A 143286-nucleotide genomic window follows, 5' to 3' on the forward strand; every position below is an offset into this window, starting at 1 on the left:
AAAAAAGTGGAGACTAGAGGTGTGTAAAATTATTTTTAAGGTTAAAATGTTTTGACCTTAAAATATTCCAACCTCAGAATGAGTATTCTGCACCAACCTGTCTGTACCAACCTTACCAACAATGTTCCAACTTCAAACCAGATTTAGGTCAATTTCAAAATTAACACTTCGAGGTTCTGACCTTGAAATGGTTTGCACACTTCTAACAGAGACACACATTCTCTGACACATGCTTCTCTCTCTTTCAAGCAGCAGGCTGCAAGAGAGAACACTGAGCCCTTACCAGGGATCTGATTTCTTGCATAAGGGGTTTGCAACTAATCTGAGAACTGCAGGCAGTCCTAGAAGTTGATGTTGCTGGCCACTGCCATAGAATTTCCAACAGAGTTTTTTTTAAACAAATACTCATCAAAAGTGGTGAGAAATATCCTGCTTTATTCTACTCGAAAAGTTGCACAGAACTGGTCCATTCAAAGAGTGGTGCAAAAGAGATGCAGGGCAAGCCAAAGTGTTTGTTTTTTTTTTGCTTGCAATCTACAGCCAATGTGGGGAGGGGGAGCCAGAGGGTGGAGGAGGAGGAGACAGGCCAAAGAAGGTAACATGATAACACAGCATTTGCCAGCAAAATGGGTAGGATCTCTGCTAGAGACCATCAGCTGAAGAGGGACCACTGCAAACAACCTGACCCCCCACTGCCGCTGGGAAACAGAAAATGGTATGCAAGTAGGAACGCACCTGGAGAAGGATGGGTAAGAAATCAGCATCCCCCTTCCAAGTTCCTCCTGTTATAGAAACAAAAGTAACTCATGACACACCAGTAATTGTACAGTAATTGCGAGTTGGATACTCTCGATAATATGAACAGAGAGGACACAACGGAGGGGGGGCTGTCAGCATGAACTGAGCTCCCTCTCGAGAGATCAGCTCATCTTGTAACAGAAAAGAAGGGATAGCCACAAAAGTGGGGTTTTTTTTTCATTTTTTAAAAAAAGCATTGATCACAGATTAAACATCATTACTTTCTGACTTGCTCTGACCATGAAAGCGCGCGCGCGCACGCATAAATAATACAAAAAAATGGAAGAAGAAACCTCCCCTCCCCACCCCTAAAATAAATACATTGGCTTCTGCAAAGTCAGAAATGGTAGAGGCTGCACAATGGAGGGCAGATGGAAGAGATGGGGAAGGCGGAGGGCTGATGGAAATGTGCGCGTGTGTATGTACATGTGCGTGTCTGTGTACACACTGAAAGACACACAGAAAAAAAAAAAAAACCACACAGGAAGCGCCTGTAAATTTTAACACAGAAGACTGGAGAGAATTTTAAGTGTCCTCATTCATATCTTGGCTGTCTGTCCGGGCAATTTTGCGAGGTGGGGCCGAGTTTTCACCTTCTATTTCCACTTGCTCAGGATCTCTTTTCTTTGCTGCATTCTAATAGGAGGGAAAAAGGCAAGAAAAATTAGATTTGCTTGACTCCCTCTCACTCCCAGCCCCCAAATCTTTTCTCAAGGTTTTTGAAGCCGGATTCCTTCCCAAAGCAAGGGTGGGATCATGCTGTCACTTTTGCTTCCACTAGACAAGCAAACTAGCAAAAAGTGGTATGCCGGAAGCTGCTTATTTCCTATCCCAGTGAGATTCCACTAGAGTTAGGGAACTAGAAATTGTTTTTAACCTCCTCACCTCCATACACTGTTTTTTAACAGACACACCCTAAGATTGGTAGTTGACAAGAGTTTTCACAAAACCCATACCTTTTTGTCCCACTGCTGATGTAGGTAACGCAAGAGAATATTTGTCTTTTCTGTGACAATTACTGTTGAAGAAAGACAAGGAAAACTGATCAGTATAGAATGAAACAAATCTACAAGAAGGCATTGCAGGGTTCTGGATTTTACTGACTGCAGGATTATGGGAGATGGAGGTCACCTGCTTAGAGAAGAATGTTTTATTCAGTGGAACCAAGTGCAGAGAGAGGTGGTCACTCAGCAGGATTGCTCACATTTCACATGCAGAAAGGCACAAGTTTGATCCCTGGAGACTATCTCTGGCCAAAGGAAGGGAAGAAAATTATTTCTACTACTCAAGATCTTATGGAAGCCCCATCATAGTGGAGGAGAACAAACTGACCTCACTCTTGTGGGCATATAACTTGATCTTGATCTATCTGCAGGGCTGATCACACAGAGAGCAATCAAAAGAAAATCCAGAATGGTAAAGATCTCTTGACTGCTATGTCATACAAGTTAGTTACTGCTTTATTCTGGCCATAGGAACAACCGGTCCCATCAGGAGTAGAAAGCCTTCTATAAAGCTCACCCCTTGCCACACAAAGACTAAATAACGAAAATAATAAAACCACTGTTCTATCAGGAAGAGCAGGCCCTCAGCTAGAATCTCCTAGGATAAGGCATGGAAACGCTGCTCTAATTCTTATATTTCTCCTCCCTCTGCTTTCCTCTTTTATATTATGCCTATTAAACACGAGCCTGCCTGTAGCCTTTTATCTTTTCATACCTTTACAGCATGTAAAAAAGTCAGCATTTTTCTATCCGTGTAATCAACAGCAGCATATGATCCTAGAGAGCCAGTTTGGTATAGTGGTTAAGGTGCTGGCCTAGAAACCAGGAGTTTAGTCCTCTCCTAGGCATGAAAGCCGTCTGGGTGACTTTGGGCCAGTCATTCTCTCTCAGTTCAGCCCACCTTGCAGGGAGGTTCTTGTGGGGAAAACTGGAGGCAGCAGCATTACATACACCACCTTGAGTTGTACAAAAAAAATGGCAGGATATAAATCCTAGTTTAAACCAAAGCTCCCTCTAGTCTCGCATTTTGTTTCTTATCAACCAGGGGTCTAGGCGAGAAACTCATATACAAAGGCATACAAGAAACGTCTTGCCTATTGTTTGTCCCCAACATCTGGCACATCAGAATACCATAACATGCAGACTTCTTGACATGCAGAGGGAAAAAAGCTTCAAAACAATTCAGACAAGGACATTTACACCACAACTCGGTATACAAGGCAGGGGAGAATCAGATGACTAAGAATCCTGAGCTGCTGCCTGCTACATACTCCCCTGGATCACTGCCTTCTTCTCTCACTCGAGCTACATTTTCCTAGGCAAGGTTTGCTTAAGCCTAGCTTAGTGGTACCATGCTTTCCTACTTTTTGCTCCAAGTGTTGTTCCCTCTTAGCTTTAGCAGATTAGGCCTACAGGGCATTAAGGCACAACATTTATAGATGACAATGCATGAGCACATTTCATTCATGAACTGGCTTCCAAGCTAGAGAGCTCTGATAATCCAATTTTGGAGAGCTGTTTCAGATGGATTTTATTTCTCTAGCTCCTACCTTCTCAACAGAGCCTGGAAAGGAATTCTTGCCCCCTCTGTCATTTTGGCTAATGGACTGACACTGGGCACTAGAAAGAAAAAGATTGTTCCTTCTTTTAGATACTGTGGGGTCATTTCCAGTGAACAATCTCATGCAACCTTCCTGGGCTGGCTAGGAATTCTAGGAGTTGTAACCCCAACACACCTTCAGGGCATCCAGTGCTAAGGAAAGCTGATCTAAAGCCTATTACCTGTTGGAGTTTGCCAAGAGTTGCTGGATCTGGCTGGCCTGTTTGGTCCAGAAAGACATATGTCACCAGTCCAAGTGTACCAGAAGTGGTCCAACCTCAAAACTGACCATTCTAACTTCATTCTGAAGTTGGAGCATGTGTATTAGAAATGGCTTCAAGGTTGGAATGCTTTGACTGCAAAGTATGTTGCCTACCTCTGTCACCCCCCTCCACCCTCCAGGAGAGTGACAGGTAATATGGCTTCTACTCCCACCGGAGCCCTGATCTTAGGATGATATGATGGGATGTTGCTCTCAAGAGTCCTCTTCTGTATTATAGATGCAATCTGCTCCCTGGTTTACCAGATAATAGGTTGCAAAAAAGGGCAGGAGAACAGTTAGAACAGAGATAGCATAATGCTCACTCTGAATACAACTCAAGACATGTAACAGCACATTTATGATTATGGCTTCAAAACAGCACTTTCTGCCTCCATTGCATAAAGCAGTTGCCCAGCGGATCTTGAAAAATAGACTCCTACAGTCAAATTGGAACTGGAAGGTGGCCAAAGTTTACAAGGCATTTTGTGGATAAAAAAGCACTATGATCCTCACACTGTATTTGCTACATGGCTTGTGGAAATGTCCAGACCACCCTCTGGTCCAATTATATAAGGCCTTTGTAGAGGCATACAGAGATAGTCTTGAAGAAAGTATGTGGCAGCTATTAGAAAAATATAAGCTTACCCCAGAAAGACAGGAGGGGTGAGAGAGAAATTCAAGATTGGCTCACCCTGACTCTCTTGGGTATAAGAGGGAAGGAAGGAGAAACAATTTCAAAATTCTGTTATGTGTCTATGTGTGTGATTCAGTCTTGATTCCTAGCGACTGCCTGGACAAGTCCCTGCAATTTTCTTGGCAAGATTTCAGAAGTGGTTTGCCATTGCCTCCTTCCTAGGGCTGAGAGAGGATGAATGGCCCAAGGTCACCCAGTGGAATTTGTGCCTAAGGTGAGACTAGAATTCATGGTGTCCTGATTTCTACCTTGGTGCCTTAACCACTAGACCAAACTGACTCTTCTGTTATTATAGCCTATATCAATAGAGTTCAGATACACACATACACACACACACACACACACACACGAGTTTCTTGTGGTATCTATTTCCTGGCCTGGTCTACTTTGAAGGGCTAACAGCCATTTTCAGTTGCTGTCTCACGTTGTGGACAAAAGCCTGAAGGAGTATAATCACTGTCTATGAGCGGAAAGATCCAAGAGGTGGTGGTGGTGTTCAGTCGTTAAGTCGTGTCCGACTCTTCGTGACCCCATGAACCATATTGCGCCAGGCCTTCCTGTCCTTCACTGCCTCCCGGAGTTTGCTCCATTTCATGCTCATTGCTTCAGTGATGAACCATCTCATCCTCTGCTGTCCCCTTCTCCTTTTGCCTTCAATCTTTCCCAGCATCAGGGTCTTTTCCAAGGAGCCCTCTCTTTGCATTAGGTGACCAAAGTATCTGAGCTTGAGCTTGAGTATCAATCCTTCCAATGCGCAATCAGGGTTGATTTCCTTTAAGATTGACTGGTTTGACCTCCTAGCAGTCCAGGGGACTCTTAAGAGTCTTCTCCAGCACCACAGTTCAAAGGCATCAATTCTTCGGCGCTCAGCCTTCTTTATGGTCCAGCTCTCACAGCCACACATTACTACTGGGAAAACCATAGCTTTGACTATGCCGATCTTTGTTGGCAAGGTGATGTCTCTGCTTTTTAATATGCTGTCTAGGTTTGCCATAGCTTTCCTCCCAAGGAGCAAGCGTCCTGCATGGCTGCAGTCTCTGTCTGCGGTGATCTTGGAGCCCAAATAAATGAAGTCTGTTACTGCTTCCATTTCTACCCCTTCTATTTGCCAGGAACTGAAGGGTCTAGATGCCATGATCTTAGTTTTTTTAATGTTGAGTTTCAAGCCAGCTTTTGCACTCTCCTCTTTCACCCTCATCAAGAGGCTCTTTAGTTCTTCTTCGCATTCTGCCATTAGGGTGGTATCGTCTGCATATCTGAAGTTGTTGATGTTTCTCCCTGCAGTCTTAATTCCAGCTTGTGATTCTTCCAGCCTGGCATTTCTCATGATGTACTCTGCATATAAGTTAAATAAGCAGGGTGACAGCATGCAGCCTTGTCATACTCCTTTCCCTATTTTGAACCAATCGGTTGTTCCATGACCGGTTCTAACTGTTGCTTCTTGGCCTGCATACAGATTTCTCAGGAGACAGGTAAGGTGGTCTGGTACCCCCATCTCTTTAAGAATTTGCCACAGTTTGTTGTGATCCACACAATCAAAGGCTTTTGCATAGTCAATGAAGCAGAAGTAGATGCAAGAGCTACCTTTCCCAATATGGCACTATCTCAACTCATTCAACAACAGCCGCTTGCTAGTATCCTTTTTTGGGTCAGGGCTCAGAAAAGATGGTGGTCACTTAACTTTAGGCATCTTTGGCAGTGTAATTTGTGACAGCAGAACGGCACCAGGTGCCTTACAGTCAACATCTATAGCTTCTAAAAAATAAATGGTAAGGATCATCAAAACACTTTGTGCATGGAGCAGCTGGCTATGGATGGCCCATGCCTGAACCAAACCATGCGTGTTTCGGATACTTCAGTCCTTATTTCTTCCAAACATAGACCAAAAATGCAGTTGTTCTGGGCAAAAGTGCTACAGGGAGTAGGGGAGTAAGAGCAAGAAAAAAGCCATGTTTGAGGGATTTCCTTGGTAACAACGTTGATTCAGATATCGATGGCAGATGAGAGGAGGAAAAGTGCAGAAAAGACTGAGGGCAAATAGATGAGTGATTTATTTTTATTGTTGCTTTTTATTGATATTTTAATAATTGTAACTTATTGCAACCTGTCCAAAGTCTTTAAGTTGGGTGGGCTATAAAAACTGTACTATAATTATATATCAAATCGGAGGTGGTAGCTGAGAGAAGATTGGGGGCAGGTGGGCAGCACATGGACCCTCAAGAGAAGAGATGGGGACGGGGTACACCAACCCTGCTGTATTCATCCTGTAAAATCACTCCAGAACACCTGCAGGTTTTGTTTTGGATAACTGAAGCTGATCCTAAATGCTTTGGCAGAACTTCTAGAATGGGATGGCATGTGCAGATTCAAAACAGAACATATTTTCACACACATCCCTAATTCAGACAAACTGGATCAAAAAGGGGCTACAAGGATGATCAGGAAATTAGAAATTAAGTCTCATGAAAGGAGATTGAATAAAATTATTATGCTTCACCTCGAGAAAGACAATAGGAGAGAGAAATGAGAAGGTGTCACCCAGAAGATCAAGACCTGTTTTCTACCACCCCAGAGGGGAAGACAATGAATAGTGGTTGTAGATTATGGGAACATTTTTAGAAAAGATTTCCTACAAGTAAAAAGAGTTTAACAGCTAAACCAATTACTAATAGAAGTGGTGAGTTTCTCTTAATTGTATGTGCTCAGCAGCCATCTGTTTTGATTGCTTTGATTTGGATTACAGTACTGGACTTAGCCACGTCCAACTTGGTGATTCTGTGCTGTGAGAGAGGCAGCCATGCTGGACATCCATCTTGATATTTTGGCAACTTTCAATACCATCAATGAAAGAATACTTTGCTGGATAAGCTCTATAGTGTAGGACTAGAAAACCAAGTAAGAGGATGTTGGTTTTTCAAAAAATTAATAATGAAGTTCAATAAAATAATCATGCAAGAAAGTGCTATTCAGAAACTTCTGCTTAATTCCATGGCAAATGGGCTGCAGGATCCCTACGGTCCATCTTATTCATCACATTCTTTAACACCTATACTAGCCCAGGAGCTGCACACAGCCCCCAAGTTGAGTCACGGTGTTCATTTAAAAATCAACTGATTTCTGCATTCTAAAGTATATTTTAATGTTTTAAAATTGATACTGCACCTATTTTTTGATATGGTCCTCTTGCCTCAATCCCTTGGCACACGCCAGCCTAAGTGACTTAGCTTGAAAACAATTGCTCTGGCCTAATTTATATGAAGATGTGGATGAAGTGACTTAGGGGATATACAGGTAGTCCTTGCATAATGACCACAATAGGGACTGGAAAATTCATCGTTAAGTGGGGCAGTCATTAAGCAAGGCATCACGTGACTGCACCTGATTTTACAACATTTTTTGCAGTGGCTGTTAAGTGAATCACTATAACTGTTAAGTAAATCATGTGGTCATTAAGCGAATCACGCAGTTCCCCATTGTTTCTACTTGCTAGAAGCCAGCTGGGAAGGTCGCAAATGGCAATCATGCGACCCCAGGACACTGCAACTGTCATTAGTGTGAGCTGGTTGCCAAATGCCCAGATCGTGATCACATGACTGCAGGGGCACTGCGATGGTCATAAGTGCAAGGATCAGTCGTAAGTAACTTTTTCAGCACCGTCATAACTTCAAACAGTTGCTAAACAAATGGTCGTTAAGCAAGGACTACCTGTATAGTGAATTGACAGCAGTAAACTGATGACACACGCTTGAATTTCTTGTGATCTTGATCAGGTAAGGTTGAACGAGGTTGAAGTAATCCTAATTTTAACCCAATTAAGATGTGAACTGCCTATTTTATACATTTCCTGTTTTTTACTGCTATGATTGAAGGTTTTTTCCACTGCACATATTTTGTATACCTATCCAACATCATAAAAATCATATAAAAGTATTTCTAGCAAAGAGATACTAAAATAAAGCTTCCATATGCAATCCAAATCTGTTTCACAGTGCTAAATAATAGACTAGCTGTAATGAGCTATCTCCTTCCCACCACAACTATGGGCTTGAAAGAAGCATCTAGCTCTTTCAGAAGAGAGTTCTAGATTAAAAACTGAAGTTTTGGGCTGACTCCTTATAAACAGGTAAATTTGCACAATACCAATTACACTTTAATTGCTAAGAAATATAAAGTACACACATTTTCTTTATACATATACAGTAACAAGTTTCCATGGATGGTGGGCAGTAATAACAAAAGCAGGGAGAAACTTACTCTGTTCTGATGGATATTCCCGTGTTGGAAGATAAACTGAAGGCCTTCTGTTCTGTAAATAATTTTTTTTAGAAAATAAAGAGTTATGCTGCATGTAAAAGGCAGTTCAGTCCCCATATTGTTAAACATTCAAGTTGCAATTGTAACTGAATATTTATTTATTTCTTACAAAATAAGAAAAAGGTAACATTCCAAACACATCTTCAGGGCACCAGGTCCTAAGGAAAGCTGACCTGTTACTTGTTAGAATTCTCCAAAGCAGTGTTTCTTAACCTTGGCATCTTTAAGATGTGTGGACTTCAACTCCCAGAATTCCCCAGCCAACATGGCTGGCTGGGGAATTCTGGGAGTTGAAGTCCACACATCTTAAAGTTACTGAGGTTGAGAAACACTGCTCTAAGACATCCTTGATCCTTGGCCACATTGCAACCTAAAATGGATTAAAAATGGGAGTGAGAAGCCTCTAGGAGGCAAACTGCTCCAAATTCTCCCCTTCAAACTCCCATCCAAGCCCCTCAAATTCATCCAAAATTTTGAAGCCAAACTTTGGCCACTTTGATGCTGAATTTCAACAGAGGAATGTCACACCATTTCTGGAAAGTTTGAAGCATTTACATTTGTAAATTTTTATGTCCAGTCCTGGTGGGAACAAGAACAGTTTACCTTTCAAAGGCTTCCAACTCCCATTTGAAGGTCCTAAAAAACAGCATGAAAAAAACAGTCCACCCACTCCAGTAATACCACCTGAAGAAATCTGTGAGTGAACTGCAGCCCCTAATCCTGGAAAAGTTGCCCACCCCACAAGAGTAATAGCAATAGCTAACATGGTCTTAAAGGTACCAATATGACTCCATAAAACATATCCCTTGGTGCCAACCAAGCTTTTTTTCCCACCTGTCTTTTTTTTAAAAATTTTTTTAATATGTCCAAAGAAATAGGATGCTAATATGCTATGTACCAAAGCATCAGCCTCTAGCATCATAATTATCTATAGCAATTAGTCTGGAATGGTGTGGAGTTCACCTTCTGGAAACAGGTGCTTTGGAACTTGACATACTCACCTTAGCAGATATTATTGTGACTAGGTGCATCATTATCCATGGCAGCCATTCCCATTATATGTTCTCAAATTTCTAAATGCACCCACAAAGATTGTTTAATAAGCTAGTACTAGAGGTAGACAATGTTCCCTTTATAAAATATATAGTGAGAAATACAGAAGCAGTGTATTAGCAGGATCTCTGTGAAAGCACCTGGAAAGGCTAGCAACCCTACAGTATTGCCATAAAAATTTTGCCCAGCCCTGAGTGCCATTCTCACCGATTTACAACCAGGAAGAAAAAGATACTTACTGATGCCTTGCATACAGAATCTGCATGGAATCGGCTGAAGTTGCTTTTGTTATAAACTGGCAACCCTTTCAGAAAGTCAGCCTAGAAGAAAAAAATTCCAGTCACAGGCAAGTAGACTAGATCTCAGGATCTAAAGGAACACCCCTCTGGTCACAGATGGGCCACATCATAACCTAAGTTTGAATAATTTTTAACAGCTAGCAGTGGGTATTTTCCTTTCAAAGAAGGAACTTTATCCTTTAGCAGTTACCTCTGACTGTCTAATTTCCTTTTATCTCCCATCTTCCCTAAATAAATCTGGCTTCATGGCACAAACAAGCCACCTGTTTCACAGGTAACTCTTAACTTAGATAAGCAGTTCCTTCACGGTGCCCCAACCTTTCTCCACCCGTAAGAGTAGACAAGAGCAACCATGCAAGGGGAAGGGGCAAGAATGGAACAGGAACCAAAGCCAGGATCAGTAACCAAAGCCAGGATCCTATTCTTAAAACCTGAAACTCGAGAGCAGCTCTCTAACAGTTCTCCCTAACTGAATAATATACCCTACACTGTCTGTTTAAATGGAGCCTAGACAGCCAATTGTCTGAGACGCTTTCATTTGGATTCCTGAACAGAGCAGGGGTTGGATGCCAGGGCCTCAGTGCTCCTCCCAATTTTGGGACTGAATTAAGCACAGCACCCTAGCAGAACGCTATCCAACTGAGCCTCCATTCCCAGCACAAGCTCCCTCTCCCCACAGACACCCCCAGAGGCAGGCGGAGGCTGGAAGAAGGGACATCTCCTCCTTAAGCTTATTCCAGCAGTATTCAGCCCAAGCAAGGTCTCTGAACCTTTCTTGATCCACAGCTGAAATCTGACCCCCCGCCCCGATCTTCCAATTTCAAGCGTTCCCCCGACTCTCCAGACAAACCCTCCAGACCCTCAGAAACGTCCCATGCTTCCCTGCCGCCTGATCCACACCCCTGAGGGCCTTCTAAGTTCAGCCCCGCCAACGTCCATTTACGGGTGGGGATCAGCATGCAGGGCAGAGCTCCCAGATATTCCTCGAGGCCTCCTCCCATTGCCGGGTCCCAGCCAAGTCCTCACGCACACACCCCAAATTCCCCACGAGCCCCCCAACAGGACCCTCCTCCCTCAAAAACCTTCTCAGCGCAAGCCCGCCGTCTCACTGCCCCTCCGCCCCATCCGAGAGCCCCAGGCCTCCCCACCCCCGGCATCATCCCGCCTCTGTACAGCGCCTGGCACACATTCCTCCCGGTTTAAGATCACCACCCGGCACGCCCCCTCCCATGGGGAGCCCTGCCTTCCCCCTGAAGGGGAGGGGACACAAAGCCGGGGGAGCTGCTTCCATATCTAAGGTTGGGAGTGCCCACCTACCATCTTCCCCCACCAGGCGCCTCCTCAACAACTTCTCATCCTCCTCCTCCTCCTCCTCCTCTTGGGTTCCCTGCTCGGCCACGCCCCATCAGAAAGGCCATTGGGTCCCCTCTGGCGGAAGCTGAGGCGCCATTGGCTCATATCGACGTCGCTCCGAAATGAACGCCCACCCCCTCTATCCCGCCTCCAGCTACGGAAGGGGAAAGGGGAAAAGAAAGACGGAAGTAAACCCCGGATGAGATGCTTTTCCTCTGTGGCATCATGGGAAATGTAGTGCCTCTGGGAAAAGGAATCGTGGTTCTTTTTCATAAACCTAATCTTCTCCAACTCTAAGTGCCTATCGGGGGCCTCGTTTGGGATGTTTGGGAGTTGCAGTCCAACCCATCTGGATGATACATCTGGATAAAACTCTAACAGAAGAGAATATATGTAGCTCAGGGTTGGACAAAATTGGAGGCGCCTGTCTCCTCCTTTTTATGCTGGTAAACTTCTACAGGCATTTTCTGATTACTGTTGGAAATAGGATATTGATACCCAACAGGACTTGGATTATTTAAGCATGAGTTTATTTATCCAGTTCTATTGATACACGTTGCAGTGAGCTTTGGTAATGGCCGCCAATTTAGATGATTTAAAAAAGAACTAGAAACATGTATAGAACTTTAGTTTACCAACAGCTATGAATTTTGATAGCTAGACTATAAAGGACTTCCAGAATCAGCAAAAATACATAAAATACCATCTTCTGTGGGGAACAGTGGGAAAGGGCTATTATTCTCCAGCGTATGTCTGCTAAAATTCCCGGATGCATCTTGTACCACAAAATTTATTTATTTATTTATCATATTGGTGTATATAGCTACCTATTTTCACCCAGGCCTTTGGGGAGGGAGAGTGAGACAACTCACTTCATCGTGCTTGCCATCTTTCATCTTTATGTTTTTTTGATTTTATTGTAATTTGTTTGATTCTTGTGAGCCTCCCAGAGTTGTTGAGAGGTGGGCGGCATCCAAGTTTAATAAATCATTATTATTGTTATCTTTCAGTTGTGACTCTGGGTGACACATAGAGGATTAAAGCCAACAACCACAATACATAAAGTAAATAATAATACTAACAAAAACATAACAATAGCACAGTAGCATCTGAGGACAATCCAACAAAGCCAGTATCACTGCAGTCATAATAAGTCATTTTGCAAGCTCACCTAATACCCAAGTCCAAGGGAACATCCAGATCTTAAGGACTTCCAAAATGCTAGCAGGGTTGAGGCCAAGCAATCCTGAAAATGATATAGATGTGCAGGCTTTCCTAGATAACAGCACGTAGCCAATTTTGACTGTTCTCAGAGAACTAGGCAAGAATGGACCTCGTTAGCACTTGGATAAACCACCACCAGAAATCCCAGGGCTGTGGATTAGATTGGGAACTAAAAAAGTAGATACATCCTGGAATTTGACATTAGCATTTCATTCATTCATTCATTCATTCATTCATTCATTCATTCATTCATTCATTCATATAACCACCCATCTCACACAGGATTCTAGATGGCTTACAATAAAATACATAAAATACAAAATATAAATAATAAAACACATAGCAGCCAGGGACCATCCAACCAATTATCAACCCACTCAGGATACAGGCTGTCACATGCCCAGGGCCCCAGGCTTGGACACAAAACCAAGTTTTCAAGGCCTTACAGAAGTCCAACAGGCACGGGGCCGATAATCTCAAGGGGGATAATGTTGGCGGGGGGGGGGGGGGGACATGGCAGAAACTTTTGCTAAGAAAACTACCTGGAGAATGTTAACAAAGTCATCAGCCATCAAGCTTGATCTGAAGGAGACTTTGCCTTTGGGGAGTGCAAAATGTAGCAGTTAACATGCTTCATAGCAGGTATGTTTCAGATCAAGTGACAGGTCTTACATTAATTGCACTGGCTTGGTTTCAGTTCTATTTCAAGTTGTTGGGTTTAGGCCCCAAGACCTTAGAGGCTTTTTTTTATTGAATATGTGCCCTCAAGTCGATGTTGACTCTTAGTGACCACATGCATAAATGTTCTCCATGACAATCTGTCCCTAACCTGGCCTTCCAGGACTTCCAACAATGCAGCCATCGCCACCATAACTGAGTCCATCCACCTTGCTGCTGGTCATCCTCTTCTCTTTCCTTCCACCTTTCCCAGCATTAGAGCCTTCTCCAGAGAGCCGGGTCTTCACATAATGTGTCCAACCTGCCTCACCCACATCAGGTTTCTTTAATCTGGTGCCTTTGACCTGGTTGGTCAAGACATCTGGAAGGTACTAGATGGGAATGAATGTCTCATAACAACCTGTGTGTATCTTGCAGGTTTTGGAGCTCCTAAAGGAAACTTTTCTATGATAGCAATACTGTTGTGGAATAATGTCGCAAGGGAATTTTAAACTAGCCCCATCCTTGAAAACTTATAGGCTTTAGTTTGCATTGTTTGTAATGATTTTGGAAATCAGAAGGGTTTTTTTTCTCAATTTGCTTGATTTTAATATTTTTTCAAATAATGTTTTTATTGGGCATTTTATTGTAAATCCTCTTGGGAGTAAATTAATTGTAAAGAAGGCACCACCTACATCACTTCACTGAGCTACACATATCCTCTTTCAAACAGTGATCAGAAGATCACTGTATTCCAGATACAGACACTCAGTTATTATGGTTTCACATCTTTTTACATCTTACATATAGATGTAAAAAATAAATCTTAAAAGAGATGCACAAGGTTGCCACTCTCCCATATTATCCTCACAATTCTATGAAACTCAAAGTGACCAGAGAGATAATTAGATTTGAACTTACACTCTGACACACTCTGTGCATACACTGTAAACCATACCAGTTTACTCACTCTTTTTATTGAATTGGATTTTTTTTTTTTAATCAGCAATTGTGTATCTTAAATTTTGTTGTAAGCTGCTTTGGATGTTTTTATAGAAAGGTAGGACATAGCACAATTATAAGAGCTCCTTTGGGAGGAAGAGCAATGTAAAAAAATAAAACCATCAAATGGGGAAAGAACCTGCTGTGATAAGGAAGACAATTACATCTGAACTGTATTTGCCTCTCAAAATTGCCTTTGTTTTATTTTAAATGCATCATTTCAAATATCTTTACAAAAAAGCAAATAAATCTAACAACTAAATGGAGGCTGCACCCTTTTCGGACCCAGCCTGACTCTCCCAGCCCCCTGCAATCCTATCAAAACCAAACAATAGCAGCCTTCTCACCAGCTACCAAGTACTCAAGTACCAAGTACTGCAACGGAGGAGCAAGGTGAGAAATGCCAACGTTCCATCCTCAGTCAGCCTGATTATCTCGACGTTCCATCTCTGTAACAAGAGTCTTCCCCAAGGGCCCTTGGCCTAACAATGGAAATAACCCCAGGTACATGGACAAAGACCCGCCCAGCTTCCCAAACTGGCCAGCAAATCAGATCCCTAGAATTTCCCACCTTGTAGCCTTGAACTCCTGTAAAAAATTCTATAAAAATCTTTGCTTCCCCATTGTTCAGGGTCTCCTTTTCTTGTAAAACAGGTACTCAACCATCATGGCAAGAAACAAAGTTCTCCAGTGTTGTGCTCTGAAATTCTGAATTTTCCACGACAACTGAGATCTAAGTCTAGACAAAAACAAACAAAAAACCTATATGATAGAAGGAGCAGAACCTTTTCCAGAAAACTAGTAACGTTTAATAATTACATCTTAAATACTCACTTAAAAAAAGTACACGCTTATTCATTTTGACATTTGAAATAGGTTTATTTATTCTTGATGAAACAATTTTAGATTCACAATGAAAACAGGAATCACTATAATTACCCCTGTGTGCAAAGGATGCCACATGGAACTGTATATATTATAGCAACATATACATCAAGCTTCCAACTTTGTTTGAAAGGGTCTCACCAGAGAAAATTTTAATGGGTCAGAGATTTTCTGCCTTTCAGCATCCGGCGGAGAATCACTTCAATCCCGCTGGCTGTGCGGATGCGTTTAATCCATCCATGTTTGTGCTTTCGCTTGATATTTGATGGCTGGTACTCATTGCCCCGGCTTTTTTGACGAATCTGCTGGTAGCTCCATGGCACAACTGGCCTAGGAACTCTTTGGAAGGCACAGGCATACTCTGCTGACCGACAGGAGTTAAGAATCTGTTGCCATGGGGTGGAAAATGCAGAAACGATTCCGCGTTGCCAAAAGGTGGAGGTCATAGTTCTTGCATCAGGAAGAGAGATCTGGGAACAGAAAGGGAGAAATCAAAACGGTGAAGAAATATTATAATCATTTTATTCTGCTCTTCTGTTAAAGCTCTGAATGGTATATATGGTTTCCCTCCTGCTCAACAGCCCTACATGGCTGATTAGAGTCTGCTTGTGTGTTTTATTGCAGAAAGATTTGAACTGAGAATTCTCTTAGTCTAATGCGGGGGGGGGGGAGAGATAATCAGTGAGAATTTTGTCTTTGAACATGGCACATTATTTTTGCTCAAAACAATTGGAGATTTAAGTCTGTGACTATTTTATCCTTGCTTTATGTAGGTGTTGAAGGGGCTGGAAGAGGGAAAAAACAGAAGAAACAGCCAATATTTTACATATTCTTTTATATTCATGTTATTTTCTTATTCTTGTTAGATATTAGTAAAGGAAGAATAAGAGAAGCTCGCTTTCTTTACAAGTATTTTCCTTATGGAGATGAAGGATGACAGCATTAGTAATATGTTTGGTGATACATATACCAGAGCAATATATTTATTTTAATCAATTTATATGGCCACCCATCTTGCAACGGTGACTCTGGGTGGGTAACGCAATTTATCATTTTTTAATAAGCACTCTGTCTTGGGGGATTACTAATCTGATGTGATGGGACAGCTAAGAAGCTCTAATGACTTGGAGCTTTCCAAGTTCAGAGAAGGGTAGGGTCACTCTTGCCAATAAGATCGAAAGGGAGGGATAGGGACCCAGCAGTAATCCACAATGAGAGCAGGTGGGGCTCTGCAGGCATGACAAAAATAAACTCATCTCAGAGAAGGAACTCTAAACCCACAAGAAGGCAATAGAAAACAATCTCTTGAGGTCAGTGTTTTTCAAACTTGGCAACTTTAAGATGTGTGGACTTTAACTCCCAGAATTCCCCATCCAGCAAGTGCCCAGAGTCACTTGCTGAGATGGGCAGATATAGAAATCAAATAGACAGACAGACATGATGCTGTTTGTTTGGGTCCTGGAATCTCCTTTAACGTCTTCCTGCTTCTGCACCCATCCTAAATTAGCCAACAACACAAGAACTTCAGAAAACAGCAAAAAGGAAGACAATGGATCAGGGTATGGATAGGATCGAAGGGTTTACTGAAATATCCTTGGAAGAGCTATGAGTAATAATAAAACAGTAATCAAGAATGGTGAGCCTTTGTCCACAGGATCGCAGAAGTACCCAATTTGACAGCATTTAACTAATAAAAAATAATGAAAAAGGAACCAGGCTAGGCCCTTCCTTGAGAATTGCCTGCCTACTTGTAAAGCCAGCCTGAGAATTTGGGTTTCTTTCCTGAGAGTCAATTTCAAGCCCACTCACCGTAAAAACAAACTGGTGACTGCCCACGGCAGGGCCCTCTCAGTTGCGGCACCCTTCCCAACGAAGGGGGAGTTCCTGTGGCCTGCATTTAGAAAGGCAGCACATTAGGTTTATTTTGGCAACACTTTATTCCCTTAAGCTGACGTTATGCTGTTCCTACTCTCTTAAGCCGTTTAAAACTGTTTCACCATGACTGCGGCTGGGGAATTCTGGGGATTGAAGTCCACCCGTCTTAAAGTTGCGAAGGTTGAGAAACACCGGGCTAGACTAAGCAGCAATCGGTTCCTGAGACCTGAAGGGAACGGGGAGGCAGAGCAGAAAGAACCGGTGGGACCCACCCGCTCAGAAACGGCTTCCCGCTCGGCCTCTTTAGTCCCCGCCGCTCCCGGGCTTCGGCGGGGCTGCCTTTCGAAGCGCAGGGCTCACCGCGTCCCGCAGAAGCCCGAGCGGAGAGGAGCTCCGGGCTTCGCGGAGAAACTGAGCCTGCAGCGGCCGGTTCCCGCTCGCAGGAGGCGCCGGGTCGCTGCCTTCCTCCGCTTAACGGCTCCCCTCCCGTCCCGCCTCAGCTCCAACCCGAACGCCCGTAGTTGCTCTATCATGAAACGGAAGCCCTCGTAGGTCGTGCTAAGGAGTCCAGCGAAAAGGTTAGGCGGAAGGGGCGGTGATTCGCCGCGATTTCTTCTGGGTCCTGTAGTTTTCTCGCCCGGGTAGAACGGCAACGCTCGTGTGGCCTGTAGATGCCGGAGATAAGAGATGAGGAGGAGCAGCAGCAACATCCCCCCCGCAACCTAGAGCAATTGCTGCCATCTAGTGCTAATTCCTATTTTAGCAGCCTAAATCCGGTAGCCCAAACGGAGCCCGCTCAGCTGTCTGATGTCAAATGGTTTATTTGAATAACCCCGCCTTCATGTAGGCCCGTTTAACCAATGGTGTGCCTTTGCCACCACCACGCCCCTCCCCCTGGAAACAAGGGAAACGGGGGAACGTTCCCCAGAATTCTTTGCGTGGGAGTGTGTTTGTTTATCACGCTCTCTGTAGAGGTATATTTCCCAGTTGTTAACAAAGGATAAAATAAATATTATATTTGTAATAATTTATGGCTTTCCTGTTAATCAGAGAGAGAGAGAAAGATTACGACTCGATCAACACAAACGGTAAATCGCACTCACTAGCTTGCTTTGGGATAAATGCGTCGTGCTGCACGTTCCACGCGAATTCAGAGCATTTTAGGATTTCTGCGTGGGTCGAAAGAAGAAAAGTTTGCTTTGTATTTATTATTTATTTAACTTACAGGCCATCCGACTCCCATATGACTCCGGTGGCTTACAACTAAATAATACATAAATATATAACAGACAGATGTGTGCACACACACACTCACACACTCACACACGATACAATAGATGGAAAGAGAAAAGTGACCAAAACCTCCAGAAGAACAAAAAGGGGGTTCCACAGATATATATCCTCAGATAAGTGAATATATGATAAGAGTAATATAATATATCTACATCTATATCTACATCTACATCTACATATCTACATCTACATATCTATATCTACATCTATCTATGTTACCGTTCCTAAAAATTCACAATGTCAGGGACTCACACCCTAAGTCAGAAAACAAGATTCTGCATTTACTGTACTTACCTCACAGTGCTAAGTGGATACCAATATAAACTCTGCAACTGGAGACCAGCACAATAGTGTCTTCTCCTTCTTATTATATATTTTTATTAGAACTTACATCTGCCCTGCTTCCAGAGAGGTAGGTGGCTAATTACAAAATAAAAATAACAAGATAACAAAAGTAATATAGCTGTTGAGAGTTAAAATACCCATGCTGCAATCTCAGTACTCATTATATTACTGTAGTAAACTGTCACCAGAAATGGCAACATTCAAAAATAAGGGACAAAATATTTCCTTCTTCGGTCTTATCATTTTGTTCCCATCTTAAAGTACTGTAACTATTTTATAGCGTAAGGAGGTAAAAGATGAAACAAACTGATAAATAGTAATTAATCGAGACATCAAGTTCTCTGCAGAGTGAAAGGAGTTCTTATACCACTATTGTTATTTTATTTTTTAAAAAACTAAAATCACTCTTCAAAGCAAGATTTCCCAGTGCAGTTCAAAGCATTCTAAAATCAATTTTTCATTTAAATTTATTTTAAACAGAGAAGTGATTTTATTCTTTATACAATGTATAAACAGCACAGATAACAGATATACAAGTCTAAAATATACACTATACAAAATTAAAATATTACCATATTAGTAATATATTAAAAGACCTAGAAGTAAGAATTATCTTATTCATTCTAGAATATCTGTGCTGTGATCAGCACTGCTTTGGGAATGGTCTCTATAGCAATTTTATCTTGATTTAATGTAATTCTTTTTTTTCCCCCTTGGCATTGCTTAGTCATTTGACTTTGCTGTGTACTATTTCTCCTCTCAGAACTAGGTTCTCTGCAAAGTGTGGTCAAAAAAGTCAAATTGGCAGTCACAACAGTGCAACAGAAATTTGGCCTGTTTTTTATGCATGATAGGCCATCATGGTCACCATCTTGACTTTTTTGACCACACTGGGGAGCCCCCTGTCTCAGAACCTTTCTGTGACAGAAACATGTGCTCATACACACTGGAGAAAAGCTACTGACTCCGTGTAGAACTCCCACTTTGTGCAATAAAAAGTCCCAGTGTCAATCCTCCATATCTCCAGATAGAACTAGAATGTACAATGCAGTTGCCAGAAATCCTTGAAGATTAGAGATATAATGCAAGTCACTGTATATACTGAATATTACGAATCAAGTATCTGATCTGATTGAAAAGAAATCTGCTTTCTACATTCCTCTTTAAAACCCATTTATTTTCAACTGTGAAAATGAGAATCTTACTTTCTCTTTAGAGAAATGTCACATTTCAGCAGCAGAGCCCAGAAATCCAGTCACTACCATCCCCAGGTATTTAATTTGTCTATTTTACTGTATTAGAGTTATATGCAGTTCCAATCAGGCCTGGTGCTGGGAATTTTCCCAGTGCTGAGGAACAGCCAGAGCCCAATCAGTTTCCAGGAGGGAAAAGAACAACAGATCCAAGGTCATGCTGAAACAGCCAGCTGTGAAAAGCTAACAAACATTCTGGACACTTTTGAACTTTGATGTTGGAGAAGACTCCTCAGAATACCATGGACAACCAAGAAAACAAACCAGTGGATCCTCAAGCAAATCAACAGAGAGTTCTCACTTGAGGCACAAATCACAAGGCTCAATTTATCATATTGTGTGAAAACTTAGTTCTCTGGAGAAGGTGCTAATCCTGGGAAAGGTAGAAGAAAAAAGAAGAAGAGGATGACCAGCAGGAAGGTGGATGGACTCAGTTATGGTGGCGATGGGTGCACCATTGGAAGACCTGAAGGACTAGATTGGGGACAGATCCTGCTGGAGAAAATCTGTCTATGTGGTCACTAAGAATCAACACTGACTTGATGGCACATAATCAATCAACAGAGTCTGGGCCCATCCAATATCAGGGGGAATGCTGTCCCACAGAAGGGGGGCAATGACTGAGAAGGCCCAACCCTGGGATCCTTACAGATGGCATTCCTTAAGGCAGTGTTGTCCAAACTTGGCCACTTTAAGATGAGTGGACTTCAACTCCCAGAATTCCCCAGCCAGCCACTGGGAGTTGAAGTCCACTCATCTTAAAGTGGCCAAGTTTGGACAACGCTGCCTTAAGGACATGGACCTAGAGGGAGCCCTCTCTAATCCTTTTCCAGATTTCAAAGGATGGGCAGAGCCCATGGAGAGAGGGCAGTCCCACAGGTACCTAGGTCCTGAACCATGAAAGGTTTTAAGCTTTGTAAGGCCCCATTCCTGGTTATCCACAGGACAGTATCTTTGGTCACCTGCAGAGTTTCTCACATGACAATTGGCACCCTACCTCCCCTGCTCTGATGCCAAACCCAAAAACCAGGTGGGCAAAATAAGTGGAGAAACCGAGGGTCTTGATGCTGTGTATCTCCCAAGGAAGTACTGTATGCACCTGGTGGAACTTTTTTCTTAATAATTTGACTGTCAGTTTCAAATATTGAACATTGTTATGATTTGTAGAAAAATAAATGCAGTCATAACAATGTTCAGTATTTGCAACTCTTGAAATCGACAATCAAATTATTAATCATCAGCACCTTTTTGTGAATATTTGAAAGTTTTATGTGCAGTAAATATATACACTTCATTTTTTATTATATATGAATATGCTTATGTACCATTTTGATTTAGAAGTCTTATAACGTGTCCAAGGCCAGCAGCAAGATGCTCTGTGCATCTCATCACCACTTTTTCCTCTCTTCTACAGCAGTAGGCACAGTAATTTGCTCCATTCATCTGATGAAGTGAACATCATCCACTAAAGATAATAACATTGCCTACTTTTAAGGTGGTGGCACAAGATTCTTTGGAAAGTTTTCTGCAGAAAAAACTAAGTACATCTTTGGAATATATAAAAGCAACACTTCCCAGAGTTGCCACTGTCCACCGTAAAAACGTTGCCTCAAATTTAGGACACCAATTTTGGAAGGATACAAAAAGACTATATCCCCCAGCATGCCTAGCGGCACGTTGCCCCTGCGCAACTCCTGGCAATGGCGGTATAGGAGAGTTTGGAAACGTACCAGAAGAGGGCGCCTATAAGCAAAGCAAAGGGAAGTTGCACACTACGCTTCCCGTCGTACTTTGCAACTTAAGCCTGCCGCCGCGCGGCTAGATGACGTTACACAGGGGCGTTTCTGCTCCATAATAGTTGAGGGGGCGTGTCCCAGGGGCTTCCGCCGCCACCGCCGCGGAGATTCCCAAGATGGCGGCGCTGGCTGAGAGGGGGTATGCGCTGTCCTGCGGGCGCCTCGGCCGCGGCACACGAGTCTCTGTCTTCCACGTCAAGCTGACTGAATCGGCCCTGCGAGCCTTCGAGGCCTACCAGGGACGCAAGGTGGGTCTCCGGGCGAGGAGGGGGCGGGGCAGCGACCCTCCCCTCTCATTTCGAGAAGTTGGTTGTGGGGGAAAAAGAGAAGAAAAGCCCCCTCCTCTTAATGCGAGCTCGAAAAGTGGGAGGCTGGGAAATTGGGGACCTTCTTCCTCTCACCAACACAAGGTTTGAGAGGAAAGGAAAGTGGACTCCCTTCCCCTCTCCTAAATTTGGGGAGGGAGCAGGAAGGGGGACCCTCTCTTCTCAAAACTAGTCTTTGAAGAAAGATTTCCTCAACAAGAAGCAAATGGCTCTTTTCAGGACGGAGCCCTTCTTAGAAATATAGGGGAACGCAGGACTGGAATTCTGCTGGTGAGATCTTTCCCCCACCAATTAAAGAAAATAAATGGCTCGGATTAGAAAGAAACGACTCCTCTAGTAAATTTAGATGGTTGAAATGTAAAGAAATGTGGAAAGGCCAGCGTTTCTTCCCTCCCCGTCAAAAAATAAAAACCTTGGGAGATGCCTTCAGCTCACAAAAAGATCTGAGCAAGCCACCCCCACCCTTAAATGGAAAAAAAAGATTGGGGAGATTTTACACCGTTCACTCCAAAGACCCTCTTTGGAAGCTTCTCCTTCCAAAGCTACAAGATGTAGCTTGGCAAAAACCTCTGTAGGTAAAGGTAAAGCATGGAAGGTAATAACAAAAAAGCAGATTATCCCTACCTTTTTAATAGTCAATTAGGGGACTGATCATGAATTGGAAATTAACCAACAGGAGTAAGGATGTTAAGTGCAAAGTATAGGACTTGAATTATATTAAAGGGAGAGTCTTATTTTCTCAGCAAAAAACTGGCAAAAAGGATCTCTTAAAAATGGATGCAGGACACATAAAAGTACAGACCTCCTGATTGCTCTCCCCAAATGGGCCATAGAAGTGAGGAGGCTCTTCTCATAAATCTTGAAAGGAATGAATTGATGGTCACATGGGTTGACTTGGAGATCAGTTGAAATTAGACACTCCCTTGTTACCCCCAAACCAAGAAAATAAGTTCCCTAAAAGAGCCTTATTAGGGTTCAAAAACTCTAATAAGAGTTGAATAAACTAAATATGAGCAGAAAGTGTAGATAACAGTTAAACAGCCTTGGGTTTTGTTGGAATATTTTAGAAAGAAATATGCTTTAAAAATGTTTAGTTTTTAATGTACAGTATTGGTCATTTCTGGGCAGAAAGGCAGAATATGAAATAGGGTACATCAAATTGTGTAGAGAATCTATTCCCAAATGTTAGAAAATGCAAAGGAGATTTTTAAAAAATGCTCTTGGGAAGGGAGCTTTTTAAAGAAAGTTTTTTTTTTCTATTTTCCATTATCAGATGTACATAAGGAGGATCTGAACTGGTTCCTCGACTTTCATGTTGTAGCATAAAGGGAGAATGAGCAACCTCCTCATCTCTTTGTGTGTGTATGTGTGTGTATGTGTGTATGTGTGTATAGAGAGAAAACATGGAAATGAGGAATCCATGAGGATGGCAGTTTCCTTTTGCCTTGATCAGTTATATGCTCTGAGGGGATTGCCTGAGCCGTGGTCAAGGACTGCAATGCGAAGACGCTATCCTATATAGCAGTGAACTCAAGAGCTTTGAGTACGTGTGGGTAATCCATGAGCTGCAAAAGATTGTAGCTTGTAAAGAGCTCTGCCCCTTTTCTCATTGGACACCTGGCTATGGGAAACATTTCACTGATTTCCTGCTGCTGTTAGCAGTGTGAAAAGAACAATTGGGTCCCCCATCAATAAACTGATCGACTGGCTAATAGTGGGAAAGCACTGACAGACCATTGAATCTTTGGCTGTTGTATTTTTGGGAAAGGTGACATTCTTAAAAAGTTTAATGTTTTTTAAAAAGTTATATGAACACTCTCTGTCACATAGTAGTCTTTCTTGGATGGGATTACAAGGCATGCTGTGATGCGTAACTCACATTTTTAATCTTTAGATGGAGAGAAGAAGTTGAGATGATGCCAGTTATCGAAACATCCCCGTCTTCCATCTTTTTTTTTTTTTTCCTCTTTTAGACTTCCAGTTTGAAAATACAGAACTTCTATATTTTGGTCTAAGTTCTGCTGTTAATCCGTATCTTAAATGGGCCTATTTTTCAGATTTAGGAGACGATTAAATAGCCTTTTCCCTTGTCCTTCATATCCTCAGTCTCAAGTGAAAATCCTTGATGCTGACTTGCTTGCTTCCTCCCCCACGCCTTGTTGTTTTACCAAGAACATCAGTAGTGAATACACTTTAAAAGGATGTGGGATTTTTTTTTTTTATTAAGTTGGAGAACTGGAATCTGGCTGGGGGAAGGGCTGTTCCATTGCCAGTCGCTACTGCTTACTGTCTTGTGTTAAGTTGTGTGAACTCTGATGACGGAGATCCTGACTTAGATTTCTTGGGGGCCTGCCAAATGCTGTACTCTGGAAGCTCTCCTTTGAAGGGGGTGTTGAAATACTCTTTGGTCGCCTAAATTGAACTCTTGGAAAGGGTTTAAGCAATATGGCTTTGAAGGAAAACATTGGCTCCTGTTTTAATAGTGATTTTCAAAATGAATTGTGCCTGTTTTTTAAAACATAACACTTTTCTTTCCAGTTCTGCCCTCCATCCAAGTTGAGTAGCAGTAGCCAAGTGGCAAACCTGTTTATCATTGGCAACCTCAGCTTCCAGTAAAGGCAGTCTGGGATTGTGTCATTCTCTATTTTTAATGTGGGATGTTGGTTACCGGTGGGCCTCAGGCGAGCTAAGAAGAGGGCTCCTGCTAATTACTAGCTGAAGCACTGATCACCTTAGCATGGGTTTCTTACTGCAATTACTTCTAAGGGTATATTCATCAGTTGCAGAAAAAGTTGGAGTGAGAATGATATGGAGGAGGAAAAGTGCCTGATGCTTTTCTCCAAAAAAAGGGCCTTCTCACTTGTGGGATTCTTTGGATACAACTATGTAATTTGGGTGAGCATATAGAATAGGCAGATTATATACATTTCCTGAGGAAGACAGGAATGAGTGTGGTCTTTCACTACCATCATCCCCCAATTAAGGCAATCAATTACAGCTGTGGGATTGCTTGGCATTATGATAATTTTGGGCTATAATTTCAAACTGTTGGAATAATGCCATTATTCCAATGATTGCAACAGAAATTAATGTTACAAAACTAGGGTCCAATCCTTGATCGATGAGGGGCTACTGGGGCCAGGAATATATTTTAGAATGACTCTCATCACATGACTAGCAATGCATCCTTTATAGAAAAGTGGAGTTGGCCAAATCTGATTGCTAATTCTTCATACTCTGTATTACATGCTATCTGATAAAGACTCCATAGGTTTTCAAGTTGGGGCTGTTTCCAGGGATTACACCAGGATTTTCTTATATGCAAAGCAAGTCCTTTATTATTAGCAGTGACTCTTCTGAATTCCCTTTATCCTTTTTAAATTAGCTATTCAATGTAAACCTGAATGTCCCTCTTGGCTGTACTATTCATTATAATACTCTTGCAGGTTTTACGAAAAGAGGCCATTGGTAGAGGTCCTTTCACAGGCATTGTTAGGCATATATGATGTGGCAAGCAGGAGTTTGGAATAATGCATTGTGTTGATGCACGCTAAACTTGATTGCATCTTCCTGTTGACCCAAACTGGACTGGGCTCCGTATCATGTGCAAAATTGCTCTGTTGGGTCATTGGAAAGCAATTATTTGCCTCTGAGATCCCAATGAAGATCCCCACTTGATTTTGTAACTCATTGGGTACACTTGTTATGGTCTAACATTATTTGAGGCACTGGATTCTCTAGGCATTCATAGAAGGTCCAGACAATTCATTGGCCTATCTTTCCTACTAGAGATAGTATGAAGTTACTATGAAAGAGAGAAGGAGCATGTATATTCATGGAGAGTTTAGGGCTGGAAAGAGCATCAAATATCATTCATAACCTCTGTTTCTAGCTTGTTGTTTTTTAAATTCATCTTCCTGCAATAAGCATCATTAGATGTAGTAAATTAAATCCCCTTTCCAATACTGTGATACAAAGTTTTAAAATCTAATTTTGTTCAGTGTTTCTCTCTCTCAGCTCACACTAACTGACCTTGTAAATGGTCAGTAGGAAAAAAATCGGAGCAACTTGATAAAGATGGGTGATTTTCATAGATATCTAGAACTTGTCACCTTCTCTGAATTTCCGCATAAAGGCACTTTGACTGTTTGACCCTACTGGGGCTGTGGAGTTATGCTATCTCTTTACATGGGCTTGCCTACACACAGTATTACAAACATAATCCACCATCTATCAGGATTAAACAGTCATTAATTTTGTCCGAAATACAAATGACACAACTGAGCAATCCATAATAATATATGCGTGAGTTGTGAATTGAATACAGTTTCACAGTATAATGGTTTGTTCAAAATGGCAGTAGATGGGCCTTACTGGGGCAAGTGTCTGAGGTCAATGTGATGTGGTGAATGGTTGCATATTTGCAGTTTTCTGGTAAGAATAAATGGTTGCTTTTCAAGGGCTGTCAGATAGGGCTGATCCTGAGCACCTAGAAATTTGATTCAGTGGCCAAAGATTTGAAAAGTGTTATATGTATCTGTGTACTTTGTCTCTGCAGAATGCTGAGGGTGGCACCTATGAATGTGAAACATCCTTTTGTCCAGCCCCACCCTATACTTAAATCTTCTCTGACAGGTCTCTATCCTGTTGAAAACCTTCTGGGGAAGGCAGTTCTGCCACACAAAGCAGTTGGGTGGATTTGTCTGTTTGCACTGAGGTGCCTCTTCCCCTCCTCTTGCTCACTCACATCAAGGCCTGTTGTAATTGAACATCGGCTGAAGTGGTTGTGACATCCTGTGAGTAGCCGGGTTGGCAAGGAAGTGCCTCTTTGGAGACGCACGTACTTAAATGACTGGCAGTGATTCAAAGGAACAGGGTGGTTAGGAAATCCCAAGTCCAAATCTTGCTCTGGGACAATAGCTCAGGAATAAAGCCTCTATTTTGCACCAAGATAATAAGTTTGGTCCTCTCAAGACCCAGGTGATGTTAAAGATCATTCTGTGAAACTCAGGAGAGCCAATTCCAGCCTGAGCAGGCTATGCCATGGGCAGTAAGCCTGGGCCCATAGAGAAAGAAGGAGAAATGCTGATATGTTTGTGTTAAGAGTGGCTAATGTAATATCTCTTTCCTAAGTGTTCATGCATATGGTAAGTACCAGGTCAGGTGTGGCCCAAAGTAATATCCTTATTTTTGCAGAGTATTTTCTTGTTTACAAATTATTGTAGGTGTTTTGTTATGAGAAAAATGTTGGTATGTGAACTTCCTTGCTGAATGGAATTGGTCGTATCTGTCATTTGTACAACATAGAATTGTCTTATGTTGGGGTTAGGCTGTCTGTCCTGTAGGCCAGTATTTTCTCCTTGTCTCACAACAATTCTATAGGTTCTGAGATGAGGAGGAACTGTCCTTCCATTTGCTACCTCATCCTTTTAACTAGAGATTAACCTGGTGAGTTTTTACATTCAAAACAGCTACCTTAGATTATAAGCCCTTTTTAAATTCTTACTTGTCTTCTTATTTCTAATCCTTTAGCACTGCTTTGCAGATAAGCCTCCCTACGTTATTAGTCTTCAAAATTGTATTTCCTGCCTGGTCATATGTATTACTTGTATCTGACTCACTGGCAGCTGAGAAATGATACAACTCTTTCCAATTTTGCAGAATCTTCCCCTGTGCACACAACAGTCCCCCCCCCCCAGCCTTAGGTACGTAATTGGGTGCAAACCTTGGTCAAGAGCATGAATTTGGAACTCCTCAGACCAAAATTCAGCTCATTTTGGATCTGAATAACAGGGTTTATTAAAATATAATCAGTATGTGTATTTTTTATCATTTTTAATATTGTTAGCCACCAGAGTCATGTATTTGAGATGAGCAGCCATATAAATCTAGTCCTCATTTAATGACCATTTGCAGTTACGACAGTGATGAAAAAGTAACTTTGTGACCAGACCTTGCATATATGACCTTCGCAGATCTGTAAAGTAATGCAAACTTGAAGTAACATCATAATCACAGTCATGGTTTCATTAAGTGACCGTTTTGCTTAATGACCAAGTTGCCAGTCCCAATTGTGGTCACTAAATGAGGATTACCTGTAAATAAATAAATATGAATAAGGACCTTACAGGTTGTTGGAAAGGTTACTGAGGAGCAAGTCAAGTTCCAGAGCGGTAGCTGTGTCAGTTCCCATAGTCTTATGGCATGTTACAAGCAGATAGATTTAAGACAGTGGAGTTTTATGGGTTTGTATCATAATGCAGTGGCCAGTGGGTCATGAAAGTTGCTTCCACAATGAAACTACTTAATCTTTAAGCTGCTGCAAAGTGTGGGTAGGCGCACAAAGCATATGAAAAATCCTTGAGCAAATATTATTAAAGGAGAAGTTAATATTCTGTTTCAGGAACATTTGGTCAAACAACATTACTATTCTGATTGTACCTTGTAGATCTGATCAGAACTTGCTGGATTCTCAGCTTGGTTTTTTGGATGTGCAGGAAAAAAATTGCCAGTAATTTTTGTCTGAAATGAGTGCAGTTGCTATGGGATTCAGCAGCAGATCTGAAGGTTATTATGCAATCTCTCTTTGCTGCACACTTTGTTAGTAGTTTACTTTTTCCTGGGTGTGTGGGAGATAGTAACAAATGAGGTACTTGGGGCAAGCATACAGGAGACCAATATTTACAAAGCAATATGGAAATACAAATTTTAATGAGCTGCTTGTGTTGTTTTCCTAGCCAGTATTTTACATCTGCCACTTCTGTTACAAGACAAAGCGATGGTCCTGCTTTTGCTGCCTTTTTGCTCTCAAAATAATTAAAATGAGGGAAGGGTAGAGTTAGGAACTGTGCATCCTGCATGTGACAAATTAAGAATCTTGAGGTTCGTGGTATTTTTCTTAACCTTTGGTATTACTTTGTGAAGCTGAACAACAAAATAGAGGAGGAACATACATCAGCTAAGGACAGTAGGTGTCTCTTAATCCATAGGAGTGGTTGACCCGCATATGCAGGTGGAAATGCTGGAACGTGCTGTGCTCTTCTGGGAATCCTCTGAGCCTCACCAGCTGTGCAGGACTGTGCTTCTCAAACAGCACAGGGCTCTGTTAAAAAGAGGCGGAGTTTCACAAGGTTTGGCCCGGTCTTTGGGGAAGGGTGTTATGTTCAGGGAATGGATGCTTTTTGTCTAGAAGCCCGTAATATTTTAGGAAACTGTTTTCAGATGATATTCCTAGAATCATCTGAAGCTGCCTTCTGCTAAGTCTTATAATTGGTCCATCCAGTCAAGTGCTGCCTGATGTCAGCATAAGTTTCTCACGCAGAGTGGTCATTCCCAGATATAAACGGAGAACTTTCTATACACTTTCTTTGAGTTATCTGTAAGTATTTGAGTAATCTGTAAACTTTTTACAAACCTTTTTTTTCTTTACAGAGTAATCTAAGTATTTGAGTAATCTTTAAACTTTTTTTACATCTTTACCTGAAACCGTGGGAATCTCCCACTTAAGTACAGGCAAAAGTTTGGCCCTCTGGAGCTCTCAGCAATTGAACCTCGTGTTATCAAGTTAGATGACTTTTTTTAGTCTGAGGAATGGGCTCAGCCTGTGAACAGTATACAAGGGCTGCACAATTTAAGAAGTTGCAACAAGCTTATATATTTGATTTTAATTTAAAAGCATATTAAAATGAAATCCTTTATAGTCAATGTGCATCATTTACCATATATTAGTTTTTCCTTTGGTCATATTGACCATTTCAACTTTTTGAACTGCTCAGGGCTGAACTCAAGATTTGGCGGCATGTGTAGCTCTCAGGCTTAGCATCTCTGTGGTATTATTGCCTGGTCTTACTGGCAGAGGTTCTCCAGGGTCTTGGCCACAGAGGCTTTGTCAGTCCAGTTACCTGACAATATTTCTAAATGCAGATGCCAAGGATTGAACATGAGACCTTCTGCAGGCAAAACAGGATCCTACCACAGTGCCCTCTTCCTCTAGAGTTCTTGAAGGAGACAAAGTATACCTATACAGGATCAGCAGGAGCTGATCCAAAATGCTTACTAGTCTAACACAGTGTATCTCAACCTCAGCAACTTTAAGATATGTGGACTTCAATGCCCAGAATTCCCCAGCCAGGAATTCTTAAAGTTGCTGAGGTTGAAAAACTAGTCTAGCAGATGAATTATCCTTGGTCTGCATTGACAGTTCATCAATAAACCAAGCACATCATTCACCATTGCCTCTTGCTCTGCCCCAAATGCTGGTGGTTCATCACTGCATACCTATGAACAAGCCAATCTACAGATTGGCCCAGTCAGATGAATATTCATCCTCACTAGGATTTGGAGGGTTTTTAGTTTACTCTGCCATCTTTATCCTAGTCAAGTAAACCATTTCCTTCTGGGTCAGCTACTGAGCAAAGCAAACATTTCCAATGGTCTTGTCCAGTTAGGTGAGTTTCCAGGGTAAGGATGGATGGCAATTTTTACTTCCAAACTAAATGCAACCATTAGATGTCAAGAGATGTGGGCACCGCCTCTGGATAATAGTGGCATGCTTCTCAAAACAGGGCAGACAAAAACCTCCATAGGAGTCCAGCCACATTCTACTGTGATGGATTATGTAATGGTCAAGAAAAAAATTATATTGTTCATACTTAACTCTAAGCTAAGGATAATTGAATAATATGAATTGAGTATAAATAATATAAATTGAAATAATAATACATTGAAATTGAAATAATAAATAAGGATAAGCTACCTTTTGGGGGTGGGAGCATTTTAGGAATTTTGAGAGTATGTGGTAGGGTGCCATGGCAGACATCTATCATAGGAGATTTGTATGGTCACAAAATGTCTATCATAGTGGACACGGTCAGTCCCAAAATGTCAATTTATTTTGAAGTTAAGCAAATCTAAAATAAGTAGTTAGTGGGCCCAGTATTAGACATGGGGGGAGTCCCCCTTGTGTTATCTGGTGTACCTTTTATTTTTTTTCTGATACTTCTTTCTTGCAAAGCAGTAGGAGAAGGGTGGATAGCTCTTACCACAGGTCTTTTGCAGTGGAGTTCTTGCCTTAGGCTGAGGGCCTGAAATTAGGAAACCCTAGGCCTCCAAGTTGCCTGTTCCTGAACTAACATTATGTACAAAGCCTATTTGTTCAACAAATTACGGCTGCAACTTGGCTTAACATTACATGTACATACTTCTAGCTAGTCACAAAAAGCACTCCTAAACAAATGAAATGAATCTTGAAAACCCTTACAATAATGAGGCTCATGCATATCTCAGTTGGAACAGTTCCACAGATGTGGGGCTGCTCCTAAGAAGGCCCTGGCTTTTTGTCAAGGAACGTGATTGCTTTTATTGGCATGCCCACAAGAAGGATTTTAAAGGCTGATTTGAAAGTATAGGCAAAATAACGTGGCCCCAAACAGTATAGAGCAGTGTTGTCCAAACTTGGCCACTTTAAGATGAGTGGACTTCAACTCCCAGAATTCCCCAGCCAGCCATGGCTGGGGAATTCTGGGAGTTGAAGTCCACTCATCTTAAAGTGGCCAAGTTTGGACAACACTGGTATAGAGTTTTACACGTTAATGCAACAGGTTAAATTGGACTCATAGGCACATTGGCAACCAGCGGAACTGGAACAGAATTAATGTCCCAACTTTGATCTTACCTACTAATATCAAAATAAGTTGTGTTTTATATCAGTTTGAAGTTTCTGATCATCTGCAAATATGGCCACATCAAAATTGCTATGTACAGTTGGCAGCAGGATGCTGGACTAAGAGGAAGTTTGCTGTGATCCATCAGAGCTCATCCTTTTTGTCTTGCAATGGATTAGATTTCTGTAATGATTTTATTTTATCATAGCAACAGCTGCTATGATAGCTGATAACAAAGTCTCTGTACTAAGTGTCTGTATACTAGTTGTGGGGAAAACAGGGAAAGTCTTACTGAATTTATGCCCTGCTTGTAGTACCTCCTAAAGGTATTTGACCATTCTTGGTCACAGGCCATTGAGTTTCACAGAAGATTGCTCTGGTCTAGCTGAGCTCTCTCATTTGTTTTCTTCTCTCGGGTCTCTGTGACCTCATTTCTGAAAAGCATAGGAGGGGAAGCACCAATCAAATAAAGCAGCAGATTTTCCCCATTCAGCTTGGTAGTGTGCAACACATATAGAGCTGTTGTATGAAATGTGCTCAGTCCATCTATAACCTCATTTTCCTTAAAGAAGCACTTTGAGTGAGTTGTCTCATGATATAGGGCAACCCCAACCTCTCAAAAGTTTCATTGTATATGGGAAACAGAAGATCAGGGATTCTAGTGTTATATTCTCCCTGATGTGTTAGCTTGTAACTCAGGGAACTTTTTGTACATGGAGTGTGTGTGTGTGTGTGCATGCGCGTGCACATACGCACTCACCTTCAAGTCAATTTTTGACTCCTGGTGACTGCATGGACTAGTCCCTGCAGTTTTCTTGGCAAGGTTTTTCAGAAGTGGTTTGCCATTGCATCCTTCCTATGAGTAGCGTGTCATAATTCAAGCCACCATTGGTAGTCCTGAAATGGTATGATCTGGCTACAGGGTTATCACCTAAGTAGAAGTTATTGTCTGCGCTGGTAGTGGAAGTTTCCATCTCCCTTGAGACCCATTCACAATTTTGCAGAGATGCTGGTCCCTGGCTCCCCCACTTTTACCACATATTTGCAGCTGTATGGAATGGGAGTTTCCTCTTCTTTTTTTTAAAAAAATGGTTTTTACTGGGTATTCAATTCTGGGAAATTACAGCATGTATTTAATCTAAAAGAAAGGGTTTATAGAAAAAGTGAACCATCTGAAGTTCTTTTGTGGGCAGTTAAGGAGATGAGAATTGATAAAAAATTGAGTGGGAGCTGTTTTTCTGTAAACTAGCATTCCCCAGCTTGATGCCTTCCATGTTGGCATCTTCCATTACCATGTTCCTTAAGAGGGATAGAAGTTGTAGTCTAACCCATCTGGAAGGTACCAGCTTGGGACATTTCTGTTCCTCATCCAGTAGGTTTGTTTTTCTTGCTTTCTTAGAATTAGTCTTAAACGGTGAGTTGCAACCCAATATGTAATCCTTCTGCAACAAACCAGCTGAACTAAAGCTGGGATAGGGAGCTTGTAATAACAAATACAGAGTAAAAAATAAGTTGAGCAAGGAAGTGGGTTTTGGTTTTCAAGCTTCTAGAAAAGGAGGCTGAGAGGATCAATCCAGCATTTTCAGGGGAAGGTTTTGTTTTTTTTGCCTGGGCTTTAAAATAAATGTGCCGAATGAAATAAAATAAATGAAAATATTTATTATTAAAAAATGAAATAAAATAAAACAAGTGCCCTGAATGAAATGGAGAGCCGGTAATTTTATTCTCATTGGGTCTGGAGAACAGCTGTTTTCTCTTTTTGCAGTAGGGAACCAAGTTTGGTGGCTTTGCTTTGGCCCTTTCACCTTTGAAATGGGGGAATATGATAGACTGCCTCACAGAAAGATTTCTGGGGAAAAGTTGAAGTGAGTACCAGCTGCTTGTGGAAATTAGAAGACCAAGTACGTAGAAGACAAAACTGACAGAGGTTGTAGGAAAATAACCAATGGCAGGGAAACATGACATAAACATAAGAAATCCAATTCCATGGATTTTCTTATCTAGTCCAGCATCCTGTTTCTCACTGTAATTCAACCAGATGCTTCCAGGAGCCACAAGCAAGGCATGAGGGCATTTGCCTCTCTGGTTGCTGTTTTTCTGCAGCAGTTCATATTCAGAGGTATTTTACCTCTGATTCTGGAAACAGCATATGGCAGCTAAGACAGTGCCAACTATGATTGAAACCGTAAACAACTCAGAAATATCCAGAACATGTACATTTCTGCATTTTAATCTCTTTAAATCATAACTACAAGACTCAAATGGATTTTGTTCATCTGGAAGTGAACACTATTAAATAATGTGCTTTTTTAAGTAAATAAAATGAGCATCTGAAATTCTCCATGTCAATCAGAAAAATTAAGAAACTATCTGGTTCACTCATAGCAAATGCCATTATTTGTGTGGGTATTGAATTTGCAGATATGTGTGGCTGAGGGTGTGATATCTGTATGTGCTTAGAGGCACTCATAGGGGAATTCTTCACATCAAAAGTATAACTTTAAGCAAAGTAAATGTAATAGTTAATTCCTTCATAATGCAATTTTATACAGTTTTTTTTCCTCCTCAGTAGACTAGGCCAACTAAACATACACACAAAAATCCAGGAACTTCTGATCAGTTACTTATTTCAGAAAAGCTAAGAAGCCATTATGAAAGAATTTTAGCAACTGCTGAGTATCAAATGTAATGATGATATTCAAATTTCTTTCACCTCCCCCCATATACGGGCTAAAAGCAAATCCCTTTTGGGTGGGAGATATAGTTTTCATCTGTTTGTTGTTTTGATGATGGCTTGATATAGTATCAGATTGCTTAATCGGACTGTATGAGAACTGATGTTCACATTTCCTTAGAAGGCCTATTCTTTTCAAAGGGGTTACTACTTAGTAAATGAATTCTGTATGTCTAATCAGAAATTTGTCCCACTAAGTTCAATGAATCTTACCCCAAGCAAATATTTATAGGTTTCCTGTATTCCCCAACTCTAATAATGCAAAAAATTAAATATGGTCTATTGCTTATACTTGCTTGATGGTGAATCTGCTGTGAACTAAAAGCAGAAGCAAATGAGGAATTAAGGAAAACTTAATTCAGAAGTGCCCTGTCTGAGGACCATAGCTCTGTCATGCTACTATATGAGTTCCCAGTCCAGTGAGGAAGAAAAGCAGAAAATAAATCTTTCCTGTGGACTAAAATCCTAAAATCAGAAAACCCAATATCCTTTGAGGAAAATATTTTCTTTGCAAAAATGGAATTTTTAAATATAAAGTCAAGTCTGCCTTGACTCAAGCTTGACTCCTAGTGTCTTTATAGAACTTCCTTACTGTTTTTTTGGCAACATATGGAAGTGGCTTGCCAGTCTAGTCTGTAGCCCTGGACTTCCTGTTGACCTCTCATCCAAGTAGTAACTAGGTCCAAATGTGTTTACCTTTTTCTAAATCAACCAGAGCTGGCTAGGTGCTGCCACCTGCTGTGACATTACATGGAAGATTTTTAGAATATTATTGAATATGTACCATCACTCCCAGTGACCATATAGATAGATTTTCTTCATGACAATGTATCCCTAACCTGTTTTTTCAGGTCTCCCAACAGTGCCCCCATTGCCACTCTAACTGAGTCCATCCATCTTGCTGCTGGTCATCTTCTTTTCTTTCCTTCCACCTTTCCCAGCATTAGAGCCTTCTCCAGAGAGTTAGGTCTTTGCATAACGTGTCCGAAGTAGGATAATTTGAGCCTGGTCATTTATGCCTGGAGTGAGAACTCTGGGTTTATTTGTTTGATGATCCATTTGTTTGTTTTCTTGGCTATCCACGGTATTGTCAGGAGTCTTCTTCAACACCAAAGTTCAAAGGTGTCAATGCTCTTCCATCCTGCTTCTTTAAAATCCAACTTTTGCTTCCATAGAGCGTCATAGGGAATACCATGGCTTGCATGATTCTGATCTTTGTAGGTATAGATACTTCGCAGCATTTGAATATCTTTTCCAAGGTCTTCATGGCTGCTCTACCAAGTGCTAGTCTGCAGTGTATTTCTTGATTGCTTGTTCCTTTACTGTTGATGGTTGATCCTAAAAGACATAAGCTATCCACCACTTCGACTTAAATGGAAGAAGGACCTGTTAATTTTCTAAAGCCCATCTATGGCAGATGGTTTTTCTCTTTGTGATTTGACACTCTGCATGGTAAGGTAAAACTAAATATCTTGTCTGAAATGTATACCAAGCACATTTCAGAAAATTACCCTTCAATACCATATCTGCTTTCTGTCATCTAGCTCCTCTGTGACAACTGAAATGACCTGCCCTACAGTTTTTGCCTCTCCTCAAATTTGGAGGAAATGAAGAAAATGGTGGCGGGTGCTAGTGCATAATTTGCCACTTCAGTTTATGCCCTCCAGATGTTTTGAGATAGGATCTCCCAACATTCCCAACCATTATCCAGTGTGAGGGCCAGAAAAACTAACCTTTCTTAGGTAGGAAGAGCTTGGGATCCAATAGGTCTGTTACAATAACAGTGCACAGATGTCTGTTGCTGTTTCCACTGAGGAAATAGTTAAAGTTCAGTCTTCTAGCACCACACAAGGATGAAGAGATGCCTATTTGAATCTTGGGGCCACTCCTTTTTTAAAAAAATATTTATTAGGTTCATACACCACTTCAGTTATTAGACTCTAGGAAGCATGCGTATTTGATACAGTATTCAGATTTTAAAAATATACATAAGAAATATATATCACAAAATACTCCAACACTGCTAACAACCAATCCCAAATAACACTCCCCACTGCAAGAGATCAAGTCAGCATCTCAAACTTCAGAGATCATAGCTTTCCAAAAACTCAGGAGAATAGGAGTCAGTCTGATCTTTGGGAGAATGCTGTTCCATAGAAGAGGACAAGTTTGTCCTCATCCAGACTCTAACAGATTCTGGGCCCTAGGACAGAGCCTCAGCTGCATCTCCTGTTCAGCCTGCCATTGAGGTGTAATCCATAGTGGTGACTCCATGCTGGTGGATATCTTCACCCAGTGGCTCCATGTAGAAGAGAAGCAAAAGTGTCTAGCTTGGGGGCATCTCACAGTGGAAAGACCTATGGCCTGGTTGCTCACTCCCTGCCACCGTTAACTGGGCCTGCCCACTCAGAAAGAAGGAAATCCTCACAGGCAGTTCAGAAGGATCAGAGACCTCTGATACATTAAGCATGACCAGGACAGTCACACTTCCCCTATCCTGGTCTCAACACAGGTCATCCACAACAGCAATCAAATGTGGACTCAGTCCTATATCTGGAAGGGTTCAGATAATCAGTTTCTTCTAGGGCTCTCTGCAATTGCAGAGCCACCTCTGTTTCAACAACTTCCCCCCCAAAGATAAGGTTGGAAACTGGTTAAAAGTTGTCCGAACTTGCAAGTTGGAGGAATAGCTTTTTGATGAAGGGGCATCTGACTACTTTCTTCAAGGCAAGCAGGAACACTCTCTTACTCAGTAAGTGTTCACCACCACCCAAGCTCAACTTTTAGTTACCTCACCAGCTGACAGGGATCCGCCAAGTGACAAGTGGCAGGACTGACACCCTCAAGAACCATATCCATCTCCTCAAGACTCAGAGGCTCAAATGCATCCCAGATAACCTTGCAGATAACCTGGTTGTTGCTTTTAGTTTGCAAATGATCTAATTATGATTTTTCTACTATTTGTAATAAGACTAGCTTATCAAAGAGCTGGTCCTTGAACCTCTGCTTGCTGGTTTTCAAGTTCAGATAACAGTCCAGCTAGCTGTGAATTTGGAAGTTGTATGTGCAAGACATCTGGAAGACATAACTGGATTTTTTATAGCATCCAGTTATGATTTATAACATGGCTATGTGGTTGTTCTTTGATTCTGTATATGCTACGGTGATTGGCATCAACCTGGAGGAACTAGCAAATTTAAGTTAGCCTGACCATTGATATTGGAGCTGTTTGTTGCCTCGTTTTCCCTGCCCCCAGTCATTTGCCATTCTTGAGTGGATTTTGACCCCTGGTTTTGACTCTAGCAACGCCACTGTTTGCAGTGCAATCCTATGCAAATTACTTCCAGATTGGTGTGTTTAGGATTTCAGAATTGCTCAATGAGTAGTGCAAACAGGCAGAGAAAAACATAGTCACCCATCCGATCACATAGTGAAGTCTAGACAGTGTTCAGTCAGAGTCCCAGGCCTGTCTTTGTCCTTGCTTTTAAACACTGCCCTGTTGATGAACAGCTTCTAATCTGAGGAACTGTGCCGTTAAAACAAACAGTTGCTATTGCAGGAGCTCCATGTTGTGGTTAAGTAGTGGTATGCAATACATTTTGAGTTTGAAATGTTTCATGCTTGAACCACTCCCTTTTGCATTTGGAGTAGTTTTTCAGCCTTACCAAATTTCAGTGTTGTTCCAAACATTCTGATTCTGACTTCAAAATAGCCCTGGAACACCTTTGGTAAGTAGGAACAACCTGTTTGAAGTCAAAGCAGCTGTTTCAAGCTTGAAACATTTCTGGGAAGTCAGACATTTCCAGTAAGATCAGAACAGACTGTTTTAAAGTTAGAATAGAGTGTTTCAGGTTCAAAGCATTTCAAGTATGAAACATTTTGCATACTCTAAACTACTGATGTTTATACACAAGCCTATGATACTGCTCTGAGTCTGGTCTCTCTGGCACTGGGTTTTCTCCTTGCTGCCAGGTTGTCTTTGTCCTGAATGTTGGAAAAAATACCATAGATTGTACATTGAGACAAGAAACAATCCTTTTGTCCTATTTTGCAAGCCCTAAGTTTGCAAAATGCTAACCTGCTTGAGTTATAATGCGTAATTTGCTAACTTGCTTCTGCGTTTCTTTTGCTGTGCAACCAAAATGATTTCAAAACACATCAAAGAGTTTAATCCTCAAGAGTTGTTACTTACTATCTTGCCAGTTCTTAGGGGCTAGTTTAGGCCTTCTTTGTGGAGCATGTATGCATGGTTAGATTTGAGTGAGAAGGATGATGTGAGCAAAATGTAGTTCAAATCTGCACCAGCTCATAATCAAATTACCTGATAAGAAAAAAAAAAGATCCCCCTTTTTCCCATTTAGAAATGCTTTCTTTTCTGGTCACATGGAATCCTTTTTATCTTATCACAGATGACAACTCAGCTTGCAAACTTGAACTAGTGTTGCAGATAAGGTGTAAATATCCTGTCCTGGCCGCAGAATTTGCTGTAAGTCTTTAAAGCAGGGATGAGGAGTCTGTAGCCATCCAGATGTTGATAATTTCTAGCATTCACACTCTGCATAGCCAGTAGTGAAGGATGCTGTGAGTTTTCTTATAGCATATCTGGCAGGCCAAAGGCTCCCCAATTTTGCCTTTAGCAAATGTTCCTCTACATCAAATTTACAATGCAAGAGTGATATTCTTACATAATTGTTAAGAGACTTTCCCCCTTAAATAGGTGGTTCTGAATGCTCAGATGGGATATTGAGGTGCTGAGTATTGATCACCGATCACATTTTGTCTTGGAGTATGAATATTTTCTATGTGAGACTTCATCCTTTTACATTTTCATTTACTCCTGTTCTCTATATGTTAAATTGTTTAAAAACTTACTTTCAACCAAGGATACATATCAACTTGCTTCTATTAGTTTATGAGGAGAGTGTTTTTTAAGTAGGTGTTGGGAGCTCTTTGGTATGCTAAGTGATAAGCAATAAGAAATATCACTTTTCAGAAGCAGATTACTTCAGAATTCCAGGTGCTGGGGAGAAACAGAAAAGTGGGAACGGATCCAGTAGAACCTTGTTCTGATCTAATGAAATAGACTTCCCCAACCTAGTGCCTGGGAGATATTTTGGACTATAACTACAGTGCATTCGGAAAGTATTCAGGCCCCCTTCACTTTTTTCAATTTTGTTATGTTGCAGCCTGATACTACAATCGTTCAAATTCATATTTTTTTCTCATTAATCTACACTCAGTACCCCATAATGACAAAGTGAAAACAGAATTTTAGAAATGTCTGTAAATTTATTAAAAAGGAAAAACTGAAATATCACATTGGCATAAGTATTCAGACCCTTTACTCAGTACTTTGTTAAAGCACCTTCGGCAGCAAATACAGCCTCGAGTCTTTTTCGGTATGACGCGACAAGCTTTGCACACCTGAATTGGGGGATTTTCTGCCATTCTTCTTTGCAAATCCTCTCAAGTTCAATCAGGTTGGATGGGGACCATCAGTGGACAGCCATTTTCAGGTCTTTCCAGAGATGTTCAATAGGGTTCAAGTCAGGGCTCTGACTGGGCCACTCTAGGACATTCACAGAGTTGTCCCTAAGCTATTCCTGTGTTGTCTTGGCTGTGTGCTTAGGATCGTTGTCATGTTGGAAGGTGAACCTTTGGTCCGGTCTGAGGTCCTAAGTGCTGTGGAACAGGTTTTCATTGAGGATATCTCTGTACTTTGCTTCATTCCGCTTTCCCTCAACCCTGACCAGTCTCCCAGTCCCTGCTGCTGAAAAACACTCCCACAGCATGATGCTGCCACCACCATGCTTCACTGTTGGGATGGTATTGGGCAGGTGATGAGCAGTGCCTGGTTTCCTCCAGACATAACATTTAGAATTGAGGCCAAACAGTTCAATCTTGGTTTCATCAGACCAGAGAATCTTGTTCCTCACAGTCTGAGAGTCCTTCTGGTGCTTTTTGCAAACTCCAAGCAGGCTTTCATGTGTTTTGCACTGAGGAGGGGCTTCCATCTAGCCACTCTGCCATAAAGCCCAGATTGGTAGAGGGCTGCAGTGATGGTTGTCCTTCTGGAACTTTGTCCCATCTCCACAAGGATCTCTGGAGCTCAGTCAGAGTGACCATTGGGTTCTTGGTCACCTCTCTTACTGAGGCTCTTCTCCCCCAGTTGCTCAATTTGGCCGGGCGACCAGCTCTTGGAAGAGTCCTGGTTGTGCCAGACTTCTTCCATTGAGAATTATAGAGGCCACTGTGCTCTTGGGAACCTTCAATGCAGCAGAAATCTTTTTGTAGCCTTCTGTGCCTTTGTAGCCTTCAATAATCCTGTCTCTGAGCTCTGCAGGCAGTTCCTTTGACCTCATGGCTTTTGCCCTGGTACAGTAGGCATTGTCAGCTGTGAGGCCTTCTATAGAGAGGTGTGTGCCTTTCCAAATCATGTCCAATCATTTTGATTTGATTATTGGTGGACTCTAATCAAGGTGTAGAAACAGCTCAGCAACAATCAAGAGGAATGGGAGGCACCTGAGCTAAATTTCAAGTGTTGTTGCAAAGGGTCTGAATACTTATGCCAATGTGATATTTCAGTTTTTTCTTTTTAATACATTTATAGACATTTCTAAAATTCTGTTTTCACTTTATCATTATGGGGTACTGAGTGTAGATTAATGAGAGAAAAAAAAATGAACGATTGTAGTATCAGGCTGCAACATAACAAAACTGAAAAAAGTGAAGGGGGTCTGAATACTTTCCGAATGTACTGTATGTAGACTAAATGGACACACATCTTCATGTATGTGTGTGTGCATGCACAATCCATGCAATACTTCTCTCGAATTTGCTATTATGCACAAAGCACAATAGCAAAATGGAGAGAGGTATTGCATAGATTGTGACAAAAATCAATCCTGGATCATCCACTCTTCAATATTTTGATCTATGATGACACAGAATTTGGCAGGATAGCTAATACCCTAGTGAACAGAAATAATATTCCAGACTATTTTGATCAATTTAGAAATGACCTGAAAATAATAGAATGAAGTTTAAGAAATTCATAGAGTACTTCGTTTAGGAGACAAAAATTAAATGGGGAATATTTGGGTTCATGATATTGCTATGGGGAAAAAACTTGCAATAGTAGCTGATTGCAAACCCAGTATAAGCCAACTGTTGCTCAGAAAAAGCAAATGGAATTTTATGCTGCCTCAAAGTATGATGCTAATTCAGCTGTTGAGGCTATTAAGCATAGGCAGATTGCAGCTTCCCGAATTGATATATCTGAGATCCATAAATCATAGCAGGTACAAGATAGGAAGGTACACCCTAAGAAAGAATCCAGTGTCTCTGACCATATGCAGAAATTTATGATCAGTGCCAGAGTCAAGCTGAGAAGTCTTTTCACACAAAAGTCCATTCCTGGTTGTCCCCCAAGTTTTCAGTTTCAAAGGTAATTTTATGGAGGCAGACGTTTTTATTGCTGTCAGATTGTTGGGCATTAGAAACTCTTGCTGATCTACTACAGATTACCTAGATTCTGTTCTAGGATTACAGATAGATTCTATTTAAAAATCAAGGCAAAATTTTGAATACTAGCTGTTGGTGTGCAGATAATAAGATAGCTACTGACTTTGTGGCTTACCAAAGGTATCTCGCTAGCTATTAGTAACACATTTCCTTTGCTCTGTTTTATTAGGACTGCTCTTGTTAAAAACTGCAAAGAAAGGATCCTCCATATTTAAAAGTAACATGTCTTTATGCTACTTGGTACCAGTTATGAAAAGGGGAACAGAGAAGGCTGCCATTTTCTTGCCCTGCTTGCTTATTTCACCACTTATGAATGAAGCATTCAGTGTGAGAAGGTCTGTATGCTGCTTGGCATGCCTGCATGTGTAAGCAGGTGCCCTTTGGTGAGTTCCTCTAGATTGGACAAGTTGATCCATTCCCATTCTTAAATTAAGATTATATAGGTACCCCACAAAAGCTTTCAGCTACCCCTTTTTGCATGTGGTGGGAAGTTCTGTATCCTGGCTAATTATCACTTCAGCAGTGTGATTGCTGTCATCTGACGAGCGCCAGGGTGCCTATTAGTGAACACTTGTCCTGCCATCTGACCACATGCCTTCTCTCCTTTGGGTCCTTTCTCTGGCACGCCCTGTGAAGCCTGTTGGATATTTTGAATCTCTCTTGTTCCCCAAAAGAAGCAAACAGTTCATTAAAGCATGGAGGAAAAGCTGTGCCTTCACAGGCCATAATATCTCTGTAAATGGCTCCCCCTTCCCTCCCGTTATTACTCTGCCTTGTCATTCTGTATCAGCTGTGTTTTGGCAGAGCATACAGAGGGGAAAAGGATGGAGAACTATATCGGTTTATGTATACTCCATTTTATATCCCGCCTACTTCTTTGGACTCAAGGCAGTTTACAACTGAACAAAAACCATATGTATTTAGCAAACATGCACAAGGTAACATCAAAACTACAAGCTAACTAACTACAAAGCAGCTAATTAGTGCCCAAATGCTCTGTGAAATAGCCAGGTCTTAAGAGTCTTCCTGAAGGTCAGGAGCTTCAGGACATTTTGTACTTTGGAAAGCAACATATGGGCACAGCTGCTGAGCTTATTGGGCTCCCACTCCCTTCATTTCACATTGGGTTGGAATTCTCAGCAGATCCTTCTTACAAGAATACCCAGGATAAGACTGATTCTTGTCAGAAGAGATAGTCTTATAAGTATCACAGAAGTGAGCCATGTATCTTTAAAAGTATTAGCCACCATTTTGAACTGGACCAGGAAGCAAATTGGAAAACAGTCAATGAGTATAGCTATCATCAGTGGTTCATGGCTACATCTGCTGCCGCAGTTAGCAGATGGGCTACTGCCCTTTGGCAGTTGAAGCTACAAGTTGTCTTTAAAGACAGCCTCATATAAAGTGCACTGGAGGAATATGTCCCTAATCTGAAAGTTACTAGGCAACAAGAAAAGTGCTTGCCTTGCCTAAGCATTTATATATGATTGCTAGCATACAGTGATGGGGGATGCAGTGTTATTTGTATCTCACATTCCTGATGGTGTTGTTAAGGCCTTATGTGCTCCAGACCTGGACTGGTTCAACTATTCTCCTGGGAGACATCAGCAAATGGAACAGGGCAGGCTGGACATTGGTAGATGGATATATTTCAGCAGGCTTCTAGATTTAAATTTAGAAGATGTAACTAGCCTTATTGTGCTATAGTAACAAAAAGTGTGCATGAAATATGAACATGGTTCTATTATTTCTTTTTCTGGGAGAGAAGAAAGATCTCTACTGATGGATTTTTTCTGGAGTTATGGAAATTATCACTATTATCTGCAGTGATAGAGCACTTGATGTCTTAAGCCGCCATTCCTAGCAAGCCTGCCAGCTCCTTTCTTTTGCTGCTTTACAGCAGCATCTCACGGGGGACCCATGAGCCTGCATAACCTGAGGTGCTCCTAATGAAGCAAGAGACTCTGAGCCGCAGTTCTCTTGAGGCTTGCTGAGCTGCTGGTAGATAGTATGTCTGCTGTAAGTGGTGCTACATAGTGAGTTGATAGATCCATCTGCTCTTACTTTTAAAGTAGCCTCAAAAATACTTCTGCAAAAGTTGCTAGTCAAGAATTTTTTAGATAACAGTTTCTCAGTCTTTCTGCCTAATCACCCAGAGCTTCTCGTTACTCAGAGGATAGGGGCAAGCTGGGGGTAAGCTGGGGGTAGGAAAAGATGCCCTGGTCCTTGAAGGCTGGGTAGGGTATTAGAGATATATCAAGGCTGAAATTTTGCAAGTCTTCTCTTGCAGAGAAACAGATCCTTCCTGATACTGTTGTGACTTTGCACTGACAATACTTGCAGATGTCAGCTTTTTCCAAGTGGAGCTGTTATGCACAAGCTTGAAGGAGAAGCAAAGACTGTGTTGGATGTGTGCTGAGAATTAAGTATAATTTTGATTTGCTTCTATTTAATATCAATAAGAGCACGTCTAGTTTTTATTTATCAAAATGTATATGTCACCTACTCTTTTGATTCAAGGCAACTTACAACATATGACATAAAGCTTAAATAAAATGATAAAATCCATTCATAAAACTAATAATAAAACTATTAAAATCTAAATAAACCTGTAACCTGTTGAATGAGTCCGAATGCTGTCTTAAAGAGGTCTGTTTTGTCATCTGTTGAAACATCAACAAGGTAGGGGCACACCTAACCTCAGGGGGCAAGCTGTTCCAGAGGGAAGGGTACTACTGAGAAAGTCAATCTCTGGGTCTCAGTCTTCCTGATTTTTTTCAAGGTGGGTATGTGGAGCATCCTTTCCCTATTAGGTCTTAAGGAACAAAGCTAAATGTAAATAATCACAATATGGGCAAATCTCCAAAGGTTAAGGGAGGGGGTAGCTGAGAATGATTTCTGGTGGCCATGGGGGTCGGATTATAGTGCACTGGGGAACTTCTCTAACATAAGAGTAAGTCTGGTGGATCAGGTTAGACTCCATTTAGACAATGAGGTACCACTGGAACATTGTAAAGGAAACATATCCCTTCCCTGTTGCTTGATTTTGGCAATTGATATTTCAAAATAAATATCTCTGTACATGAAAGTTCCATTTGGTGTTTGTGGCTAAATAGAGACTTTTAAAATTCTTAAAATTGATAGAATGCTCCTGACCTTTTTTTAAAGCTATCAAATCCATTATTCAGTCTGCTTTACTCAAAGGGAATAACATCACTATTAATGCCTAACAAGTCTTGTGACTCATTATTTTTTCTTTGTTCCCTTTTTGTAGGATTCTGTGGGTCCGAAGCCATCAATCCAGTTTCAAGGAAGTCAAGGGGTAAGTTGAAGGACTGTGCTTGATAGTTAAAATATATACTGGATGTTTGAAAGCCCATTTGACTTTTTCTTTTAAAACTCATGTGAAATTGAACTCAAGGACTACTGCTACACAAAATATGTTAACATGTAATAAAACAAAAGAGAGCACACCAGACAAAGCTATCCATACTATTTAAACAACATACATTAATAAACCATGTAAACCAGTGTTTCCCATCCTGGGCATCTTTGAGATATGTGGACTTCAACTCCCAGTCTTCTTAGCAATGGCTGTAACAACTGGAAATTCTGAAGTTGAAGTCCACACATTGTAAAGCTACCTGGGTTGAAAAACACTGATTTTAATCATTATAAAACTATTATTTTAAGTTACAGTTCAAATATTAAAAGTTCCACTGGTTATAAATATGTATCATAGTGAACACTGATGCTTCCCAGATTTGTTTAGGGAGGCCCCATCTCTAATCCAGAAATAATAATATAGTGCTTGTGGCTGCTAAACATCTTCAACAACTTAGATAGTTGCTCTAGCGTGCAAAATCTCATGAAGCAGCCAGATAAGATTTTTTAAGATTGCCCGGGAGAACCTCAAAATATTGTGTGACTTTTCATAGGATTTCAGAGTTAAACTGCTGAATTTGGGGGTAATTAAATGTGAAAGGGACCATTGTCCAACCTTTCCTTCAACATCTCTTCCTAGTCACCTCCCTTTGCCTTACATGTGAAGACTGTGAAGCAACCAAAGTAGATTGTCTCATACTTTGTGCGTAGAAAAGTTGTAGACTCTGGGTTTGCCCGATAACATGTGGTTCCACACTCCCTCTTCAGTCACGATGAAACTTGGATTGTGTGTGGAAACCTGGCAGCATTTAAGATGGTTGAGGTGTCCCTAACCCAGCATGGGGCTCAGAAGAACTTTCAGAGATCCAAACTGAGTGACCTGCGCTCCTCCCTCTTTGTGGCTTTATAAATCATTCCATATGACCGTGTATGAGCCAAGATGCAGTGATGGGTGCAGGTCATAGCCCGGTGCAGCTTTTCTTGGGAAACATCTTGCCAAATGTGGGAGGGATTCACAAACTAGAGACTGTCAAAATTGCTGATTGCTATTTTAAGCTTATCTGCTTTAAATCCTGCAGTGCTATAGTTAAAATGAAACTGTGTGGTCCGGATAACAGGAGTAAATGGAGGAAGAGGAGGAGGGACCTGAATGAACTTGATTAGACACTTAACTGTGGATATAAAACCTAAGCTGCAAAGCTTTTGAATTGGAAGAGCAGTCACTCACCTATAATTGTAGCCTGAGGTGAATGAGACAGGAGTTAATTGGCTTGCTTAAAGAGGGAAACTGCTCGGTGGGGGGCAGGCTGAACAGAGGACTGCCAAGGGGGGCTCAGAAGAGTGAGGTGCAGGCATGACCCCTGCTTGCCCTTCTGTCAGCAGTCAATAAATGGCGCTTCCCTGGGAAGGATGCAGAAAGAGGCAAGAAGGGAATCAAGGAAACAAAACTGGCTTGGTTGAAGCAGCTTTTTCACCTTCCAAGACGAGATGATCTGGGAAGATGGCAAAGCGTCCCTGCAAAGGGCAGTCATCGGTTAGCCATAGAAGGAGTGTGCCCAGGATGAACATGGTGTTGCCCTGGCTCTGTGCAACTGAAGGGCAGCTCACACTTCATTCCTCCATTCACCGGGCAGCTGAGGGTCATTGGGAGGCTGCACCCAGCTATACTTTCAACATGTGTACTAATCTTTAAAAACATTAGGGCTTTTAAAGGAGGCCTAAAAGAAGAAAAAATAGGGAGTCAGTGACAATCTTGGAAAGATTTATATATTCAGTCTTTACTACTGCTGAATTCATTGGGCAGGTTTGTGGAGGGTATGATTCTTGCCATAGATGGAAAGATTTTAAAATAAAACCCCATGGTTAGACACAGTCTACCTTGTCGACCAGCCTTTGACGACAAACATGTGGTTGATGTTCTACTCTTTGCACAGCTTTTGACCTTGCAGGCATATGGTTGCTAGTTGTTGCAAGAGGTAGCATAGTGGACCTTGGTCTGATCCAGCAGGGCGGTACTGACAATTTGCCAACTTGGCTCTAAATGTGTTTTTCTTGTTACTGTTCTTGGGTCCAAGTGGAGCTGGCAAGAGGTAAGATCCGTCACCTTTACTGTGAGTGCTTGAGGGACAACAGCCAGTACCAGTCTTAATTACTGGGCCGCTGTTCATCACTCCACCCGTATACAGCCTTGTTGATTCTGGTTGAGATTGTATAAGTTACGTCAATGTGGGTGTCCTCCAGATATGTCAGCCTCAATCCCAGAATTCCCCAGTCAGCGTGGCTGTTGTTGGGAGTTCTGGGAGTTGAAGCCTGCATATCTGAGAGTGCCCTTCAGATGTAAGTCTTCCAAACTTCTGAAAGGTCCAGAGGGTTGGGTTTTTTTTAAGCCAGTCCTACTTGAGCTGGCTTCTCTCAGTGCCTCCCTCCCTTAGGGCCTTTCCTTCACTTCATGAACAGAAACTTGAAAGGTCTTAAGATTCAAAATGATCAGGGCTGCAACTGCTTCATGAACTCTGCTGCTAAATAGAGAAGGGCCTTTGTGAGACTTTGTTTTCTGAAGTTCTTTCACTGAAGATGCAATTTCATGAACTTTTCTAGATTAAGCCTGTTTGAAAGTTCTTTAACTTACAGAAGTCTATATAGTACACCAGATGGGAGAGATTCAGAGAGTAACTTAATGTAAGACCAACTTAGTGAGTTCATGAGAGCGACAAGTGGACTTGTGGGAGGTAATGGAATTGAGCGGGGGGTCTCAACCTGAGATAAGAATCTTAGATGAATTTCATAGAAGCAATTTCTTCCATCACTTCTGAGAATCTTCTCAGTTCAGATATTAGTTTCCACTAGAGAACAAAAATGTCATTATTCTATTCTTGGGGATACTTGGCCGAAACTAATCGTTTTCTCATTTTGGTGGTGTTATCTTTGTTTCGAACAATTGCTCACAAGGAGCAAAACCAGCAGCTGCAGCTCTTCTATTTTTAAGGGCAGGTGGTGTCCAGAGGAATAAACAGCAGCAGCCTCAGTCTGCCATCAGAGGGTTTGCTGCATCTGCAGAGAGGCCCAGAGGCCCTCAAGCGTCTGGCATAAATAATAATTCCCAGGGACCAGTGGCAAGATGTGCTCTAGTCCTGAAACAAGCTTGCCTGTAACAGAAACGTTAATTGGGGACTGGAAATCATGCAGGGTGACCCTTTCTGCGCTTCACTGCATTCCTTAGAGGACCTGTGGCTTTCGATCTGTCAAATTTTGCAAAAGCACGAAAGCACCACTACGTATGGGTGGCAGCAGAAGGATGTCAGGGAGTCTGTGGACCTTTTGCTCAGATTCATACTTAGAGCAAAGACGTAGGTCTTCAGGGAGACAGGTGTGCCCTGGCAGGCTTCTTTTCCTCCATCAAGCTGGGGGTCTTTTTATTTGCTTGCTTTAAATAAAAAACTTACTTTTCATGAGGGAGCATGTAAATATAGGTATGGGTATCTCGGGGGGCCATTTTTAATACCTGTGTCCATGACATCATCATAACTTTTGTCAGGCAAGATGCCGTTATGAACCATAATTTGTGGGATGATGTTATGAAACACAAGTCATTGCTTTGATATCATTGGAGCATATAACAGACAGCTATGAACATGTATGCATATAATTTTTCTTTCCTACATGGACACAAGAACATACGTTTGCAATCCACTGGATTTATTAGCAGTCTGCAATTAACTGCAGTGAGCCACTTCTAATCCTCATTTCTTTATTTAGCAGTAAGTGCTTCTGGGCCAGAGTTTTGGCTTCAATAGAACCCCAATATTTTTATTCTCTGCCATTGCCTTTGGTTAATTTCGTGATGGACCACCTTTTCTTGCATTTATCTGGAAGAGCCCCCTCTATGAACCTACCATGAACCAAAATGGGAACACAGAATAAGGATTTTGAGGATTCAGGTTCTGTAGCTTCTCATCCCAAAAGATTCCGTTTCAGGGTCTTCTGTGTTTCATTGTCAGTTTTCTCTTTAAGAGAGATTCTGCCATCCATCTCCTTAATTCTTCTTATTTAATCTTCTCTTTAATAATTTGCATTTACTCTGGTATTGCCTATCTTATTCTGATTATCACTTTGTTTTATTTTTTAAATATAATTTTATTAAGGTTTAAAAATATTACAGTTGGCATTTCTTTAAAAATAGATATTAGTTTTTAATATTATATATAAACAAAATAATATAACTATATAACAATTACTGTTGTGTAAAGGACTATAGATTTTTAAAAATAAACTTAACCTATAATTAAAAAAAAACTATAGCGGAAAAAAAGAAGAAAAAACTCACCTAAGCTACCTGGGAGGAAAAAGTGGGAAAAAAAGACAAAAAGCCCTAGACAAGAAACAAACAACAAAAAACACTTTAAAAATGAAGCGCAGTGAATAAAACCAAAACTTAAAAAAAAAAAACCCCATAAAGAAGAAATAGAAAGATCTTTTCTATACCTGAGACTCTGAAATTTGGACTGCTAATTTAGCCAAGTGGATATCTCACCTTCTCATTTTTTAGGTCCTTAAAGAAGGCTGTATCTCTCTGTGAATAGAAGCACTGGGTTTTCTTTCTATCCCAACTAATGCCAATCTTTTGATTTAATTAGAATTCATAATTGGCTATGCTTTCTTTCACTGGAATTCAGACCTGTTTATCTTTCTTGCTGGGACAAATATTTATATTTCCTATTCTTCTGAAACAGCACATCTCAATACCGAGACCAGACTGCCCAACAGGAGTTCGGACATTTTCCTTTTATCTCTCTAATATTGGCAAGGACAGCCCTCAGGGGAGTTTTGATTGCATCCAGCAATATGTGTCCAGGTGAGGAATGCTCTGTGTTTCCAGGAGCTGCTTCCTGATGTAGAAATGCCTATGTGCTGTCCCCTGCAAAGCCTGATCCGCCTCTTTAAACAAGCGGTGCATCGTGCATGACATGGCACCAAGTAGGCCCCTATAACAAAGGACTTAATGAACTAGAGAATAATACAGGTTGGCAACCCAGAAGGCAACAGAGGCTGGGGTCAAAACAGCTTACTTTCAGTGGGATATAATGAGTAGAGAGATTGTGCCAAAGGCTTAATCCCTGACTTTCACCTTTTTTACACAGCAATGGTAACATTCAGCTGGATTGCCTTGGCAGCATCCAGGACAAAATCACTGTCTGTGCCACCGATGAATCCTACCAGAAGGCAAAGCAAAGCATGGCCTTGGTGGAAGAGGAGACACGGAGCCGGGGAGCTATTGTCATCAAGCCTGGAGGACGCTATGTTGGTAAGTCTGGGGCTTTTGTGCTTTGCACAGAGGTGGATATGTGAGAATTCAGCACTCACCTGGAGGGTGAAATGTTTTAGAATAGTGAAAAGTTCCATATGTAGCCAGTAGTCAGTAGTGATGGTGGCACTTGAAATTACAGACATTTTTTAGGCAAGTACAAGATGACATTTGCAAAATCCTTGTTGCTTATGATTATTTAGGGCAGTGTTTTTCAAACTTGACAACTTTAAGATGTGTGGACTTCAACTCCCAGAACTCCCCAGCCAGCCACAATTCTGGGAGTTGAAGTCCACACATCTTAAAGTTGCCAAGTTTGAAAAACACTGATTTAGAGGTATCCAGCAGTATTCCTCCTTCGATTTTCTATAAAACAGGAGGGAAATGTGCATGCATTTTGAGTAGCAAATAGTAGGGAGACAATCAGTTAAGTCAGCCTTTCTCGCACCTTGTGTCTACCAGCATTCTCAGCAGTGGCCATGCTGCCTGGAGAATTTTGGCATTGGTCCACATAATTGGATGGCACCCAGATTGGTAGGAGGCTGGCTAAGTAGACTGCCTGTTGCCCACCACCATTTCACTCTTCCTTTCATCAAAACCAAGTGTCAGATTCTTACACAGCCTCCTATTTGTCACCTAGAGCATTTCCAACAAAGGGTCTCTCAGTGTAATGTTTTGAGAACTACCTAATCAAATGGAATAGCTCCAAAGAGGCTGAAGTGCCACAGCACAGGAGTTGCTCCCCTTCACACATTCACTAGATGCAGCATTTCTGATGCCTTCCTATCTCAGATCCAAGGAGAGAGATCTTCCCATCCTCTTGTCTCAGCCAGTGTTTCTCCCTCCTCCTCAGCAAATCTCAACTTGCAAACTGTAGGGGTTTATAGGTTGTGGTTGGCAAGTTATCCTTGACTCATCATTTTCTGAGTCAGTTAGAAGTTTCAAGCAGGCCAAAAGTCAAGCATTCAGGAAGGAAGTATGGTGTGTTCTTCTGTTCTGGGGAAAAAAACGGGTTGCTGGAGCAGTCCTTATCAGAGAATCAGTGGAGGAGGTTGACTTGCTAATGCAGTGTTTCTCAGCCTTGGCAACTCTAAGATGTGTGGGCTTCAAGTCCCAGAATGCTGGCTAGGGAATTCTGGGACTTGAAGTCCACACATCTTAAAGTTGCCAAGGTTGAGAACCACTGTGCTAGTGTATAGGAAGCTATGTGCCTTAAATTAAACCATAGGGGTTGGACTGGGAGAATGTCTCCTCTCACGTAGGTGAGCCTTCCTGGATATGGCTGCTTAATTGCATGTGTATCTCCTCACTCTACTGTGTTAATTGATGCTGGCCTGAGTGGGGTATTTTTTTGCCCAAGATATAGCTGGAAATATATTCTTGTTTCTTTTTCTAAACTAAATGCCTTTTATAAAGCTCCTCAACAATCTAGGCTCTGTGCCGAAACTGTCAAACCAAAGACAAACGTCATCTTCAGGTGTCACAATAGCTGGAAATATATTCTTGTTTCTTTTTCTAAACTAAATGCCTTTTATAAAGCTCCTCAACAATCTAGGCTCTGTGCCGAAACTGTCAAACCAAAGACAAACGTCATCTTCAGGTGTCACAATCTAGCAAGATGTATTTAATTGTTTTTAAAAAAGGGTTAGATATACACAGAGACAGAAAGGTTCTTAGAGAATGATTAACATTGTTTTTGCCCTGTATTTGATTTTGGCCTTTCACATGGGTTTTACTCCATTGTCATATCTCGATCAAATTTGGGGGGTGGGGGAGCATTTTTTTTTTTTAATGAAACATTTTCAAAACCCATAAGAAATCTTGGATGTGAAATAAACTATGGGGAAATTTCTGTGAAGGTTAAGTATGCACGTTCAGAACTGGGGCAGCTGTCCCCAATTCGTGGCATGAGAAATAGTGTTGGTTTCTGTGTCTCTCTAGAAGCTGGTGGCTAAGATGATATGGCCACCATGTGGAAAGTACACACAGGTATCAAGATAGCTGGCCCTAATAGCTTGTACTGATAATTTCTGAATGCTAAGAGAAGTTCAGAGTTATGCATGAGAGCCAGTTTGGTGTAGTGGTTAAGGCACCAGTCTAGAAACCAGGAGTCTGTGGGTTCTAATCCCACCTTAGGCACAAAGCCAGCTGGGTGACTTTGGGCCAGTCATTCTCACCCTAGGAAGGAGGCAATGACTAGCCACTTCCGAAAACTGCGGGGACCTGTCCAGGCAGTCACCAGGAGTCAGCACTGACTCAAAAGCACAGAAGAGAGAGAGAGAAGTTCAGAGGTGGTGGGCTCCCCTTAATTGGATCCCTTAATTGGATATGTTCAAATGGAGGCTGGACAGCTAACTGTCTGGGAAGCTACAGTTTGCATTCCTGTTTTCGATTAAATGGCCCCTTCCAACTGCAGGATTCTGTGATTCTTTGCAGGTGTAACCTAACCTATCTAAAAAGTTGTAGGTTGGGGAAGGCTACTGTTAGTGTCCTGCATCACAGCAGGTTTGTCCAAATGGGGGAAAAATCCTTAAGCAGGCTTTGTGAAGTGAGGACTTACCAGTAAGGATTAGAACAATGGAGTACACTGTTTACTGCAAACAGAAAAAGGAATGGTATGTGTCAGTCGGTTATTACAAATAGAGAGGCTGCGTACATGTCAGTGTCTGAATTGGACCAGGAGCCATTTATCATGGAATCATAGAGCTGAAAGGAACAATGCTGGCCACTGAGTTGACCTCCCTGCTGTGTGTAGGAATCAAAATTAAAGCATTCATGACAGATGGCTGAACTCTATGGAAGTATTCAGTAATAGAGGGGGCTAAGATGGAATGACCCATAGAAGTTTTGATAGGGGTTCATAGCCACAGTGACATCTGCATTAGCTGCAAAAGCACAATATATGCTTTTAAGGAGAACTACCTTTGAAATTGTTCAGAAACTTCAGCTGTCCTAGATCCAGGCCACTTAGAGGGAAGATGGGACTCTCTTGTTACAACAGCTTCATTGGTTCCTGTCCTTTTCAAGAGATAATCCAAGGGGCTTGTTGCAACTCATAACTGATTTGGCTGTAGATCACCTAAAGACCTGTCTTTGGAGCTTATCCACCCAGGACACATTGCAATAGTTATAAATCTGTATTTTTGCTTCATCGCCATTCTGGTTGACCCAGTGCTGCCTATTTCTTATTAAAAGAAAGAATCTCAGAGTCGAGAACTGCAGAATTGACTTAGATGTTAATAACTTGTGCTTTGTTGTATATGCTTAGTGTTTCAGAGGCTGTATGAATATTAATTCCAGGTTGGCTTTGTCTAAAAAGAATAAAATAGATCCTGTTACTGATCAAGCTCCTGTTTTCTGTTCTCTCTCCCAACTTTCCCTGAACCATAGGAAAGACAGTTAAGATGCGTAAACCTGCACCAGGAGTTTCCGACGCTGTTCCCTCACGTATACGCCCAACACCTGTCAACCTCGCCAGCGCCATCAAGAAGGGCAATAGTGCCGTCTCCCAGAGGCCTTTCAAAGATAGGGTGATGCACTTGCTGGCCCTCAAGCCTTATAAGAAACCAGAGCTTCTCCTTAGGTTGCAAAAAGATGGCCTTTCTTTGCAAGATAAGGATTCCTTGGACAGCCTCTTGCAGCAGGTAAATGTATGTTTGGGATATTGTCATAAAATACCCACATGCACCTGTGGCCATTGTTCCAATGAAGAAATCTTCACTGAGGTTTGCTAGAGGTTGTTCACTAATGTATCTAAATCAGTGTTTCTCAACCGTGGCAACTTTCAGATGTGTGGCTGACTGGGGAGTTCTGGGAGTTGAAGTCCACACATCTGAAAGTTGCCAAGATTGAGAAACACTGATCTAAATGAAGCATCTCCATGCAGATGCAGTCTACCACTGAAGTCACCCACTAGGGAAAGGCCATTACCTCATAGTTGCTTATTGTTGGTTGCTGTTGGATTCTTAATATTGTATTAGATGAGCACTATTTTAGAAAATGTAAGAAAGAATGTACTGTAGTCAGGAGAAATAGGACAGGAACATATCTCTGGCTCTGAGCAGTCCTTGTATGCGGCTCTCACTTTGCTTCTTTGTTCTTACCAGATTTGAGATTTACCCTTTGCTTTCAGTAAAAGATCACTCAGGGAGCAGAATAAATTACAGGGGGATTTTCCTCAAAATTGTAATCCTATTGTTCAAGTTCTTAAAATCTTGGGTTCTTTCTCCTGGCCACTAAGGAGTACAGAATTAGACTGTGAAGCTTTTGTTCCACATCCATGAGAGCTAGAACCTTTTCAGTCTCACAAGCAAAGCCTTTTCTAAGATGCTGAATCCTGCTCCAAATGAATGGCTTGGCAAAATGTAAAAACCCCACAGATGTGTGGTTTTCATGCTGCCCTTGTGCAATTAAGTGCTTCTCTGGTGCTTTTAGAAGGCTGCAATTATACTTGGTCTCTCTGGCTTCCACCCAGCGCATTTAAATTCCTGCTCCCTTTCCCCCTGTCCCACAGGTTGCAAATGTGAATGCCAAAGACAGCACATGCACCCTGAAAGATTATCTTTACAAAGAAGTGCAGAAGGACTGGCCTGGCTACTCAGAAGGAGACCAGCAGCTGCTGAAAAGGATTCTTTTCCGGTAGGAGCTCCAGGGTCTCTTTCAGAATCCGCGCCAGTCAGTTGACATACTTAACTGTACCTTAATAATGGGTGTTAGGATTTATGTAAGGTTTATTTGCCTATTTATTTATTTGTTTGGGTCTCACTCCTTGGTGAGTCTGGTGGCTTACAGATCAAAAGAAAAACAATACATGTAAAAAGAGATCATGGCTGACCAGAAGAACAAAACACCCCAGCCATAAGCCAAGCCAAACCAAAGGGGGCTCCACAACCACCCTGTCCCAAGGCCTGGGAGAAGAATCAGGTTTTTAGTAGTTTCCTGGACATCATAAGGGTGGGAGCTGCACAGATCTCTGGAGGTACATCATACCAGAGGGCAGGCCTTACAACAGAGTATATGTACTTCCTGGTCCCTGTAAGATGATACTGTTGGATTAACAGGATCTAGAGTGCACCACCCTGCTTGATTGTACCAGCTGAGCAGAAACAAGAAGTATAATACTGATCCAAAATAGTCACTAAGGGGGTTCTTCCCCTGCCCTCCCCCCTGCCCCCCAGTCACTAATAAGTTTCCTCATTGGCTTGCTTTGTCTCAGGATCCTCTGTTTTTGGAGAATGTTCTGTGGCAAGAACAGGCAGAAGGAAGACTGAAATCTCCTGGTAGATTGTTGGAGACTGGCAAGAGTTTCTTATTCCCTCTGACAACGATAAAAATGACAAATATTTTTCTCTTTCAAAATTAAGCTGTTAGGATAGCTAATTTTTACTCTCAGATCAGACCAGCTGTGGTTCATACTGGTGCAGTAGATCACTGCCTCCACTCCTATCATCTTTTTGCAACTTGCTTTTATGGATGGCGATGGAAGCATGTTTTTGAGGGGAACAACCATTTAAAAAGAGTGGAATTCACAAAGGCCAAAGTTTGCTGCGTCCTTACTCTTGCCATTGTTTTTGATGGAGTTGTTGGATGGAAACTCCAAACATACCTCCTCATTGGCCATGCTGGCTTGGGCTGCTCAGTTCAACAATGTCAAGAAATGCACAGATTTCCTACCCCAGTTAAGTACCCTGGCCCTTCCTGGAAGCTGCAGGTTGCTCTGCTGTCTGTTTTATGGAAGCTTCTTTGCTTCTGTTGACCTTTTCCTAATTGACGAATTCTTGTTTTGTGTATTGACCCAAGAGAGTAGACATCATAGACAAATCAGATGGGGGGAGGTGGCAGCAGGGGGCAAATGAAGGAGGAAAGCAGTTTGAGCGCAACAGAGTGAAGGGATAACTTTTAATTGTGCTTCTATAATCATCCTCATATTACATTGGATTACAGATCTCATTATCCCTCCAGCTAGCATAATTATACCAGTTGAAGGGGGAACATGCATACAGTAGAGGGTCTGGATCATTTAGTGCGGTTCACATTACTATTCAGCCACAAAGTTCACTGGTAGCTTTGAGGATAAATAAGGCAAGGTAGGGGAAAAGATATAGAAAAAAATCATATACACCCCCTGAACTCTTGGAAGATGTAGTTATGAAGTATATTTGAGCAGAACCTCTTTTTGCCTTCTGTATCCATGCAGTTGTGTGTCTATGTGCATGCTGTGATTCTGCACCAGTGCAGAAAACGTGGAATAGCTTTAGAATCTCAGTTTTAATTTATAGTAGTCCAGAGTTGGGACTGACAGAGGCTAAGCCCAAGAACCTGTTGCTAAACTGCATTTCCACTAATCCCGTACCACTGTTCATGCTGATTAAGAATACTAGGAATTATTCCACCACATTTCCTTATTCCTCAATCATCCCTGTTGTGCTCTAGATCAGTATTTCTCAACCTCAGCAACCGGTTGAGAAACACTGCTCTAGATGCCTGGGAAAATAAAGCTTAGAAACCTATGGCTAAAATCTGCATGAAATTGCAGGATCCTGGGAGGTGATAAATCATGATTTTCGTATTTGGAGGATGGGGGATCAGCAGCCTACTCTTAGGGGCAAGCAAAATAGATCAAGGAGGACAGAATAAGAGAAATTGAGCCGGTTTACAAAACTTGCCCTTTGCTTTTCTTGGGACAAAATATGGAATGCCCAGTCACAGAATTATATTGTAATACTGAAATACACCTCTGTTTGCCACCTTCTGGGCTTCTCTTGGTTCATTTTTGTTTGCCCAGGCGGCTGCATCCGTTCCATAGTCTATTTTTAGGTTACTGCTTATCCACATGCCAAAAAATATATATGAGAAGGAAGGGGTGTAAAAGTCACCACCTCCTTCTCCCCTGGAGGACTTAAGTTGATACAACTGTTCCACTCCATGGCCTGTTTCTGTGCAGTCTGGGTATAATTTGTAATTTTCCATTTAATTATAATTCAGTAGTTGGGTTTCAGTGCCCATCAGTCCCCCTCATTTGCCAAAGAAAACTCCTGGTCTTTCAGATTCTTGTTAAACCAACAGCGTCTCTTCTCTGTGCCAGCTGGGCTTACAAACTGTGGAAACTGTTCAAACAGGACAGGAAAAAGGAAAGAGAGTTCTTGTTTGCTTTAGCAAAAAAGGAAAAAAAATCAAATGAAAAACATGGCAATAGAAACAGAAGACTAGAAACAGAAGACGTGACAAATGGAGGAAATTGAGCCATCTCTTGCTTAATTGGCAGTGGGGAAGAGCAGCATTTGTGTGAGTCCTGCCTGTGTTTCCTATACACACATGTGCATGCGTGCATGCTGGCAACCCCCCCCCCCATGTAGCACTGGGGGTGGGGACAGGGGAACTCCCAGGGTCTGCCCAGGCGAAACAGGCACCTTTAAGGTAAAAAGCAGAATGTTGGGCATTTATTTGTTTATTAGATTTGTATCCCGCTTTTTGTCTAGAAGCTCAAGGTGGCATACTGTACATAATGCTCACTCTTCCTGTTTGTCCCCACAACAGCAACCCTGAGAGGTAGGTTGGGCTGAAAGAGAAAGGGAGAGAGAGAGAGCAACTGGCCCAAAGTCCTCTGGGGAGCTTCTGTGGTTAAGAGGCACTTGAACTTTGGTTTCCCTCCTCCTAGTCCAGCCCCTTCCTCACTGCACCAGCCTTGCTCAGGTCGAGAGGGAGGGGCTGGCCCAGAGTCCCCCAGGGAGCTTTTGTGGCTGGGGTGGGGACTAGAACCCAGGCTTCACTACTTCTAGTCCAGGACCCTCTCCACTACACCACACCGGCACTCTTTTTTTTACCCCAAATGCTCTTAAGCTTTGGAAGGATGCCTTTATTCCAGTGATGAGTAAAATCACCAGCACCCACTTGAAGGAGTGGAATGTACTGAATATTTCCTTGCATAGTTTTCTGAGGCAAAAGAGGGGCTTATGGTGGGATCTGAACTTCTAAAACATGTACCAACTTTAAGTGCTGTTTGAAGCAATAGAAAACAACTTCCTTGTTTTCTTAGGCCTGCTTTGATACTCCTTTCTTCCTCCATAATTATCCAAACCAGTCAAATAAAGTACTTTATATCCTATTTATAACCTCTCCCCCTCTCCTAATAAAACTGAGAGGGAACACTTTTCAGAGCTGATTAAAACCCTTACCAAAATGTTGCTGGGAGTCGGGTGGCACATACATTTAACTACTTCTCTGTTTTCAGCTCTCTTTATCCAAGAAATTTTCTGCTTCAGTTATCAGCCCTCCCAATTTTCAACCTACTGGGAATTTTGAATGTCACCTTTTCAAATAGGTTGTTGAATAAACACATTTATTTTAAATTTATGTATGTATTACTGATGTCTCCAAGCCCAAAAATTCCCTTTTTATAGAACCAAAACTGAACCAAACCCTAAAATGAATTGCTTTCAACCCTTCTTTGGTCTTCTCTTAAACAAAAGCAATTAATTATTGTATTGATGCAATTACAGGGTGGCTATGAAAGGTAATATGTCCAGGCAAGGACATATAATATAATATGTCCAGGCAAGTAATATGTCCAAAGCAAAGACCAGCATTGACTAGAGAAGTAGCATAAGCTTCACCAGAAATTGTACCTTCCAACTCTGTTGGTAGTATATGAATTGAAAAAAATAGATTGTATTATTTGGTGTCTACCATATCTAGATGCAGTACAGGGAAAGAAAATGGGCAACAAAGTTATATGATCACATAGAAGGCCTCAGTGTACCAAAGACTGAGTGCTGATTCAATGAATAAAAGAGGAAAATGAATACATAGGTTTGTGTGAGCTTCCTGTCAAGTACTCTTACGTGGCTTCATAATATTCCAATATGTAATAAATCCCTTCCACCGTTGTATAAGTTTTGTTTTAAAAACAAACATTTGGCACTATTGATCTGGGATGTTTTAACTTGCTCTTGGCTTCTGTCAGTGATGCTTTGCTTGACAGCCAGTTCTGAACGCCAATGCCATGCTGTGCTTTTTCCAGGAAACTCTGCCAGCCACAGAATCCCAGCTGCGTCCCTGAGAATTCTGCTCCCAGTCCTCCAAGAGATACCGCAAACGTTTCTTCCTCCCCTCCCCAGGTAGGTGGGAAGCTTTTAAGGCTTACATATTATCCAGTACACAAGGTTGATGAACATTTTCAGGTGGATCACACAGTTTCAGAGTTTAGTGATCAAGCAGGCTCACATGCATATACAAATACAGTTGCACGCCTTGCTGTTGTCTTAAAAAACACACATTCTTATTTTAGTGAAAGCTTAGCTCAGACCCAGGGGTTATACAAAGTGGTTCTCCAAGCCCATGCTGGCTGGACTTGGTGTGCTGCAACTGTTACCCCATATCTGCCTTCCTCTTATCTCCCATACTGTCAAAAGGTGATTTGTAATCAAGGCTTCGTAACTTTGCTTCCCCTGGTGATTTATGGCTGCCCTCAGGATTGCTCCAGCTTCTTCTTCAACTGGAGGCTGCCTGGGAGCTGCTCAGTGATCCCTTCCTCTCCAGCTCCTCGGTGAGGAGTAAGGCTGCTAATCCCCAGCAACCAAACCACTGCACCCTTTCCAATGTCAGATTTGAATCAAGGGCTGTGCCTGCAGGTTCCATGAGATTTCTTGCTTCTTCTTTGCGGGAGGGATCAGTGGTGGTAGAGATGCTTTTCCTCTCCCCTCCCCACCAAAAATAGAGAAAAAACAGGCTCAGTCTCCAGGGATCTGGAGAGATCTTGAGCAGCCCTGCTGAGAAAAGTTTCTGTGACTGACATTGGAAGTTGTTTTGGTCAGGCTAGTAGGACTTGGCAAGAGGGATGGACAGTTTCATCTAGGAAAATGTAAGCTTTCAGCATCCCTGTTTTATTTATTTATTTTTTTTATATATACACACACACACGGTTTATCTGCTAACTTTAGAGTTTCCCCAGCCTTCCAGAATTCTGGGAGTTGAAGTCCACACATCTTAAACTTGCCAAGTTTAAAAAACACTGCTTTAGACACTGGTACAAAAAAAAATCTGCTTGAATATTCCAAATGTTACAAAACTGCCTAACTGCCAAAGGAGGAGACATCTGTAGAATAACAGGAAGGCAGGCTTGGGCAGGAGAACTCTGCGTACAGAGGGAAAGCACTATAACACCAGTATAGCAATATTGTGGGCACTTATTTTTCTAGGAAAAATCAGTAAAAGCCAAAACGAACAGAAAGGTAGCCTTGTATCACCCCCTAGTGGCAAGAAATATTTTTTCCTATGAAGTAAGTCCAGTTCTTTGAATTTGTGTGCTTTTTAAACATTGTTTTCATTTTTAATCTTGTTTCCATTTCCTTTCCTTAGAAACGATCCCAGCCCCTGGACTTTATTGACCCATTGTCCAACAAAAAGCCAAGGATCTCTCACTGTGCCCAAAGGACTCGGCCCACTTTCAACGGCAAGCTCAACTCTGCCAACGGGAAGGAGGCCTCTTTGCCCACAATGGCGGCGGCCGATTCAGTCAGCTCTAGCTCTCTTTTGCCCACTCTGGAGCTGCCCAGGCCTCATGACCCGCTTGCTGACGTCAGCAACGATCTGAACCATAACGGCAAAGACTTTGAGATGGCGGAGCCGGCCGAGAGGCGGACAGCAAGCCGGTCGGCTGCGGACCCTGCCCAGATGAGCAAACACAATTGCGGTGTGCACTCAAAATCCAGGAAGAAGAAGCATAAGGAGCGAGAAAGAAAGGAGGAGCAGCAACAAGTCCGCGAGAAGCCAAACTGTGAACTAAAGAAGGGTGGCTCAAAAATGAGCCCCTCACAAGACACTGCAGGTGAGGATGGGGCCCATCCGGGGAACTGATGAATTTGATGGTGCTTCAGATTCAGAGGCAAAATGGGACTTTGTAACACATGAGAGAGCTCCTGTGGCATCTGTCTGCAGCTGTTTAAAGCAGCTATATCTTTCTCAGTGATCAGGCAGCAACTGTGCAATCCCAGGAAAAGACAGATTGCTACATGCCCACCTTGTATGCTCTGAAACACCTCTTTGTCTCTAAATCCAAAGCACTGCACAGCCCTAGAATTTAGTCAGATTTAAAGCTGCAAACACTTGCATAGGAGAGAAAAAAAGAAATAGCTATTTAAAAGCATAGTTCGTTTGGTTCTAAATGATGTGTACGTTATCTTGCATTAAGTGGCATCTTCAGAAGCATTACCCTCTGCAAGAGAAAAGGAGGATCCCTCATCTAAGACAGGGTTCCTCAACCTCAGCAACTTTAAGATGGGTGGACTTCAACTCCCAGAATCCTCCCAGGTTGAGGAACCCTGATCTAAGAAACTCAGTGCATCCTGCAGAAGAGGCATTCTGTCATGTATGTAGAAGATGCTTCTTCCAAAGTGACACTTGTCAATCATAATGTTTAGCAGCAGTTTGCCTAAGGATAAAAGGTGTAAATGAGCAACTTTCTAAAAAAACCCAAAGTATCTGCTTAATTCCTCAATTAAGGCTGTAATCCTAAGATTCCTGGGGCCATACGAATGGGCACCAGAGAGGAAAACCAAACATTAGACTCTCTCTCCCATTTCCTTGCTTGGTTTTAGGGCTTATGCTTTGCAGTGGGGTTGCTAATACTGGATTGACCCAGAAGGGGATGTGGTGAAAACTGCACAGTCCCCAGGCTATTGTGATATTAAGACAAACTGTTGGGCCTAATATATACATTTTTTTTTAATTGAAAAAAAAAGATGGGAACTTCTTCCATTATGTCTTATGTCTAAAAATAGGGATAAGTATGTGTAGCAGTGCATAGCATTACTAAGTTTGTGAACATTCATCACAAGATTGCCAGTGTTGATTTTTAAACAAGATCACAAGAGTGCCAGTCTGGAATGGCCCCCAGTGCCAGTCCTCTTCCTCCACAGTGCGCACCCCGCCAGTGGTGGTAATTAATATTTAACTTACCACATATAGCTGCATGTAATATAAAGTAAGCCATTGTATTAGCAGCAGCAGCAGCAGCAGCAGCAGCAAAGATAGTACCAATAGTTATAGGTGCCTTAGGTGCAATCCCAAAACATCTGGAGCACCACTTGAACACCATTGGCATTGACAAAATCACCATCAGTCCATTGCGAAAGGCAGCTTTGCTTGGAACATCTGCATATCCCAGGTTCTTTTATCCTCAATAGGTGGATAAAAATGCCAAATCCAGTCTAAACATCTGGCTGACTGTGCAACCAACCATAATAATAATAATAATAGAACAGAAGGTGGCTGTTAGCATGCTAACAATTCCCCAGCCAGCATGTTAACAGAAAAAGGATTGCCTGATACTACTTGAAACTGGGTGTTAACTACTCTTGTGTCCAAGTAGGTTCTCCATGGGGCTTCACAAAATTTGTCTCTGGTTTCCAAAGCCCCCATCCCTCTTGTCTTTCATCACCAGTAAATCAGGAATGGGGGTCTGATCTGGACCCCTCTTTGCTTTATTGTGATGTTTTTATGATGGCTGTTATTAGATCTTCCATGATACCATCTTTGCTTGTTGTTGTGATTGTTGTAGTAGAGTATTTGTACCAGTCTACAGTGGTGAAATACAAAGATTGAAGTAGGAGAGAAGTTCATGTTTCCAGTTATCTTGGAGGTAACAGTAGACTCCTTTCTACCAGAGTCTGCCTGGTAGAAAAGCTGGTGCTGAATGAGATAATGTTGCAGAATACCTGTGTAACATATCTACAGTTTGATCCTTTGGGTGCAAATTCAAGCAAATATTCGGAGGGGAGCAGGGGAGTGTTGATAACTAAAATAAAATTGCTGAGTGGAAGCGCTCTTGGTTTGAGTATGAAGCATTCCCGATTCAGTCCATGGTACCACCAGATAAAAGGACCAAGGAACAGCTGGTGGGAAATATGCTTCTCTAGACTTTGAAAAGTCACTGCAAACCAGCAGAGATGAGACTGAGCCAGATGGATCAGTTGGGTGACCAACCAGAAGGCAGTTTCCTTTGTGGCCATGCCTGTGTACTACACACAGAACGAGGGTTGGCGGTTGGTTGTGTTAGCCCTGCTGCCACGTGAGCTGCTTCACTTGGTTAGTCTTTGGCTTAAAGTCCAGTGCACAGCAGGCTGGTGACTGTGCCGCTCTGAATACACACATCCTGATCTGTCCAGCGCACACCCCCAAGTCACTCTTTGGTAACCTGGGAAATGGGGAAATGCAATCTAGATTCTCTTTTGCACCCTGCAAAGCAACTGTAGTAGCTTTGTTCCTTTTAACCTGAAGCAATCTAAAAGTTGCAAAGTGCACAAGCTTTCAGGTTCTGTGGATATCATTTTTAAGCTGTGAGTATTGCAGAAAGTATAAGGAAGGGGAAGAGGTTTGAATCATGACGAAAATACTCATTTAACAACTTGTAATAGAGCTCAGATGGAATAGAAGGATTGTTTATTTTTTCTTATAAGCTCCATTTTCTAGTACATGACTATCTATCCTTGTAGCATGGAGTGACACTGTTCAGTTGGCCTTTTATAAAGTCTATACCCAAGTCACCTTTCAGTCTTAAATCTCCAATTTTATTCCTAAAAACTACCATGTTTTTATGGACCAGCCTCACTTGGGACCTGTGAAAGACGATCAGCATTATAAATAGTGCTAAATAACTGCTAGACTCTGATTCTTCCAGGGATAACAATTACTGCTGAGTTATTCTAGCAAGCTGTGATAAAATCTGATATCTCCTGTGCTCCAGGAACCAATGGAATAAATTTAAAGCCCTTAAAGTTAATAAATTTAAGATTTCATCTTAAACTGTTGTAAACTATAGACTGGAGTCATTATCAGCCTTTCTGATCCGCAGCTCTTTTGCTCCATATCTGAACTAAAAATGGAATTTAGAGTAAATGCTCACTCAGGGTTTTTCCAGTACTGTACTAACAACTCTGGATACTAAACTTCCCCTTCCCCCCTTTTTAATGAGCTATGACTGTCTATGTTTTTCTTCTGCACAACATCCCTGAATTATTACTGAACAGCAATCAAAAGTAGCCCTATCCAGTTTGCCAGCCTACTTGCTAGCCATCCTGAGCTCTCTCTCCATTTTACAAATACCCACTCTTGCATGGACAGATGTTTCTTTGCTGATCAACAAACAATGTTTTTTTCAAGTGGTACTATTTTAGCTTATACTAAAGAGTCCTGATCTTCTTCATGAATTTCTATCAAATTTGCACACCACGTCATTCAATCTTGTGAAACCATTTTAAACCAATGTACTTTTGGAGGGTGATTTTAGAGTGTCAGTCCAAGGAGGTCAACAGTCCTTTCATTCCCTTTCTTCCCTTCTCTTTTTTCCAGGTTTAAACAGGACGTGCAACAGCTCTAGTGTTCCAACTTCTACATCAGAAATGCCAGACTACTTGCTGTAAGTGTTGAAGGATTGGTGCTGTTGCGCTGAACAGTAAAAGAGTGGCTGTCAGATCCGAACTTGCATGAGTCCCTGTTTCTCATTAAAGCAGCAATACTATTCTTCAGCCTGCAGAAACCTGAAAAAAGATAGGGCACGTTTCATAAGCCATGAGCTGCTGTGCTTGAGCAAATTCAGAAGTACCTCTTGCTATAATTTTTGAAGCATGTACAGCCATACAAAATTCTGTCTAGGATCCTGCTTCATAAAAGAGCTAGTCCAGTGTCCCGGCAATGGGCAGACAGACAGGCAGATATGTATGTTTCATTGTAAGTGTTCGTGGCTAATAGTCACTAATCAACCCACCCACCCCCCTGTACTTTCACACGATCTCCATTTAAACTGCTCTGTTAATGGCCAACTGTGTAGCAGCAAATTTAATAAGTAGATGATATTAGGTGAGGAATTACTGTGCTTCCTTTTGTTTGCTTTCGGCCTCCTGTTAATCCTTGTTGTTGGTTAATCCTCACATGTTATTTATCTGTACCATCAGTTTAGCTAACAATAGTGTAATACTATCAAGTTCCAATAGAAGAGAATATCTGTAGCTCAGGGTTGAACTGTGGAGTCCTTGGGATTCTCTGAGCTTGGTGGTTTTCCTGCAGATGTTTCGTTACCCGGCTAGGTAACATCTTCAGTGCACTGAAAATATTACCTAGCCGGGTAACGAAACATCTGCAAGAAAACAACCAGGCTCAGGGAACCCCAAGGACTCCACTATCACGTTCTTATAACTTTCTAGTCATTACATTTCCTTATCGCTTGAGGCTTCATTTTCACTGTTCTTTTGGGCCTCATATCACATTAACCCTCCTCACCATGCGGCCCTGGATGGGCTGCATTGTTCTATAAACCAAATACTCCTGAAGAGCAGCAGACTGAGGAAGGTCACTATCAGTACTGATTACCCTGGATTTGGAAGGATTAGGCTTATAAAAGAAGGGGCAATGCAAATGCTGCCTATTGTTTCCTTTGGGGTTATTTCATTTCTAATTCTTATCGCTGCTCCAGCAAATATGGTGCCATCTCCTCCTCGGAGCAACGTCAGAGCTATAAGAATGATTTCAACGCGGAGTACGGCGAGTATCGTGACCTGCATGCTCGTATTGAGCGGATAACCCGGCGGTTCATGCAGCTGGACTCAGAACTAAAGCAGCTTTCTCAGGGCTCGGAAGAATACAAGGTGGGCGACTCGGAAGGCTGGTTTGGGTCTGTCACTTCAGCAGCTTGCCTCTTCGGGCAGTTAAAGAAGATTGAGAGGAAGCTAAACCACAGTATCTTGGCTGTAAGCTAGAGCAGCTTCTTCCATCCACAGATGCCTTGGAAAAAGAAATGTGCTGACAAGGGTTTAAAAATAATTTTAATATGTGGCATGTCATTCTTTTGCAGATGATCCATGATCAGATCTTGCAAGAATACCGGAAAATTAAAAAAGTGAGTCCTTGGGCTTCTTGTTCACAATCAAGTGCATTTTGGGAAAGGAAGTAGCAGGGATGAAAAATCGTAATTTTCTCATGTGAGAAAACCTCAACTGGACTGGAAGCAGCTTGACTGAAGAAAACAGGGATTAAAGTGGCCTTCCCGTGCTTGTTTCCTTCCACATGTGTTGAGATTGCAGCTCCCTCAGTGCCAGGACCATTTGATTTCTGGAACTTGTTCTCTAGTGTGGGGTTCCTCAACCTTGGCGACTTGAAGATGTGTGGACTTCAACTCCCAGAATTTCCCAGCCAGCCTTCACAAGATTGAATTCTGGGAGTTGAAGTCCACACATCTTCAAGTCGCCATGGTTGAGGAACCCTGCTCTAGCACATCTGGAGAGCACCAGGTTAGAGAAGGCTTCAGTTAGGCCATAAGAAAAAGAGTCTGGGAACAACTATCTGCCATAATGACTCATTTTAAAATTTCTGTTATGCTGAATCTTTTTTAAAAGCCATCTTTTTTAAAGAATGCAGATGTGGCAGAATGAATGAAATGGAATCCCAGGTTCTTGTGCATTTTATTTGAATATGGCAATATACAAAATGTCTATTGCAGCTATCCAATAAATTACTACTTTCAATAGGATGATTGAACTCATAGCCCGTTGCTAACTGAAGTGTGAGCGCAAGATGGTAGGAACAAGCCAGGGGCGGCCTCGTTTTTCTTGCTATCAGATGACAGCATCTGCTCACTTTCCTTCCTTCCTTCTGTTTTGTTTTCTAGAGCTCTTAACTGAAGCTGGACAGGCGATTTTTCGCCTGGTATTTTTATCCTAACTGAAAGCACTGCCTGCCCTGATATAGTCAACCTTGTTCTCTTTCTTTGTCCTCCCTTGCAGACTAATCCAAATTACAGCCAGGAGAAGAACCGCTGTGAATATCTCCACAACAAACTGGCCCATATCAAAAAACTGATAGCTGAATACGACCAACAGCAGTTTCAGTCTTGGCACTGAGCCTGGGGGCTGAGTGAGACACCCAGATGGACATCAACCTGTGAACAAGTCCCACAGCGAGGGAGAAGTCACTCTCAGCTTCCTGGGCAGTGACTCAAGGATTTAATCCCAGTGAGAAGTCCATCACTGTACTGTACACACCCAGGAACCAATGTGGCTTAATCTCAGCGTTTTAAACTGTCTCTCCCCAGATATTAAAAACAGTTAAAGAAAGGAAAGTTTGCTTATTCTTAGATGCCAGCAAATGAACCTTCCTCCCCATCAATTGACTGTTCTTATTCTCCCCACACACCTCCAAATACAGGTTCAGTTTAGAGTTGGAAGCAAAAGGTTTTCTGGGCTCTGTTGCAAATTCTACCAGCTGGGAGAGTGCTCGTGTTCCTGGGGTGGGGGGGAAGGAGGGAACAACTCCATATACAAACCTGTCTGTCCGCTCTCCATTAAATTCTTGCATAACTCACTGCTTTCTTGTTTGTATTTCTGCAATCTCCCCTTTCCTTCCTGGCCAGGATTTAGCAAATGAATCAAGAGTCTGATGCTGGTTGAACATCCCTAGCATGACTGGCCTCTCTTGGCCCAGCATGTGCGTTTGGCAGGGCGGCCATTGTCTGAGAAGTTTGTTCAATTTTCCTGTCTTTGCCATACAGCAGCTTAGTTTTATCATGGTGAAATGTGGGGCAGGGCTCCTTTTTTTTCCTTTCTTTTCTTTTCTTTTTTTTTTTACTGATCTTCTCCAAAGGGAACAGCACAAAATCAATATCAGAGAGGATGCTTCCTTTCTGAAGAATATCTCCAATTAGTTTTTGTTTCTCTTTTTTTCTCTTGTTTGCCAGCCAAAAAAGAAAGAGTTCAGGCAGGGGATTAAAAAGCACAATTCTGCACCTGCTCTCCCCCCACCCCCTTCTAATTGTGGCAGTGTGATTTTCCTCTTCTATATCTGCTGGAATTAAAGGTATGCAGAGTGTTTCAGATTTGAAGTGTTTTGTGAAATGGGCTGTTCTGACCATCCTGGGACTGTTTTGAATTCAAAACAACTCTCAATTCAAGTGTGAGACAGATGTTTTGAACTCATGACAGGGCCATTTCCCAGCATGGATGGAGCAATGCGTTGTTTTGAGCTTAAAGTATTTTTAATTCAAAATGCTTTGCTCACCCCAAATGGAAATGGTGTTCTGCCTGAAGTTGCCACTCTTCCTCCTGATCTTTTCCCTGAGTTAAATCACCCAGGATAAAAAAGCCTGTTTTTAGTTTCACTCTTGGCATTTTTTGCAGCATGGCAGGACGGGATGAGAGGGTGTTTTTCAAAATGCTTACGATCAGGCTGGCTTAGCATAAGGTTGGGAGCTCTCCATCTTCTGGCTGTTTGCAAACAGAGAGAAAAGATTTCTTGTGCTGTCCACTCCAAAGAGAGGCCACAGGGAGGAGACTAAGATGTACCAGAACCAGAGGTGCCAAACATTACAGTGACGGGAGGGACGGGATTGGGTGACCTGTTCTAGGAATGTCAATCAGGCATTAAAGTTACTTTTCTCCTGCCGCAGTTCTTGTATTAGGCTGAGATAAAGCATTTTAGCTTCTGCAGACTTTCCCAACCGCCAGCGGGACCCGGCCCGAAACTGAAGTCAGATGCTCCCGTTAGGAGTGTTCCGACTTAACGTCATGCTCTTGGTTTTTGCAGTTGTGGAAAAGAGATCTGACTTACAATGGGGGATATTTTCAGCTGGCCATTTGTGCATTGTCACAAGGCGACATTTCCCTTGAAACAATGCTGGTCGGTTTAAGAGGCATTGACAAGGCGGCAGGGAGATGGAGCGCTTGCATCCTGTCCAGGACTGAGACTTAAGTCCCACGTGTTCCAGTGCTTGTCCTCTTTCCCATCATCCCCATCTTAATCAGCACTTGCATCTTTTGACAATCCTAAATTCAAGCCTTACCATTTTAGGACTGGGGTATCACTGAGAAAGCGTCGTAGCAACGTTACAAGGGAATCCAGTTTATGACAAAAGCAGCAGTTGGCTTTGTTCCTTAATTTTCTTGAAACCTCTTACCGAGGTAGGTGACACAGCGCAAAACACGTCAAATCTAATTCCCTTAAATAAGGAACAGAGTGAAGTGGAAGGGCTGTAAGTTGACTGTTCTCTCTTTAATATTTGGGGGGGGTATTGCAGGGCTGGGTGGGAGGGGGAACAAATATTTTTGGAGGGAAATTATTAAAAGAGATGGATCTCAGTTCTTTATATGATAGTCTGCTCAATATAATATTTTTGCAAATCAGAGTTGGATACAAAGATGTATTGTGTACATTACACAAGTGTGTGTATATAAATAAAATAAAATATATATTCTGGAACTTTCTAGAATTTGGAACAGATATTTAATGATTATCCAAAAGAGGGAAATACTGTGAGGTTCTGCTTTGCTGCTTCATTCTGAGACTGTTTAAAAGAGCATAGTTTTGTTTTTTAATTTTAAAAATATGTCATCTGCTTTATTTCCATTTTAGCAGTTTATAAAGCTCCAGGCAAATATTTCTGCAGGGGTAGGTGGAACTTTGTAAAACCCCCCACCCTTAAGCCTATTTGAATATGATTTAATTTATTCATAACGTGTGTTTTTGTAATACTTGTACAATGATGAATAAAAAGATACTTTGAGCCATTAAATTGTTTACAAAAGAATTAAAAACACAAGCTTTTTCATGCTGCCAAAATTATATTGTTTAAAAATGGCATTTGGCCCTTCTTTTTTTCTTTCATCTTTTCAAAGAAAAGCTGTGGGGACGGGTTCAGACACACAGGGGGAAAAATAAAATACAAAACTGAATACTGATTTTTATTATTTTTGCAGCACACAATAAAATCACTGTATTGGAAATACATACAGGCTTTTTTGACATCTGTGTATTAGTGTCCCAGGCGTTATGACCCTTTAAAGAGCTGAACTCTTGTGTGAAATCTTGCTAGTCTACCTTGAAGGCAATCTCTCTAGCTTTGGGATTTCTGTGGTCTGAGGGGACCTAGCAGTGACATGTTGGTTAGAGCAGGGTTCCTCAACCTTGGTGACTTGAAGATGTGTGGACTTCAACTCCCAGAATTCCCCAGCCAGCAAGGCTGGCTAGGGAATTCTGGGAGTGGAAGTCCACAGACCTTCAAGTCACCAAGGTTGAGAAAGCCTGGGTTAGAGGTATAGCCCCACCTTCCATTAAAGAACTCCAAGTAGTGTACGTGGCACTCTCCCTGTTTCCCCCACAACAACCTTGTTAGGTAGATCGGGCTGATGAGAATTACTGACAGATTCACCCAGCATTCTCATCAGAAATGCAATCTTTGGCTATTCAGTACTTTTGAGAAGCTTGGGATTTTTTTTTTAATCAAGAGAGTAACATAAAACCTAATGGAAGCTTAACATACTTGCTGCAATAATTATACTCCCCCTACCCCCCAGAAACCAAAAATTGCAACCCTATCATTGGGAGACATCAAGAAATAGGATCTCTTTCACATTAGGGGCTGTCTTTGCTGTGTAGCCACATTTTTAATTTATGTTTGAAGCTTGTAATGCAGGGAGTAGGAAAGATTGAGTGATCAGGGCAAGAACTTGAGAAATGCAAAGGCATAAGAGCTGGTGGGCGATGTCCATTTTTTCTCCTCCCACACTCATGCTGTAGTTTACTTTCACACTGTGGATTTACTAATAGGCTATTTCCCCATTTGCATTTGTTTTAATGGGCACAAAAATGTCCATGTGTTTTTACCAAGTTGTGTCACAAAAGTGTAATCATGTATCTTCCATTTTATCCATTTTAGGGAAAGATTCACTTTCCCTAAAGTCAAGTGCTTTGCATTTACCTTGAATTAACTTCCTTCAGTTAGTTGGAAGATTTAAATGGCTGCCCAACTCACTTGATCACTACTCCAGGCAACATCCATCAGTAAGACTAAAAGTGCAGTCAAAACCAAGAGTATCAACAGGAACCAAACCAAAATTGATGTAACAACAGTATACAGTTGGTGCCCATCAAACATACCCTCCAGCTCCAAGGATGGGCTCATCTGCCATCCTGGTCCAACACCTGGGAAAACCAAGTTTTTAATTGATTGATTGACTGATTATGTGCCATCAAGTCGTTTTCAACTCCTAGTGACCACACAGGTAGATTTTCTCCTTGACAATCTCTAACCTGGTTTTTCAGATCTTTCAACAGTAAACCAAGTTTTTAGAGTCCTCCTAAGGCTAACAGGGTCAGGGCCAACTGAATTGGGAGGATGGGGCAGGAAATCATTAGCCTCCTTCTCCTATCAAAACTGTTTTAATTAGCAAATGTATATAGCCTCCCATCTCACTAAACGTGACTCTGGGTGGTGTACAAGCAACAACAATTAAAAACAATACAATGACCATTAAAACAAAAAGCAAGATTGCGGAGATTTATTGTTATAATGCATTTTGTATTATCTGTAAAATTGGTTGGCATTTCCTCACTCTCTTCATCCAAGTCAGTAATTAAAAATATTGAAGAGTTTTGGGCCCTAAATAAATCCTGTGGCATCCTTGATATCTTATTCCAATTTGATGAGGAATTATTGATAGACTGAATACAATTTTGGAGTCAGATATATATCTCTTTGACCACCCAGCCTGTACTTAATTACCTTGCTAATTGGGTACTTTCTCAGTTTTTTTGCTGAAGGTAAGATATACTGTGTCCACAGCATTTCCTCCTAAGAAGGCTACCTGATCAAAACTAAAATTAACCTAGAAAGACTAGTTCTCCACAAATCCATGCTGACTTCTGGTAATCACTCCCTGTGTATTTTCAAGATGCTTGCCAATCATCTGTGATTGTGATCTGATCTCAACTATTCCAATATATTGAAGTCAGACTGGCTGATCTGGTGAAACATATGAACCTCTCCAACCAACTGGTTCTTCACTCTGCTCATCAGCATTTCTCAAACAGCAAAGAGAGATTCAGCCAGAACAGATGGGAAGACATCCTACTGATCTGAAGCTACATTAGCAACCCTGCTCTGCATAATTTTCTATCAGAATGTTTCCTTGAAAAACAAATAGCTTTTGTTTTTTCCCCCCAAAGGACAAGAAAACTGATGAAATTCTCATAGCAAAGGAATTTGCTTCTTGCATTTGGGTTTGTGATGGGTCACCAACAGGTGTTCAGGCTGAGAAATGGGCAGCCAGGGAGGCTACAGTGAGATGAAAAAATATCTTGAGGGGAAAAAAATCACAATCTTGCAACATTGCCGCTTTTCAGCAATATAGTAAGTACAAAAACACCATCCTAAGTTGTTTTAAACTTAATCATAGAAATGTAGAGGTGGAAGGGACCACAAGGAACACCAGGTCCAACCCTCTGCAGTGTGCAAGAAACCCAGTTAAAGCATCCCTGATGGCTGGCTGTCCAGCCTCTTTATAAAAACCTTCAGAGACTGAGACTGTACCGCTGTAGTACAGATCTTACCATCAGGAAGTTTATCTTTAAAACAAAATCTAGGTGGCTGCAACTTACACTCATTATTTCTGGTCTTGGTTTCTCTGACCATAAAAAATAGCTCTTGTTGTATCTTCCCTATAGCTTCCCTTGATTTACCTGTACATGGCTATCATTGTTTGATGCAATTTGATAATTGTGTAGAAAAACAGAAGGCTCTTTTGCAAAGGAATAAAACACTGGAGAAACTGGAAGACAGATCTTGGCACAGTACTGAGTTGAGTCATGTTAAGACTTAAAGCATGTTAAGACTTAAATATGTTGCTCTAACAAGGCCTAGTGGGAATTGAGGGAGCTGGAAGGGAAGAGAGGAACACAGTCACCAAAGACACGAAGTGCAGAGATTATTTTCTTGAGACGATGCTAATTTAAGGTTCTATCCCTTCCTATTGAAAATCCACATTTAGAATCCTGTAGCAGTGGCAGCAAAGTTGATTGGATAAAGTTTGGAATGTTTGGGAAGCCGTTTGCTGGAGAGAGAACTCAGCTAAAAACAAAGCTTGGCTTTATTACATACTGTCCTGCTATGCATCCGTTCATTGACTGATTATGTGTTATCAAGTTGGCATTAACTCTTACCAACTATATAAATAGACCTCCAGGATGATCTGACCCTAACCTGGTCCTTCAGATCTTCCAATGGTGCACCCATGGCTGCTACAACTGGATCTTATCTACCTTGCTGCTGGTCATTCTCTTCTTTCTTCAGTTAACATAGTCTTCAAACCACCTAAAAGATTATTCATTTCACCTGCACATGTATAGTTGGGGAAAAATACTTGAGACAGCAAAATTAAATTTATGCATGCAACCCAAAAATGAAAACAGAACCAATGATAATGTGCCTTAATTGTTTTGATCAAAAGTTTCTCTTAACACTGTGAAGGTTCCAGTAAAAAATAGTTCTCTGTAATGTACCCAACCAGTTTCTTTGGTCAATGAATTTGTACTATTTGGTTAATAAGTTTGAGGGGGAACTACATAAATGTTTAAAACCTAGTAATCAGTATAATAAGAGCCAGTATGGTGTAGTGATTAAAGTACCAGGCTAGAAACCGGGAAACAGTGAATTCTAGTCTTGCCTTAGGCATGAAGCCAGTTTGGGGATTTGGGGCCAGGCCCTCGCTCACAGCCCTAGGAAGGACACAATGGCAAATCAGTTTCAAAAATCTGTCCAAGAAAAGCGCATGGACTTGTCCAGGTAGTCACCAGGAGTGAAGTCTTGACTTAAAGCCCCCTCCTCCCAAAATCAGTATCATATTGAAAGAAACCTTAAGCTACTTTGACATCAGGTGTTTCTCTTTCAGGAGTAGGTCTAAAGCAGAATTGCAATTGCAGCACATCTCACAGATAGGAAGCGCGTGTTTCTGCCTTAACTTCCCTAAATCTGCCCAACAGTCCCAAAATGTAGTCTCTCTGAGGCTCTGCTAGATGCTGCTCGCCATCCAGCTGAGTTTTCGTGGGCAGGAGTGGAAAGTTACAGCTGGTGGGAGTAGCAACTCTCTCCCTATTGTCTCTTGATCCTGCTCTGTGTCAGCTGCTGAAATTTTAATGCGCCAGCACCAACCGTGTGCAGAATACTAAAGCAAAGGTGATTTAGAAAGACTCCGCCAGCCTTCACAATTCCCAGCTTCTTGATTTTAAAAGGCAGCTGAAATAAGAGGATTCTTTGTGTAGCTTTCTTTTCTTCCCCCTTGTTAAAAAAAACAAAGGAGTATTTGGTCAGGACACTCGTTCTCGAAGCTTCTACTTCTGCGTGGACTCTTGGAATGGAATCAATGCACTAAAAGTTAAACTTTCCCAGTGGAAATTTACCAGCAAAAGCTCCCACGGCTGTCATTTCTGCTTACCGTACAGAAACCCTTCTAGACTTTGCAGTGGGGGCTCTGGGAACAGCAGTGGGGCAGAAATAGAGCTCAGGGGCTGAACACCCATTTTCCATGCAGAAAACTTCAAAATGCTTGCCTTTCTGGGTGGAAATGCAGTGGAGGGTCAGCTGCTCATGGGAAGAATGGATGTTTCTGCAGGTTTGTTGCCCATCAGAGTCAGCTGAACTGGCCTAGGGGGATAAAAGAAATGAAAAAGGAACAGGCAGCTTCTCTGTTTCTGAATGTTCGAATATCAAAAAGGCGATGGCTCCTTTGGATCAAACTCAGGGACACGTTCACAATTGTTTTCCTGGCATTAATACAGAAGTGATAAGGCTATCTGCAGGGGGTGGTCAAAAAAGTCAAGATGGTGGCCACAAGACACATAAAAAAACAGACCAAGTTTTGATTGCACTATTCTGGCCATCTTGACTTTTTTCACCATACCCTGAGGACACCCCTGGAAGTAGTTTGCCTCTGTTTTTTCTCACAATTTTTTAAAACTTCCCAGTTCAGCTGACAGCCCTGAGATTTCCTGTGATCTCCCATCTGGGCATTAACTAGCTTTGTTGCTTTTGATGTTCAGCCTGTTCTGCTTGGTGTTTTAACAGACCACTCTCACATCCTCCAGCCAGGACAGTGGCAGACTCAGACCTAGCGGCAACATTTTAACTGAACCACCCACCTCCATCCATTTTTTCACAGTGCAGACCAGTGTTTCTCAACCTCAGCAACTTCAAGATGTGTGAACGCCAATTCCCAGAATTCCCCAGCCAGCATGATGGGGATCTTCCCTCTCTATGGGGGAGGGAGGGGTCCATTGAAAGCCATAGCTCCAGTAAGTGTGTGTGCATGTCAGGGGATGGGGGGAACCCAACACTGAAATACAGTAATTATCGGGACTATACTTTCACTGATCAGTTTTACTGCCTAAAATGGTAAGTATCACTCCATGTCATCATTGCAAACACTGAATCTCTATTTGGATGGGAGAGGGCTCTATTTGTGGGGCCCAGGCCAATTGCCCCACAGTTCCCGCTCAGAAAGATCCTGCCTCTTAAAATGGTTTCCCTCCAAACAAACAAAGAAGGCTTGAACAGCTTTTCTGTTTGCATGGTGTTCTAGCTTGTTGGCCCAAAGCAGAAAAGGCTAAGATTTGCACACTAGTTGAATTAGGGTGGGGTGGGTATACAAGCATCCTTGCACACACAGATTGTTTAGCAAAGTCAGCTTGTGTGTCTTTCTATGCCTGAGACCATGGGGCCAGTCAAGAGTAGACTTTTCAGGATTTGATTACAGGTAGTCCTCAACTTACAACGGCAATTGGGACCAGAATTTCCATCACTAAGCAATGCAGTCAGAAAGTGCGACCGCATCACTTAGCGACAGCAATCCCCGCATCTCGGTTGCCATTGTTAACTGAATCCCATGGCTGTTAGGTGAAGCAATTTCCTGCTGGCTTCCCACAACCAAAGTCAGTGGGGAAGCTGGCGGGAAATTGCAAGTCCCAGGCCAGCAGGTAGGTAAGTGGCTGCTGCTGGGTACGGAGGCTGTGAGGGAGTGCACGAGAGGTGCCACATGGGTTGGGGAATGTGCGCGAGGTGCACAAGAGGCACCATGCGGGTCAGGAAGGGTGCAAGGGGGTGAGCGAGGATGCAAGGGAAGCGCTGTGCAGGTTGGGGGGAGGGTGCACGAAGGTGCAAGGGAAGTGCCGTGCAGGTTGAGGAGTGTGCGCGCAGTGTAAGGGGTGTGCAAGAGGCACTGCACAGGTTGGGGAAGGTGCACAGTGGTGTGCAAGTGGCCGTATGTAGCACGAGGACAGAGGGGCTGGGGGAGGGCACACAGGTGAGGCAGACTTACCCCAGCAACTTGCAGCCTTCCCTGCTGGCTTCCCCATTGACTTTCTGGGGAAGTCTGCAGGGAAGGTTGCAAATGGCCACCACGTGATCGTGGGGTGCTTGGCAACCGGCTGTTAATTACAAATAGGTCACCAAGTGCCCAGACTGTGATCACAGAGCTGGAACTCTGAGGACCAGTCATAACCATCATTCATTCAGCGCCATTGTAACTTTGAACGGTCGCTGAATGAATGGTCATAGATCGAGGACTACTTGTATTTCATGCCCTGACTTGATAGCAAGTACATTTCTAATTCTCTCTTAGCCATAATGTCTAGGCAGAAACTCCTTGTTCAGAGGTAGTCTACCCCGAGGGCCTTTCCAGAGACACTTATCTGGCCAAGCTGGGCTATGGAGGGTGTGTATGAATAAATGAACTAAAGTCTGCAGGAGATTGGTGGGTGAGTCATTCTATTTTGTTTCTGTAAACCAAAGAGGTGTGTTAAATTCACTCCTAAGAGAGGTAGATTTTGGCTGGCGCTTTCCTCTCTTTAAAAACATGCTTGTGCTCATTTTGGGTTGTTATTTTTTGGCTGCTGGATAAAGTATGCCTGCTGTCCAGAATTGCTTTTCTTCTCTTCCTGTGACCCAACGCTCGCCTCAGGCTTCATATCAGCCATTCCAAGCGTGCCGAAGGGGGTGGGAAGGGGGCAGGGGGAATCTTCTTTCCCACTGTGTGTTAATGCCATAGTTTGAGAAGGGAAAAAAGGAAGAAAAAATAATCTTTCCAGGTTGGATGTGCTAGAGTATGTAGCAGTTGTGGCAGATTTTAAACTGTATCTCCTTTTATTACACAAATTCACCCATAAGAGCAAGGCCAAATAGCAAGAACAACAGCGCTTGAACTACTGGAAAACTCAAAAAGGTCTCATTTATAACCTTCTCCGTTATTGCAGAAATCTGTAGTGATTCAGTCAACAGAGCACACCTGCTCTGTTGGCATATTTGCATCTTAACAAACCTGTAACATACTTGTAACTTATTTTTTTTCCTTCCTGAGATCTGGCAATTTTTTTTTTTTAGGCTTCCATCAAATTTGGCTCTTGCAAAACCTTATAATATACTCTTTACTGATCGCTTCTTTTGACACAGCAACGAAAAACCATGACAATGAAAAACCTGTACTTTAAGATGCAATTGTTTCTAACCAAGAATGGTACGCATTGTAATACTATTTATCTCCAATTTTAGGGCCTTCCATTGGGTTGCCTTTTCCCAGCTAGCAGGTTGCAAAAAGTGCAATGAAACAGTGCACTGTATAACTGTGAAAAACATTTGTGTGCAAGCATTCAAGAGAGCAGGGCCATTAAAATATTTGCAAGCAGGGCACAGAGGTTCAATTGCACTGTTGTGGCCATTTTTGACCGCACTCTGCAGACCCGTTTGCAAGTGCCCTGCTGGGGATCACCACCTTGGTGCAACCGGAGGGTTCAAGAGCTCCAAGATCCTTGAAAACAACCTGAAGTTGGAATGAGCATTTTTGATAGGGTCCACTTTGCTGGGGTGGAAAATGAAGAATAATCTACAACAGAGGCAGGTGAGGATCAGCAGGCACAATTAAAACAACCCATCCAGGAGAAGGAATTCCAAAAACCAAACCTGCAAAAAGGCTATGGGAAACCACTTCTGTACTGTTGACAAGAAAATGGTTGAGGCTCGTGTCAGATGATGAGTTCCTGGGGTCAGAAGACACTCCTCTAATTCCTGGGGAGGACTGTCAAATACTCCCAAGCAGACGTGCAGGCGGTGATGATGTGGTCAGCCCAAGGCTGCAAGGAAGTCTGGCTCCAGATGATGAGGGGGGAAAAAAAAACTTTACAAGGACATATACAATCAGAACATGGACATGGGAGGGATGAACAAGCACGTCAAAATGGGGGGAAAGGCTACTACATTCAGGGCACGATGCCATATGAAACGACGATTCCCAAAAAGGACAACGCTCCGTAGGTGCTCAGCTGAACCCCACAGAATCTATAGTTGTTAGTTTTTTGCTGAAGAAAGAAAAAATGGGTTTGCGATTTATGGGTTTGAGGATTAGAAAAGGTAGACTATGGGAAGGAAATTATGACGTAATCTTAAGAGAGGGTAAAATATAAATGAATGTATAACTGCTGTTAAGAAGATTGGAAGCTGCTGCTTTGTAATCTTGTCTTTCTTTTCCCTTTTTTTTTCTTATCTATTCACTATTTTTATTTTCTTTATTTCTTCTCTAACATTTGTATTGTTTTTATCTTGTTAAAAATTTATTTAATAAAAATTATATATATGTATACATCTATACCTGCTGGTATAGTGAGCTGGCCAAAAGAGGACACGGAGGTGCCGATGTGAAGACCCGGAAGCTGCTCACAATGTACGGAGGTTTCCACCCCAAGTCCAACACCCAGAGATTGTACACCAGCCGCAAAGAGGGCAGGCGGGGTCTGGTGTGTGTCAAAGCCACTGTCCTGGACAAAACTCAGAGCATCCAGGAGTACAGCAGTAAGATGGCACCCAAAGATGAGCTGCTGAGAGAATGCCTCAGGCAGCAGCAGTCATGAGAGGAAGTTCAAGCAGAGAAGTGCCACGGCAAGACAAGCCCCTGCATGGGATGTACCACTGACAGATAGATGAGGTGGCTGACATTGGGAAATCCTACCAGTGGCTGGAAAGGCTGGACTAAAAGACAGCACTGAGGCACTGATCATAGCAGCACAAGAACAGGCACTAAGCACCAGATCCATAGAAGCAGGGGTCTACCACACTGGACAGGGCCCAAGGTGCAGACTGTGCAGAAGCCTCAGAGACAGTCCAACACATAGCGGCAGGGTGTAAGATGCAGGCAGGAAGAGCATACACTGAATGGCACAACCAAGTAGCTGGCATTGTGTACAGGAACATCTGCACAGTGTATGGGCTAGACCCCCCCAAGTCCAGATGGGAGATTCCACAGAAGATCGTGGAGAATAACAGGGCTAAGATCCTGTGGGACTTCCAGATCCAGACAGACAAGCAGGTACTGGCCAATCAAGCAGACATCATGGTAGTAGACAAAGACCAGAAGACAGCAATACTGATAGATGTAGCGGTGCCAAGTGACAGCAACATCAGGAAGAAGGAGCATGAGAAGCTGGAGAAGTACCAGGGCCTGAAGGAGGAACTAGAGAGGATGTGGAAAGGAAAGGCCAAAGTGGTCCCAGTGGTGGTAGGAACACTCAGGGCTGTGACTCCCAAGCTGGGAGAGTGGCTCCAACAGATCCCAGGAGCAACATCACTGCTCTCTGTCCCGAAGAGCGCAGTGCTAGGAACAGCTCAGATCCTGCGCAGAACCCTCAAACTCCGAGGCCTCTGGTAGAGGACCCAAGAGATATGATCTATAGCTATTAGTAATCTATACATTCATCAGGAGAGCAGCTCCACTAGGCAGCACTGCACTTCCCAAGGTAGAACCCAGCAGATTTTTTAACAGCAGTGGAAGAAACATAACATACGGCCACTCTCAACAAGGGGGTAAATTGAAAGGACAGATATGAAGCAGATGTACAGATCACCTGCAAAGGGTTAGGTAGGTTGCCTTGCGCTCTAAAATCTAAACAATACCTTCAAAGTGACCATATGGCTTTTATGCAAAAGTTTTATGTAAAAACAGCGGCTAAAACCCAACAGGAATCCTCCTATTAATAACTGAACAAATTAGAAGGAAACACTGATGTCTTTTAAAGATTCTCCTGAGGCCTAGAATCTTGCTTTTCAAAAGCAAAGAGTAAGATTCTTAGCATATTCGCCAGAAGGGTAACTTTCTTGTAATGTTGGAGATGAGAGAGGACGAGAGATTGGTGCCACTTTAAGAGGCAAGTGCAGAGACCCTGAACTCTTTCTGATGTGTATATATTTGCCTGTGTATTTCTCCCCGTGAGGAGTTAAGGAAGAAATCAGAAACTGCAGTGCTGCTGGTTGTCAAGATGAATTAGGCAGGAGAAACGGGGGAGCCCCCCTCCCTCCCCCTCTGGCTGGCTTTCGGCCAGCTGCAGCTTTGTGGTTGTTGTGGCTAACAAAACAAGTGGAAACCTACTCGACTTGGCATCGCCGAATGGGACCAAAGACACCAGACAAAGAAATGTGATTTTTGGAGTCCCAGACTTGCTGAGATTAGGGAATTCCAACGCAGAGCTTGGATTGTCTTGTTCCACAACTGAACAATGTGTATTGGGACGGGCAGGGGGGCTGATAGGGGGAAAGGGGAGAGAAATTAAAGAAGCTGTTCCCAGCCCTCCCTTGCTAGCAAACGTGGCCCTTGCTTTCCAAACGAAGCTGCTGCCTTACTGATAAGGCGGAAGAACTGTTTTTTTACCTCCAGTCGGTCACAATGTTGAAAAGCAAGAAAGCATTTCTGGTGGGAGGAAAAGAAGGAAGCCCTTCAGATCTGACTTCCTGAGGAAGGCTCCCCACTTTGCTTGATTTGTAGAAGTTGCAATTTTTTTTTTAAAGGGAAGCCGGCATTGTGCAAAGCACCAGCCTCTAGTATAGTCTGCATTTTTCAAGAAGGCCTCCTGGCCCAGGCAGGCTGCAAAGGCATTCTTAGAAAATAAAAGTGGCTTTGTTTGGTTCAAAGTGTCCCCACTTGTCCTGATAAAACTCTCGAGTAAGGTGAGATGGGAGAGGCTGGAAGGGGGGAGCTATTCCACCAATTAGCCTTGTGCTCAACCGGTGTTGTGTGGTTGTCACACCCATCATAGCAGCAGTTGGAGAATGATATCTCTTCTCCCATCATTAGCCATTTTTGCAGGGTTCAATCACACCTCCTTTTATTCACCTTTATAACAAAAAGGGTGAAACACAGTAAAATGTTAACTTCTTCCTGTTGGGGATTTAGTTATTTATTTAATAAATGTAGATGGCCGCCCATCTCATATACAGGACTCTGGGCAGCTGACAATCAAATCAAAATAAAAACAGGGTAAAACAGCCAACATTTAAAAACAACTATTAAAAAATAGCTGCCCAGAACATTCATAACATCCCACACTTAAATCAACCGTGAAACGGGCTCCCCCACACTGCCAGGGCCCCAGACTGGATGGCAAAGCCAAATTTTTAACATCTTGCTCCAGTCCCTTGAACATCTAGAAGGCCCATGGATATTCCAGCTGAAAAACGTCTTGCCTTACTTTGTGGTGAACAAGCTGGGGAAATCATCTCCTCATCCTCAACTCTGCTGGGGAGATGCAGAACTCTGTTGGTGCTGGAAAAGCAGGGTGGCAGGTTGGGTGAGAGAAGTGGGGAGAGCGGCTTGCCAATGGAAGCCAGAACTGCCCCCTCCTCTTTCTAGTCCTGGGTGGTAGGAGAAGCATGGAGACAGGCTGAGAAGACCTGTGGGCCTTCTGCTGCCAGTGACTGGCACTTGCTGACAAGCAAATTTAAATGAACGTGGAGTTAAATTAAATAACCATGATGAATACGATCGTTCCCCACACAGTGAATTATTTTCCCCTTCTATTACTCGAAAGGTGACTCGGAAACAACCTTTGGCAGGATCCAGGGGCCAAACTCCAGTTTGCTGAGGACTGTATGAGGTCCTGGGGGCTCAGGTTCTTCTCTTGCTTGTCATTCAAGGAGTCTCACAATGGCCCAGCAAGGTAGGCCAGTATTTTTCCTTAGACAGAAACAATGGAGACTGAGAAAGAACAGAGTTTGCTAAGGAAAGCATGACCAGACCTGGGCTACAAAAATCCAGAGGATAACAAGAAGGCAACAAAGAGGATTCTCTGCACTCTTTGGGGCCAACTCATGGCAGAAGAAAGGTTAGTTCCAGGGCTGTAGTTTGGTTCTTTCCTACAGAGAGGAAATATACTACATGGATAAAGAGCCAAAAGACTCAGCAAGGAAATGTTCTTGTTCTTTTTCTACAAATGAACTGTTGGATGAGATGCTGGTTTGGGTGGGTCTTGGGCTGAATCGAGCTGACATCCTCCTCCCTCCTTGTGCCTTCATTTATTCAAAGTCCTGGGTAAGCAACCGTGGTCCTCATTGGACCACCCCGGAGGAAAAATATCGGATGACACTTGGAGCCTTTTCAAGAACAGGCTCAGGCCAATCCCTTGGGATCCAGGGCAAAAAATGGAGAAAGTTCTTCTCCCAAGGTTAATTCTGGGTCACTTCTCTTTTGAAATCAAGTTTTCATGCATTCATTTAATTATTGGTTCAAGGAGGTTGGGGGGGTAAAAAAAGTCAAGACAATGGCTGTGCCCGCACCAATAAAGCCTGGCAAAAAAAGGGGCAGGGCTTTGATTGCACAGCCATGGCCACAATCTTGACTTTTTTATACACACGCACACCTTTTGCAGATGTTTTGTTCACTAGGCTTATGTGCAGGTCAGCTGATACTGACTCTCATCAGCTTACATAGCCTATTTCTGTGAACAAGGCTAGTAAATACACAAACACAGTAACAGTGCGATATTATAAGCAACTTAGTTTAATGACAGAGATTGCTAAAAAAAACTCCATTTCAAAAAACCCCCAGTTAAAGAGTTCTCAGAATTTCTGCCCAAAACACCTGCTTAAAAAAAAAAAAAGCACAGATTTTAATGGCCTTTCTAAAACCCATCAAAGTACTATAGATTGATTGATTGATTGATTGATTGATTGATTGATTGTTAAACTTATATGCCGCCCATCTCCCCCAACGGGTGACTCTGGGCGGTTCACAATAACAAAAAGGAAAGAACACCAATCCCTCCAACAATGGCTAAAATCCAAAAATAATTAAAATAGAAACATACCTTAAAAATGTGGATCTCCAGGATATGCTGTTCTACAGAAGGGGGATAGTAGTTGAAAAGGCCCATCTCTGAGGCTCCTGCTAATGGGATTCCTTGAGTGAAGGACCCAGATCTTATCAGATGGGTAGAATCAGCGGAGAGAAGGTGGTCCTCAAGATATCCAAGTCCTGCGCCATGAAAACCGGCACCTTGAATTGCACCTAGAAGCAATCTAGTAACCAGGGTAGCCATATATTTTTTTTGGTCAAAACTTGTCTTAAGATATATAAAAAGTACAATTAAAATACAAATCAGAAGATAAAGAGAGAAGATAGAACTCAAAGAAAAAGACAAAACTTTAAAAAGTGAGATCAAACAGAAAGATGAAACAGAAAGTCACTTCCGACTATCTCCAATATAGATATAAGGACAAACTGAACAAAAGTTAATCTCTTACCACTATTTAATCCGAATTCACATTATTTCTATCAACACAAACCATCTAATCATTAAATCCCACAATCAAAGCTTCATTTTTCCCCAACCCAAGCACGTAATCTAGGAAGGGTTGCCATGAGGAGACAAATTTAGAAACAGTATTATCTCTTATTAAGGCTGTTACCTTCATGATTTGAGCCAAATCCATCAATTTAATAGTCCACTCTTCCACTGTAGGTATTTGTGAGTCTTTCCATCTTTGTGCATATAACAGTCTTGCAGCTGTGATCATATATAGAAGCAAAGGTCCATATTGTTTCTCCAGTCCTTTCTCCATCAAACCCAGTAGAAACAACTCTGGTTTTTTTTTAATATTCACTTTAAGAATTTTTTGAATAACAATACATATCTGGTCCCAAATTTTCTTAGCCTTTTCACAAGTCCACCAAAGATGATAAAAGGTTCCTTCACCCTGTGAACATTTCCAGGGCAGCCCTTGAAGTAGCAGTGTTACATGGGCAAATTGTGAAATGGCCATCACTACTTGAGTCACTGCTTTCTGGACTAGTTGTAGCTTCCAATGGTCTTCGAGGGCATCCAAAGTGCATTGTAATACTCTTAAGCAACAGTGAGTCACAAAGGAGTGACTGACAGAAGGGCCTCCCGCCCCATGAAAGGTTATGCAGCACCAGAGGAAGGCCCTCCTTCCCCCACCCTACCACCTGCTCCTCTAGCAGGGCTGACAATCAAGAAAGACCTTCAGGTTACGAACCAGTTTGGTGTAGGGGAGTATGACTCATCCAGAAACAAAGATGATGTGGTGAGTTCTCCTTTGCTCCTCTTCAAATGGAGACTGGATGCTATCAGAGATCTTCTAGTGCAGTGTTTCTCCAGCTCAGCAACTTCAAGCTGTGTGGACTTCAACTTCCAGCACGCTGGCTGAGGAACTCTCAGGGGGGTGAATAATCTCTACCTTACTTTCCAGTTGTATAATTCTACGAATTATCCCTCAGTGAGTATCTCTAACCCAAAGCCACTCCATCTTGCTGGAATTGAGCCTAAACTTGTTTTTCCCCACCCAGACCCTGTCCAGAAACTAGGACAGAATCTCAACTGCACTGCTGTTTTGACTTGGGGACAAGATATAAAGCTGGCTTTCATCCGCATACTGATGATATCTGACCCTCTGTTGACTGATGACTTCCTCCAGTGGTTTCATGTAGATGCTGAACAAGTGGAGAGTGCTAAGACCTGTGGCACCCTGTAGTTGAGAGGCTTGACATCTGTATCCTAATCCCCATCAACTGGAATTGCCCCTCAGGAAGGAGAGCCATTGCAGCACAGGGCCTCCCCTCCCAGTCCTTGGAGGCAGTCCAGGACATCATGCTTGATGGTATTGAAAGCTCATGATAAATTAAGCAACAGCAGAAGGTCATAATCTCCCAACGTAATCTCACCAAAGGTCCACCAGAAGCACCACCAAGGCTCTCTTAATACTGTACCATACTCAGCCTAAAGCCCAAATGGAAAGGGCCCAGATAGTCTATTCCTTCAAAGTTCTGAATAACTGCAGCCCCGCTACCTTCTCTACAACCTTCCCCAAAAGGGGAGGTTGGAAACAGGTCAATAATAGCCAGTATTGTATGGTCAAGTGATGGTTTCTTGAGGAGAGGGTGCACCACTACCTCTTTCAAGGCAAGAGGGAACCCCCTCACCCAGGGATGCATTCTTCACTGCCTTGACCCAACTGCTTGTCATCTCCTTGGAGGTTTTGACCAATCAGGGAGATCCAGAGCACAGGTGGCCAAGCTGATGTCACCCCACACCCTGTCCATTTCCTCAGAGGAACTAGCTCAAGTTCATCCCAGATAACATCACAAGATGTGACTCAGACACCATAAGACTTGCCCACTTGGAATCCAACTCCAAATAAATCCAAACAATTTTATCCTCCAAATGCCAAGAATATTCCTCATAGTAGCCCTGCAACTGTTCTGGCTCATCCTTCCCATTTTAAACAGGGTCATTGGACAGCAATCTGTGGATGCAGTAATAACAGAGAAATACTGATATTTGGCCATTGTAATTGCCATGGTACAGGCTCAAAGACAAGCTGTAAAACTAACTAGTATCTAGATTACAAATTTGACTTTAACCTGTGTGTTGTCTGTGAAACACATAGATTAGGATTAGATTAGATTAGATTAGATTCAGACACTGCAGCAAGTTGTAGCTTGCTTGACCATGATTTATTTAATAAACTACAATGGACTGAGTTTGTCCAACTTGCTAATGATTCACAAACCATAAAAGCTGGTTTTGCCCAACACACTAAGCCAAATCCAAACAGACCACATTTTTGCCTTGTACTGTGTCTGAGTCCAGCCTCTGTAATTTGGTTTGGGCTTGCTGTGTTGGATGGGGCTACCTGTTCTGAGCTGCAAAGCTCTGGCTAACCACTAGGTGGCAGTTGTGTTTGTAAACTTGTTCTCAAGCTGTGGTCTAGGGCCCCCTTTTGGTCTACAAGTGTATTGCAGGTGGCTTATCATCATCATCATCATCATCATCATCACCACCACCACCACCACCACCTAGTACACCATGAAGGCTTACTGATTACCAAATAAACCAAACTGGCCTACAAGAAAGACCAAACGAAGAATAGAAAAGAGACATGGCAAGGCAAAGTATTACATATCTATCTAGCGGGGAAAGCAGATAACAAGAAGACCTGGCAATGGCTAAGAGCAGGAAACTTGAGAAAAGAGACAGAGGGAATTATTATTATTATTATTATTATTATTATTATTATTATTTTATCCCACCTGTTTTATATATATATATATATATATATATATATATATATATATATATATATATTTGGTCATCTCATGAGATTGTCAAATCTTGCAAAATGTCATTCTCACTCGAAATTTCACAGGATTTCAGTCATATAATAAAAAAGTAATACTTTGGGGGAACTTTTGAGGTCATCTGCAGAGTTTGCTTGCTGGCTGGGGAATTCTGGGAGTTGAAGTATAACCATCTTAAAGCTGCCGAGGTTGAGAAACACTGGCGTAGAAACATTCTTGCTGAACTTTGGCTTGTAAGGTCCTCTTTGAAAGCTTTAGATTATAACATTTTCCATTTCTTAACTTCTGTAGCATTGTTCTGTAGAATCTGAAAGCTTCCAAAATCTTTTTTGTTTCTGTGCCCAATACATGTATTGGCCAACTATGTTTTTTGGACAAAGGAAAAGAACAAATGGGCCGCAGTCTCTCTCCACGGGGCCTTTCAGAACACAAACAGGCTTAAGTACAAATTGTTATGAATGTAATCATGATGGGGGGGGGTAGAAAAGGGGACATTCCAGGACTACAGTAGTCTCTTGCCAGTTCTCCCTAAGGAATGAGGCCAAATGATAGAGGGTTTTAGAAGCAGATTAGCTTTTCAAACGTTCCTGTTTTGCTTGAGACAGCTAAAACTTTATCTAGCCTTATGCAATGGTGGAGAATCTCATCTTAAGATAGCAGCTAGGGAAGACCAGACCAGGACTAGAATTACTAGGATAAGAAGAGAAAAAAAACTGTCCACAGAACCACCACTTCTTATCTGGGATTAAAGGTCTCCCTTTCAGCAATGTCCACAAAGTCCATTACAGTACTCAATTCTGTATTCAGTATTCCAGGACTGAACCTCAGAAGAAGGCTGGAGTCAAAAGGAAACTTGGAAGGGTTCTAGGCTCTGGTTCACACAAACATGTTCAGGATCTCGATTCTTCAACGGCCCTGACTTCAGCAAAAGGCCAAAGAAGTAACCATTGTCTGGGGCAGGAGATCAACCCCACCTTCTCCTAGGGTTGATCTCCTGCCCCAGACAACGTGGGTAAAGCCTTCTCCTAGTTGAGTTTAACTCTTGATGCTTTCACAGATGCATCCACGGGAGAGGGCGCGTGCGTGTCTGTGTGCAGCACATGAGCTTCGCCACTGTCTTCTTCCAGCAGGGCAGCCCACCTTCCCAACCCACGACTTTTTAGGGGCTTCCCATTCAAATTCTAAGCAGGATTTACCAGCCAAGCTTGACCTATCCAGAGACACACCGAACTCTGCTCCTTATTCCCTCTTCCCAGCGGGCCGGGGAGGCAGCTGTGCGGCGCTCCCACCGAGCCTTAGACCAGAAGGGGCGTGCAAGCGCGGGGCCCCGGCGCACCGGAGCCGAGAGCACGTGCCGGCGAGAGGGCCGAGGGGCGGCGGCGGCGGCGCCGGGGGCTGGTGGGGGGCGACCGGAGCATGCTCAGGAGAGGATGGAGATTTTTCCGAAAGGGCGGAGCCGTCGGGGGGCGGGGCCTGAGGTCCGATAAACCCCGGCGCCGTGGAGCGGCGAATAGGATTTACCGCGCGCTGCAGCTCGAGGTGGGTCGGCGGGGGTCTCGCGCTAAGCCGGAGGCGCCCGGCGTGCCTCGCCGGGGGGCAGGGAAGGAGGGCGGCCGCCTGGCGCTCGAGCAGGGGAGCAGCGGCGCCCTTTCTCCTCCCGCCCCGGAGTAATGCTGGAATTCGCCCGGGGAGAGCGGGCAAGTGGAGCTGGGCGCCCGGCAAGAGGCAGGGAGCCGCTTCGCTCGGGGGGAGAGGACGGAGGGTGGGTGGCATTTCCCCCGGGGGCGCGGTGCCTCTCTCCGGGCTCCGACCTTTGCGGCGACCTGGCCGCTCGGTTGGAAAGAAAGGAAAGGAGGAGCGGCCGTCTAGTGGCTGTGGAGAGCGCCGGGCCGGGCCCTCCATTCTCCTCGTGGGCTGGCATAGGAAGTGAGCTGGCGGTAGTAGAAAACGCAGGTGGGGATCTCGGTGGAGAGCTCAGGTGCTGCTCTGCTCTCCGCCGCCACCTGCGGAAGGCACTCCCCCTTCCCGAAGACCCCCCCTCGTGTTCCCTTCCCTGCCCCCCTTTAACCTTTCCCGGTCCATCCTGGGAGTCTAGAGGGGATTTCTAACACCGATCACGTACAGGCTGCATATCCTGAGAAATAATCTAAGGTGGTATTTAAAAGTATGGCTTTAGTAGAGGAGAGTTTGCCTGTCGTGTCTCTGTATGGGTTGCTGCGAAGGCCTTCTAAGCAGCCTGGGCTGAGGCAGGCTCATTGTTTACCCCTTCAGCCAAGGGACTGTGCAAGCTGCCTGTCCTAGGGAGATGTTCTGCCTTTCCAGCTGAACAGAATAGTAACTCTCACTCACAGTGTCCAATTTTAACTCAAGGGGAAAAGTTCCGTGGCTTCTGGCTAACACAGTTGTTCCCATCCTTCCTGGTCCAGCACAAACATGGCAACATCATTTCTAGTGGACAGCCCAGATGTGAAGTACACGCAGGATTTCATTGAGGCTAAGTACAGCTATGGCACAGTACAGGTCTGCCAGGAGAATGGTGTCACCAAGGTAAGGTGGGGGCCCAGTGGCTAGGAGAGAGTGGATGGAAGAAAAAGGGGGTGTGAGCATTGGCAAAAGCTAAGCTGGGTACCCAAGATATTTTTCTCCTTTCTGCTTTCCTAGTTAAGAATTAAATTACTAGTTTTGTGATAGGCTATATGTATGTCTGTGTATGCTCTGTCTTTTCTCCGTTAAAAAAAAGCAAAGCAATTTGTGGTCCCAATGGGAAAATACAAAGTTAAAGTCAGATGGAGCAATCACACTCAGCTTTGGCCAGTGCTTGGTGGGGGATTATGAAAGTTAAAGTCCAACATATGGAGGGCATTGTGGGGAAGCTTACAGCAAAAGCATTAGTTCATGAGGAAGAGGATGATAATAACAGTAATAAGTTCTCTCAGTTGTTACGTACCCAAACAGCACCATTGTTAGAAAGTAATACTGACAACCTCTGCTGAACTTCACAGTTTGCAGAAATGCAAAGAATTTTAGGGAGAAAATCCCCAAATCTATTCAGTGAGTACGGAGCAGGTAACTGTTGTTTAGTGGTGGTGTGGCTGGAAAAGCAGAAAGAAGATGGCAGAGAATATTCTGGAAAAGAGAATTGGTGGCTGGCAGGAATTGCGGACAAGAATTCAGATTGCAACAGTTGGTTGCCTATCCTAGGTATCCGAATATAAACAGAGTGGTACAAAACTAAAACGGGGGGAAAAAATCCTCCAGGAGTTTCAAAGCTTTTCTGTAAGTTACCGGCTTTAGGCCTCTGTGTTGCCCACTGTTTATGAAAGTTAAGCTCTTAATTCAGAAAGCTTGCAGACATTCCAGTTGCTTGGGAAATAAAACTCTTGGAATGCTTGTCAGTCAGTTCCTCTGACATAACAGGGGGAGTGGTCCGTTTGGTGGGGAGGCATAGAATTGTATACCAACCCTGAAGATGGGATTGTTTTGTGGAGCAGGCGCATAACTTGGGAAGAGGCCTTGGAGATAGATTAGGAACTCTTAGGGGAGAAGAAGAATGCAGAGCAGCAACAAAGGCCAACGGGGAGCTTGTTCTGCCATCCTTTTGATGCCTCAGCTAACCTGACCAAAATAAAATCTGGGAGTATCATTTCTAAGTGGAAGCAGATGGCTCAACCAGCTGAATTAAGCACCTTCTGCACGATTTTAAGCATTGTTCATGTGTGGGAGCTTTGTTGGCAGGGAGAAGAAGAGAATTTGGGGGAGTCTGCTGCCAGGATTAAACACGAAGTATCCTCTGATCCACTGGAACTTAGAGCTATTATTCTAATTGTTCCCCTAAATCAGTGTTTCTCAACCTTGGTAACTTTAAAGTATGTGGACTTCAACTCCCAGAATTCTGGGAGTTGAAGTCCACATACCTTAAAGTTGCCAAGGTTGAGAAACACTGCTCTAAATAATGGCAAATGGTGTGCATGTGGAAATGGGAATGATTTTCTGTTTTGGAGTTAGCATATCTTGCTGAGTCCTTCTATCCTCACTGACCTTCTGCTCTCATAAGGTTTCTTCGGTGGGGTGTTTTCACAGGTCAAGCCATCCTCGACCAATCTCACTTTCCGTACAGGCCTGCAGGTCCCCAAGCTGGGTGTGATGCTTGTTGGCTGGGGGGGAAACAACGGCACAACGGTGACTGCTGCTGTTTTGGCCAATAGGCTGGGTCTCTCCTGGATGACCAAGAGGGGTCAAAAGGTGAGTGAGCCATTCAGATTCTTGGTTGTTATGTGTTATTTTCTCTGAGAGGGACTTAAATTGGGAGCAAGAAAACTGGTTTATAGTCTGCAAAATGTAATGAGCTTTTAGCTTGTCTTTCATCTAGTGCAGGGTTCCTCAACCTTGGCAACTTTAAGACAGGTGGACTTCAACTCCCAGAATTCCCAAGGCTGGCTGGAATTCTGGGAGTGGAAGTCTACCCGTCTTAAAGTTGCCAAGGTTGAGGAACTCTGATCTAGCGAGAGGGTTCGCCAAACCAAACATAGACATGGGATATTCTACCAGGTCTCATAAACAGCTTTTAACAGGACTGATCAAATATCCTACCCTACTGTCTGGAGTGACTGTGACACTCAATTTTAATGAGAGTTAAAAAAAAAAAAATTACAATTTTTATAGCCCAAAAATTTGAGTTCAAGAAGTTTGGGATCATCTCTCCCTCCTAGTCCTAAATATCAGAGTAAAGAAATATATGGGTCTTCCTATGTATAGATCCATCTATAATATTCCTCCCTTTCAGGGAGTCAGAATTTTGTGTATTAGTATTTTATATGCTTTTTCTTTAACATCGTATATAACAGGATGTTTCTGTATTTTTATGATTAGCAGGAAAAGTGGGAAGCTGATAGGGTACATTTAAAGGTGAAAATATAACAATTCACTTCTCTTTCTGAGTAAATCCTTACCTGGACAGTGGAAGAACCTTAATTTTATGGGGGAGGGGGAGAAATAAATATCCCCTCTTAAATTTGTTGCTGAAATGTGATTTGAAAGACATCTATGATCATAATTTAGGCAGGGGGGAATAACAGTGAATGATGTTCACATATAAAGTGATGGCTTCGTAGGTTTGTGGGGACCAGGCACCTTCCCATTAACTTTTTTTGTAAATAAAATAAAAGGGCGTATGAGACCAGTTTGGTCTAGTGGTTAAGGCACCAGGCTAGAAACTGGGATATGGTGACTTCTGGTCCCACCTTAGGCACAAAGCCAGCTGAGTGACTGAGCCAGTCACCCCCTCTCAGCCCTAGGAAGGAGGCAAGGGCAAACCACTTCTGAAATCTTGGCAAGAAAACTTCAGGGACTAGTCCAGGCAGTCGCCAGGAGTCAGTGCTGACTTGAAGGCACACTCAAAAAAGTGTATAATCTGGTGGACCTGATGATGCTGGACAAAAATGGCTGCTGTCCAACTGTGCTCCCCACCTGTCCTGGATGAGACAGGCATGTTCTCCAGTGTCTCAAGCAATATTAAGCCATTCTCATCAACTGCACTGAAACCTTTTGAAGTGGAAATGAGAGGATCACAGTTCATCCCCCTAACAATAAGAGCTTCCTAAAAGTTCTTGAATAATGCCTATTCTGCAGTGGGAACAATTATCCAGAGAGATGATGGGCTCCTCTTCCCTAGATGTGTTCAAATGGAGATTAGAAGGCCAAATTAAAGCATACAGTATCTTTAATTTGGATTCTGGCCCTCAGGAGCAGGTTGGAGTCAGTGGCAGCCCTTCCAACTCTAGACTTCTAAAATTTAATATAAAAAGCAAGTAGTCTGTACTTCTGCTACTGGAAAAGATCATTAGGCAGTTCCACTGAATGCTTCGCCCTCTTTGCCCATACTGATGCCAAGTCTCCCACTTCTGCCCCCCAGCATGCCAACTACTATGGCTCTCTCTTACAAGCATCCACGGTGTGTCTGGGGAGCGGTCCCTCTGGAGACGTCCATATTCCTTTCTGTGATATGCTCCCAATGGTACATCCTAATGACATTGTTTTTGATGGTAAGTGCTGATTTGCAAAAAAAAAAAAAAAAGTCAAGGGAAGGGGGTCTGTTTGCCTTCTTTTTAAAGTTGCAAACTTTAATTGGGAGATCAGTCAAATTAAAGAAAAAAATGGAAGAAGGTCATGTTGTGAAATTGGCCTGAGGATTAATGCCCAAATTTTGGAAGCACATTTTTTGTGCCTTCTTAAGATAGAGGATGGGATGGCTTCTTACTGGTGATGTTTGTTCCTAAAAGATTCGCCTTTTTTCCCATCCTGCTAGGCTGGGACATCTCCTCCATGAATTTGGCTGATGCCATGCGCAGGGCCCAGGTCTTGGATTGGCCCCTCCAAGAGCAGCTCCGTCCCCACATGATAGGCCTGAAGCCTCGGCCTTCCATCTACATCCCTGAGTTCATTGCTGCCAATCAGGGGGAGAGAGCTGACAATGTTCTGACTGGGAGCAGGGCTGAGCAGGTGAGTAGAAGGTACAAAGGTAAGGCGTAAAGTTACTCCAAATCTGATCCTTGATCCATCTAGCTCAATATTCATTCTTGCAGCAGTTAACAGAGACCTGTTTTAAAGGGCCTTTCTAACCTACATCCTTTTGTGAGATGAGATTCACATTTGGTCTTCTACTGGGGTGCCAAGAGCCTCACTCCTTAAATAGGCAGGGCCAGGCTTACATTAGTTTGGATTAAAGTCAAAACTGAATTTAAATTAAATTAAATAGAGTTAATATGAGTATTTCTGCAGTAAAAATACCATTTGGTATTTTGAATGACAATTTTGGGAAGTGTTCTTGGGGCACTTCCTTCAGGGCTTTGTGGGAGATACACGTGTTCCTTGGACATCAGCTTTTGCATTTCTGTTCAGCCTGCAGGTGCCCCCCTTCAAGTCTTGACTCTTGGCTACGAGATGGACAAGTCCATGCAGTTTTCTTGGGAGCATTTTTCCAGGGCTAAGAGAGAGTTACTGGCCCAAAGTCACCCACCTGACCTCCATGACTAAGGCAGGACTGGAATTTGGACTTCCCTGCTATGTCCAGTGTAGCCATTAGACCAAGCTGACTTTCTCAGCCTGCAAAAGAGATGTTTTTTTTGGAGAGGGAGATACCTTCGAGTGAGTGTTTGACTCCTGGCGACTGCCTGGACTAGTGCCTGCAGTTTTCTTGACAAGGTTTTTTGGAAGTGGTTTGCCACTGCCTCTCTCCAGGGCTGAGAGAGAGGGACTGGCCCAAAGTCACCCAGTTGGCTTCATGCCTAAGGCGGGACTGGAACTCATGGTCTCCCGGTTTCTAGCCCAGTGCCTTAACCCCTACACCAAACTGGCTCTCCTGGAGATGCTCTACTTTGGAGTTATGTGTGCTTTCAATGAGCCTGCAAAGCAGGTCATGAACTGTTTTTCTCACCTTAAAGATCCTTTCACCTGAAGTTCTTGGAGATTAAACTTGGCATGTCTGCCACCCTTCACTGATACACAGGCCCAGATGCTCCAGGGGAATAACATAGTTGGCTAAATCTTTGTTCATTAAACCAGGAAGCTGCCCAAGGCCATCTAGCCTAGTATCATCTCCACCCATTTGCATGCAGTCTCTGTGGTTCCATCTCTATAAGAGGCCTTTCTCATCAGTTGCTGCTGGAGTTTTTTTGCTTGGAAATTGTTGGCATTGTTGGCAGTGCCTTAAATTTGTTAGGCACCAAACAGAAATTTAAAACTTGAGGGTGTTAATGTTACAGCAGGACTATATATAATCTAAACTGCCTAGTTTAGTTAAATCCCAATTTATTTACTTTTATCCAGGGATTTTCCCTGGTGGGTAGTATACAGTGCGTATTATGCTATTCAGTCTGGATGCTATCTTCTTATTTCAAATGGGGGGAAGAGAGTGGTTTATTGAAAGATGTTGGGACATTTGAACTGGCAGTTTCTCAGTTTAGATCCTGCTTATTTGGACCTAAATTGATGGGCAGTTGTTTGTGATGCATCCAGGATATATTTAGAAAGCTTGGCTTAATTGTCTTGATTAGAAATCTGGTATGCTTGGTTTTCCTTTTTTCTGGAATGAGGTCTTGGTGAAAAGCAGCAGTCCAGCTGCTCATTTATCATTTGTGGTTAGGATCTGACATTTTACTTCCCTATGTTCTCCATATGCTCCTCCAAAGATGGCTCAGATCCGCCATGATATCCAGGACTTCAAGAACTCCAGTGGGGTGGAGAAGGTGATTGTCCTCTGGACAGCCAACACCGAGCGCTTCTGTGATATCCAGCCTGGCGTGAATGATACAGCTAGCAATTTACTCCAAGCTATTGAGGTGAGATACGGGCGTATTTGTCTCCTTCTTTCTTTCATCCAGTGCAAATTCTTGATCCTTAAATGGATTTTCCTTTTCTTTAACTTGAGCTTTATGTTTTAAAGATATGTAGGATGGAGATTAGGCAGCTAAGGGTTACAAATCCAAACCAGTTTAAAACCCATTATTTTTGCTTGGTGGCCCCCTTCTCTCCTACCCCACCCCCAAGTCACACACAACAAACGAGCTAGAACTTTTTAATGAAAGAACTCAGTATCTTCACATCTTTTCTGAGTTATTTGGCTATGCCAAGAAGGTTAAAATGTTTTGAAAAACCAACTTATAATTGCAGTGTAGGTATGCCTCAAATTACACCCACTTTAATTTTTAGCTGTGGAACATAGTTAAGATACAGATTTTGCAGACAGAAGATATAATAGCCTACAGTTTTAAAGGAATACACTTTTAGCAAAGGTTGAGGAAGAGAAATATTCAGCTTTAATTAACTGTGATTACTTTGTATAGCCTTGTCCGATCCAGTTTTTTCCAGATTTGTCAGTATTACAATTTCCAGTATTCCCAGACAATCTGAGAACTTGAAATTATGCTTGGACTTTCTGGTTTCACCAAAAAGGATCATATTACTCACTTTCCTTAGGTTTATAAAAAACATATTCATGTCTTTTGGCTTTAGTGTGATCAGTGAACCCAGCCAATTCTAGCTGGCTTGTACCTTGGCTTGATACAATGTGTGAACCAGCAATCCTGTCAAGATTGTATCTCAGTCCTCCTTCTGCAACGGCCACTGCCCTGTTCTATCTTGTCTGCTCTAACTTACAGACATTTCCAACATCTCCAAGGTTGAATAGTTTACTGAAGATGTGGGTCTCTGGGGTGGAGAGCAGAGGAGGAGGTCTCTCTGTCTTTCAGTCTCCTGACCAACTGACCTCTTGGTGCTTTCCTCCAGTCTGGCCTGGAAGTTTCTCCTTCTACACTCTTTGCTGTGGCAAGCATCTTGGAAGGTTGTGCCTACATCAATGGCTCTCCCCAAAACACTTTTGTGCCAGGAGTTATTGAGCTTGCTATCCAGCAGGGGGTCTTTATAGCCGGAGATGATTTCAAATCTGGTCAGACAAAGCTCAAGTCGGTCCTGGTGGACTTCCTCATCAGCTCTGGCATTAAGGTGAGTGATGACAGTGGGATGGGACATGGCCTTTGATTTGATGGTTGTGCTCTAAGATTGGGCAATATGTGTGCCAACCTCTAGGTCAGTGTTACTCAACCGTGGCCACTTGAAGATGTGTGGACTTCAGCTCCCAGAATTCCCCAGCCAGCCATGCTGGCTGGGGAATTCTGGGAGTTGAAGTCCACACATCTTCAAGTGGCCACGGTTGGGAAACACTGCTCTAGGTGGAGGAATTTCAGCTCCCAGCAACCCCAGCCAGCATGGTTTATGGTGAAGGATGTTGGGAACAGTAGTTTACAAACAGATGGAGGTGGCATAGATTTTCCCACCCTTGCTGTAACTTTAGTATGATCTCTGCTGGACCCATTTTACACATTTTCATATCACAAACCCAGCAAGAATTCTGTTCACCGGACCAGGGTAAAAAATGGGAAACTCAATGAATGTTAGAGCAATGTGTTCTGCACAATCCCAAGCACCATTAATCCTTGCTGCTGCAATATTTTGTAGTTCAAATGGTGTGTGAACTTCAGGACCCCCAAAAGGTTGTTAAATTTATGCCAATTTCAGATAGAACAAATCCAAAGTATGGTGGCTTATGAATCTCTGGTTGACTATGGGCAATTTTTTTCCATCCTGGTGTCCCCCCAATGCATGGAATTATCATTCCCATCCCCTTGCAGTCATATTGCCCTTTGGCTGAATTTGGGGATGATGGGTGTGATAGGCCAACTGATCTGGAAAGGATTGGTTCAAGGCGGGTTGGCTTAGAAACTGGTGCTGGGTCTGAAATGGGAATCTCTGACTTTTAGTAAATGAAATTCAGGAATAGCAGAAGAGCTGGAGAGAGATTAATGAAAAAATCTGCAAATGACCAGGGGAGATCTCTGGTCTCTGCTACCCCCTTCATTAAAAGCTATGTGCAAAGGTAAGGTGGCTCTGTAACTTGACCTCAAGGGAAACGCAAGCGCCACTCTAATCTTCCAAACTGAGCTGAGTTGGCATGGCAGTAAGTAGAGTCATGGCTTTGCTGCATGTTTATGATTGAAGTAGCAGACACTCTTTTCTCTCTGCTTTTCCCAGAAGCTCATAAAAAGGACTAATAACCTTGAGTTTTCAACAACTGCTATCTTTCCTTTCTTACAGCCAGTCTCTATTGTTAGCTACAACCACTTGGGCAATAATGATGGGAGGAACCTGTCTGCACCAGCTCAGTTCCGTGCCAAGGAAATTTCCAAGAGCAGCGTGGTGGATGACATGGTGCAATCAAACCCTGTCCTGTACGGGCCAGGGGAACAGCCGGATCACTGCGTGAGTGGGAGACAGTGGTGTGGTTTGGGGCACAATAGTGTGCCAACCTCTGGGTGGTGTGTGTGTGCATATGGGGGGTGCTCATCGTTTCTGGCTGCAAGGGATTATTTACTTGTTGCTTGCTCATAGACACCACTGCACACTCCCTGGACAGGTGGTGATCAAGTATGTGCCCTACACTGGTGACAGCAAGCGAGCATTAGATGAATACACATCGGAGATCGCTTTGGGGGGGACCAACACCATCGTCATTCATAATATGTGTGAGGTGGGTGAAAAGCTGTTGGGTTCCATGTGATGCAGATGTTCTGGAAATCCTACATTGTAGAGGAAATTATGGATCTTTTTCTCCAGCATCCCCATTTAAGAATTGAATAGTGGGAGGGTGGAAGGAAGTGTCCCATTTCTTGCTTAGCCCACAGGCAGGGAATAATTGCCAATTCTGAATTTAGGAAGTTGGTGCATATTCCTGCACCTGAGGATGAAAGAACGATCATGTTGGGTCAACTTTCAAAGTTGTGTTCCTGATTCCTTCTGCAGGATTCATTACTGGCCGCTCCCATAATCTTGGACTTGGTCATCCTGGCTGAGCTCTGCCAACGGATCCAAGTGGGCATAGGAGATGTCAAGCCGGAGCCCCTTCACAGCGTCTTGTCCCTTTTGAGCTTCCTCTGCAAGGCTCCCCTTGTCCCTGAAGGTGCTCCAGTGGTCAACGCCCTCTTCCGCCAACGGGCTGCCATTGAGAACCTGTTCAGGTAACTGCAATCCACTTGGATAACCATCCCATAACTTGGCAGCAACCAGTTATATCATGCATTTGTGTCACAGTGGAAATCTGCACTTGCTGCGTGTGCTACTTCACTTGAGTTGTGTACATGGTTTCATAATCTGGCATATTTTTAGGCTAGTTTTTGAGGCTTAAACAAACCCTCAAGATTGTGAAAGATGCACCAGGGCTCTGGTTACATGGATGCAGTCCCAGCTGCCCTTTGCTACCACATGAGCATTTTCCTTTCTACCCTGCATCTTTTAACCTCCTTGCCAGGATGAGTTGTGAAGGTAACCATAGCAACTCCGGCATCTCTTCTGACTGGGCCTGCTGAGAACTGGGTTTGAATCACCATGGTAACCCTGTGCACGTCTTCCTTGCGGGTCTCTGGTTTCTCCCTTTTCAGGCCCTCTACCATCTCCTAAATCCATTAACTTTACCTTAAAATGTAGCACTCCACTTCCCACGTATTTCTAGCTGGACAGACAACAACCCTCCTGTTTTCCCTGAGGACCTGATACTTGGAGGTAGGCTCCCTCCACACAAAGATTTTGTCTCACTCTCATGGTTACTAGCTGCTGTTACACCCACTTCTGTGAACGTACCCAACTCTTTCTGAAAAGCCAGAAGGCACTCTGTGTTTTATGGCAATGTTCCTTAAAGCTTGTGCTACTTCTCTGTCATAGATCTCCCAGCCAACAGGTTTAATTCATGGTTCCCCTTGAGTCTTACAAGCAGAAGAAAGCCCCTTTTTTCCTGCATGTTATAAGCCGCCATCTCCTTTTGATTGGAGATTTAAAACTTTTTTGGGGGGGGGGAGGTGACTGTTTGCAAGTAAGGTATGCTAACCTGGGTCTTTTCCTGCCTTCCACAGGGCCTGTGTGGGGCTCCCGCCTCAAAACCACATGCAGCTGGAACATAAGACCCAGAGACCGTGGGGCTGTGCAAAGCGTGGCCCTTCAACTCTGCCTCCAGCCTGGCCAGCCACTCCTAAAAAGGCAGCCCCCCACATGAATGGCTTTGTGGGTCCCACTGAAAGCAATGGCCACCCAGACCCCAATGTTCACAGCCACTTAATTGACCTGCAAAATTAGAAGCCCATAGCATGCCCCACTGCTAGCCAACATTGCATGGTAACCAGACCAGACTTACAACTTGGACTGTCTGCCTTGTTGACCACTGCCACCACCTTTTTTGTATTTGGTTACTTAGATTTTTATGTAGTAGTAGTGGAAAAGCTGTATTTTGGGGACAGGCAGTGTACCTTCTTTTTCTGTGTCCTTATCTGTTATGAATTAAATTTAATTTGAATGCTTGAATGTTTGAAATAATAAGATGTAACTATAGTCATCTCTTGAATCTCTTTCATCTAGCTCAGAAATTTAGACTGATTTGGCTATCCTTTTTTATATGGTGACATCAGAATAAACACATTGAAAGAATAAAGATGAGAGGGCCTGGTTCCTTTGTGATACCAACCTCCAACCATCCATTGTTTGTTAAGGCTACCTCCTTAACCCTTTCTGGTACAGGCAGTCCCCAGTTTAAGAACGAATTCCATTCTCAAGGTCTGTCCTTAAGTCGCATTTATATGTGAGCGAGAACAGTATTATTGTATAATACTGTATAAGTCATATTGTGTAATGGACTTGAACCATTGTGTATTTAACTCAAATCATTGTGTATTTAACTCAAATTTTGGTATAGTAGGCTCCGTTCTTAACTATGGGTCATCCTTAAACCGGGTGTTCTTAACCTTGGGATTACCTGTACACAGACCTCCATGGTTTGCACACCCTATAGAAAACCCATATGATACATCCTGTAAATGACAACTAGAAAAAAACCATCCGGTGAAGGCTGATCTATGTGGTTCCTAGGAGTTGACACCCACTTGATGGCACATAATTTTTTTTTTTAAATCTGCATCTGTTGATTGAACCAAACTGATCTTTGGATGGCTAAATACAGCTTCAGTATTAAGAAACGGTGTGCCTTTGGTGATTAGCACAGGAGGGAAGGAGTTTCTTGAATATCCATGGGGATCTGACTGGCTCTTTCCTATAGCAGACAGAGGTTGTATTCAATTTATTCCTGCTCTGATCTACAGTGCCCTTATGCTCAAACTGAAAATGAGTTGCTAGGATTCAAATAAGAAAAAAGTGATCTCCTTGCCTGGAGGCTTCCTGCTGGTGTCTGGCCACCAGATGTTGGCTTAGTTGAATTTTGGGTTTTATCTAGCAGTATAAGAGTTGGTCCCCTGGGGGAAGATAACAGATTGTTCTGCTTGCTGAATGGGAAACAACAAACCACTTGTAGACTTTTTCTTAAAAAAATCCAAATTACATTTATTGATGCAAGTTTTCTCATTGGAAACCTTAAAAATTCAATGACTTCCTCCAAAAATGGTATTTTATTTACACAGAATAACAATGAAAAAAAGCCCAAGCTGATGCTGTAATCCTTTGGATCTGGACTGGGGCAGCAAATTTGCCTTCTTCCCCATTCTTTAAGTTTGAGCAGAAGCTGACCCCAAACCCAGAAAAAAGGAGAAGAATCAATCATCTCTCTTCTCCCCAATATACTTTTTACAATCACACAAAAGCTGTGAAACCCCAACACTTCAAAAGTGTTAAGTTATGTAAGAATGGATGAATATGAATTTGATTCATTTTTTTTCAGCCACAAATTAATTTGGTTCTGTTTCTGCATCACTTGTAATTTTAAAACAATTACATTTTGATATACAATTTTGCCTAATTTTTTACATACCATTTTTCCTTACATACATTTTTATATTTGCTTTTCCTTGCAATTTTTGGAAAGCTACATTATAAAATTCTGAGATGCAGAAATACCCTCCCGGCAAAAGATTTGTTTTCTCTGCTGCCTATCAACTTGATAAGTTATTAAGATACCAGCTGAGGAAATTTATCCCCCATCCATAGATCCAGGTTAAATTGAGGAGGAAGTTTTGTACCAAGTGGGAATATACAATCCAAACCCTTACTTTACATATAATTAATTTGCTATTAAAAGATCACACACATCCTGGAGGTATGGAAGTGTTGGGTGTAAACATGGTTTTGGAAAATACAGAATGACTAGGTAGAAATGGGAACATGATCAGAAGAGCCCTCCCCTTGCTAAAGTTCTGGGGGAGGATTAGAATGAGAAGAGCCCATTTTCATATAAACTGTTGAAAAAAATAGATTCTGCCTTTTGCATTGCTATCACGGAATGTACTTGTTTCTCCTCAACGTGGTAACGGACACAGCTCTGACATGAGTTCCCCAATTCCCAACTGTAGGAATCCTTAAAGTTTTTATAATGACGGTGGTGGGTGGGAGAGAGAGTCAGCATCGTGTTCCAATTATGCTGGGAAGGTGGGACTATAGCTGCTTCCAAGGAGAGCTGGATAGAAAGATTGGGATCAACTGATAAATAACTGTGACACGTAGATTGTGTCTTTGTCCCTACCTAAGTTCAGCTGCTGACAACGTAGGCTTGTGGGAAGAGTGAATGTTCCTGAAACAGTAATGGGCTCAGAGAGGTAACCCATTCTAAATCTGTCTCTCTTGCACTTGGATCTCCATGGCCAGAGCTGCTCTTGTGTTGATGAGACAAGCTTAAAGAGTGCCTCCTACTTTTATAGCATATAGCACTAGCCCATGCGGCACAATTTGGAAGAGGAACAGGAAACAAGGGCTGGTGGGCTATAATGAAGCAGATGATGAAGAACGGCATTTGAAAGAGTTAATGGAAGAATCCAGAACTAGCAGTGAAAAGATCTAAAGCAGGGAGTGCACAATCTACAACTTCACTAAAAGCCCCTGTAAAAGCTGCCCCTGAATTTTGTTAATGTGATAGGAGATGGTAGCTGGTTCCATCAGGCACATGGAAAAATCAACCTATCTTCAATTCATTTGAATCAGAGATAAAGTGAGATAGTTTTTATGCCCACTTTTATATGTGTCCTCTTCCAGCATGTCTCTCAAACTTCAAATCCAGCCCAGGACCTATGCTGATTATTTTAGTGAATGGTAATACAGGCATCCATGCCTAATTACAATATCAAAATATGTAGGGACACCACAATGGAAATTCTGCCCTTTCCTACTGGTGTCATGACACTGCAGGCAAATACTGAGGGGCAGAGTTTGTGTCACATTACAATGCACGTTCTTCATCTGCCTCCTTTTCAATGCCTATGAACTGTTATATCCATTCACACCTAACCAAGCAAAACAGAATGACTCAACTATTTTTTTTTAAGCTTTGCTGCTCCCAAAGCCAAGATCTAAGATCCCAATACTTTTTGGAAAAGTTGGGATCAGGCATCTCAGCTTGCAGATGATAGTGATGACGATAATAATGATCATGTATTGCTGTTCAGTCTGGTTCTGGACACCACATTTTAAGAACAGAGACAAACTGGAATGAGTTCAAAAAACGGGGGAAAGGATAATTAGGGGTCAGGAACTGTAGGGAGCCATGGAGATGACCTTGGAGAAGACACAGAAAAGCCGTTAGAACAACAACAGGTGCTGAAGCATGCATTAAGCCCAGGTAGTTGGGAAAGCATAAGAACAAGACTCAGACTGGCTCCCCTCTGGTATAAGAGGGTTGGGAGGGAAAACATGGGCAGACTTGCAAGATTCTGTTACTGTAGCCTATCAATAAAGTATAGTTCCAGTCTTCCTGTTTCTTGATTGGGTCTGCTCATAGGGCTGACCCGGACCGTAGTCCTATGAGAAGAGACTGAAGGAGTTGGGTGTATTAAGCCTTGAGAAAAAAACAAGGGGAACTATGATGGCACTCCTGAAGTACCACTGAAGGTCAAGACCTCGGTAGCTTGAATGGACTTAAGACACAAGAAGACAAACTCTGGTTACATGTTTGAGAAAACTTCCCAGCTGGAAGGGTCCTTTGATAATGGAACCAGTGAGGGAGATGGTGGATTCCCCTTGGCTGGATGAGCTCAAAAGCTGCCCAGCTATCCATCCAGTTTTGACTGGAATGCCTGAACTGAGCAAGGTGTTGCCTACACCCAAACAAATCAACTACACTTGGGCTGTGACTCTTAGTTTTGGCTGGTGGAAGCCCTTTGCCAACATGGTGGCTCTCAAAAAAAAAACACTAAGTAGGTTGGACCTGCTTAGCACTTGGATGTGAGAGCTTCAGAACAGTCCAAAACTATAGACTAGACTGGGGAGTCAACTCTCCCCAAAGTAAATCACTTTCACGTTGTTGCCAAAATATAAAACTCAAAGGAGACTTTACTCCTGTTCTGTCCATTCTGAGGGCCAGCTCATCTCTATCCATCCCGGAGGACAGACTTTCCACAAAGGATGTGTTCCTCTGATAACGGGTGTGAGAACAGGCCAAAGGATTAGGTCTCTGCCAATGTATTAACTGACATATAAGTACAGTAGGCTTCCTTGACTTGGTGCCCTTCAGAGGTCTTAGCTTTCAACTCCCAACATCCAAAGTTGCCAGCTATGGTGGCAGGAATTGTAATAGGATGTATCTGAAAGCTGACAGATGGAGGACTGACTTTGGAGAGAAACAGCTGAAGTCAAAGGTGTAGTATCTTTATATTCTTGCTTGTTAGTGTTGGGAAGAGATGGAGGTCTAGCTTTTTTTTACAAGTCATTCATAGCATTTCCCCTTTACCTTCCTAGCTGAAAGGGATGGAAGACAGAACAAGGGAAATCTGCTAATGTGCACCTCTGTTGACTGCCATAAAGTTCTCTTAAGCTAAGTTTCTTTTTCTGTTACTGATGGCAGAGGGGAAAGAGAAAACATGCCATAGGTGTTTAAAACACCCTATTCAAGGGAGAAAAAACTAAAAAAGCTAAAAACATGATGCAGGGAAAGAGAAAAACAGTAATTACTATAATAATTTGTGTGTTTGCATAGCAACTGGTGGGTCAGCTGGTGGCAGCATCTGGCTGACCTTCTCTAGGCTTGGAAGCTGTGCAGATTTTAGCCTGGTTAATACCTGAATGGGAGACTGCTAGGAAATCCCAAGGCTGTAGGAAGTTGAAAATACATCCCATAGAATGCAGTGGCAAAATACTTCCATGCTATTGCCAAGAAAACAACATGGAAGTTTCTGTGAAGTCATCAGGAACCAAGCTCAAATTCACCTTGAGCTCAATTTTAGGGTGTCCTTTTTGCCCCCTATAGCATTGGTACCACACAGTCTCTGCCAACCGATATGGGCAGAATCAAGAATACTTCCACAGAAGTCTGTGCAATTAGGAAACAACTTTGCTATTTTTCTTTCTAGCCCAACGAACATAGGCAGGAAACTGAAGCTGGCTGCAATTAGGGGAGAAGGTAGTCTGCCCGTTGCTCAAAAAATATCGAGAGCACTTTTGCATTGACAGCCAAATCCACACATCTTCATCCCCAAATCTACTTTAAGCCAGACTCCATCTCAGTTTGTAGCAGTCAACTTCCACCCACCACTTCTTCCCCATTTACCTCCCAAACTTGCCAAAAGGGGCCTTCTGGCTTCCTCTAGCCCTCCCGCTGAATATCAAGACTCCAGAAGAGCCCCTTAACCACTTTTTCCTGAAGCACATGCCTTTTCCCCAACCGTATCACTAGTTTTAAGAACGGAGACCGAGATGGAGCTTTCCCAACAGCTCAACCGTTCCTGCTACAATGCAGAATTTAAAAGTCCAAAGGCGCAGGGTGGACGAGAGTCCCAATGTCCAAGGGCACCATCATAAACCCCTCAGGGTGGGGGATGCTGCAGTCCAGCAGGAGGGGTGCAGCTCCCTCCCTTTCATAACTGTCCACTTGAGCAGCATAGCAAACCTTCAGCTGTCCCACTTGCTGAGTGACAATCGTTCACGTCACTACAGTTTATTGAGTACCAATTAGAGGGTGGGTGGTGACCTGGGCGGGGATCAACAGTCCAGACTGGGGGCAGGGGGGCTGAGACTAGCAATCAAGGGAAGCTGTTATTAAATACAGGGGGATTAAGACCCCCGGGGGGCATCAGTCTGGCTCCTCTGGGACTGGGCATCCGGGCCGGGTCACACGCTCATAGTCATGCTGGGCGAATACTGGGGAGACAGATGGGAGACACCACAGCATTAGAGGAAGGGTCCATCATGGAGGGGGGGCACCGGCCCCCTCTTCACACCTCTGACAGCTGCTGCTTCCAGCATGAGATGGCGCTGTTAGCTGTTGGCACTGGCAGCCCAGTCCGACCCTGCCACAGGGTGCCCCGCCCCCCGCGTGCCCCCCGAGATCCCCGCCCCCTCCGCGGCCGCCGCTCCACGCAGGCCCTTACGCTCTCGCTTTGGAAGGGGTTTAAGAAGCTGCTGCCCATCTCACCGCTGCTGTCATCACGCGGGGTGCCCGGTGGGTTAGCTATGCCAGCCATGCTACCCGGGGAATTCTTGAGAATCAGAAATAAAAGAGGGAAAAACAGGCAATTCACACGTGAACTGTGATTAGGACACATTCTAAGAGAGGGTTATACAGCACTGTTGAAAAGACAGCATGCGGAAAAGGTTGGCTTTTTTTTAAAAAAAGCAAGTTTCTGGACCTTATAAAAATATTCTTGGATTCTGTTTGCACAATAGGCTTAACTAGGTCATAGCGGAATAATGTTGTAGGAACTTTCTCTCACACACAAATAACCTGCTTAATTAATCTAGATAGAGTTAGTCCTAGAAAAACCCTGGTTTTGTACAGGATAAACTGACTCCCTCCCAGTCAAATACCACACCCTCAATATCAGGGAAACTAAATACTGGGGAATTCAATTGACTCTCTTCATTCCTGAGACTCAGAGAGAGATTCTACTTCGGGAGGATCCCACAGAGTAGATATGCTCCCCCTTAGAACCATATATACTCTCCTGATCCCCTTCCAATCCCCAGGGCCTCTGGAACTCCTGCCCACCCCCTGGAAGATGCACCATGATGAAGCCCTTACCTTGGGCATCCCATCTATTTCACCTGGACCTGCAATGAGAATTGAGGCAGTTAAACACCAGTCCATTAGGTGGTCTCTACCAGGCTGGAAGAATCTTGATACCAAGATACCCAGAAGCTTCCACTTAACCAACAGAAATTCTTGCCAACAAAAACTTTCTGCCAATGGACTTTATAGAGGTATAGAATGTCAGCTCCCATCACTATCAGTTTTTAAGTCTTATAAAACCTATATATTTCCTCAAACCTTCCCCTGAATGGGATGTTAATGTTCGGTTCTTGAATCTAGCTAGACAGTCCCTTTCACACTATCATAATTTTACTTCCCCAAACCCTCAAAAGCAACTTGATGATCTGCAATCGTGCCATTTCACAGTGCTTTCAGAGCAGGGACCAAAATGAATAAGCTCTGCAAAACGTCAGCCAGTCCCAAGAGTTCTTTGAATAAAGGCAGCTATTACACAGCTCCTGAATTTAGGAGGCCAATTCAACATGCATCTAAAGTTATCTAAAGTTACATTCTTATACAGGTAGGCCTCGCCTAATGACCACAATTAGGACTGGAATCTCGATTGGTGAGCAAAGTAGTCATTAAGTGAGATACCACTAAGTGACTGCCTTACTCAACGACCGCAATCCAGGCATTCCTGGTTGCAGTCATTAACCAATCTCCCAGGTTGTTAAGCAGGCAGAGCGAAAGCGCTGAAGGATTTCAGCTCTGCACGGAACTGAAATCCTCCTGGCAGGCAGCCCTTTTGTTCTCAAATGTTCCTGAAGCCCATTGAAGGGTTTGCCCTCCCCTCCGTGGATGGCGGGGAAATCCTTCATGGTACTGGAGGAATGGAGCTGAAATAACAATAAGAAAACAATAATAATACAGTGATACCCATTATAACAAGATGGGATACTTAAAGGGATCCAGGTGTTATTGGAATTATAAACTATTAGCATCCCTCACCACTCTGGTTGGGGTGAAGGGCCACAAGTTCCTTTCCTTTAAAATAAGATTGTATTCATATGCATGGGGAGGGAAAGGATCAAAAGGGGAAAAACGTACAATTATTTCAGTTGCAAGCACATCAAATGTTGTCTTGGTTGGGGGTGATGGGTGTTGTGATCCAGCACATCTGGAGGTCAGTGAGAAAAGCCACTACATAGGAAAAGGATTAAGTACACCAAAATGGCATGTCCTCTGGGCTTAGTTATTCTTCATCTTCCTTTGCCAAAATTAAAACTGGAAGATATCAGAGTCAGCATCTGTTCTGGTGTCCAATGGTCTACAATGGGTAGCCCTGCTCAAGTCAGCACCAAGCTGACCTTGGCTGATCTCAAAAAGCTAAGCAAGGTTGGAGCTGGTCAGTACTTGGATGGGAGACCATCAGAAGATTTCACATCTCTAGGTTAGATTGGGAAGTTAAAAAATTTCTTGAAGGAAGCCAATGGCAAAGCATTTCTGTATTATTTGGTAAGAAAACTATTATGGACGTACCCTAAAATCATCAGGAATCATACTCGACTTGACTTGACCTCTTTTAGCATGCAAGGGGACATTGAGAACCCAACAGACACAACAACATGGAGAAAGAGGGGGAGAGGAAGAGTTCTGGAACATCCTCCCCCCCATCCTTTGAAATGATACATTTGTGCTCCCTTTTCTCACTAAAACAGATCCAAGTTATTCTGGATTTTATCATCCATGACCACCCCTGCAGGCAGGTCCATACTTACCTAAGGATCCATTCATATGATGAGGTTCCATGGCACTCATCCCAGCCATTGGACCTTCTGGACTTGGCCCGATGGAGAACTAAACATTGTACACAGAGAGCATTTAGAGAAGAGAAATACAGAAAGCATTAGGAAGGACAGATTCCAGGAGGAAGAAGCATATTTGTTTTTATCATAAAATATCATCCAGCAACAGGGAGGGAGCAGGAAGTAGGCACTTACCCCAGGCCGGCTTGGAGGAGGGCCAACAGAGTTCATCATGTACATATTTTCACTAGAGTTGGTGGAGTCTGAAACAAGAATAGGACATTACAAGAAAAAGTAGTCAAGCTGTTCTCTTTTCACACTGTGGCCATCTAGAAACCTCTAGGAAGCCCATCGGCAGGACATGAAGTTCCACAGTATTCAGAGATATACTGCTTCAGTAAATGGAGGTTTCATCCCAAGGTATTAAAATCTGGCTGAATGAGGTCAAAAGCCCACCTAGTCCAGAGCTCCATTCCAAAGTGTAGCCATCAGAAGCTTCTCTAATGCACAATATGCTAAGCCATATTGTGCACTGGAGGAGAGCCTTAGCTTGACCTATAGATTAATCTGAAAATTAATTACAGTCCAGCATAACAGCTAGACTAAGGTTAAGCAGACCCTAGTCCTCCAAGAAAAGAATGTGAAGTACTAGAAAGCAGAGGCACTCCTGGACAACCTCCTTTAGTTTAGTTGGTGTGTGTGTGTGTCCTCTTAGAAAGAAAGGGTCCAAGTAGAAAAAAACAGCCTTCCCCCACCACAGGTACTTCTCTCTTTCTCAGTGGCTATGTTTCCACAACATGCTTAACCCAGATAAGACCTAGTGGCTACATGGTTTTTCTGACCTAGAAGTGAAAAAACAGGAAGAAGCCCATCACATTTAGCAGTAATCTCCCCCGTCCCAATTGATGTACCTATTGCTTTTACTCTAAACCTCCAATTTGCATGTTGGCTGGGCCCTTGATAACATTTACAGGCAATGTGAATTTCCAAAAGAATTTATAAAGTGGGTTTTCTACAAGGCTCCCAAATTCAAAGTGAAATAGTATTTTTTTTACTACTTTTCACTTTATAAAAGCACTAGGCATGGATGCTCACTTTCCCCTTTGATATTTGTTTAGAATCCTTAGCTTGTGCTACTAAAACAAGATTATAATATCCATGGGTTTTTACACAATTCCTTAGAATATAAACGATAAATCGTATTTCTCTTTCAGCTTTGGTCTATCTGATCAATAGTCAAATTGTGTTTTTGGTACAAGTACAATCAATAATACAGCTTTGGTCTATCTGCCTTTGGTCAAATTGTGGAATATACTGCTAACTGGTCTAAGTCAGAATTGATGCCTATAGGTAAAGATTTGCATAATGTTTATCGTGTTTGTATATGTACGGAATTGATCATTGTTTAGGCATTTTTATCCCAAGCAATATTTCTCATATAATTAATCTGAATATGAGTAAGATATATAAAGAGGTTTTTGTCGACACTGATAGATGGGAGTCATTAACCTTACCCTTTGGAATAGGAGAAATACTTTTAAAATGAGTATAATTCCCAAGGTTCTTTATATTTTGCATAGAATTCCTATATACATATCCAGAAATCATTTTCAAAAACTCAGTACACTGTTTTGAAAATGTCTATGGGGTTCTTCAATTTCAAAGATATTTTTGAAAAAGATACAACTGTTTGTTAAAGATGGGGTTTTTGGTTTTGCAAATCTTGAATTATATCATATTTATGCATACCTTTTGACTAGTATCAAATTCTGGTTGTCTTCACTTAGTGCAAATTCTCCTTCTTGGGCCCTTTTGGAATACAGTGGTACCTCGGGATACGAACTTAATCCGTTCCGTGACTCTGGGCGTATCCCGAGTTGGTCGTAACCCGATGCAAATTTCCCCATAGGGTTCAATGTAAATCTGGTTAATACGTTCCGCCCTCCGAATTTGGTCGCACCCTGAAGCAAATTTTCCCATAAGGTTCAATGTAATTACCGTTAATCCGTTCTGGCGTCCGCAGACCACGCGTCAGGGGCGGGAAAACGGCCGGGCGCAGCGCGAAAACGGTCTGGCGCGGCACGGCGCAAAAACGGCCGGGCGCGGCGCAGTGCGGCGTGAAAACGGCCAGGCGCAGCGCGGTGCAAAAACAGCTGGGCACCGCAGCGCGAAAACAGCTGGGCGTGGTGCGGTGCGAAAACGGCCAGGCGCCGCACGGCAGAAAAATGGCCGCGACCACGTGTCAGGGGCGGAAAAATGGCCGCGGACCACGTGTCAGGGGCAGAAAAATGGCTGTCCGAGGCGGAGTTCGCACATCGAGGTAAATTTTTGCGGCCGGAGCTGGTCGTAACCCGAAAAGTTAGTTAGTAGAGGTGTTTGTATCCCGAGGTACCACTGTATTTATATATAACACCTTTAACTAACTGGATTGTTTTGGGTTCAAAAATATAAATTTGTTGTATTGCTGTACTATTATATCAATTTGAAAATTGTAGTATATTATTTCTGGAAACATGTTTTGGTCCTTTTGTCATGTCACATTAACCCAATGAGGTAATCCAGGCTTCAAAATTAATTAAAAACAACAACAGTTTTATGAAAGATCTGAACGAATACTGGGATTTTTACATTAGATCAACTTATGGATGATAACACGAGTTTTTAATCATTTTCTATGTTAAAAGAAAAATTTGCTAATTGACACCAACTGGCAGTATTTACAATTACAACGTTTATTGGTATCTCAATTTGGATCTGTGGCATTTGTAGCCTCAGACACATCTAAGTTATTAGAAGGGATCAATGAATCCACACGATCAAAAAGCCCACAGTTTGTACTGTATAAATATCTGTTATCAATAAATGGATCTGATATGCAAAACTGAAATACTGAAGTTAGTAAGGGAGACCCCCATTTTGTCTAAAGAATAAAAAATGTTTTACTCTTAATAGCAAAAACCGCATTAGATCTCAGATTACAGCTTCTACAACAAAATTAATGTTTTGCACTTACTAAACCTGTGTTTGTACAGAAAAAGAATGAGTAAATAATCATGTTACTGGAGAGGCAATCAAAATAATGCTTCATTAAAACACATGTTCTACAATGTCCTAAAGTTATTATGTTCTGGGAAGAAGTAATTAATTTGAGACAAAGTTTAATATTTTCAGATCCACATATTCTTTTGAACTACATATCTATTATGTAGAAATTGACAGCTGGACAACAGAATTGGATTCTCTGTGCCCTTATTACTGCCGAGAGATTGTCTTTTTATAAAGACAAATGTATGGCCCCAGTTGTCCACTGGACTGAAGACTCAAGGTTACATATACATTTATATATGCAAGAAAAGTCCTTATATATATACAGTTTATATTATATGTATAAAATCTACGCTGTTATTATTGTTACAGGTAGTCCTGGGGTTACAACAAAAATTGGAACCGAGACTGCTGTCACTAAGCGATGCAATCATAAAGACATCACGTGACCGTATCACTTAACCACGGCAATCCCAACAATCCCGGTTGCCGTTGTAACCCCAGCACCATGGGGTTGTTAAGTGGGAACAGCAGGAGTCCCAGGCAAGGAGTGCAAGGGGTACACGGGTGCCACAGGGGGTGTCACGGGCGGGCACTGGGGAACACGGGCAGACTGGTGAGGGCTGCAGGTGGGCGCTGGGAAACATGGGCGGGCTGTTGAGGACTACGGGCAGGTGCTGGGGAGTGCAGATGGGTCGGCAGGGGCCCTGGGCAGGCAGAGGGGTGCTGCAGGCGTGCTACAGAGTGCAGGCGGGGGGTGCTGTGGGTGGGGGTGGGGGTGCTAGTAGTGAGACTCCTTGGGAGAAAAAACAGCGGTAGCGACTTAAAGGAGTGACTTGCCAGCTTCCTCCCTGATTTTGCTTATGGGAAGCTGGCAGAGGTGGTCGCAAATGGCTATCATGTGACTGCAGCTCATTATGACATCATAATGGCACCCAGATCATGATCACATGACTGCGGAGACACTGCGACAGCCACAACCTTGTGGACCGGCTGTAAATCCCCCTTGTTCACTGCCATTGTAATTTTGAACAGTTGCTGAACAAGTGGTTGTAAATCAAGTACTACCTGTATTGCATTTTTTCTCTTTTTTGGTATTTGTTTCTTTTTTACTCTCTCTGTTTTGTCTTATTAAATAAATAGAGCAAAAAAAAAAGTTGGCTAGGGACTATAAGTATTGACAACTCAAAAATCTGAAAGGCACCAAGGTAGGGAAGACTTTCTGAGGCAATGTGATAGAAAAATGGGGCATACAGAAATAATTTCCTTCCAGAATATAATCCAGGATACTTACCTCCAGGGCTTGGCATGAGAGGGGTGCCAGGGGGCCCTCCACCTCCCTGTGAGGAGAGAGAGAAAGAATGGTCATGATCCTGGGGTTTGCCTTGTTGAGCAGCGATTCTCAACAACGTATCAACCATGCCTTGCAACCAGTTTTTATTAGATTCATCTGCCCTGTATCAAGACTTGAATTCGATTTGCCTAGGGAGTCCACCCCACATCTTTGCACACCTGTACAGGAACTCACCCCATAGCTGCCAGGAGAAGATGAGGAATAGGATACCTAAACAGGGTAGAAAGGAAAGAGGAAAAAAATCAGCTGCTGGGGAGCAGAATGTGCTGCATTCACAAGACATGCTTAACCTGGTTACCAAATTAACCCATTTGGGGGCATCTGCACAATATCCTGAACCACAAACTAACCAAACCGGCTGAGTGTGCACCACAAGCTGAGCCACAAAAACTCTGACCAAGCATGTTTAGTGTGTTGTGCAAGTTCAGCCACTACATTTTTCGCCAACCTGGTGAAGTCTGTCGTGTAAATGCAGCTACTGTGAATTTCCAAATTGTGGAGAAGTTTGTTTAAAAAAAAAAAAAAAAAAAGCAGACATACCGAGTTTGTGTTTATATTTGGCCAGGATCCTCGAATACCCGGAGCTCTGCAGAGAAAAATGTACAATGCTGACCTCTCCAACATTTGGAAGGGTTCCTGGGAAGGGGTGGTGTTGCTCCTGCTCCGTTGAAAAGACAACTGTCTCCCTGATTTCCTTTGGCTACCCCTTCCCAAGAGAAATAATGCAGAACACTTACATGTTCATTGTGGGCATACCAGGGCAAACCAGGGACCCTGGAGGAGGTCTTATGCCACCACCATAATTCTGGACGAAGAAAAAGCAGGAAGGGATTAGGGGATGGAAGACAAGCCAGCCATTGCTGATTCCCACCCCAGCCATTCATCACCTATAAGCACCGATTTTATACAACTGGATACATCTATTTACTACAGAGGTCAGGATCTTTGTATTATTACCATTACTGCTACCATTGATAATAAACATCATGTCACTATTTTAAGGGCAAACCATTTCGTTCCTCTAGTTCAAACAATAACTAGCTGTCACCGTTAAAAGAAAAACAAACCTATATTTTTGTAACTGTTTCAACCTGGATTTTTAAGACCTTGCTTTCATATTTTCTGGATATTTAATACTACTTCATCCACTGCCTTGAAGTCTGTTCACTTACTGTAAGTCACTGTGCGATTTTTAATGGAAGTGGCATGCACATGTTTAATATAAATAAATAAATGATGGAATGACAGAATATAAATATTTACCACTAGTATGTGTATGTATACAGTATGTGTGTGGGTGTGTAAATAAATAAATAAATGTGTGTGTGTGTGTGTATAAATAAAACAACCCAGGACTCCAGGGTTATACAGTGCCCTTCAGATTCACCTTGAAATTCACCCTGAAACTTTCTTTTTTCAAAGCTATTCTAACTGAATGAAAGAAAAGAAGAGCAACAGTTTTAAGGGATATGCAAATTAAGTTATGAACTTCAAGCAGTCAGGAAACTCCCTGAGCTCCTAAACCGTATTTTGTATTCACACGGGCATGCTTGCATCCATTCACATATACACGCACACTATCATCACAAACTCGCATCAAACAATACTTCCAGAGCCACTGACTTGTTTCAAAATCTATCCCCCACTTTGGGGCGCTCACCTGTGGAGCCATTCCTGTCATACCCCGTGGTGGGGTCATGCGCTGCATCGGGCCCATGTTAGGATGCCCTACTGGTGGCAGAAGGAGTGGGGAAAGAGGGGAATTGGGGAGATCAAACATATTTAAGATGCAACTGTAGAATCACAGTCTCTATGTACCTGGAGCCTCAAAAAGAAGTACATTCAAGCAGTTAAATGAAGCCAAAGGAACAAGTTCACATGTCTACAGTATTTGCATTTGCTTTATCAAACATGACCACATACTTTACTGAAAAAAAGTGGCAAGGATGCAAAAAATTCAGAAACAATTTGGAAGTCTTTTTGTGTTTTTTTATGCAAATAATTTCCAAATAAGATACACTAGCTACTATTTATTTATTTATTTATTTATGAGATTTATATTTATCTCATTTATTTATGAAATTGATGGATATAGATTCTAAAGAGATGCACCATTAATCTCATTTCTCTGTTTGCTCCATATTCTTCTGTCACCCCGATGGTGCACTCATCCCACTTTAACCCACTGCTCACCTTGTGATCGGATTGCTGGGTCCATTGCACTGGGCAGCAGAGGCTGAGGGCCAGACACACCCATAGATGGCTGCAGGAAAAAAAATCCATGTTTTTTATCAGATAGATACTTACTTATCAACAATGCACTTTATGTGGGGCCATCTTTGAAGTCCGTCCATAAGCTGCAGCTGTTGTAAAATTTAGCAATTGGGGGACCAGATTTGGTCCTCAAGTGCCGGTTGGGGACCAAATCTGAACCTTCTGAGCAATTTTGAGCAGCCTACACAGGTTGAATGAAAAGTAATGCCTCCAATGTTATACACTGCCAACATATGGCAATACTGACATACCAAAAGCTCCAACATGTTCTTTAGATTCTGTTCTTTCACTACAGTTGGCAGGAAATTGCTGTGAGAAAAAGTTATGTTGCTATCGTTTGTGAAATGACTGCCTTCAGGGAGTACTCATCAATGTGCACCATGACTGAATTTTTGACTGATGAAGGAGTCCCTCTAACTGAAATTCACTGCTAAATGCAAGTTGTTTATGGTGATGGCTGTGTTGATGTGAGCACTGTGGATTGCTGAGCCAAAAAATTTACATATTACAAACTGGGAAGAGCTGATTTGCATGATCAAAAACAAAGTAGATGACCCGTGACAGTTTAACCTGAGAAAGGTTGATGAACTAAGGACAATTGGCAGATCACTCACTCAAAGGAAAACTGCTGCCAAGCTTGGCATTTCACAGGGACACGTGGGTCACATTATTTATGTTCTTCAGTATCATATGGTTTGTGCAAGATGGGTTGCTGACAAAGAGATGAAAGCTTCAAGAACTAAAATTGTTGTACCCCTTATGGACTTTTTGTTGAAGAAAGAGAAAAATGAACTTATGATTTATGGGCTTGAAGATTAGAAAGGGTAGCTTATGGAAAGAAGGAAATTATGATAGACAGATCGCAAAGTAGAAATGTATCTATAACTGCTGTCAAGAAGATCGGAAGCCACTTCTTTATAATCTTTCTTTTCCTTCTCCTTCTCCTTCTCCTTTTCTATTTCTATTTCTATTTCTATTTCCATTTCCATTTTCTTTTTTCATTTTCAATTTCATTCCTTCTCTCATGTTGAGTCAAACATATGCCCGTGAAGGTATTCCTTCAATTTTAGGGAAAGGTGAAAGTCTCATGGTGCCAGGTCTAAATTGTATTGTAGATGGGTAAGGCATATGGGCATATGTTTCTCTACATGAAAAGGTGGAAAGGACTGTTAGGATCTGGTTGAAGAGACAAAGTATGGAGTTCTTTTCTGATGGTTTTAGAAGCTTATCCATCATTGGCAGAAGTGTGTAGCAACTTGTGATGATTACGTGGAGGAGTAAATTACAAGTAACAAAACAGCTAATTTCAAAGATTATTTTCCTGTTTCATTTGTTAAAATATCCCAAAGTTACAAAGGTGGAGGCATTAGTTTTCATTCAACTCTTATATACTGGCTACCATTCCACTGACTTATCATCTAAGAGATCTTTAAAGCAACAAAGAGCTTCAAAAGTGGTCACTTGTAGAACCTGTTCACAAATATATCCTAATCTATACCCTGTGATAAAAAGAATTCCTTTCCTGCACCCATTGCTAAGGCCACTTCTTGGTCACAGCATCTCACTTTGGAATTCTCTTTACCTTTTCAGGACAGGCGTTTAAGCAGGCTTCAATACAGCCTTTGGCAAATATTAGAGCAGGAATGGAGCTCTGTAACAGGAATGGAGAACTTGAGGCCCCAGAGCCACATGCTAGAGTGGCCATCCTCTACCTGGTGCTGTCAATACATTTGGAGGGGGGTATGTTTGGGAAGAGCATTATGGAAGCAAGCTAGCATAGATCTTGGAATCCAGATATGAGTGGAGAAAAGGGAGAACAGGAGACAGACAGTTATGTAGGTAAGTTGATTGGTAGACCTCTGTGTGAAGGTTGTCCTGATCACAGCTGCCACTTGCTACCTACTCCTTGGGCAGGAGCTGTGAGTCCAAGACGATCCCTAAATTACACACCAGTCCCAAAGGTGTGTACAACCCGATCCAGTACTAAAGGTGGAACATCTCCAGACTTCAGCAGTCCCCATACCTATTGCCACTGGGTCTTGTCAGAGGTAAGCTTGAGCCTGTTCCTCTCCATCCAGACCCACACAGACTCCAGACACTGGGACAAGACCTTGAGAGCATCACCTGGTTGGCCCAGGGTGAAAATATACAAATGGGCACCATCTGCATAATGATGACACCTGATCCCAAACTGAGGGATGACTTGACCGAGTTGTTTCATGTAAATGTTAAACAGGAGGAGCTGGAGCATCCAGCCTTGATGTGCTTCACATCAAGGGCCTCTAGTTTGATCTCTTCCCCCCTCAATACTGACTGAACCTGACAACAGAGAAAGGAGAACCATGCAACACCATACTCCCACTCCTACTTTCTGTAGGCAGTCCAGAAGGATACCATGATTGATAACAAAATCTGCTGAGAGGTCAACAAGAACCAGGGGAGTTGCATTACCCACATCCCAGCTCTGCCAGAAGTCATCAAGAAGTGCAACCAATGTTATATGGCATGGGTCCAGGTTACCTGAGGAACCATCTCACCCCTGTCACATCAACCCCTCCCACGGTCAAGCAGAGAGGGCATGTTGTGGATCCTGTAAGCAAGAGAATGTTGGCTGACAGGACCCAGGAGGGTCTGCCCTTTTGGAACATTCTCCCCCCAGAGGTGGGGCAGGCCCCTACCCTACTGGCCTTCTGGAGAGAATTAAAGACCTGGCTCTGCCTACTTGTGTGGGGTGATAACAACCTTACCCAATCCTGAGGGTGGCTAGCACCTTGATGATGCTCCCTGAGCAACTGCAATATGACAGGACATCTATTTATTTTCTATTTATTATTGTAATTTTGCAATTTTAATTGATTTTATCTGTTTTGTAAACCACCCAGGGTCATTCAACGAGATGGGTGGTGACAAATGTATATGTATATGTATATGTGTGTGTGTCTATGTATATATAAAAATATTGCCTCAGTATAATGTCCTAGTTTGAAACCAGAATGGTAGGGTTTAGATAATCTATTTCCTCCAGGACTCCCCAAAACTGCAGCTCAACCACCTACTCAACCACCTTCCCTAAAGAGGGAAAGTTGGAGACTAAATAAAAATTGCCCAGGAATGTCAAGTCCAATGAAGGCTTCTTGAGGAGGTGGAGGACTACTGCCTCCTTCCAGGCAGGTGGTACTAACCACTCTCTCAGCAAAGCAAATACTAATTCATGGACACCCCAGATAACCATAACACAGTGTTGTCCAAACTTGGCCACTTTAAGATGAGTGGACTTCAACTCCCAGAATTCCCCAGCCAGCCATGGACAACATTGCCATAACACCACACTTCCATCACCTCAACAGGACTTGTCCAGTCAGAGTCCAACTTTATCCACCAAAGGCTTAGAATACCCCTCACATGTTGAAAGGCAAGCTCTCCTTGCTCTTCCTCCTCTTTTCTTTCTTAGCACTATCCTCAGAATATGGAGGATGCATGGAAGTCAGCCTCATTGGAGGGAATATTATTTTGCCTAATATAAGACAACACACTATTTCTGATGTCCCAGGTCTATCCAGCAAATGAAGAATTATCTAGTGTCTAAACCCACCTTTCTAACAACTCCTGTGGAATTTTTAAAATGTGGGTTCGTTTTCATCAGTTGTACCATTGTATAAATAGAATTATCCAGGAAAGGGTTTGAGAAAACAAAATTCCATTTATTCAGGCTTCCTAGCATGGGGCTAATTTATCAGATGCTTTGGGGGAACTGCTGTGCCATATCATCACAGATGGCCGGATGGACAGTCAGAGGAAGTACAAGGTGGAAAGTAGAAGTAACTGAAAACTAGATACTAGAAGGTCCTGGAAATTAAATTATCTTAAGATGAAAGAGGAAATGAAGATAATCTTCTAATGGAAACGATCAACTTAGCCATTTGCTAACAGCTACCACTGACTAATGGAAAAGCTACACAAATGCTAGACAATATGACAGGACACCAGATCTCTACTTTTGTAAATTAAAAAGGAGAGCTGAACTACCAAAAATAGCCTACGGAAGAACTTACCTGGCTTGGCATTCGAACGGAAGGACGGAGCCCACCAGGGAAGCGCGAAGGCAGGAATGGCTGCAGGTGAGTAAAAGAGAGGTGAGCAGTTCCAAACTTAGTAAATTGCAGAAGGACTCACACGTATCCATGCTTTGGGGAGGGTCAACCCCAACCAATGCAAACTGGATTGGATTCACCCTACATATCTTCATGAGAGTTAATATAAAGCAGTGTTTCTTAACCTTTGCAACTTTAAGACGTGTGGACTTCAACTCCCAGAATTCCCCAGCCAGCATGGCACGAAGCAGGCTAACGGGATACAGAACATCCCAAGCTTCTTATCACTGAATCCAGTGACTGGTAAGCAGTCTCCAGGCTTCCAAATGCCTCCTCAGCCAACCTGGGGATGCTGCAGTTTAAGGCAGGTCTTCTTGCATGCAAAACCTATACTATACTCTCCCATTGAGCTATAGCTTTTCCCCAATTCTGGGCATTTTCAGTAAAAAGTAAGTTCTTCTCAGTTCAACTGGATTTTTGGCGTGGGAAATTTCTGGCCCTCCAGAGGTTGCTGCACAACAATTTTCAGGAATCTCAGACAGTACCATGGGGGATGCTGGGAGTTCTGGTTCAGTAACATTGGGATGGTCACATGTTGACCACTGTTTCCTGAAGAACTGCACTGAGTACTAAGAGATGAAGTTATTAATGGCTGTAACTCATTTTAATTTCCCTATGTCAGGAACACGGGTCAAGGTTGCCTTCCGATGCCTGTAATAATTCTCTCTGTGCACCCATGGGAAATCTAGAACTTGACTTGAATATAACATTCCTTTATTGCAGCCAGAGCCATCTAAATGAGACAAAGAGCATCTTTGCAAGGGACTGGCAGACACCTTTTTCTCTGCTTTATCAATTACAACTACCTGGATAGTTCTGCTCGGTTCCCAGCCGTCCCAATTCCTGCCTTGCTAAGTTCAACACTGACAACTTTGGAGATAGTCTGAAGCTGTCTTTTTCAGCTGCAGTGCTCCCACTGGCAACATGAGGGTAGTGATATTGTCTTATCTTATACAGTTGCTGTATGGCAGCAGTTCCCAACCTTTCCCTTACGTAGACCACTTCATTGTCATCAAAAGCTTTTGAGAACCGCCTTGCAGATCAGGGTTGGGAATGCAGCATTTGCGAATACCACACATATACAATATAATCCTCCATCCAAATGGCATCAGAAGGCTCCAGAATTAAATACAAATTAATTTGATGTGGTGGTTAAGGCACTGGGCTAGAAACTGGGAGACTGTGAATTCTAGTCCCACCTTAGGCCCAAAGCCAGCTGAGGGACCTTGGGCCAATCATTCTGTTTCAGCCCTAGGAAGAAGAAGGCCACTTCCAACATCTTGCCAAGAAATCTGCAGAGACTAGTACAGGCAGTCACCAGGAATCAATAATGACTTGAAGGTTCAAATCAAATCAAATCCCAAATGGCCAAAATGGTGCAATTTTACCAATCTTGCAAGATTTTGGTATTACTTGAAAACTTGTGAGATTTGGGGCAACTCCTCCCCCACAAACCTCATGAGATTTCAAGCAAGGAATTAGGCAATTATGCAAGATTCTTACTATTTCAAAAGTACAGGTAGTCCTTGATTTACGACAGCAATTGGGGCAAGAATTTCTGTTGCTAAGCAATGTGGTCGTAAAGCGTGACTGCAACGCTTAGTGACCTGCAGTCCTTGTTGCCATCATAAACCGAATCTCACAGTCGTTAGGCAAGGCAACTTCCTGCAAGTTTCCTACAACCAAGTGAATGGGGAAGCCACCAGGAATTTGTAAGTTTCAGGCCTGCAGGCAGGTAAGTGGCTACTAGCTGGGTGGGAGAGGGAGTGAGGGGGTGCATGGAGGATTGGAGAGGGTGCGTGAAAGGTGCGGTGGATGTGGAGAGGGTGCGCAAGAGTGCATGAGAGTTGTGGTGCAGCGTGGGGAGGATGCACAAGGGTGCATGAAAGACACTGTGTGGGTCAGGGAGGGTGTGTGAGAGGCACCATGCGTTCCAAGGAAGGTGCGAGGAGTGCACGAGAGATGCCGTGCAGGTTGGGGGGAGGCGCGTGGGTGTGCACAAGTATCCAGCACAGTGTAAGCACAGAGGGGCTGGGAGAGACTTATCCCAGAGATTTGTGACCTTCCCTGCTGGCTTCCCCCATTGACTTTCTGGGGAAGCCAGGACGGAAGGTTGAGAATGGTGATCACATGACTGCAGGGCACTTGGCAACTAGTTGTACGTGTGAACGAGTTACCAAGCACCCAGATCGCAATCACATGACTGTTGGGGTGCTGGGACAGCTGGAACTCCAAGATAGACCATCATTTGTTCACCACCATCCTAACTTGGAATGGTCGCTGACCAAATGGTCATAGGTCAAGAACTACCTGCATTTTCTTCTGTTTTGGCACCTGCACCAAGGACCACCTGCAGACCCCTCACTGTAAGAAGAACATGTGGAAGAGGTTGGGTTCACGCAATATACCAGAGTGACTAAAACAGGGTTCTGCAATCTGGTTCACTATATCATGGGACATCAACTATTATCTATTACCTTAAAGAATGGAAACCACTGATGGACTATTTGCAAAATGCAGGTGGGGTGAAGCTTACATGGGGATTTGAAGATTAGATTATAAATGTAATGGGATATGTTTTGACAAAGAATTATTCCTATTTAATGTATTAAAAACTAGCACCTATGATATTTTTATTATTCCTAAGACCAGAGATAGATTGGAAGTTATCTATTTTTCCTATCTTTTTTCTTTTTCTTTATCTCACTTTTCCTTTTCCTTATAATTTGTATTTCCAATTTTCTTTTTCATTTCTAACTTTTAACTTTGTAACTTTAAAATTTCAATAAAATATTATTAAAAAAAAACCATTATCTTAGAGCAAAGGAAAAGATGTTGGGGACAACCATGTATTGTGAACCAAGCCATCGCGTTAAGCCATAGCGGGATTCATTTATTAGAGCGCTGCATGCTATGGAAACACAGGGATTGTGTTTTAGTAACCCAAGTTTAATGCACTGTTGGCCCATTTGCAACAGTGGCCCAAAACGGCAGGTGCAACCATGGATTGAAGCCCCACCTCTCTGTACACATGTATGATGCTGACAGTCACAGAAATGGGCAGGGCTTTAATCCATGATCGCATCCACCAGTTTGCCCTCCTGTCTCCCCATTGCTCATGCCTCTAGTGTGCTTCATGAACCAGCCACCATGTTAAATACACTGAACACCTTATAGCAGAAGTGGACAGCCCACAACCTGCAGGTCACATGGAACCCCAAGGTCCTTTTTTGTTCCTTTTGATCTTCTTGTCCCTGAAATGAGTTCGTTGGCCCGGCATGCAAACAGCCAATCAACACACCCCAAGAGTAGAGACTGCAAAAGTTTCTTCTGCGCAGAAGAAAGGTGCAAGTGGGATATCTCCCAAAAGCAAGCACCAGTCTCAACAGGATGGGGGGGGGGGGCTTTATATAGGATTTTGCATACAGTTTCAACAATAATCACAGGATTGCAGAAGTTCCAAACCATTCATACGTCAATAGCTTCAAACTTCAGTACAAGATATGCTTCCCCTGGTAACATTCCTCTGCTATCTTACAGAAACCACCAGCTGAGGACGTTCCCTCCCTGCACACACACACACACGTTCTTTTTCAAATTGTTCTTTCTGACAAAGAGGAGAAAATCCTTGACGGGGAAGATGGAGTAAGCCCAGGCTGGTACCTCAATCCTGCCAATCGCCAAGGGACAGCGGTGTAGTTTTGTTTCTGTTTTCAAACTATGTGGTGGGGGGGGCAAAAAACCCAAACCCATCTGGTGACATAATTAAAATTTACTTCCATGTGAATACAAAGGCTCCTTCTATTTATAGAAGAAACCAAATCCAGGCAAAGGAAACAGGAATTCAAGGAAGCATGGCTGGCTGGGGAATTCTGGGAGTTGAAGTCCACACAGCTTAAAGTTGCCAAGGTTGAGAAACACTGCACTAAACCATTGGATGAATTTATGCAGGCAGCTAAATGATATACATACTATACAATGCCTGGGTTCACACAGCAGGCTAAACTAAAAACACAACCATGTATTTTCTTGGAGGAAATCCCCACACACACAACAGGGCTTCCTTGCGAGTAGACGGCAATAGTACTACACTATCAGTTTGGCTTTCGGCATGGGGGAATGGGTGAAAACAGCCGGTTGCACACATTCCCAAAGGCTCGATGAGTTGGCACTAGAATGAGCAAAACGTAAGACGCCAACGGCTCAAAAGTGGGGGAAGGGACCAGGTCAGATAGTAGAGCAAAGCGGGGTCATTGTAAACGGCTGCCTTTCTCTGGTCTTACCTGATTATGTGGTCCCATCATTGCCGCACTGGGGTTGTGCAGAGGAGCTTGAGCATGTAGCGATGGCTGGGAGCCAGGTGGTCCCTTAGGGAAGAAGCAGAAATGCAATTATGGGGAGACGGGGGAGGCTTATTGCTCAAGACTCCTCCTGTTCCACAGTGATTTTTGCAGAAATCCAAGCAACAGGGATGCAAGCTTAAGCCTGGGACCACAGGAGAGGGAAAAGCATTAGGGATCACTCCCTAATGCAGTGTTGTCCAAACTTGGCCACTTTAAGATGAGTGGACTTCAACTCCCAGAATTCCCCAGCCAGCATGGCTGGCTGGGGAATTCTGGGAGTTGAAGTCCACTCATCTTAAAGTGGCCAAGTTTGGACAACACTGCCCTAATGGTACAGGGGATCCATTAGCAAATGAGCTTCTACTGTGGATGCAAGGGGAACTAAGTTCAAACACCCCTCCTCCTCCTCCTCCTCTTGTCCCTAGACTGATATCTAGCAGGGCAGATCTAGGACTGCCTCTGTTTAGAAGTACAAGAGCCCGGCTAGATCACATCAAGAGCCTGTCTCATTCAGCATCACATTCTTAGGAAGGCAGTCTTTCCCTGCCAGGCTCCCGACAGCTTCAGAGGGAGACTGCCTTTGAACATGGAGGCTCTACCAAGATGAAGACAAGTTCTGCAGGATACTTAGGGTTCAGCAGCCCCCCTTTCCCAACTTCAGTCTGTTCCCACCTGAAAAAAACCTGACAATAGAGGTCCGCTGGGGATGCCATCATTGGGCGGCAGGTTGGCCATCACAGGACTGGTTGTAGCTGCAGAGCTCTGTGGAGAGAGGGGAAGAGGTCGGATTGAGGGGCTCCATGTTTTGCCTGCCCAGACCATGCTGGGCCACCACATCCAGCCACTCCAGCAGGCCCGAGGCTCAGGCAGCAGAGAAGAGATCTGCAAACAGTGGGCTTGAAGTTATTTTGCAGGACTTTCTGGGCCACGACAGCCAGAGCTGATACTTGTGGGATCTGTGCACTGCGGAGTGAGCGAACGGCAGAGCTGCATTTTCTGATTCAAGGCAGGCATTCATTGGGAGCCAACTTGGCTCCAGGGGGAGCTGTTAAGACGGCAGGAATTTTCTGCCTTTTTTCCGGCCTGGCCCCTCACGCATTGTCTCCACTCCAAGTGGTTTTAATTTAGAGGGGGGTAGTGAAGGACTGCAGCCCCCCCATCTCCACAGGAGGCCAGCTAGAACACAATATTCAACGCGGCTGCTGTTGCTTCGAAAGGCAGGCAGAGGAGACGGCCCCGGGATTTTTGCTCCCTGCTGCCATTTCCAAATAATTTAGTGCTTCCTCCAAGCTGGGGAGGTTGGGATTGGCTTAGAGAACAAGGAAAAACCAAGTCAGAGTTCAAAATAGCGCTTGGCTGCCTTCCCTGCCCCACAGCTGTACAACCTATCCCTTATATGAGAAAACAGAGAAGGACAGGCACAATCTTTGGCAGAGAATGTGGATTTAGACAGCAGAGAACTAATGTCTGCAACCTGGTGCCCTCCAGACATGTTGGGACCGCAGCTCCCCGGATGCCAGCCAATATGGCCTTGTTGGCTGGAACTAGCTGTCATCCCAGCAAGCCCAAAATAGGCCAAGCTGGAGAAGCCAGACAGACAGAGAACAATTCTCCCTTGAGGTGCTTCATATGCGGAGCTCCATCTCATTTACTTAGAGTTCTTCCCCTTCCAAAGGGCTTAATCTTTTTATAATCTCCCCTTCGTGGCCAGAATGACGTCCCAGAATTTCAGGAGACTATCATCTTTCCAAGCCCGGGTATAGTTTGAACTTTGGAAAGGCCTCGTAGGCACTCTCACAAAATGGCTGCTTGAAAGCTGGCATTAATACATCCACCAAATGCATGCCACGGGGATAAAGTCAGTCAGAAAACACCCACTTCCCCCAACACCCACTGAGGCTCAAAGGCAAGGAATTCAGGCAAGAAATTAAAATCGAGGCAGAGGTGGGAACTGAGTACAAAATATCGTATCACACATGTGTCCCCTTCAAAAAGAGCCCCCATATCCATTTCTGAAAGGATAAACTGTCAGCCAGCATGTCCATAGGAAAGGGGGATGGCAGCCACAATCATGCAATTGAAGCCAACCTCTTTTTACCTGCATGTAAGAAGGGCAGGACTTTGATCACATGGTTGTGGGTGTGCCATCTTGACTTTTTTGACCCCCCTTCCTATGGACACCCGTTGGCAGTACTCAGATAAATCATAAATCCAGAAGCCTAGCACGAAAAATGTGACATAAATATCCAAGCAATTAAGCCAACCACAGAAAGGGGAGACAACACCAAAAAATAGAGTGACAACAGGGACATTGGCTCGGAGAGTGGGAAGAGGTGTGTCAGAAAGGGGCGGGGCTTTGATTGCACGGCCAAGGCCACCATCTTGATTTTTCTGACCCATATCCACTGCTGACGCTCCTGACATAGTCCACCAAAAATGAAAAGACAGAGCTTTGTCATCCACCAAATCGCCTAGTCTTGTAGGATGTCTACCCCATTCCCTAGTCGATCTCCATGCTTGATCTGGGGCTAATCAGCAGCTGTCCACCATTTTTATTATTTTCTAAGAATGCCTCTGGGCTCCAAACAAAGATGGTGCCAGGAGCCAGCCTTCACTGTGCAACTCACGGACTGGGAATTTTGCAGACTGGAGACTCAACCCATCAGGAGAGTACCAAGCTGGGAATGCTGGATCAGAGTAAAAACTTAACCACTGGAACAGGAAGCTACTTCCAACTGTGGCCGTTAGATGGTTCCAAGAAACTGACCAGGAGGATATGAAAGCACCAAACTAATCTCCTGTTATTTAATTCAGTAGATCAGACTGGGAAGTCCAAATAAGACGTCAATGGCAAATCACTTCCATGTTGTAGACATGGAAACTATATCAACATGTCCACAAGGACACCAGAAGCTGAGCCTGACCAGAAGACTTCCTCTTTATTTGGTGGTAGGTCCCACCGTGTGGCAGCATCTGGCCAGCTGTGTCTGGGCTTGAACTTACCCTAACCTTAACTAGGGTTAACACTTAAATGGGAAGCCTTATACATCTTAAAGTTGCTGGGAAACACTGCTCTAGGAAATACCAGGCTGGGATGCTGAAAAAAAATACTGGAAGAAGACAACGACAAATTACTTCTGTACCATTGCTAAGAAAGTTACATTTGTGAGATGGGTGACTATATAAATATGATGAATAAATAAATAAAAGTTACAGATAGATTGCTGTGAAGTCACCAAGATTTTAGCTCAGCTCAACCAAGGCTTTATTCAGAGGCAGATGGAGATGTAGCCTCTCTTTGGCTATACACACATGATGAGCTTGCTCTGCTGGCCCTAAGTGATTTGCTTAATCACAGTTACTGAATAAATCAAATAATTTCAGTTCACAAATCATGCTATGCCATAGACCATGATCTATAAACCGTAATAATTAGTCTACATGAAAGTTTCTCAACCTTGGCAACTTTAAGACGTGTGGACTTCAACTCCCAGAATTCTCTAGCCAGCTTATACTGAATGGGAGTTGAAGTCCACACGTCTTAAAGTCACCAAGGTTGAGAAACCCTGGTCTACACATACTAATCCAGAAACTGAAAACCTTTTCTGGTTTTTAAGTAACACTGTATGAGCTTGAATCATGGTGTGTGAGCTTAAAACACACCTACACAAATGGCCAGAATCTTGTGAGGCTGACAAATGTTCTTGCCCCAAATCCTGCAAGATTTCATAAGCAGGCTTTCGAAACAGCTGGTCCTTCCAGACCCAATCTTTATGAATATAAAAACTGTGCATTATTTTACATAGCAAGGAAATTCTTGGAACCTCTTAAACATCATATTGATAATGCAGGAAGGAGCAGATCTGATTTGGCTTGGCTATTAGCAGGAACAATAATTCATTAGAGTTATATCCCACTTTGTCCAGGAGCTGAAGGCAAGATACCTGGGGATCTGCCTTCACTTTATCCCCACAAAACAATGTAGGTGGGGCTGAGGGTGCCTATCCAAAGCCCCCCAGTGAACTTCCAGGGCTGAGGGCAGATTTAAAATCTGGGTTTTCCCATTTGTCATCCAGCACCTTACCTTTTATATCACACATAGTGCATATTGTAACCTTTCCCCAGATTAATTTAGGGGCCAGGTTGGAAGGGTGAGCTGGGAAACTCAGTCACCCACTGCACTCTACAGCCACCACATCATCCAGGTTGATGAGCATGGGAGGGATCTCCATCACAGAACATTAGTCGTTTGCTGCGAACAGAGCTCCTGCAGCGCTACCTGAAATATTGATATAAGCGGCACACGGCCAGTTTGTGGGCAACATCTAGGACGTTAACCCCTGCTGGCCTGTGGGCAGAGGGAGAGGTGGGCAGGGCTGAGGGCTGCTGGCCTCAGCATGTGTCAGAGGAAAGGTGGTCCAAAAAGAATGCGGTTCCCATGGAAACAGGCAGGGAAGGATGCTGGATGTGCGGTACAGCACCGCGTGGCCACCTAGCAAGGAAAGCAGCAGAAGCAAACGCCGCATGACTCCTCTTAGGCAATTTCTCGCTCACAAAGGATCCAAAGCATATTCTCCAGGGGAGCGATGTGGGGGGGGCAGAGAGAGGGAGAAGAAGAAGGAATAACAGAAGAGGGTTTGAATCTAGAAAATTAAAATGTAATTTCTCTTCTTCCCTTCCTCTCTCCTCCCCCCCCCCATTTTATAGACTGTTCGACTGAATTTTAATGCAAACATATTTTGGTGCATTTTTATTTAAACAGAGTGTTTTCATTTCTCATTTCCCACTAACTGAATCAAAATGTTATACCTTAATGAATCCAATTATGGATTAAAATAAATAAATAATTGGATCCCTTTAAATTCTTTGGTTTTATTAGTGTCTGTTTATCTTCTAGGTCTTGGGAGCTAAACCTGTGTTTAATAATGTATTTAATAATGCCTGCTTAGCTTAGCCTCTAATTAGGGGCTGTTCTGTTCTTTTTCTTCCTTAGATACAGAGTATTATAGAAGAGCTGAATATCGACAATGAAATAACTGCATTTCACTCTTAATAAAATGACTCTCCTCTACTGGCACTATAGCAGTCAGTCCTTCCCCTGACTCAAATCCTATCTCCATAAAATCAAAGTACCTTAGAGACTACTATTTAAAACCTTTCCAAAAAGAGACCAAAACGTTCAAAACCTCACAAGCAAGTCGTATTTAAGTACTCTATACTATCTCTGAACATGGAGGTTCAATTTGACGTAATGAATAAGAGCCATTCATACACCAGCTGGCCCATGAACGGGCACCATGGGACAACCTATCTCTACTACTTATCCCTTCATATCTGGTATTTATATGTAGGAAGAAGGCGCTGGCAATCATTTCTGAAATCTTGCCAAGAAAACTGCAAGGATTTGTCCAGGCAGTTGCCAGGAGTCAAGACTGACCCGAAAGCACCCCCCCCCCAAAAAAGATGTAGACTGCCTCTGAACATGAAATTTTTACTAATTCTAATATTGATCACAGCCTGCATTGAGCACTTGCTGATCAACCTGCCAAAATAGAATTGCTTCTTTAACATAAAGAAAAATTTTAAAAATTGCTTTTGCTAAGACATGCTACATGTGGCTGAAAAAACATGGGGAATACGAGACCGTTCTAGGAATCTCCAGAAAAGGTTTACAGGCAGATTTGAGAACAGGTGCCACGCATTTGCTGCCTGTGTGATACTTCCATATGCGGGAAACAAAGATCTATTGGTAGCTATTTACCAATTATGGAATCTGTATGCTCAGAGGCACTCTAGCTCTCAAAATGCAAATTGCTGGTGATTAAATAAAAACATCTATGGGTTTTCATTTACTGCTTGTGGGATACTGACATCTAATCAGACGCTATGAGAAAAAGTGCTGGACTGTACAATGCTTTGGTCTCATCCAGGAGGCTCTCCAAAGTCCAAAGCACACAGCATCTGAATGACCATACAAGTGATCTGCATCAGCTACACAGACACTGTACTCACATAATCATGGAAAGCTTTGGCCTCACTCGAGTGCTCACAGGTCTCTCGCCGATCAGGTGCTGCACAGTACAGGTCCCAAAACACACTATGGGATAGCAAGGGAAGAAAGAGAAAGGGAGGGATCATTAAGGTGGATCTTGGGACCTCTGGGAGGAGGATGTCACGATAAAAGAAAGTCAAGCTATGATTTTTTTGTATCCAAATTTATTTAGCGCAACCTATGATCCTCCAGATGTTGCCAAATTAGATCTTTCAGGTTCCCTGGCTATGGCGGAACTGTTGAAAGTAGAAGTTCTGGAAAACTATGTGTTAGAGAAAACTATGTGTTATAACTTAACTGGAGATCCTAGAAACCACATCTGGACCTTTGGCACGTAGAACATCTGCTTTCACAGATCTATTGATCTACCCAGCTCTGACCAAGAATGCTGATTTAGGTCCCAGGAAGAGCAGCTTCTTCTAGCATCTTTAACTGAAATGCCAAGGGCTTAATGTGGATCTTCTGCATGAGCAATGGAACCCAACCAAGATTATCAGCTAACCAGGGCTGGCTGACCCACGTGAGCACACAAGCGTTTGTAATTACAGGCAATGCAACAGGGATTATCTTTCCCCAGGCTCATGCCTGCAAATACAAAGTTTATACAACTTCCTTAAATCTGAAGGAGTTTGGTACCACCTTTTCAGACCAACATATTTTATTAAAACAAAACCTGTTAGTCTAACCAGACTCCTGATTTTCGGCTACCACACACTAACAGCTCTCCTCCCACAATGCCAAATCCTCAATATAGGTATATACCACTTCCTATATAATCTGTTTTCTCGCTTCACCCAGAATAGTGGACCAACCTAAGCAAGTGGACTGACTCACACAATATACTATCTTACAAAAGTTAAACCTAACCAAGCTCAACGTGTGGTTTAAATGCTAAATGCTTTAACTGATCTGGTTAAGAGTTTTTTGAGAATGTAGTCAACTAGACTGAGAATTGTGGTTAATTCCAGGTCAGGGGCATCCACTGGAAGGGACAAAAAAGTCAAGATGGCAATCATGATGTACATAAAAAAGGAACAGGGCTTCAATTATGAGGGCACAGCCACCATCTTGACTTTTTTGACAACCCCTACAGACGACCCCGTTCCAGAAAATGTAGTGCTTTCTGATGGGACACTCATAAACTGATGCTTCTCCCCAGAGTAGATGGTAGTTTTGGGGTCTTCTAGAGCAAGGTAAAAAAAACCCAACTGCTGATTCTGTAGCAGAAGGCAGAGTTTGAGTCCCTGGAGCTACACCAGAATTAGTATCAAACTGTAATTTTTAATGCAACAGGAGGACAGAATAATTAAATGAATGGCCAGAAAATATTATTACTTACATTTAATTTTAAATAAAGTGAAAGCTGATTTAGTTTCTGCCCTGGCTTCACTGAGTGCTTTTCAGAGGGGACCTACAGCCCTCCGCCTAGAAAAGACTGCTCTCCATCTCACATCAGAATGCCAGGAGAAGAATTCCGGGGCAGGGGCTGGCATAAGGCACTGGCAGCTGCCCTTAGCTTCCAGATGCAGAAGCTGGGCAGTCAGCTACTGTTAAGAGAACGAAATGCGATTTCATCCCTCCCTTTGGCTACACTCTCGTTTATCTTTCCCAACTTCACCTTGCAATCCAACAGATCAGGTAGGTTTGCAAAGGACACTAAAATCAACCAAACCTATTTGGTATCAAAATTCCTGAGCGAGGTCAGGAGGGCACCACCGGCTCCCACCGTAACGCTAACAAAGCAAGGGTCTATCTTTGTGGGAGGACCTGTCTTTTTGCAGCTGGACAGTTGCCCAAGCCCTCCAGTGACCAAACTTCCACTTAACATGCATTTGACCTTCTCCGTCTAGCTTCTGAAGGGTTAAGCCCAGCAGCCTGGATCTTCTTGCTTGCTTCAGCCTCCAATAAATCAGGCTGCTTGTTGGGTTTCTGGGAAGCAGTCCCCTGGCCCCATGGGAGAGGAGTCACATGATCTCGGCGGCTGCGTGGGGCCTCTCCCCTTGTGGTCTTTCTGCAAAGTCTTGGCGGGGGGGGGGGAGAGGGAGAAGGGAGCCGAACTATCCCCGTAGTGTCTGCCAAGAATTCAGAGTTGCCAAGAATGTTTAGAGGGACAAAGAGAATTAGCCACAGACCTGGAATTTCTTTCTCACCATCAGGCATATGTATCTGTAGATTCACACACACAGAGGCTTCACTTTGCCCATGATTCTTGTCGTAAAATTAGAAGGCCCAGAGAGACTTGCTTTTGCTAGTTCACAAAATACACCAAAAGGGGGTAAAACAGGGCTGGGCCAGTTGTAACTGCAGCCTATTGTGGCAAAACCCAGCAACTGTCTTAGCATGTTGTATGACAGGCCGACACACTGAGCCATCATCTTGTTTGGGGACTGTATGTTACGCAAACATGTGTTTTGCTAACCTGCACTTAGGGTTCAAGGATTTGTGTGAGCCAGCCATTCTGTTTTTGTAAATGTCACTGTGAGCAGGTAATTTGGGGGGCACTCCAGAATGAGATTTTGAACCACTTCTGAAACAGAAAGGTGAAGAGGAGCAGATGTCCAAGAGCAAAGCAATGTGCCGGGCAAGCATTATCACCCTACTCTGCAGCGGCAAATAAAATCAGTCCTGCTTCTAATCTTGAAAAATAGCTCTATTATCCAAATACGGTGGGGGTGGTTGGCATATACTTTGTCTGGGAAGCCCCATTACATTTACCTGAGCTTACTTCCTGGTAAACGAGCCCCAGATTATCTGGCTGTTACTCTGAGCTGAGCCTCAGAGCTGAGCCTCACTGAATTTTGCAGGGTTTTGTTTCCCAGGCTGTCGGCCTTTTTGCTGGGATTCTGCTGAAGCAAATACTTGCCCTGAAATAAATTTGTTCATGACCAAAATGACAAAGTAGTGTATGCAGTAACTTGTAATTTCGTATACCAAATGAGATTGCCTTTGCTAGAAGGAAGAGACCTTTCTCCATTTCTTATTACAAGGATCACAATAACCTAAATGATAGGATATCCTGAAAGCTCAGCCCTCGCTGATAATGACCTGGGGTGGGGGGTAAGAGGAATTTTGGGGTTATCACCCAGAAGCTAATGTTGCTAATGATAATTGATAAAACTGCAAGCAGGAAAAGGGGATTTCTATGCCTGCCTTTAGTCCCATGTTCTCTTGGGGGAAAAAAATGTTATTCATTTTACAATATTTATCATTTGAGCCAGTCCTGATTCTCTGGGCAGGATACAATAAGGACAAAGCAAAAAATGCAAATTAAATATAAACAATTAAAAGAATATAATCCAAAGACATCTGTAAGGCTTTAAACTAATCTAATCTAAAGGCCAAACGTACTGAAATGAAATTATTTTTACTTGTTTACAAAACACCAGCAAGTTCAGGGTCATCTGTACCACTGAGGGAGAGTATTTCATAATGCAGGGGCCACCACTGAGAAGCTCTGTCACCTGGTCAATAAGGCATGTGCCTTGAAGGAAGGCAGTCCTGCAACAGGTCCTCTCTTGAGGACCACACTGGACAGGCAGGTTCAATTCTAGCAAGGTGTTGCCCAAATATCCTGGTGTTGCTCCACAAAGTCTTTAAGACAGACAGACAGGCAGACATGCATAACACAAAACGTGTCTGTATATATATGTGATGCCACTTTGCTCTACAGAGCAGCATTAAGTGCTCCGAAGACACAACAGAAGCAGCTTTGGGATCTCAACCTTCCTGAATGGTGTGAAGACATACAGGTAGTCCTTGTTTAGCGACCACAATTGAGACCGGCGATTTGGTCATTAAGCAAAGCAGTCGCTAAGTGAAAGTGTAACTGGGCTTATAATCTTACTTAAGTTTTCCTTTCCTTTACAGACCTGCAAAGATCGTAAATGTGATGGTTGGTCACAAAGTTACTTTTTCATCACCGTTATAACTGTGAACAGTTGCTAAATGAGGCAGTCACTAAACGAGGACTACCTGAACTTCACTTCTGTAGCTGATTTCCCCTTTGAACCTAACTAGAATCAATGGGGGGGAGAGAGAGAGAGAAAGATAAAGAGAAAATATAAATATTCTTGGACAGAGAATCAATGATTGAGGAACTGCCAATCAAGACTCAGCATATAATAAAACTATATTTTGTTAGCTATATCATATACACAGACACACGTGTGTGTGTGCGTGCCTATGTATGTGCATGTGTCTTTGTGTGTAAGTATTTAATTGGCAATGCTTAATCCCCCAAACCAAAGTACTGTATATACTTTGCCCCAAACAACAGATACGCATAAATTAAATGCAAGGAGAAAGAAAGGCAAGATAAATATCTTGCAATCCATATGACATTAGGCAGATAAAGGAAAATCTAGTCATTTCAACAGTATATAATACATTTCTGTATTTTTGACACTTTTAATGAACTGTCTCTTATTATACCATTATGCTGCCAAATCCTATTGCTTTATTGTCCCTGATCCCAAAATCTGATTCTCATGAAGGGCAGTGGAGAAATGTGTCACCAGAAAGGAAGATTCAGAGAGAAACAGAGAGGAAGGCTAAGAAAACAGAGTGACTATGTTAAAAGAAAGGGCATGGGGAAGGAGAGGAGAGGAGAAACAAAGAAAGGGAGTGTGTATGTTTTTTAAAAATGAGAAGGATGGAGAGAGAGAAAAGGAAAGTGTAGCTGCAGCATGATAGTGTACATAATAAAACAAAATCACCCTCCTTGAAAAAAGAAAGGGATGCGGTGGAGGGAAGGGTGGGAGGGAAGGCGGCTGGAAGAAGGCAGATGCTCCAAACAGGCCCATCCGTCTAAAACTGTAGAGCCAGCCAAGTTTTGAGACTCGGGCAGGGGGAGTCAGCGTAGCGGGAGAGGGGGATGCACGGCACTTCATCCATCATGCCCTCCAGACTCTGTCTTCCCCACTGCACGGGGTTCCCTCCCCCTTTCCAGGCCCTTTCCATGTGATAAGAGCCAAGGGGTGTGGGGGGGAGACACTTATCAAGCCAGATCTCCATTGCCGCCACCCCCTAGTTAGGTCCCTGGAATATTCTGCCTCTGGATTCCACCAAATCACATCCATGTGTGGAAGCTGGAGCCAGACGCCGCAAAGGACAGGGGGGTTTCCGGGAAGGAGTGCGCACTGAGGGGGGAAAGCTCTTGAATGTGTTCCAGTTGTGCCTGAAGCCAACAACAAGAGTTGGGGGGGGCTACTTTTAAGGTTGGGACTGAAAGACGGAGCAAAAATCCAGAAGAGACACACACACACACCCTTCCCAAGTCAACGCCTTTTCTAAGGGTATCCAAATTTCCCTACCTTCTGGGAACTTTCTCCACCCTATTTTCTCTGCCAACAAACTCCTGCAGAAGGCAGAAAATAAGGATGGGTGTGGTAGGCCTGTATGTTTGTGTCTGTGTATATGTACAGGGGGATTCCACAATCCACCTAAGTTATATGAAATTCGGCATCTCTTCTGCCATCATCCCAACTCCTCAAGTTTTTGCCACATGCTCTATTTCAAACTGCATTAAGGACTAGTAAGTTAAAACTTGCTCTATTTTTGTTTTCGTTTTTTAAAGAATGCAGATACTCTCAGGATGCTGATTCTTTCTTTCTTTCTTATTAGATTTTTAATTTGGTCAACTCATGGCAGTGTACATATTTAATGTTCCTACCTCCTGTCTTCCACACAACTACCCTGTGAGGTGAGCTGGGCTGAGGGAACGATTGACCCAAAGTCATCCAGCTAGATTTCATAAGGGAGAACTAGAATTCGGGTCCTGGTTGCAAGCCTAGCACCTTAACACTATACCAAACTGGCTCTTGAGCCCAGCTCTAATTTATGTATTTCTGCAGGTATCTGTACTGAATATATCCCAAATAGTTTCAGGACACCTTACACATATGTATTTTTTGGTCCAAGAAATGTGAGAATAAAGTAGAAAAAATAAAGCGAGGTAGTCCTCACTTACTGACTGCCTTGTTCAGCAACTGTTCAAAGTTACAACGGAGCTGACAGTCACATGACTGCCATTTGTGAACTTCACTGCCAGCTTCCGACAAGCAAAGTCAATGGGGAAGTCAGCAGTAAGTTGCAAGTCGCGGTCATGTGATGGTGCACTTCACAACTTGTGGTAATTCACTTAATGACTACAGTGGAACTGACATCATAAGTCTGGCACAGTCACATGACATTTCACTTACAACCGTGTTGCTTAGCAACGGAGTTGCCAGTCCCAACTGCAGTCAGTAAGTGAAGACTACCAGTGCATTCCGAGAAGCAGGACAGGGTGGATGTCTGTTGGCCCTGATCTGTTCATGGGTGCCTCTTCAATTGTAAATCCTTGTTCTCAAATGCCAGTAGTATCACCAAAAAGGAAAGGAAACTTGTTCAGTGAGTGCAACACATCCTTTATCTGAGACAAATTCTGGGTTCAATATCTGACAGCATATCCTCTTAAAAAGATATCAACCAGCACGTAATGGAAAAAAACCCTCTGGTCCAAGATCCTGGAAAACCTCCATCATTCAGAGTAGCCAATAACAGAATTGGTGAGCTGAGTTGGTAGGAAACAGCTTCCTATATTCACAGACCTGCCTTCCCCAATCTGTGCTTTCCAGACAGGTTGGCTAGGGATTCTGGGAGGTGAAGTCGAGACACCTGGAGAGCATCACATTTGGAAAGGCTGACAGTGAATAATCCAGGGAATATCCATCCAGACAATGCATTCCACCCACCATCCCATTGAGAATGATGTGAACGCTACTCACCACCACCAGGAGTGAAGGAAGCCAGGTGGTTCTCCCAGAGTAATGTTCTTTTCCCACCGGATCTGGGGAGAGGCAACAAAGTACCAATTAAATGGATAAGACCAGCTTTCCCCAATTTAGCACCTCCAAATGTGGTAGAACTACAACACCCAGAATTCTTAGCCAGCCCAGCCAAATGAGAGAATTCTGGAAGTTACAGTCCTAACATAATTAGAAAGCATTAGATTGCAAAAGCATGTTTAAGATGAAGCCAACTTGGGAAGCCCCAACAAGGTTTAGAGTACCAACAGAAAAAAAATTAAGTAAGCCACTTTTGAGTAGAGCCCAACTCCTAGTAGCTTCATACACACATTCATGTAGATTTTTTGGCAGCAATAGGAAAGTGATTTGCCATTGATTGACACCTTCTGGCTTTTTTTTTTTTTTTTAATTCCACATGTAGCCTTCAGCCTAGGATTTCTCAGCAGTCTCCCATCCAACTAATAACCAGGTCAGACACTGTGACCTACCTGGCAGTGGGAAAGGAGGCAGGCAGAAAAGGAATAGAATTTGTTACTCTATGAGAGAGAGATGGCCACTAACCTTGAAGACTGAAGATTGACCTGGACTGAATAAATTCATGGAGGACAGGCCTATCGAGGGCTATTGGTCTTAATTATTCAATGTTCCCTCCCGGCTGGGGGCAATATATCTCCAAGCTCCTACTGCAAGAAAACAACAGCAGGAGTGTGTATGTCTCCATCTCCTGCTTAGGAGCACCTGGTTGGCCTCTATGAGAAACACACTGCATGACTACAGTGGACCTTGGCTTGATCCAACAGAGCTATTCTTACGATCTTCCACATGGCAAACTCTAGCATCTGGTCCACAACACTGTGGGTGTGGAAGCACCGGATCAGAATTCTCTCCTTGGAAAATTCTTCCCTTTGGATCACTAACTGCGTTATTAAGCTGTAACTGCATTAGATTCCCAAGGGATATTTTTCTCCCAGCTTATTTGTGAATTTGCCCTTTGCCCAAGGGGATCGCCCTTTAGATTGCAAATTCAGCGTTATTAAGATTTTGTAGTAGTAATAGCGCGAACTGTGCTTCTGAGAGACTTGAATCAAAAAGGTAAAATGGAGCAAACAGAAGAACAATTCATTTTACATGGCCCTGTCATCTGGTACCTTTCAATTATATATTCCTGTTTTAACATTTTATTCAGATTTGTCTTTCTCCCATCCCCAGAGGGATGCTTTAAAGACAACAAAGGAATTCCTTGTATAAAATATGTAACTAGGAGAAAATAAGAAAATGGAAAAGTATGTTTAAATTGGCCCAGCTAATTGGCCATGCGTGGCATGACACCTTGACAAGTAAAAAAGGTTTGACTTGCTTAGTAATGGATGGGAGACCACCAGGAAATATAACACTGAGAGGTAAATTGGAATGTCAAAGCAACATTCCCAAAGAAGGCAACGTCAAATCACTTCCCTAATACTACCAAGAAAACTACTCAAGGGAAACTTGATGTTTTATTTTAATCACTACACATCACACTATGATGGCCTCTGGCTTGTGTTGAAAAATATTAAAAAAGGGATTACAAACTTTGTATGAAAGGAAGTACCTCCAAACTTTGTATTGTTTTGTCATTTATCAGAACCCTCTCTGCAGAACTTCCAGTTTTAAAGAAAATATATCCAATCTACAATGATCAAATCTAAAGCAAGGTGTGTCAATGGATATTCCTCCCTCTGCTTACACACCCTCCCCTGGCTTTGCTTCCTCTTCTTACCTCTGAGAGGAAGGTCTGTGCAGATTTCTGGGCCCCAACATGAAGGAGATATTCGTACACGTACAGTGCCAACCTGAGGGAAGAAGCAGAATTTCAAGTACTTTACTTATTTAGGAACTCTTCCCCACTAACACACCCAAACAATTGTCTGTGTCCTCCCTGAGCACTCCTGGAGACTTTGGTAGCAAAGAATTAACAGCATCTTCCCCATCATGGTTATTTTTGGATTATTTTGCTCCATCAATTCTGCAGACAAACTCCAACCAACCAGGGCTTTTAGGAAGCTTGCAAGTGAAAAAAAATCTACATTGCCCAGCACTGAAGTCAAAGGTAGAATTGCCTGGGGAAGTAGAGGTGCCATTTTCAGCAGTGAAGGCTAGTAGCCACCGTTACTACTTCTTTCAATATACCATCTTGGCTCAATTAAAGCAATCTTCTGAGTTCACACATCATACTGAAGTCTGTGGCTCTTAGCATTATGCATACGCAGCCCTTGATGACTTCCTATCTGACCCACTTCCTGTACCATATTTCCATGTGGATTTTGACATCTGCTTTTCCATTTAAGTGACTGAATAATCTGCACCGGGGCAATGTTAGTCTGCTACTAACACCTCTTCTACCGTTTTCTGATATTATTTTTTTAAGCACAAGGATAAATTTGTCAGTATAAGGAATAGGAATAAGGAGGATTATATAGAATTAGAGATTTAATTATAGATGGAAATCCTGCAAATTCTAAATATATTTTGCAAAAGAAACTGTCACAAGTACCAACCTGGTTTCAAATGAATCAAGCCCAATCAATCCTTTGTAAAGTATCTTCAATCAACACCAAGAACAGCTTGAAGAATGGTATATATTGACTTCATTCAAAGTATCTCATTAATGTTATATGAAATAGTTATATTAAACACAACAGATTCTCTTGAAAGTTTAAAAATATTCTGGTAGAATGCTGAGATTTGAACTTCCTGACTCACTGGAACACTTTGTGACATAAATTTATTTTAAATCTATTTCAGCAATTCGTTAGGAATTGACCTAAAGATAATCCATAGGCAGTATTACACTTTGCATAGTATTTCAACATTAATTGTAATATTTCCAGATTGTACTGGTTGGATTGTAAACAAATTGGCACATATTACTATCTTTGGTAGCAATGTCTAATTAGTTAGTCCTTGCAGCTGAAAATTTTTGAAGAAATTGGGAAAATCACCAATCTTTCATAATGAATCCTACTGTTCATTTATTTTTTTTTCTAGCACATATAAATTAATGCAGTATAAGAAATTGATTCACTTCCTGTGTTAGCTGCCAGGTTTGATATTGCAAAACATCAGAAAAGTAAAATACATCTTTCCTAGGATGAGTATTATATAAAGGTATGGAAAATTGTTTTAGGTAAAAAATAGAGAGCTTTGAAATACTCTAAGGACAAATTCATCTAAATCTGGTCGTCATTTATTGTCCATAGTATACAAGTTTTTCCATAGTAGATTACTTCATCTGAAAAATTGTCATTTTGGCCAGAGAAACTGAATACATTTAAAGTTTTTGTATTTCTCTATAAGATTACATATGTGTTTATATATGCTACAACTTTTCTTTTTTCTTTGTTTTAGTTACTGGTTTAATGGTTCTTTTTAACCCAGTCTTTCTTTTGCTGGCCTTACCCTGTCACCAAGATGATCTAGGAGAAATTCCATAATGAGAGAAGCTTGCGACACAGAAACTTCAGGAAAAAGACAAAGCAGCAGCGAAATTTCAGAGATAGCCTAACGGCGGTCAGACTTCAGGAGGAGAGAGTGGACATTTTTCACCCACTCTCTTAATGCTAAATCTAGTGAAATTTTTCCCACGATGCATAGTTAAAGTACGAAACTGGCATTGGCGTCTGGCGCCAGAGGTGTCCGCAGTGAAGTCAAAGAAGTCAAGATGGTGGCTGTGACTGCAGTCAAGAAGAGCCCCAAGGAAAAAACTGTTTAAGCCTCTCTATTTCGTTTGCAGTCTGTTGTGACCGTAGGAGGTATGTGGAGCTAAACTCCCTCCCTCTGCCCCCCACTGGCTCTGATTTCAATTAAGCCACTCCCTTTATTTTTACACTTTACCCACAAGAAAACCCAACTAAAGCCGCAGCCTAACAGACTGAGATGCTGTCCAAGGTGACCACTCCGAATATCTCTGGGAGAGCCCTTGGATACTTCAGCCACCTGGCACCGGATCGGCAGGTGACTTCCCAGGAGCATTTATGGGGGGCGGGGACAAAAATGACAGTGGCTGCAGCTGTGTGGCCAAAGCCCCTCCCCTTTTATTGACACATATAAACAGGGTGGGGCTTCTATCATGCAGTCGCCATCTTGGTTCCCCCCCCTACAGTTGCCCCTCTGACCTATCCTGGCTCAAGCCAGCCTAGTGCCTTTTGCACAGGCACTATAACGATGACCAACAATTTTTTGCATGTAGCTTTGAGTCAGTCACTCCTGGCAACTCCCTGGACGAGTCCATGCACTTTTCTTGGCCACATTTTTCAGAGGCGGTTTGCCCTGGCCTCCTTCCTCGGGCTGAGAGAAAGGGACTGGCCCTAAGTCACCCAGCTGGCTTCGTGCCTAAGGCAGGACTGGAACTCACCGTCTCCTGCTCCTAGCCTGGCGCCTTTAAGTATAGCACGGCACCAAACTGGCGCTCAACCAACACATTAGTTAGCCTTAAAAGGAAACTGGATAAAATGTACATAGGATAAGGCCATTAAGACAAGATTTTCAGCACCAGAGAGAGGATTTCAAGATTCACACTAAACCAGATCTGTTAGACGCAGCCAAATAACACGCTAAGGGTAGTTGGTCTTAGCCCGATTCATTTATTTACCTATTTTTGGTGGCACGACCTGTTGCCCCACCAAGCCCATTTGGTTTATGGCCCAGTTCTTTGTGTGAGCTCAAGAAATGGATGAAGCGCTCACCGATTGCCTCTACCTGTCCATTGGGACTGGCAGGAGAAGCATGTTGAGCGTCCCATTGGACAAGGAGGCCATCTTTCTGTACCCAAGAAACCCAACTTTCCTGTGGCAGTGCCCGCTCTTTGGAACCCCCTCCCCCCCAAAGATTAGAGCAGCTCTGACCTGGCCAGCTTTTTGCAAAGCCTCAAAAGCCAGAACATGTATCTGGGCGTGGGTTCGGATTGCTTGTTGCAGCCCGTGAAGTTGCTGAGTTGTACTGAGGCGTGTGGTTTGTATTTTGATTTTAAAGGCTGCTAACCACCCAGAGTCGCTATGGTGAAACGGGTGGCCATATAAATCAAATCAAATTAATAAACAGTCTGGACACAGCCGAGGCCTCTCCCTTGCAGCTGCTGGAGCTCCAGGAAGAGAAAGATGTGCTCTGGCCCTCTTGGTGCGTGTTGATTTAGAGCAGTATTTTTCAAACTTGGCAACTTTAAAATGCTGGCTGGGGAATTCTGGGAGTTGAAGTCCACGCATCTTAAAGTTGCCAAGTTTGAAAAACATTGATATAGAAAGTATTCCTTTGGGAATAATCTGTCAGGGGAGGGTGGTTCTTCAACAAAGAGGGTGGAGCCAGAGCCAGCAGTGGGAGGAGCCAACATTTTTGACCTTCCCGTTTTCTCCCTTCTTTTTTTCTGACACCCTCTTTCTCTTTTGCGACGACATAGAATAAAGCAGATCATTCTGAACTGACCGATTACTAAACGCTTTTAACATTATGGCAGGAGCCGTAATAATGTATATATTGCAAAATATATACACCTATCTATTGCAAATACCTACTGCGTGATTACCGACAACCCAGCCTAGTCTTTAGGGATTCTAATCAATACCTGCACTGTACTTCATATCAAATATTCACACCACATCATGCAGTTCATATTCTGCTTCCCCTAGTGAAGCCCACATACGTGGCATGAAGGGAACAGCCCATCCCTTGCATTCAGAGATAGAGTGCCTCTGAACATGGAGGTTCCATACATCAATCCTAGCCAACAGCTTCTAAAGTTTTCTTCTTCCTCCATAAATGTATGTAAGCTCGCTTTAAATCCCCTCCAGCCAGAGGTCCCCAATCTTTTGGGGCCAGTGGAAAAATTTGAAATTCTGAGCACTCGTTACAGGTACTCCCACAAGATAACTGCCAGGATGGCATCGCCAAACATGAAATATTCATTTACCTGAAGACAAACTGCCTTGCTCTGTCCTTTTTATGAGCAGGTAGGCATATTTCTGGGGGGGAGAAAACCTGACTGCAGCCACTCAGAGTTTTTATTTTCTAATTAATGTGTTTGGGATCTATGTGAGGCCTAAAAACATGGATGCAATTATGGGTCAGTACTTTGTACTATGCTAGCTTCCTATTAAAAAAACTAAACTAAAAGCAGGTAAAGCAGGTATCTATCAAGAAAGCTTGATGCGGGGACATCTGGCCTGTAAATTCTATACTGGGGACTAAGATTAGGCTATAGCTGTCAATACCTGTTGAAGCCAGTGAATTCTGTAAATTAATTTTCCATTGCATAAAGGACATGCTTTAAACTGCCTTGAACTGTCTGGCAGTTGCGTATCAGTGGAGGACAGTGGAGCCCTCTGGATTCAACCACAACAATGCTCAGGAGCATGCAGAAGCAGGAACAGGTATTTGCTTGCAATTCCTTAAAGCAGCCACGCCTATCCCAGGATTGCACAGCAGCTGCAGAGCCAAAGATGCAGCTGTTTCAAAGAGCTGCAAACAGGCTGTCTTTGCACTCCTGTGCTCCACAGCCCTGGCTGCATCTCTCTACCACTGTCCAAATTCTACTGCTGTGGGAAGAACAGGCACTGCTTCCTCTGTTCCCCAAACTGTTTAGCTTTTTCCTCAAGGCCCTGTCCCAGACAGGTGACCCACACCTTCCTGTAAATCAGTACTGTAGCCCCTCCACAGCAGACCTGGCCCCAAGGCCACAGAAGAGAAGCTCAACTGCCTTCCTTTTACAATGGCATCACTTCTGAGTTGGAATGGGCCACTTTCCAAAAATCTGTGGCTGCAAATCTCAACCTATGACTTGTTAGATTTATATCCCAGCTTTCCCTCCAGAGCAAAAAGCAATATGATAGCACTCTCTCCTCTGATGTTTTCCCCCTAGCAATCCTATGAAGGGCATCAAAGTTCTTCTCCTTCTTCTGAATCAATGGTATTTAAAAATGTGTGAAGGAAGGAACACTGGCTGAAAAATTAATACTGCAGAAAAGAGCCTTGGAGAATCCTTCTGCTAAGGATTGTTTGACTCATGTCTGGCTGCCATCTTTAGTTCCTAATTGATCACCTCCATTTATAGAAATGTCTTTTTAAACAGGAGCAACAGGGTCTGCAAGGAGGGTG

At 42.9% G+C, this 143286-nt stretch overlaps 5 protein-coding genes across 12 annotated transcripts in view; 2 read left to right on the forward strand and 3 right to left on the reverse strand.

Annotated features, from left to right (window-relative positions):
* Window positions 1-415: 415 nt before the first annotated feature.
* DDA1 (DET1 and DDB1 associated 1) lies at window positions 416-11421 on the reverse strand. 2 transcript variants are annotated; one of them, XM_088149550.1, is made up of 6 exons: window positions 11342-11421; window positions 9965-10045; window positions 8613-8664; window positions 3353-3422; window positions 1755-1816; window positions 1362-1434 (listed from the first exon to the last, which is right to left on the reverse strand). In XM_088149550.1, the coding sequence occupies exons 1-6, from the start codon at window positions 11342-11344 to the stop codon at window positions 1409-1411; spliced, it is 294 nt and encodes a 97-aa protein (XP_088005676.1). In that variant the 5' UTR covers window positions 11345-11421; the 3' UTR covers window positions 1362-1408. The 2 variants fall into 2 exon arrangements, with proteins under 2 accessions (XP_007434814.1, XP_088005676.1); XM_007434752.4 differs by lacking the exon at window positions 3353-3422 and having other exon boundaries at window positions 416-1434.
* Window positions 11422-15118: 3697 nt separating this feature from the next.
* Window positions 15119-17624, reverse strand: MRPL34 (mitochondrial ribosomal protein L34). Of its 4 annotated transcripts, none has more exons than XM_088149552.1 (3): window positions 17381-17616; window positions 16955-17036; window positions 15119-15615 (listed from the first exon to the last, which is right to left on the reverse strand). In XM_088149552.1, the coding sequence occupies exon 3, from the start codon at window positions 15589-15591 to the stop codon at window positions 15298-15300; it is 294 nt and encodes a 97-aa protein (XP_088005678.1). In that variant the 5' UTR covers window positions 15592-15615; window positions 16955-17036; window positions 17381-17616; the 3' UTR covers window positions 15119-15297. The 4 variants fall into 4 exon arrangements, with proteins under 4 accessions (XP_088005678.1, XP_088005677.1, XP_088005679.1 ...); XM_088149551.1 differs by having other exon boundaries at window positions 17293-17615; XM_088149553.1 differs by lacking the exon at window positions 16955-17036 and having other exon boundaries at window positions 17381-17624.
* Window positions 17625-21788: 4164 nt separating this feature from the next.
* ELL (elongation factor for RNA polymerase II) lies at window positions 21789-69456 on the forward strand. The gene is made up of 12 exons (XM_007434753.4): window positions 21789-21955; window positions 45228-45275; window positions 50068-50189; window positions 50476-50639; window positions 54030-54283; window positions 55153-55277; window positions 59659-59755; window positions 60996-61464; window positions 64986-65052; window positions 66106-66277; window positions 66484-66528; window positions 67412-69456. The coding sequence occupies exons 1-12, from the start codon at window positions 21824-21826 to the stop codon at window positions 67526-67528; spliced, it is 1812 nt and encodes a 603-aa protein (XP_007434815.1). The 5' UTR covers window positions 21789-21823; the 3' UTR covers window positions 67529-69456.
* Window positions 69457-88266: 18810 nt separating this feature from the next.
* On the forward strand, window positions 88267-99884 carry ISYNA1 (inositol-3-phosphate synthase 1). Its single transcript, XM_088149554.1, has 11 exons — window positions 88267-88396; window positions 89284-89404; window positions 90938-91099; window positions 92769-92898; window positions 93162-93355; window positions 95044-95193; window positions 96140-96355; window positions 97505-97669; window positions 97824-97937; window positions 98210-98424; window positions 99313-99884. The coding sequence occupies exons 2-11, from the start codon at window positions 89291-89293 to the stop codon at window positions 99530-99532; spliced, it is 1680 nt and encodes a 559-aa protein (XP_088005680.1). The 5' UTR covers window positions 88267-88396; window positions 89284-89290; the 3' UTR covers window positions 99533-99884.
* Window positions 99885-100759: 875 nt separating this feature from the next.
* Window positions 100760-143286, reverse strand: part of SSBP4 (single stranded DNA binding protein 4) — a 47493-nt gene continuing 4966 nt past the window's right edge. Inside the window, exons 2-18 of one of the 4 annotated variants that reach the window (XM_007437176.3) lie at window positions 137921-137993; window positions 136141-136202; window positions 129334-129418; window positions 123994-124083; window positions 123262-123345; window positions 118880-118939; window positions 114747-114816; window positions 114214-114281; window positions 113291-113358; window positions 113094-113139; window positions 112728-112763; window positions 112494-112539; window positions 108350-108417; window positions 108128-108206; window positions 106401-106429; window positions 105751-105858; window positions 100760-105520 (exon numbers count right to left, since the gene is read on the reverse strand). In XM_007437176.3, coding sequence (XP_007437238.1) covers window positions 105491-105520; window positions 105751-105858; window positions 106401-106429; window positions 108128-108206; window positions 108350-108417; window positions 112494-112539; window positions 112728-112763; window positions 113094-113139; window positions 113291-113358; window positions 114214-114281; window positions 114747-114816; window positions 118880-118939; window positions 123262-123345; window positions 123994-124083; window positions 129334-129418; window positions 136141-136202; window positions 137921-137993 — 1102 coding nt within the window. In that variant the 3' untranslated portion in view covers window positions 100760-105490. Of the gene's footprint in view, window positions 105859-106400; window positions 106430-108127; window positions 108207-108349; window positions 108418-112493; window positions 112540-112727; window positions 112764-113093; window positions 113140-113290; window positions 113359-114213; window positions 114285-114746; window positions 114817-118879; window positions 118940-123261; window positions 123346-123993; window positions 124084-129333; window positions 129419-136140; window positions 136203-137920; window positions 137994-143286 lie in introns of all 4 variants that reach the window. The other 3 variants (XM_007437175.3, XM_015889644.3, XM_007437174.3) reach the window with 3 other exon arrangements.

This window comes from Python bivittatus, unplaced genomic scaffold, assembly GCF_059951505.1.
Source record: "Python bivittatus isolate LINGU-HERP-01145 unplaced genomic scaffold, Pbiv_v1 ctg000580_np1212, whole genome shotgun sequence".
In the NCBI taxonomy this organism is placed as follows: Eukaryota; Metazoa; Chordata; class Lepidosauria; order Squamata; family Pythonidae; genus Python; species Python bivittatus.

Coding starts and splice junctions, on each gene's coding strand:
- DDA1 (XM_007434752.4), bottom strand. Junction 8,665..9,964: donor ATTCTGTATGCAAGGCATCA/GTAAGTATCTTT, acceptor AATTATTTACAG/AACAGAAGGCCTTCAGTTTA. Junction 1,435..1,754: donor ATCAGCAGTGGGACAAAAAG/GTATGGGTTTTG, acceptor CCCTCCTATTAG/AATGCAGCAAAGAAAAGAGA.
- MRPL34 (XM_088149553.1), bottom strand. CDS start 15,591: ATGACCTCCACCTTTTGGCAACGCGGAATCGTTTCTGCATTTTCCACC.
- ELL (XM_007434753.4), top strand. CDS start 21,824: ATGGCGGCGCTGGCTGAGAGGGGGTATGCGCTGTCCTGCGGGCGCCTC. Junction 21,956..45,227: donor AGGCCTACCAGGGACGCAAG/GTGGGTCTCCGG, acceptor CCCTTTTTGTAG/GATTCTGTGGGTCCGAAGCC. Junction 59,756..60,995: donor TTTCTTCCTCCCCTCCCCAG/GTAGGTGGGAAG, acceptor TCCTTTCCTTAG/AAACGATCCCAGCCCCTGGA.
- ISYNA1 (XM_088149554.1), top strand. CDS start 89,291: ATGGCAACATCATTTCTAGTGGACAGCCCAGATGTGAAGTACACGCAG. Junction 89,405..90,937: donor AGGAGAATGGTGTCACCAAG/GTAAGGTGGGGG, acceptor GTGTTTTCACAG/GTCAAGCCATCCTCGACCAA. Junction 96,356..97,504: donor TCATCAGCTCTGGCATTAAG/GTGAGTGATGAC, acceptor CCTTTCTTACAG/CCAGTCTCTATTGTTAGCTA.